The sequence below is a fragment of the Callorhinchus milii genome, unplaced genomic scaffold (genome assembly GCF_018977255.1).
Source record: "Callorhinchus milii isolate IMCB2004 unplaced genomic scaffold, IMCB_Cmil_1.0 Scaffold2, whole genome shotgun sequence".
NCBI classification, from domain to species: domain Eukaryota; kingdom Metazoa; phylum Chordata; class Chondrichthyes; order Chimaeriformes; family Callorhinchidae; genus Callorhinchus; species Callorhinchus milii.
This window is the reverse complement of record NW_024704743.1, coordinates 121532368-121676546: the sequence shown is the minus strand read 5'-3', so window position 1 is coordinate 121676546 and position 144179 is coordinate 121532368. Positions and strand designations below refer to the sequence as shown.

The following is a 144179-nucleotide window of genomic DNA, read 5'->3' as shown; positions in this document are numbered from 1 at the left end:
AACAGTCGTGGAATTTTTTTTGGGAGGGTTTATTACCCCCGGAAAGTGAGTCACCAATCGAACTAACAATCAGGTTCCAACATACTGCTAGGTAAACAGAGGCGTGTGGAGTGAGAAAGCGTGCTTAAGATTTGCCAGGAATCGAACCCAGGTGAGCACTCTAACCAATACGCTACAGGATTCCACATATGAATGTGTAGTTGCCTTGTTTTCCTTGGTCAGAAAGAGATGGGTAGCACCCCCTGGACCTTACAAGGGGGGGAAAAGAAACAATTCAGGTGATGATATCAGAGAAAGAAGTGTACAGAAGTCAGATTCTTCCCTGAGGCTTTCATAAAGGTCCCCCCTTTGATTTATCTTTAATCCTCAATGGGATCTTCCAGTACGAGTGAGGCATTGCTGATTAATCTGCATCAAGATTTTCTTAAGAAAACAAGTTCATTCATGTTCATTCAGATGTGCTTCCTTTGTTACGGACCAAATGCAATGAGTTAAGTGGGGGAGGAATGCCAAAGTTGAGAACTGTGTGTTATTATTATTATTGCTATAAACTCCACAGTATCCCAGTAGGTCAACAGTAACAACAATTTTCATTTATATAACGCACTTCACCAGGTAGAACAGCGATGGAGCCTGATGCCGGACTGGGCAAAGAGGGGAGGCATAGTCAAAGTGGAAGGTCTTCAGATACGATCTGCGGACCAGCAAGGAGAAGACAAGGCAGAGGGATTGAGGCAGAGTGTTCCAAAGTTTCAGGGTGTAGTGGCTGAGTTGACTTTAAGATCCATGTTCTAAACCTTTGAAGGGCGCTTTATAAATGCATATATATATGCATTTATATGTTGTTATATGTTGTCATATATCCTGTGAAGTCTTTGAGATGTCTTGATGATACGATAATGGCTATATCAAATGTAAGGATTATTACTATTACTTTTATGGCGGGTAATAATAGTAATAATAATAATAATAATAAACCTTGCATTTGATATAGCGCTTTTCACGTCTTCTCGACGTCTCAAAGCGCTTCACAGAACACACTGTAAAGTGAATTGACTGTATATTTGTGGGCGAAACGCAGCAGCCAATTGCACACAGCAATGTCCCACAAACAGTCGTGGATTGAAAATGACCAATTTATTTTTTTGTTTGTTTTGGAGGGATTATTATTGGGCGTGTGGAGTGAGGAAACTTGCCCAAGATTTCGTCCTGCCTGGAATTGAACCCAGGTGTCTCGCTTGCAAAGTGAGTGCTTTAGCCACTGAGCTACAGGACTCCATGTAGTTCAGTGGATAAGAATCTATCCATGACGGAAAGGCTTTCTTCTCCACTGGAGTTTGTTTTCCCTCAAGTTTCATACTTTCTCTTTTCAGGGAGTTAAACGCCCAATCTCAGAGATCTGATTCACTCGTGACAATCCTTCAACCTCTTCCTTTTGTCTTTGGTTATGATTATCTTTTCCACCTCTGTAACATTATTACACCCTTACCACACCCCAATGCTGCCAAATCCCCAAATGTTCTCTCTTGCAAAATCTCCGCTCGCCCATTATTTCCAGCCAGTTCGCACAAAACTCTGATCCTTGCACACCGATTACTCACAGCCCTAACCATGCTCCATTTCGCCCGCAAAATGCACAGTCAATCCATTTTAAAATATATTCTATGAAACGCTTTGAGACATTCTCGATAATAATAATAATCCTTGCATTTCTTATTACGTCCTTGAGATGTCTCAAAGAGCTTCACAGAATATACTGTATATTTTGTGGGAAAAATGCAGCAGCCTTTTTCCCACAAACAGTCGTGGATTGATATTTTTTGGGGGGGAGAGGGATTATTACCCCCAGAAGCAATCCACCATTGACTAACAACCGTGTACCTACTTACTGCTAGGTAAACAGAGGCGTGTGCAGTAAGGAAACTTGTATAAAGTTATATCAAATGCAAGGATTATCATTATTATTATAAAATCCTGGCAGATCAACAACAACAACAATTTGCATTTATATAACACCCTTTATGAGGGTGTCATCTCGGAGTGCTTAACGGTAGTGGAGCTTGATGCCAAACTGGGGAGAGAGGGGAGGTGACCGTACGCAAAGTCAAAGAGAAAGGTCTTCAGATGGGATTGAGGCAGAGAGTTCCAAAGTTTCATGGGTGTAGTGGCTGAATCAACTTTTTAATCTTCAAACGCCTTTATAGTCTTGGCAAGTCCAACATCTGTAAATTGCTTACAGCCCTATTTTCCTTGCTGTGTCCTTCATTATTCTGATAGTGATTTATTGTTTGCCTGTGCTTTATTTCCCCAACCCTAAAATCCTACCCACCTGGCCCCAACCCCCAGCTCAGGTGCAATCCCTGGACCGTCCAACACCTTGGGACACCCTCATGACATGAAATGTGCTATACAAATGTAAATTTGTTGTTAGTAAATATAAATAATAATCCTTGCTTTTGATATAGTGTCTTATCAAGCCGTTGAGATGTCTCAAAGTGCGTCACAGAATATACTGGATATAATGTCCAACTGAACCCGTTTAACGTCTCATCCAAAGGACGGCACCTCCAACAATACAACACACCCTCCAACAATGCAATACTCCCTCCCCACCCAGCACTGCGTTGGAGTGTCAGCTTAGACAATATGATTCCAAGTCCTGACGTGGGTCTTCAACCCATAACCTTCGGACTCAGGGTTGAGACTGACAGACACCATGGCGCAGTTGGTTGCGCTCTGTGGTTACGAAAAAGCTTCAATTAAACAAAAAAAGAACACTCGAGAGCATCAGGAATAGCAATCCACTGGCTGTTTACAAGGTCAGCGTGGTACAGAACAGAGAAAATACCCAGATTCTCAGAGTATGAGCAAAGATATGCTTTGACACAATGGGGCCTGAAATTTCTCCTGGCCTTAAACGCATTGTTTTGTGGAGTCCTGTAGCATAGTGGTTAGCGAGTTTGCCTCCTAAGCGAGAAGCCCCGGGTGCGATTTCCGAGCAGAGCAAAACCTTAGGAAAGTTTCTTAGGCATGTCTCTGTTTACCTGGTTGTTAGTCGATTGGTGAATCGTTTTACGGGGGCAATAATGCCTTTTAAAAATATGTGTCACTCAATCTACGATGGTTTGTGGGACACTGCTATATGCAATTGCTGCCAGGATTCACCCATAAAATACAAAAATTGACTTTGGAGGGTGTACAATGCAGCTTCACCAGAATTATATCAAGGCTAAAAAGGTTAAACTATTAGTATGGGTTGCATAAACTTTGTCTCTATTCCCTTGAGTTTAGAAGCTTCAGGGGTGATCTGATTGAGGTTTCTAAAATAATAAAGGGATTCGATAGGGTAGCTACTGGTAAACTATTTCCTCTGGTTGGGGAATCCAGAAGAAGGGGGCATTATCTTAAAATCAGAGCTGGGCCATTTAGGAGTGAAATTAGGAGGCAGTTTTTCACCCAAAGGGTAGTGGAAATCTGGAACTCTCTCCCACAAAAGTCTATGGATGCTGGATCCATTCACATCTTCAAGACTGAGATAGATAGTTATTTGTTACAATAACAACAACAACTTGCACTTATATAGTGCCATCTATGCAAGGTAGCGTCTCAGAAGGCTTAACAGGGGCGGAGCCTGCCTTCGAGCCCGGGGAAGGGGGGCGGTAGCCGTAAGCGCAGTCGAACAGGTAATTTTCAGGCGGGACTTGAAAGAGGGGAGAGAGGGGGCAAGGCGGAGGGATTAAGGAAAAGTGTGCCAGAGTTTAGGGGCACAGTGGCTGAAAGCACGACCTCCAATGGTGGAGCGGAGGCTGCGAGGGACAAGCAAGAGGTGAATTGGGGAGTGAGGAGATTGGAGAGGTAGGGAGGTGCCAGGGAGTGAATGGATTTGAACACGAGAGTGAGGATCTTGAAGTCGATCGGTTCGGTGATGGGAGGTTGCAGGGTGGAGTCTGGCCACTCCCAAGGGTGGGTAATTGGACTTGAGGTACAGATCAACCACAATCTTATAGAATGGTGGAACAGGCTCGAGCGGTTGAATGGCCTTATCTTGTTTCTGTTTCTATGTTTCTTTGCCCAACACAGCATGACTCAGAACCCGATTCCAAACAAACCAAATTTCTGTCCACATTTTATAAACATCCGGAAGCTCCTTTCAAACAAAAGAACCTGAATGACTGATCCGAAACCAGACTCGTTGCCAAAGCAGTCTATCTGTCACACCTCTCGAATGAGTTTATTGCGGGACGAGCCCTGATATGCAATAACACCGGCAAGTTAAGGACCACGCCTAAAGATAACAAGGGGATAACTTATTGGGTGTTTAGTTTGCAGTTGCTGGGGATTTCAATTTGTTGACCTTTGTTTCACTATCTCAGTTTCAGTTACTATGGGGACACCCGAATCCTCAACTGCTCCATTAGCTCCCTATCCCCCAGACGATAGAGTTCAAAATCCTCATCCTTCCCTTCAAAGCATTTCCTCCGCATCCTTGCTCCTTCCTCCCTACCGCTGTGATCTGCTAACTCCAAATCATCCTGTCCATTCCCTCCACTCAGTGGGCTCCAGCCTGCTCCATGTCCCCCGCCCAGCCCTCCGCACCATCCAGAGTCGGGTTTTCAGCCTCTAAGCCCCCACCCTTTGGCACTCCATCCCACAGTCCTTTGCCTCACTCCCTCCCTCGCCTCCTTCAAGGCCCATCTCAGGATCCTCCTCTTCGATTTTGCCTTTGGTCACCCTCCTACCCCCACCCTCGCTGCCATCTATTGCTCCTGATCAAAAGCACTACCCTCCCTGCCCTCCACTCCTCCTGATCCTGAGGAAGCGGCGAAGGCACTTGGGGATGGAGTTCCAGAGCCTCGGGGCTGAGAGACTGAAGGCCCGGCCACCGATGGTAGGGCGGTTGGGGCGGGGGACGTGGAGCAGACCGGAGCCAAAGGAATGGAGGGTACAGGCAGATAAGTAGGGGGATAGTAGGTCGGAGAGGTAGGAGGGAGCAAAGCCGTGAATGGCCTTGTAGGTGAGGATGAGGATCTTGAATTCGATCCTCTGGGGGATGGGGAGCCAGTGGAGGCGAGCGAGGGTGGGAGTGATGTGGTCGCGGTGTCTGGTGCGGGACAGTACACGAGCTGCAGAGTTCTGAATGACCTGCAGCTTGTGGAGGGAGGGCCGGGAAGGCCGGCGAGGAGAGAGTTCCCATAGTCCAGCCTTGACTTTCTGACTCAGAGGCAAGAGTGTCTGATAACCTATATAATATAATAATAATAATCCTTGCCCTTTTATGTCTTCTGGACGTCTCAAAACACCTTGGGACGTCCTCCCGACGTGAAAGGCGCAATACAAAGTAATCTCGTTGTTGTTGTAAAGTGAATTGACTATATTTGTGGGCGAAACATGGCAGCCAATTGCGCACAGCAGTGTCTCTCAAACAGTCATGGATTGAAGTGACCAATTTAGCATTGTTTTTTTCCTTGAGGGAGTGATTATTATCAGGCGTGTGGAGTAAGGAAATTTGCCCAAGGTTTTGCCCTGTCGGGAATCGGACCCACAACTTTCTGACTCAGAGGTCTCTCGCTTTGTGACTGAGAGGCGAGAGTGTCTGACAATCTATTTGTTACCAAGGTAGCTAAAAGGTTATATCGTCATTTGCAGAGGTTGTTGGGATGCAAATGTTTTGCTGCAGTACATATAATTAATTCACTTTGCATATTCTGTATTCTGTGAAGCCTTTTGAGAAGTCTGGAGGACATTCCAATGCACTGTTGACATTCACTTTCCCACGTACACATGTGCACACACGCATGCACACACTACATGTAACAGCTGCCAAAATGCTCCAGAGGACTGAAACCCAAAACTTAGTGTTCCGGCTTCTCTGACAGGTTTCTGTTTGCGGTGATATTGTGCTGCTGGTGGAGTCACCTAAGGACCTTCTCCTTGCATCCTCCATCTTGAATACTGGGCCAACCGGTCGGACATGGTGCTGGTTGCTCCTTTTTCCTTTTGCATCCGAAAGCATTGTTCTGGGTTTATTTTGTCAGTCCAATTTATTGTTCTTAATAATAATAATAATCCTTTTCGTATAGCCCCTTTTCACATTGTCGAGATGTCTCAAAGCGCTTCACAGGATATAGTGTGTATATTTGGTGGGAGAAATGCGGCAGCCAATTGCGCACACCAGTGTATCACAAACAGTCGTGGATTGAGTGACCACATTTTTAAAATATATGTTAAAAAAATTATTTTGAAGGGATTATTACCCCCGAAAAGTGATCCGTCAATCGACTAAGTGGGCACCCCGCAGATGAATGGGTGGGACAGGAGGAGAAACCCTTTGCCGAGATATGTCATTGGCAGTTAGTCAAGTAGGATTTGAACCATACGAGTACTGTTTCACTAGGGTTGGATAAGGGAGGAAAGGTGGTCGAGGAGAATGTGTCGAATTCAGTGAAGAAGTCGAGAACGAGAAGGCAGAGGGAGCAATGATCACAGAGATAGAGAGGACATTGGCGAGCACTGTCTCTGAGCTGTAGGCACGGCAAAAACTGGATTAGAGGGATTCAAGTAGGGAGTGGAGGAAGAAGTGTGAGCGAAACTAATTTGCAACCATGCGTTCCAAAACCTTGGACAGCAAGTGGCAGGTTTGAAATGTGTCTAAAATTTGTGACGTTGGAGGGAGTGAGGATAGATTTTTTTAGGCGAGGACTTAGGGGAGGTGAGGAGAAATTTTTTCACACATTCAAGTTATCCAGATCCAGAATAGATTGCCTGAAAGGGTGGTGAAAGACAATTTAAAAACAACTTTCAAGAGAGAAGTAGATAGATATTTGGGGAGGACAAATTTGCAGGGCACTGGGAAGAGTGGGACTAATTTGGATAGCTACCTTAATTGCCAATAATAATAATAATCCTTGCATTTGATATAGCGCCTTATCGCGTCCTCGAGACGTCTCATTGTGTTCTCAGAATATACCTTAAGTGGATAGACTGTGTATTTTGTGGACAATTGCGCACAGCAGTGTCCCACAAACAGTCATGGATCGAGTAACCAAATTATTGTACTTTTTTTTGACGCACGGAATCCCAATGCCGTGATTAAATCAATAACCCATCACACAATAAAACCACACACTTTGGCCCACGCCTTGTGTCCTTTTGAACTTCCTGCCCTTCTTCTAATTGGCCCTTTTGTTAATTGTCAACTTACTCTTGAAGGAGTAATCCAACAGTTTGTGGGACACTGGTGTCTGCAATTGGCTGCTGCGTTTCACCCACAAAATATACAGTCAATTCATTTTACAGTATATTCTGTGAAGCGCTTTGGGACGTCTCGATGGCATGATAAGGCACAATATCAAAAGCAAGGATTATTATTAAGGATTATTATCTGTCCCACGGTTAGTTGCAATGGGAGATAAACAGGGGTCATGAGGTGAATGAATTTTCCTCAACCTTGTTGGGTTCTCTGTAAAAGTATAATGAGACCAGACTATGTTCCATCCAAGGAATTTTATTTCGACCTGATACAACTATACGCAAGAGAAAACGTAATGCAGTAGTTACAGTATATTTAGAAATGCAGGACAACACAAATAAAATAAATAATCAATACTTGCCAGACCTGTGAGCTGGCTGAGAGACACTGAATGTTCTTCTCCCGTGATATGCTCCGTGGCACTATCACCCCCATCCTCGCCCGACTCCACTGGCTTCCCATCACTCAGAGGATATAGTTCAAGATGCTGCTCCTCACCTTCAAAGCCCTCCATGGCCTTACTCCCCCCTACCTCTGCAACATTCTAACCCCATACCATTCTGCCCACTCTCTCTGCTCAGTGGGCTCCAACCTGCTTCACGTCCCCCACCATTGGTGAGTGGGCCTTCTGCCACTCTGTCCCCACCCTCTACAACTCCATCCTGCAGTCCTTCTGCCTCACCCCGTCCCTTGCCTCCTTCAAGACCCATCTCAAGACCGTCCTCTTAGTCCGTGCCTTTGATCACTCTCCTTCCCCCCCCTGCCCTCCACCCTCCCCAATCCCGACCCCCAGCTCGGGTCTGAAACACCTTGGGACGTGCTTCTGACGTGAAAGTGCTATACAAATGTAATTTTGTAATTTCCCGCTTACTGCTAGGTGTGGAGAGGCACGTGGAGAAAGGAAATTTGCCTAATGTTTCACCCTGCCTGGAAATTGATCCTCTCACTTGCAAGGTGAGTGCTCTATCCACAGAGCTACAGGACTTCACATGGGGATAGAGTCTCCATCAAGACGTAGTCCAACTGTGCAGTCTTGTGGGACTTGTTGCTTGGCTCTTCATGGCTCCTCAATTCATGGAGGGTGACTGAAAGCACAATTAAAGAGGAATGTCTTGAGATGGGCTTTGAAGGAGCAGAGGGAGGGGGCGAGGGGGCGAGCTAGAGGGATTTTGGAATGGAGTTCCAGAGGGTGAGGGCAGAAAGGCTGAAGGCCCAATCACAGATGGTGGGGCAGGCAGGGTGGAACACATAAAGCAGGCCAGTGCCCGCCAAGCGGAGGGAGAGAATTGGTGTTAAGGGGTCGCAGATAGGGAGGAAAAGACCGTGGAGGGTTTTAAAAGTGAGGACGAGGATTTTAACCTCGATTCTCTGGGGGACGGTGAGTCAGTGCAGCTGGGTGAGGATGGGGGTGATCGGTTCATGGATCTTAGTATGGGAGAGGACATGAGCTGTAGAGTTCCAAATAATCTGCAGTTTGTGGAGGGAAGAGTTTAGAAGTCTGAGCAGGGAGTTAGCTTAGTCGAGTCTGGACATGATCAATGTGTGAATGAGGGTCTCAGCAATGAGTCTCAGAGGGGAGAGGCAGTGGTGGAACTGGGCAATGTTGCATAAGTGGGGGAATGCAGATTGGCATGGGTGTTGGGAGCATCGAACAGGACATCAGGCTGAACTGGCTCCAAGATGACATGTTTGGAAACGTAATGTCGGAATCCAGCCAGTCCTCTATGGCTGTCTCGGTGACTGGTTCCTGAGCCAGGTGGGACTGCAATATTCCAGGGCACCGCTGATCAGACCACAGCCAGTCTGGCTCATCGGCAGGACTCGGAAGGGCAAAAAAGTCACTGGGGAGAAGGGAATCATCCATTCAGCTCCTGTTAACCCTTCAAGCCAAAGCCTTAATGGGTAGAGTGGTCCTAGCTGGATAATCATAGAATCATAGAATTATACAGCACAGAAGGAGGCCATTTGGCCCATTGTGCCTGTGCCAGTTCTTTGAAAGAGCTATCCAAATTAATCTCACTCCCCTTCTCTCTCCTCATAGCCTTGCAAATTTATCCTCTCCAAATATCTATCCATTTCTCTCTTGAAAGTTGTTATCGAATCTGCTTCCACCACCCTTTCAGGCAATGCATTCCAGATACGAACAACTTGTTTTGTGAAAAAGTGTATCCTCATCTCCTCTCTGGTTCTTTTGACAACTTTCTTAAATTTGTGTCCTCTGGTTACTGACCCACCTGCCAGTGGAAACAGTTTCTCCCTGTTCACTCTATCGAATCCCCTCATAAATTTGTACACTTCTATTAAATCTCCCCTTAACCTTCCCTGTTCCCATCTCCTGTTCCCCACTCAGCCTATACCCTTCCTCCGGAACCTCCTGGTTTAAATCTAACTTAACAGTCCATCGGCAGATCTGGCTGGACCTTATCAAAACTTACCGCTCCGACCTCACCTTCGCTAAATTGTCCTTCTACTCCAAGACATTGTTGGAGGCCAAGGACAACTCCATGCTCCTCTTCACCATCACCAACCGGCTCCTCCAACCCACCCTCTCATGCTTCACCCATCCTCTCCTTCAACGCCAACTGCGAGGAGCTCCTGGACTTCCTCGAAACCAAAGTTGAAGGTCAGCTGCCTCTGCCCTTCCGACCACTCGCCCCTCCTCATCTCCCTCTCACACACTAGCCCCTACTTTTCCCTCCCTCCACACCTTCAAATCTCTCTCCCCTTCCTCTCTCGTCACCACGATAACCCACATGAAACTGACCACCTGCTTCATCGACACCTCCCTACCCATCCCCTTACCTCTCAGCTCCACCTCTTTGCCACCCTACTCACAGACATCATAAGCTCTCCCTGTCCACAGGCACCATTCCCACCCCATTAAAAACAGCCATCATCATTCCTATCCTTAAAAAAACCTCCCTTGGCCCATCCCTGCTCTCAAATTACTGCCCCATCTCCAACCTCCCTTTCCTTTCCAAGGTCCTGGAATGAGTTGTTGTTTCCAAGCTTCACTCCTTTCTCTCACACCACTCCCTTCACAAACTCCTTAATCGGGTTTCCATGCTGCTGACAGCACAGAAACAGCTTTGGTCAAAGTGAAAAATGACATTTTGTCCATTTGCAACCGCCCTTCCTCCTTGATCTCTCTGCTGCCTTCGATACCGATGACCACTCTATCCTCCTCAATCGCCTCTTCTCTCACCTCAATATTCATGGTTCTGTCATTGAATGGTTCAGATCCTACCTTTCACACTGTCTCCACTTCATCTCCACAGCTTCACCTCTAGCCCCTGCACCGTCTCTTGCTGTGTTCCTCAGGGCTCTGTCCTTGGTCCCCTCCTCTTCAATATCCATATGCTCCCTCTTGGTGACATCATCCACAGACATGGTGTCAACGTCCACATGTATGTGGATACCACCCAACTCTACTTCTCTACCTCCACCCGCGACTCCAGGACCACTGCTGTCCTCATAGAATGTCTGTCAGACATCAAGTCCTGGATGAGAGGTAACTTTCTGCAGTTGAACGTCAACAACAACAAGATTACATTTGTATAGCGCCTTTCACATCAGGAGAACGTCCCGAGGCACTGGAGAGAGTACAGCATTTCAGACCCGAGCTGGGGTTAGGGAGGAAGGGAGGGGAGGGGAAGGGGGGTGGCCGATGGCACGATCGAAGAGGAGGGTCTTGAGGCAAGACTTGAAGGAGGCTAAGGAGGGGGCGATGCGGAGTGACTGGGGGATGGAATTCCAGAGATTGGGGGCAGAGTGGCTGAAGGCTCCCCCACCAATGGTGGGGTGAGTAGGTCGGGGGACGTAGAGCAGGCCAGAGACGGCTGAGCGGAGAGAACGGGCGGGTTGGTATGGGGTTAGGAGGTCACAGAGGTAGGGTGGGGCAAGGTCATGGAGGGCTTTGTATGTGAGGACCAGGATCTTGAACTGGATCCTCTGAAGGATAGGGAGCCAGTGGAGTCAGGCGAGAGTGGGGGAGATGGGGTCACAGAGTTTGGTGTGGGAGGGCTTCAAAGAGGGAATGGTGAGAGAGAAAGGAGCGGAGCTTGGACGCAACGACTCATTCCAGGACCTTGGAGAGGAATGGGAGGTGAGAGGTGGGGCGGCAGCTGGAGAGGAGGGATGGATCCAGGGAAAGTTTTTTCAGGCGACGGCTATTTTTAGGGGGTGGGAACTGAACTGGTGGACAGGGAGAGGTTGAGAAGGGGGCCAGAAGGTGGAGCTGGGAGACGAGGAGAGAGGTGGGGATGGGATCGAGGGAGCAGGTGGTGGATTTGAGTTTGCGACAAGACCGAGGCTCTTCTGATTGGCTCCTGTCAGCGCATCCTCACCTCAGGCATCACCATCCAAGGATGCGCACTGCACTCACTAAGCCAGTTCGGAATCTTGATGTCTTGTTTGACCCTCAACTATCCCTTCTATCCCACAGATGTGCCATAATCCGCTCTGCCTTCTCCTTCTATAACATCGCCCGGCTCAGCCACTGTATCTCACCGTAGGCCGCCAAGACTTTCATACACATATTCATAACATCCAGGCTTGACTACACAAACTCCCCGCTTGTTGGCCTCCCTCCATAGACTGCAGATCATCGACAACTCTGCTGATCATGTCCTCTTCCACACCAAGCTCTGCGACCCTATCAGCCCAATCCTCGCCCAACTCCACTGGCTTCCCATCACACAGAGGATGCAGTTCAAGATCCAAGTCCTCACCTTCAAAGACATCCATGGCTTTGCTCCCGCCAACAATTCCCCAAAACACAGGATACCAGGAGTTTACTGTTCAAGCTTTGCAACAATAAATAAAGAATAATATATATTGTCTCGTCGAGACGTCTGAAAGCTCTTCACAGATTATAATGTAAAGTATAGTGACAGGGTGTTCTGTATGTGATGTTCACCAGTCAATTTTGCGCACAGTAATGCCCAAAAAGCAGCTGTGAAGTGATTTTTTTTTGGTCAGCCGAATGTCTGATACATATAGAAACCCATCACCGTGTTTAAGAGTTTCCAAACCGAGCTGAGAATTCCCTGCCTCCCACCTGCACATGGAAATCCCAGAGATAGACTGTTGGAATGGAATGCGCTCTCTCTCTCTCCCTGGAGGGGCACATCCTGTTTACCTAATTCTGGAAAGTATTCGGTGCAGGTTGGCTTGGGAACGCCAGAGTGTGAGTTGCAGTAACTGCTGGAGTTTGACCAACTCAAACCGCATAGCTTGTCATTGATATAATTGTCTGGCAAGCTTTTTCTCTGTTTGTCCAGCTATGACTACCCTTCCCGTTAGGGCTTTGGCTTGCAGTGTTAACAAAAAACTGAGTGGGATGAGTTCTTGTCCCCAATGACTCATCTGCCCTGTGAAGTGAATGAAGTGAAAGTTTGTTTTTGTCTGGTTGTTGGCAGGACACCATGAGAAACTCCATTCGGTTTGGGAACTTTAACTTTTTTTTAAAACGTCGTATCTTTAACACCCACCTGAATCGGCAGAGCATTAAGGTGGGGCTGGGAGGGGTGGGAGGGGGATGGACGGGTGGTGGATGGGAGAGAGACACAGAAAACACAGTTTTGCAGCTTTGGCTCTCTGTGCTGGTCCTCAGGGCTAACCGTATTAAGGAGTGGCTGTGGTATGGTTTTGCTGTAATCTGCAGAGCAGCAATAACTTGTCAGGCCAGTCTGTAATGTACCCTCTGCGTGGTATGTTGATTCCAGGTTCACAGCTGGTGGGAAACAAACGCTTGAGAAATCCTTACACGAACCTCCTCCTTCCCCCCACCCCCGAAAATAAAAAGTCTGCAGTCAACACAAAGATTTGGATGCGCCTCATAACATCTTGACACCTGATTCACTGTCTACCACCTGGCAGATGTTAGTTGCCAGATGCTTAAACACGAGAGAGGAAAGAGGAGGGAGTTTCTGAATAACAATCCTCTGGGTCACTCACTTCACGGCTGCTTGCGGGATAAACTTGTGCGCAAATTGGCTGCCGGGTTCGCCCACAAAGTACACATCAGTAGACTTTACAGTAAATCCCGTGAAGCGCTTTGGGACGTCGTCCTGACGTGTAAAGCGTGGTACCAATTTTAAGGATCATTATTGTTATTAACAAAGAAAGTAATCGTTTTCTTTCGTCCTTTTCCTGGTTTCCAATTTGAGTTCTGACAAAGCAAAATCTTGCATTTTATAAAAAAAATATCTTTCGAATTTGTCGCTGTCTGCAATGATACCGGCTTCAAGGATCGATGATGACAAGGATCATCGCAGACAGCGGAAAAAAAGTCAGTGATCCACATATTAATGAGGAGAACTTCTAAAGGTAGATATTGCAAGTGCAAGTTGTTGTTCTTGTTGTATTGGGACCTTAATTCTGCACTTCTATTGACCTTTAAAAATGATGGATGCTCTGGAAACTCAGAAAAGTTACGCTTGAGAAAAACGGCTGAAAATTAAACTAGATATTTTTGGTCTTGGGGACAAGGGGCCAGGGATGGACAGGCATCCCAGGCCCCTTTTGCACCCCACCCTCTTTGATCTGCCACTGGCTCATCGTGTCAATAAGACGTTGTGGAGACATTGTGGAGTCCTGTAGCTCAGCTTAGAACTCACCTCGCAAGCGAGAGACATGGGTTCGATCCCCAGCGAAATGTTGGTCAAGTTTCCTTACTCCACATCCCTCTGTTTACCTAGCAGTAAGTAGGAACCCAGTTGTTAGTTGATCGGTAGATCGGTTTCCCGAGGGTAATAATTTCTTCAAAAAATAATGATACTAAATTGGTCACTTCGATCCACGACTGTTTGTAGGACGCTGCTGTGCACAATTAGTTGCCACGTTTCGCCCACAAAAATATAAAGTCAATTCACCTTACAGTATATTCTGTGAAGCGCTTTGAGATGTCTCGAGGACATGATTAGGTACGATATCATATGCAAGGATTATTATTATTATTATTATCTCAAATTGCTTCATGGAACTTATGATAAAGTGACTGTGTACTTTGTAGATGAACGCAGCAGTCAATTTATGCTCAGCGGTGTCCCACAAACAACCATGAACTGAATAACAATTTTTTTTATCAGTGGGGATTGTTGGCCAGGGTACTGGGAGAAACTCCCATCTCTTTTCTAAAAGAGCAAATTGTTGCTGAAGTAATGTACAAGGTTACAGAGGAGCTCAAATCAGTCTCAATGTGTATGTATGTTCGTGCGTGTGGAAGGAAGGAAGGAAGGAAGGAAGGGAAAGAGAGTAACCATTTCAGTTTCGTATATTCCCTCTTGTTCATGCCTTCATCACCTCCAGGCTACATGCAAATGCAAATGCCCTTCCCAACTCCTCCCTCCAAAGGCTGCAGATAATCCAGAACTCTGCAGCCCGTGTCCTCTCCCGATCCAAACTCCGTGACCTCATCTCCCCCACTCTCGCCCGACTCCATTGGCTCCCTATCCTTCAGAGGATCCAGTTCAAGATCCTGGTCACATACAAAGACCTCCATGGCCTCGCCCCACCCTACCTCTGCGTCCTCCTAACCCCCTACCAACCCGCCCGTTCCCTCCTGCTCCACGTCCCCCGACCCACCCGCCCCACCATTGGCGGGAGAGCCCTCAGCCACTCTGCCCCCAACCTCTGGAATTCTATCCCCCAGTCACTCCACCTCACCTCCTTCAAGTTCCTAAGCCTCCTTCAAGTCCCGCCTCAAGTCCCTCCTCTTCGACCATGCCATTGGCCACCCCCTTTCCCCTCCCCTCTCTTACCCCCCCAACCCCAGCTCAGGTCTGAAATGCTGTACACTGTCCAGCGCCTTGGGACGTCCTCCCGATGCGAAAGGCGCTATACAAATACAATCTTGTTGTTGTTAAATTCTGTACCTAAACACCGCTTGGGGCAATTAACATATCAGTATCACATTCTCCGCAGGTTATAAACCACCCAGGCAGGTTATAAGCTGCTCCCAGTGGTTTCTGTCAAATCAAGTCAACAAATATGAGCCCTTAGGGAGCTTTCCTTGATGGGATAATTCTCAGGTGTTTATTTTCATGCAGAAACGTCCCACACAACTGGCCGTGATATAAATGTTCAATCTGTTTTCGTGAGGGATTGTTGGCCAGGACACCAAGGGAAACGCCCTTCTCGTTTGCAAATGGAGTTCATGGAAGATGTTTAATATCCACCTGAACAGGCAGATGGCGTCTGGGTTAACAACTCATGTAAGCAACGTTCAATTTCATAGCGTGCAGAACATGACAATTTTGAAAAGACGGGCATCATTCTGAATTCTGGTTGCTCTAAAATTTCTTCCCATGTTATCCTTAACATCCTAAGAAACAACAACTCATGCAGAGTAGCGTCCCGGGACGCTTAACAGTGGCGGAGTACAACACCGAGCTGGGGGGAGGGGGGGAGGGGGTGGTGTGGGGGAGGTGACTGTAAGGACATTCGAAAAGGTCTTCAGAAGTGACCTGAAGATGGGGAAGGATAGGGCAAGGTAGAGGGGTTGAGGGAGAATGTTCCAGAGTTTCAGGGCATAGTGGCTGAAAGCCCAGCCAACGATGGTGGAATAGAGGGCGCAAGTAACAAGCAGGAGGCCAGAGCCAGATGAACGACATAAGAGGAACTTTTAACTCAGATACAATTTGCACAGGTGCGCTGGCACCTCCCTACCTCTCTGACCTACTTACTCCCCAATCCGTGTAACCTGTATCTGAGTTAAAAGTGCCTCTTCAGGTCACAGATAAATAGATCCTTTGTCTGAGAATGTTTGTTATCTGGTTACCAAACCCAAAGCTAGCCCATCCCTTTTAGTCTGCACTACGCCCAAGACTCAGACTGAATTTGTTCTCATACCACAGCGTTCTCAAGCAGTTTTTGTCACCCTGGAAGGAAAGTAAGATTCTAATTTTGACATGTCAAACACCATCAGCGGCATACCCAACCTAAGGTTAGACTGTTTCTGTCCCCCTCCTAAGGAGTTGTTAGATATCATGTTTACGTTTAATTTTTCTTCACCTACAAAACACACAACAACAAAATACATCAACAAATTACATTTTTACAGCGCCTTTCACGTCAAGAGGACGTTCCAAGGCGCTGAGAACTCAACAGTCACAACAGTTAACAGTAAAATCCCTGTGAGTCGCTTTGGGATTTCTTGACAGCGTGAGAGGTGCTGTTATCGAGCGCACGGTTTATTGTATAACATGCTCAACACTTGACAAGTTCTTTCCCCTCAACTTTTCAAACAAACAGCACTGCCGTATGCAAAATCCTGCAGCTGCTGGAAATCTGAAACAATAACAGAAGTCGCTGGGAACACTCAGTGGGTCAGGCAGCATCTATGGAGAAAGGAAACAAAACTGCAGCATTGTTCAATAAAGACAGGTAATCTGCCTGTCTCAACAATAACCCTTACAGCCCAGAAAAGAGCTTGCAACAATTTTACAGCCACAACAACAAATTATATTTGTACAGCGCCTTTCACATCGGGAGTATGTCCCAAAGCGCTGCACAGTTAGGGATTTGGACCCGAGCTGGGAGTTGGAATCAGGAGAGGTGGAGGGCGGGAAGGGTGGGGGTAGGAGGGTGACCGAAGCCATGGCGGAAGAGAAGGGTCTTGAGACGCACCTTGACAGAGGCAAGGAAGGGATGAGGAGAAGGGACTGGGATGAGTGGATCGGGCGGGCGGGGCTGGGGATATGGAGCAGGCCAGAGCCCAGTGAGCGGAGGGTGTGGACTGTTCTATATGGAGGTAGCAGACCACAGAGGTCGGGAGGAGCAAGGCTGTGGAGGGCTTACATTGATATCGCAATTTTCACGGCGCCCGAGTGGATAGTGGATGGGGGAGGGAAGCAGATTTTTTTTTCTGTGCAGATGAAGAGTGGGCAGTAGAGGTGGGAAGGAAAGGAGTCGGTGAGATGGATGGAATATGGGATAGTTTTCCAGAGAGAGGGGTCAGATTGGCTGAAGGCTGATGGTGGGGCGGGTTGGGTGGGGGGAGTGAAGTAGGCCAATGCTTGTTGAGCGAAGGGAGTGGCTGGGTCAATGGTTTGTAGGAGATCACAGAGGTAGGGTGGGCGAGGTCGTGGAGGAATTTAAAGGCGAGGATGAGGATCTTGAACTCGATCTGCTGGGGGATGGGGTGCCCGTGGAGCCGTGTGAAGATGGAGGAAGATAGGCTCACGGAGCCTGATGTGGGAGAGGACACGTGTTGCAGAGTTTTGGACGGTGTGCAGCTTGTGTAGGGAGGATGGAGAATCTGTCACGCAAGGCTTCGAAATAGGTAAACCTGTAAACAACAAAGATAAAACTGCTGAGCTAGCTGATCTAATTGGAGCAATATCCCTCCAGAAGGTATTAGGAGCAGGTTGGTACAGGCCATGGTAATTGCTAGAGTCTAAACAAGTAACCAACTGGAGCCTATTATAAAACGGCATAGCTCGCCAAAGATAGACTTCTCTGGCAAGCTTTCCCACTGCTTGTCTTCAAATTCTGTAAAAAGAAGATCCCTGTGCCAAATTCATTCATGATACAAAGACTCATTGCTTGTTTGGAGAACATCGCTGGCACAGATTAGAACAGTCATGGCACTTTAAACTAGTGCCTGCAAAGTAATTAGTCCCTCAGTACTTAATACTTTGCAGTGTATCCTGAGAAGTACTTTGAGACGCTCTACCGACCTCAAAAGCGCTATATCAAAGCAAAGCAAACAACAAAACAACAAAAAATAACAAAATTACATCTATATAGTGCCTTTCACGTTGGGAGTACGTCCCAAAGTGCTGGACAATCAGTGTTTCGGAACAGAGCTTGGGGTCGGGATCAGAAAGGGTGAAGGATAGGTGGGGAAGGAGTGTGACTGAAGGCAGGGGAGGGTCCTGAGATGGGTCTTGAAGGAAGCGAAGAGAGGGGCTTGAGGTGGAGGGACTCCAGGATTGAGTTCCAGATGGTGTAAGCAGAGTAACTGAAGGACCACCCGCCTGCCAATAGTGCGGCGGGTGAGGCGGAGAAGTGAAGCAGGCCGGAGCCCACTGAGTGGAGGAAGCGGGCAGGTTGGTGAGGGTGGGGCTAGGAGATCGCAGAGGTAGGGGGGAGTAAGACCATGGAGGGCTTTGAAAGTGAGTACCAGGATCTTGAACAGTACCCTCTGTGTGATGGGAAGCCAGTGGAGTCGGGCGAGGATGGGGGTGATAAGGTCACAAAGCCTGGTGTGGGAGAGGACACGGGCTTCAGAGTTCTGAATGATATGAAGCCTGTGGAGGGAGGCGTTGGGAAGTTCAACAAGCAGGGAGTTTGCGTAGAGGAGTGTGTGTATAAGACTATAAGGGGCTGCAGTGTGAGACGGTGGCGGAGCCGAGCGATATAACGGAAGTGGGGAGTGGGAAAGCAGGTCATGGTATGGATGTGGCGTATATGAAGGACAGTTGAGGGTTGAACAAGAGGTTGAGGTTCCACATTGGCTCCGTGAGATGTAGAGTGCATCCATGGAGAGAGATGCTGTCAGGCCCGAGGTATGGAGACGCTGATGGGAGCCAAGCAGGAGGGCCTCGGTCTTGTTGACATTTAACTACAGGAAGTCAGCTTTCATCCAGGAATTGATGTCCAACAGGGAGATTGTGAGTACAGCAGTGGTCCTGGAGTCAAGGGTGGAGGCAGAGAGGTGCAGTTGGGTGTGATCCGCATACATGTGGAAGTTGACCCCATGTCTGTGGGTGATGCCATCAATGGAGAGCATATAGATATTGAAAAGGAGAGGGCTAAAGGCAGAGCCCTGAGGGATGCCACATGTGATGGTTCGGGGGCTGGAGGAGAAGCTGTTAGTGGCAACAAAGTGGAGATTGTGCGAGAGGAAGGATTCAAACCAGGCAAGGGCGGTCTGTGAAGCTTGAACTGAGAGGAGAGGGGGTGTAGGAGGATAGAATGGTCGACAATCTCGAAGGCAGCAGAGATGTCAAAGTGGAGAAGGAGGTAGAGAGAGCCCTGGTCACAGATGGACAGAATGTCGCTTGTGACTTTGACAGGGAGCAGTTTCCATGCTGTGGGCAGCACGGAAACCCAATTGGAGGGGTTCAAAGAGGGAATGGCGGGAGGGGAAAGAGCAAAGCTGGGACGTAATGACACTTTTCAGGGCCTTGGAGAGGAAAGGGAGGTTGGAGATGGGGCAAGAGCTGGAGAGCAGAGATGGGTCCAGGGAAGGTTTCTTTGAAGATGGGAGTGATGACAGCTGTTTTTAAGGGGGTGGGAACAGTGCCAGTGGATAAGGAAAGGTTGATAATGTTGGTTTAAATAGGGAACAAGAGGTGTAACTGAGAGTTGAGGAGAAGGTGGGGATGGGGTCAAGGGAGTAGGTGGCGGGCTTTTTGAAATGATACGTACAATAATAAACCTTAGCACAAGCAAATATTTTTAATAATAATTATTGTATTTGATATATAGCACATTACCATGTTGTTGAGACGTCTCAAAGCGCTTCACAGAATATATTGTTAAGTGGATTGATTGCATATTTTGTGGGCGAAACGCAGCAGCCAGTTGCGCTCAGCAGTGTCCCACAACAGTCGTGGATTAAGTGACGATTTTTTTTTGAAGGGATTCTTACCCCCTGAGAGCGATCTGCCAATCAACTAACAATCAGGTATCTGCTTGCTGTACTCAAGAGGGGTGTGGAGTAAGGAAACCTGGCTAAGGTTTCGCCCTGCCCGGAAATCAAACCCGGGTCCTCTCGCTTGCGAGGCAACTGCTCTAACGCAATACACTAATTACAGGACTCCACAAGAATTAACAGAGCGGGCAGGGTGATCTGAATACACAGAAGAGGGAATAACTGTGAAATAATAATATACTATTACAAGGTTTACTTTATGAAGGATTCAAAGGGATGTTTCTCAATATTGGCAGACAGGAACTCGATAAAGTTGCACATTAGAGCATCCTTCCCCATTTTATTTGAAAATATTATTACATTTGCTTACAGCAGAGCTGGAGCTCGATAGCTTGATATTGACAATGTGGATTGTTTCTGACTTTCTGGCAGTTGCAGAGCCAGATATCCGGGAGATTAGCAAAGGTCAGCAGGGTAAGATATAGACCAGTAAGCATATATCTACTCTGACATATGTTTTTGTCTTCATTTACTGGACTCTCTATAACTGCCTCTGAGCTGCAGGTGAAAATTACACAGAATTCTAAGTTCTCTTCTGGTTGTTATACAAGTGGAGTGCTGCAATCCTTGGTTAGAGCACTCGCCTCGCGAGCGAGAGGACCCGGGTTCGATTCCCAGACAGGGCGAAACCTTAGGCAAGTTTCCTTACTCCACACACCTCTGTTTACCAAACAGTCAGTAGGAACCCAATGTTAGTCGATTACGGGAATGCTTTCTGGGGGTTATAATCCATCTCCTCCCCACAAAAAATTGTTCACTCAATCCACGATTGTTGTGCAACACTGCTGTGCGTAATTGGCTGCCCCGTTTCACCCAAGAAAATACACAGTCGATTCACTTTACAATAGATTCTGAGGAGCTCTTTGACGTTTCAATGACGTGATAAGGCGCTATATCAAATGCAAGTGAATTGATTGTTTCACTTTATGGAGTCCTGTAGCTCATAGTTAGAGCACTCGCCTCGCAAGTGAGAGACAACAACAACAACAATAACAACTTGGATTTATATAGTGCCCACCACGCCGGACGGCGTCTCAGAGCACTTCACAGTAACGATCCCGGGGCCGAGCCAAGGGGAGGGGGAGGAAGGTGACCAAAGGCGCGGTCGAAAAGAAAGGTCTTCAGCAGAGCCCTGATAATAGGAAGAGAGGGGACGAGGTGAAGGGATTAAGGAAGGGAGTACCAGAGCCTTGGAGTATAGTGGCTGAAGGCACGGCACCGAAGGTGGAGCGGAGGACTCTGGGGACAAGGAGGAGGCCAGACCTGGAGGAACGAAGGCAACGGGCACTGTTTTGAGGAGAGAGGAGGTCAGAGAGGTAGGGTGGTGCAGAGGAGTTGAGGGATTTGAAGACAAGGGTGAGGATCTTGAAGTCGAGCCTCTCTGGGACAGGCAGCCAGTGCAGTCCGGCAAGGACTGGGGTAATCGGGGAGCGGAGTTTGGTGCGGCTGAGAATGCGGGCGGCAGAGACCTGCATTCACTTCCCGGCAGGGCAAAACCTTGGGCAAGTTTCCTTATTTCACATGCCTGATAATAATCCCTCAAGAAGAAAAAAAATAAAATTGGTTACTACAATCCATGACAGTTTGTGGGACACTGCTGTGTGCAATTGGCTGCCGCATTTTGGCCACAAATAAATAGTCAATTCACTTTACAGTATATTCTGTGAAGCGCTTTGAAATGTCTAGAAGACATGAAAAGCGCTATAATAATAATAATAATCCTTGCATTTGATATAGCGCTTTTCACGTCGGGAGGACACCCCAAAGGGCTTCACAGAACACACTGTAAAGTGAATACACTGTATATTTATGGGCGAACGCTATATCAAATACAAGGATTATTATAATTATTGATTATATTAATATAAATTGAATACTGTAGTTCTGATATTCAAGACCCAAAACATGATAGTACCATAGGAAGTGATATCCATAGGATAACTCCTGATTAATTCAGATCACATCAGATCACATTTTAGTAGATCATGTTCATCACTACCAGACAATGAGTCATTCAGCTGAACAAATCAGTTTTGGCTTGATATCACGAATGCTCCAACAAATTCCAAAGAGCAGTGTTTTTTGGACTCCTGATTAATTCAAGTCACATCAGTTTCCAGACAGTGAGTCATTCAGCTGAACAAATCAGTTTTGGCTTGATATCACGAATGCTCCAATGAACTCCGAAGACCATTAGTTTTAGAACTGTTTACCTATAAATTTTCTAAGCTGTAAAAACAAACTGACCATCAATCCACAGTGACTCAACCTATATAGTATTCTCAAGATTAACCACTAATCTTCAATAATATTTGGATTTGGTATCCCACCTACATTATTCAAATGCTTCACAAGGTTTCTGTAAAGTGGAATGACTCCATGTATGCAGACAAACGCTACAGCCAATTTTACACGGTATTGTCCCATATTAAATGAGTGACCAATTTTATGTGGGGGCAACAAAAACAGAAGTCGCTGGGAACGCTCAGCAGGTTAGACAGAGAAAGTCCACGAATAGTGCCATGGGAATTTTTAACATCCATGTGTCTTTTGATATCTTTTAATCTTTTAACGTCCGCATTTCGCCCAGAAAATACACAGTCAATCCACTACATACAATATATTCTGTGAAGCGCTTTGAGACATCTCAACAACATGATAAGGCACTATATCAAATGTAAAGGTAGTTGTTGTTATTATGGGAACAGGCAGACGAGACATGAGTGTAATGTTTCATCCAAACATCAGCCCACAGTGACTCAACCTATACAGCACTTTTAAACAGCTAATCACTAATTCTGCAGCACCTCCAACATAACAATGCTCCCCCTTTACCAGAGTGCAGTGTGAGAACCCCTCCACCTTGACCCCTCTCTTGCCTCCTTCAAGGCCCGTCTCAAGACCTAACTCCTTGACTGTACTTTCAGTTATCCTCCCACCTCCACCAGCCTTGCCCTCCACTCCTCTTGACTCCAACTCTAGTTTGGGTGCAAACCCTTCAGTGTCCACTGTTTTAAGATGTCCTCCCGACGTGAAAGGTTCTATATCAATGGATTCCTGTAGCGTAGTGGTTAGAGCGCTCGCCTAGCAAGAGCGAGGACCCGGGTTCAATTCCCGTGCAGGACGAGACCTTAGGCACTTACTCCACACGCCTCTGTTTATGTAGCAGTAAGTAGGAACCCAGTTGTTAGTCAATTGGCGGATTGTTTTCTGGGAGTAATAATCCCTTCCAAAAAAATAATAATAATTTGGTCGCTTGATGCACCACTGTTTGTGAGATATTGCTGTGCGCAATTATCTGCCATGTTTTGCCCAGAAAATATACAGTCAATTCACTTTACAGTATGTTCTGTGAAACGCTTTGAGATGTCTCAATCATGTGATAAGGCGCTAAATCAACTGCAAGTAATATTATTATTATAAATAATTGAGTATTACACAATTTAGCCATAAATAAAGTACTGATCTAGGTAAATCCAAGCTGTTAGGACTGCAGCAGGTGAGTTTGAGGGCATGTCTGCCCTTCCAAGAGCCATGCAGGGTAGACAAATTGAACATCAGACCACAGTGACTTTACAGTACTTTCAAAGAGCTAACCGCTAATCATCAATAATATTTAGATTTGGTATCCCACCTACATTATTCAAAGTGCTTCACAAAGTTTCTATAAAGTGTAATAACTCCATGTATGCAGGCAAATGCTACAGCCAATTCGACACAATAATGGGCCCTTATTAAATGAGCAACAAATTTTATTTGGTATAATAATAATAATAATAATAATAATCCTTGCATTTGATATAGCGCTTTCCACGTCTTCTCGACGTCTCAAAGCACTTCACAGAATATACTGTAAAGTGAATTGACCGTATATTTGTGGGTGAACGCGGCAGCCAATTGCGCACAGCAGTGTCCCACAAACAGTCGCTGATTGAAAATGACCAATTTTTATTATTGTTTTGTTTTGGAGGGATTATTATTAGGTGTGTGGAGTAAGGAAACTTGCTCAAGGTTTCCCCCTGCCTCAAATTGAACCCAGGTGTCTCGCCTGCAAGGCGAGTGCTCTAACCACTGAGCTACAGGCTTCCATACTGTGGGCCATGATGCCAGGAGAAACACCTGCATGTTTTCGATCAATAATTGATTTGCTGTGGGTACACCCAAGTCTTGTTAGGTGTGTCTCCTTGGAGCTAGTTCAATACTTGGGATAATTATTTCAGGCAGTAATCATTATATTGATGAGAGAGTGAAGGTTACCGAAGATTAGGAACATCAAACATTTAGTTACGAAATCCTCTTTTAATTGAACCCGGAGAAGCTGCCCAAAAGGCAATATCCATCTAAACATTCTGCTTCATTAGGGCCCTGAATACGCCCTTTAAGTTCTCCGAGATGCTGCCCTGCCTGAGCTGGCTCCAACATGACATATTTAATAATAACCCTTGCATTTGATATAGCGCTTTTCACGTCGGGAGGACGTCCCAAAGCGCTTCACAGAACACACTGTAAAGTGAATTGACTGTATATTTGTGGGCGAACGCGGCGGCCAATTGCGCACAGCAATGTCCCACAAACAGTCGTAAATTGAAAATGACCAATTTATTATTGTTTTTGGTTTTGGAGGGATTATTATTAGGCTCTGTGTGGAGTAAGGAAACTTGCCCAAGGTTTCGCCCTCTGCCTGGGATTGAACTCAGGACTCTCGCTTACAAAGCGAGTGCTCTAACCACTGAGCTACAGGACTCCACATTTGGCAACAGAATGTCAGAATCAAGCCAGCCCTCTCTGATGGCCTCTAGTCCAGTTCTTGAGCCAGGCGGGTCCGCAGTATTCCAGAGCACTGCTGATGGCAGAACAGTCTGGCTCATCGGCAGGACTTGGAAGGGCAGACCAGTCACTGGGGGCTGGGAATCCTCCCACTCAGCTCCTGTTAGCCCTGCAAGCCAAAGCCCTAAAGGATAGGGACAAGCTTGCCAGTCATGCAGTTTTAGCTGGTTAGACTCCAATAGTTACCTCAAAGCACTCTGGGGTCCCCAAGCCTCAGCTCTTGCCGACCTGCGCCCAATACGGTCCGTTATTAGGTAAACAGGATGCCTCTTTCCAGGGAGAGAGAGAGAGTGCATTCCATTCCAACAACCTATCTTTAGGATTTCCATGTGTAGGTGGGAGGCAGGGAATTCTCAGTTGGTTTGGATAATCTTAAGCACGGTGATGGGTTTCCTCACGTGTCAGACACCCAGTTGACCGAAAACCCTCCAACAGAAACACGTCCCTGAAATGCCTGACCTTTTCATTAAAAGAATTAAAATGAAAATTAAGGTCTGAAGGATGTCTCCCTGAAACCTCAGCAAGTTTCAGTGAGCGGATGAGTCACAAAGTCTGTGACTGTGTCCTCAGTCTGTGCTGAATTGCTGATTTCCGTCAGCAACATAGCAAGAGAGCTAGAGGTGGTTTCAACACCACACCCAATGCAAAACCAAACTGATGAGCTGAAATCTCATGGTCTTAGCCTTACGATCATTGTTTATGTCCCTACTCTTTGAAACTCCACTAATCCATATTCCTCTCTTGTCCGTCTTTAAATCCCACCTGAAGTGGAATCCTGTAGCGTCGTGGTTATTGCGCTCGCCTAGCAAGCGACAGGCCCCGGGTTCGATTCCCAGCAGGGCGAAAACTTGGGCGAGTTTCCTTACTTCACAAGCCTCTGTTTACATCGTGGGAAGTAGGAATCTGGTTGTTAGTTGATTGGAGAATCACTTTCCGAGCAGAATAGTCCCCTCAAAAACATTTTTAGAACAATAGTTTGGTCACTCAATCCACGACTGTTTTGTGGGACACTGCTGTGTGCAATTGGCTGTTGCGTTTCACCCACAAAATATAAAGTCAATCCACTTTGCAATATATTCTGTCGAGCCCTTTCAGGCGTCTCAATAACATGATAAGGTGCTATATCAAATGTAAGAATTATTATTATTATTATTATTAAAAGCTTACCTATCAACACAAATTGTCTAGTATTGTAAATTGTGCTGTTTTGACTGTGTCTCTGATAATTTCCCCCTTCTGTCTCCTCTCTTGCTTGTTGTGGAACCCAATGAGACATTACCCTACATAAAGGGCGCTGAGTTGTTGATTTATATTTTAAAATCATGTAGAATTTTATCAAAATCTTAAATCCCCGCTTTTTATTTATAAACTTATTTTTTCTCTGCCCTTCATTTAACAACTGCCTAAAACCGGCTTCCAAACGAATTAGAATTTTTCGCAAAATCCTTCACACACTTAAATATTTTAAGGCAGCGGTAATAATAATACTAATAATGAGCTTTGCATTTGATGTAGTGCCTTATCGCGTCTTCGAAATGTCTCAAAGCATTTCACAGAATATACTGTGAAGTGTAGTGACTGTGTATTTCGTGAGTGGCCAATTGCACACAGTAGTGTTCCACAAACAGTCGCGGATGGAGTGACCAGATTATTAGCAATTCCTGAACATGACAATTCAACATGACAGATACAAAAGTGCAAGTCCTCTCTCCCTCCAAGCATCAGGTGGAGTCCCGTAGCATAGTGGTTAGAGCACTCGCCTTGAAAGCAAGAGGACACAGGTTTGATTCCCAGGTGGGGCAAAACCTTGGGTTAGTTGCCTTACTCCACACACCTCTGTTTACCTTCCAGGAAGTAGGAACCCAGAGTTAGTCAATTGGGATAAAAATTATTAATAATAATCTGGTCACTTAACCCACAACTATTTATGGGACGCAATGTGTGGCAATTGGCTGCCGCGTTTCGCTTTACTGTCTATTCTGTGAGGAGCTTTGAGACGTCTCAACGACGTGATAAAGCTCCATAGCAAATGCAAGGATTATTATTATTATCATATTTATTTGCCCACAAAATGCATACAGTCACACCACTTTACAACGCATCCTGTGAAGCTCTTTGAGATGCCTCAACAACACGATAGGCCGCTGTATCAAATGCAAGGAACATTATATTCCTTTACCGAGTTTATAATCCTCCAGGCACACTCAATGTGAGTGCCCGGGAAGATGCCATGACAACCGGTTCCCAGAGACGAACCGTGAGAGAATACTTTCCATCATTTTCCAAACCACCTTGCGAAACGACACTCCAGGAAGAGGTGGTCCACGGTCTCCTGGCCTCTGCAGCCGGCCCAAGGTCAGCGCTGACTGGCCCAGACCTCGACCGTGCAGGAAGGCCCTGAGGGGGAGGCCCCTTTTTATCGCCAGCCAGGCCATGTCCTGATGGTTGTTGGTCAGGGCCGGAGATGAGGCGTTTTCCCAGACGTAGCTGGCTGTCGCTGCAGGGTAACATCCCAGTCGGGTCGAACTGGTTCAACTACTTGTCGTGTGGATCACTCGGTGATTGCATGAGGGTCAGAGATGGTGCTCTTCAGAAATTTCACAACGTTGGATAAGATAAGTGTTTTGACACACTCCAACTGCGTGGAACATTTTGAGGCAGTTCTGCCAGACCCACCCTTCCTGACTGAACATCACAACTGATGTATCTTATGGCTGTGTGGGAAGCCTTGCGTAAAGGTAAAATAGTGATAGCCTTGTGTAAAGTAGAATAGTGACGGTCACTTTACATTTGTAACAACATATTTGTACAGCGCCTTTCACATTGGGAGGACTTCCCGAGGCGCTGGACGGTCAGAGATTTGGACTCAAGTAGGGGGTTGTGGTCAGGAGAGGTGGAGAGCAAGGAGGGTGGGTGTAGGAGGATGACCGAAGGTGCGGTCAAAGAGGAGGGTCTTGAGACGGGCCTTGAAGGAGGTAAGGGAGGGAATGAGGCAAAGGGAAAGTGGGATGGAGTTCCAATGTGGTAGAGGCAGAGAGGCTGAAGGGACGTCTTTCCAACATGAAACATAATCTGTTGTTGTTGACTGCCGATGTGGGGCAGGCCAGAGCCTGCTGAGCAGAGGGAGCGGACAGGTCAGTATGGAGTTAGTAGGTCAAAGAGGTAGTGAGCAGCAAGACCGTGGAGAGTTTTGAAGTCAAGGACGAGGATTTTGAACTCTATCCTCTGGGGATGCCGAGCGGAGCCAGTGGAGCCGGGCGAAGGTGGGGATAATAGGGTCACACATTAGTGCAAGAGAGGATACAAGCTGCAGAGTTTTGAATAATCTGCAGCTTGAGGAGAGAGGATTTGGGAAGGCCGACAAGCAGGGTGTTGGCGTAGTGTAGTCAAGCCTAGGTGTGCAGTGCATAGCTAGTTCAGGTTTAAAGTTTACAACCATCCAATGTTTGAAGGTTCCAGCAAGGCTCCACTGGCTCCCTATCGCAGTACGGATCGATTTCAAGATCCTCACACTCATTTGCAAATCCCTTTGTGCCCTGGCACCTTCCTACCTCTCCGACCTGCTTACCCACAACCCACTGCCTCTGCTCGACTGGTTCCGATCTCCTGCACATCCCTCATATCCTCCATTCCACCATTGGCTAGAACCTTCAGACACTGGATGGTTATGAACGTTAATCCTGAACCAGCTATGGGCTGCACATACAGACTCAACTACACCATGCTAACACCCTGCTTATCAGCCTTAGCTTTCAGCCACTCCGCCCCAAAACTCTAGAACACTGTTCCTCTCTCCCTCCGTGTTGCTCCCTCCTTCCCCATCTTCAGGTCCCGCCTGAAGATCTTCCTATTTGCCTACATGCCTACGGTCATCTCCCCCTCCCCCCGGCTCTGCATCGTGCTCCACCACTGTCAAGCGCTCTGGGACCACTACCCTACGTGAGGGGCAATATATACCCTACAAGTTATTGTCGGTGAAGGTGCTTTACCTACAGGTGTGGCCATGGTGTCAGAAACAAACGTGAGACAGTCTGACAAATGACTGTGTAATGGAAAACTCAGCAACTGAACCGCACCCTGAATAGTATTTATGCCTGGGGCGTAAATACTATTCAGGTGTCAAATCACATCACGACTATGTGAGAACGCCAGCACCCTGCCCCACCACACCTCATAATGAGGAGCTTATTTTATAAGTAACCTTCAATGGGAATTTACTTAAGAAAAAAAAATCTTTATGTTTGATGTAGCGCCATTTCAAGTCAAGAGGACTTCTCAGAGTGCTTCACAGGATTCACCGCAATCTGTTGTGACTTTATTTTGTCATTATAATAATAATCCTTGCATTTGATAAAGCACCTTATCAAGTCTTCGAGATAACAACAACAACTTGCACTTTTTTCGCGCCCTCCAAGCAGGGTAGAGTCTCAGAGCGTTCCACAGAAACGTCTCAAAGTCCCTTCACAAAATATACTGTAAAGTGAAACACGGCAGACAATTGCGCACAGCAGCGTCCCACAAACAGTCGTGGGTTGAGTGACCACTTTTTTTTAAGTGATTATCAATTATTACCCTCGGAAAAGCAATCCGCCAGTTGACTAATAACCGGGTTCCTACTTACTTCTAGCTAAACAGAAGTATGTGGAGTAAGGAAATTTTCAGTCATGAAGTTTATGCCATTAATCAAGAAATATTCAATCGCAGATTTACCTAGACTCATGCGAACGTTCAGAAAGGTGCTTTTGATGGCCCGCGAGCCATTGCTGTACCTGTTTTCTGTTGTAGGCTAACGGGATAGCCAATTTGCATGCAACAATGTCCCACAAACAGCTATGAAGTGATTGAGCAATTTTATCCAGGTTTGTTGGTGGCCAGGACACAAGGAGGAAAAACATTTCTGCAATTACATTTTAAATATTGCCACAGACTCAATTTCACTGAGGATATTTACTCTGAGTATATCTTCTCATTCCATCTCAGAAATGGTATTAATAACTTCAATCAAAGTCCTGTGGGTTATTGGTTAAGGTTTGATTTCTGTGCGGGGCAAAACCTTTGCCAAGTTTCCTTACTCCACATGCCTCTGTTTACTTAGCATTAAGTAAGAAACCGGTTGCTAGTCAATTGGTGTCTCAAAGCAGTTCGTAGAATGTACTGTAAAGTGAATTGACTGTATAGTTGTGGGCGAAACTCAGAAGCCAATTGTGACCACAAACAGTCGTGGATTAAAATGACCAATTTATTATTGTTATTTTTTCTCTTGAGGGATTATTATCAGGCGCGTGGAGTAACGAAACTTGCCTAAGGTTTCACCCTGCCCCGAATCGAACCCAAGTTCTCTCACTTGAGAGGCGAGTAAAAGTCAATTCTCTTTACAGTATATTCTGTTAAGTGCTTTGAGACATATCAACAACTCTATAAGACGCTCTATCAGATGAAAGAATTATTATTATTATCAAGCCTCAGAAGCCTGAATTAGTTAATGATATCAATTTTTCTCATTTCTTTCCATGTCCTGTTGCAGTGCCATCTAGAGGCTATGATATATATACTGTTATGTGGAAAACAGCGAATTCTGGAATAATATTCATTGGAAAAATAATAGACTATACAATTTACTTTATTTTGTCATAATAATAATAATCCTTGCACTTGATACAGTACCTCATCACGTCTTCGAGCCAACAACAACTTGAACTTATATAGTGCCCTCCAAGCAGGTCTCAGAGTGTATTAACTAATTCAATTAAATGAATTCATTAAAACGGGAATCTGAGACAAGGAAAGAAATGAGAAAATTTTTGATATCACTGATTAATTCAGGCTTGTGAGGCTTGATAATAATACTGATAATCCTTGCATTTGATATAGCGCCTTATTGAGAGTCGTAGATACATATCAAATTTTATTGCCTTTTTTTTATACATGATTGCTTTTTTCTCCCAATCACTCTATCTTTCAATCCAGTCTGCCTTATTATCTGACCCCACTCAAACCTTTATCTTGTTGAAGGTGCCTTCTGCGAACCAATAATAATAGTAATAATTGTTGCATTTGATGTAGCATCTTATCACGCCGTAAAAAACTTGTAAAGTATTTTGCAGGATTTTTCAGGCGAGCGCGGACCCAATTTACACACAGCAAAGTCCCACAAACAGTCATGAAATAATTGACCAGTTTTATTTGAGGGATTGTTGGCCAGGACACCAGGACAGAGAAACTCCCTTCTCTTTTTGAATAGTGCTGTGGGATCTTTAACATCTACCTGAACAGGCAGCGAGGCACTCAGTTCAACATTTTATTATGTAGTCCTGTAGCTCAGTGATTAGAGCATTTGGCTCACAAGCGAGAGACCTGGGCTCGATTGCCAGCAGGGCGAAATATTGGGCGAGTTTCATTACTCCACATGCCTCTGTTTATAACAACAACAAAATTATATTTATAGAGCGCCTTTCACATCAGGAGGATGCCCCAAAGCGCTGAACAGTCAGGTGTCGGGGCCTGAGCATGGGGGAAGGGTGGTGTAGGGGTGAGGGAAGGCAGAGAGGTGAGAAGGAGACCAAAGACACGGTCGAAGAGAAGGGTCTTGAGACCAGCCTTGAAGGAGGCGAGGGAGGAAGCGAGGCGAAGGGACTGTGGGATAGAGTTCCAGAGTGTGGGGGCAGAGAGGCTGAAAGCCCAGCCACCGATGGTAGGGCGGGTCGGGCGGGAGACGTGAGCATACCAGAGCCCGATGAACGGAGGGAGCGAGGCAGGTTGGTAGGGAGTCAGCAGGTCAGAGAAGTAGGAGGGGGCAAGGCCATGGATGGCCTTAAAGGTGAGGATGAGGATCTTGAACTCGATGCTCTGGGGGATGGGGAACCAGTGGAGTTGGGCAAGCGTGGGAGTGATGGGTTCACGGAGCCTGGTGCGTGAGAGAACCCAAGTTCTCTCACTTGAGAGGTGAGTGCTCTAACCACTGAGCTAAAAGTCAATTCACTTTAGTTTTGGATGATCTGCTGCTTGTGAAGGGAAGGGTTGGGAAGGCCGATGAGGAGGGAGTTCCCGTAATCGAGCCTTGATGTGACAAATGCGTTTCACAGAATGAGGGTTTCGGCAGCCTGAGGGGTGAGCCAGTGGCGGAGTCTGGTAATGCTGCGGAGGTGGTGGTAGGCAGTGCTGGTCATGGTGCGGATGTGGGGGAGAAAGGACAGTTCAGGGTCAAACGAGACCCCCAGGTTCCTGACTGGCTTAGTGAGGTTGAGTGTGCAGCTGTGGAGGCTGATGCTGCCAGCGCCCGAGGTGTGGAGGTGCTGATATGAGCCAATTAGGAGGGCCTCAGTCTTGCTGATGTTGAGTTGGAGAAAGTTGTCCCTCATCTAGGACTTGATGTCAGACAGGCAGTCAGTCAGTTACCTAGTCGGTTACATTAGCCAGTGGTGGAAACGTAGGTAAGTAGGAACCGGTTGTTAGTCGATTGCCGGATCGCTTTTCCAGGGGTAATAATTCCTTCAAAAAAAATAATAAATTGGTCACTTCAATCCATGACTGTTTGTGGGACACTGCTGTGTGCAATTGGCTGCCATGTTTTGCCTACAAAATATACAGTCAATTCACTTTACAGTATATTCTGTGAAGCGCTTTGAGACGTCTCAAAGACGTGATAAAGCACTATATCAAATGCAAAGATTATTATTATTATTATCCAAAGTACGGTACCTCCCACAGAGCAACTCTTCCTGAAAAGTAGATTGGAGCATCGGTCTATACTGAGTTCGATATCCCAGTGAGTGGCTTGAACCACAACCTTTTGACTCAGAGGTGAGAGTTCCACCAACTGAGCCAGATAGACACTTGGTGAATTGTAAATATTGGTTAATATTGTGAGCATTCTTGTATTTCTTTAGATGAGAACTCTATTGCCAATTATTATCTTTTGTTACAAAGGTAATTTTCGACACTGTTCACTTGACAATCCTCCTGTGCCTGTGGAGTAAATACTATTCATGTATCAAGTCACACCTCCACTGCTTGTTAACCGAACTTTGTTCACATCCCCTTTTCCATTATGGAAATATAGAACATAGAAACATAGAAACAGGAATAGGCCTTTCAGCCCCTCAAGCCTGTTTTGCCATTCTATAAGATCATGGTTGATCTGTACCTCAAGTCCAATTACCCGCCCTTGCCCCGTATCGCTTAATATCCTGACCAACAAATATCTATCTACCTCAGTTTTGAAGATGTGAATGGATACAGCATCCACAGCCTATTGGAGGAAGAATGTTCCAGATTTCCACCACCTTTTGGGTGACCGCGCCTTTGGAAACTCTCCTAATTCTACTCTCCCTGGCCTCCACACCTCCTGATCCCAATCCCCAGCTTGGGTGCAAATCCCTCATTGCTCAGTACCTTAGGACGTCCTCCCAATGTGAAAGGTGCTATACAAATGTAATTTATTGTTGTTATCAGAAATTTATAAATATAATAATAATCGTTATATTTGGTATTGCGCTTTTTATGTCAGGAGGACATCTCAAAAAGCTTGACAGGATATACTGTAAAGTGGAGTGACTGTGTGTTTTGTGGGAGAATGTGGCACCCATGAAATGAATAACTTATTTTATTTGGTGGATTGTAGGCCAGATCACAGGGAGAAACTCCCTTCTCTTTTCGAATAATACCACGGCATCTCTAACATCCACCTGAACAGGCAAACGGGACCTCAGTTTAACATCTTATTTGAAGAACGTGGAAAGCTAAGGCAATGATACATACACTAAAAAGGCCAATTGGATAGGTATTTGAATAGGCCTTAATAGAACTGGTTACTTGGAAAGGAGAACTGGGATTAGATCTGAGAACTCCAGTGGAGGAGATATAACATGTATAGACAGGAGCCAATACACTCCTTAACCATGTATTTGATCTTATTAAAACACAGGAAAAATGGAGAAAATTGCAAACTCCATAATAAGCTCCATTCCTTTTTTAAGGAACGAAGTTAAAATGTGTTTTGAAATACATTTGAATAACATATGAATAATCATCATGCGAAGGGATTATTACCTTGGGAAAGCGACCCGCCAATCGACTAACAACCGGGTTCCTACTTATTGCTGGGAAAACAGAGCATTGTTGTCCAGAACACTGGGAGAAACGTCCTTCTACTTTTTTTAAATAGTGCCATGAAATCTTTAATTGCTATGTGAGCAGGTAGACCCGAACCTTGGTTTAACGTATGTCAACTGAGTCAGACAGTTGTGGGATCAAGCCCCACCACATGAAAGGTGCTATATGAAATTCAAGGATTATCATTATTGCTTCATCTGAAGGGTGGCACATCCGCAATGCAGTGCTCCTCCAGCACTGCACTGGAGCATCAGCCTAGACTCTGAGTTCAAAGACTCGGGGTTCGAACCCACAATCTTCCAACTCAAGTGACAGGGCCACCATCCAAGCCAGACTGACACCAACAACAACCACCACGACAACAAATGTGCATTAGCATATCTCAGCATTATTTTTATAATTTAGGCATGAATTGGTGACAGACAAAGGCATGAACTTGTGGTTGGCAGATAAATGAAGCGGAGAAAGATTTACTCCATATTTACTTTTCTGCAGCGTCACCCGGCTCCACCTTTGCCTCTCCCCTCAGGCTACCGAGACCTTCATCCATGCATTCATCACATCTAGGCCCTGCTTGTCAGCCTTCCCTATTCTTCCCTCCATAAACTGCAGATTATTCAGAACTCCATTCAGTGGGTGAAACCAATTGCCAATTGCGTACGGCATTGTCCGTATAGATGTGGATTGAGTGACCACATTTTTTTTGAGGGATTATTATCCACGGAAAGTATCCTGTGAAGCGCTTTGAGATGTGATAGGTGTGACATCAAATTTAAAGATTTATTATTATTATGAAAGCCGTTGACTTATCGCTCCAAAACTCTGGAAAATTCTTTCTCTATCCCTCCGGCTTGCCCCTTTTTCACCCATTTTCAGATTGAGCCTGAAGAGCTTCCTCTTCTTGCACTATTTAAATACAAGCTGTTGTTTAAGTATTGTAAAATATTAATTAATATAGCACATGCGTAGCTAAGGAGCAAAGGCAGGGATGAAGTATTCAGGCTCCTCACGGTTGGCTGTTTTGCTGAGGTATTCACTTGGAGCAGGTAATGGCTTCTGACAGTTGAGTGTTTTTCACTGAGACATTTGCCCTGAGGTGCACAACAACAACAACAAAAATTACATTTGTAAAGCGGTTTTCACATCAGGAGCACGTCCCAAGGCATTGAACAGTCAGGGATCAGAACCCGAGCCTGGGGATCAGGTTTGGGATGAGGGAGGACAGAGGGGGTAGGCGGGCGGCTGAAGCACTGTCAAAAAGGAGGGAATCAAGTCATGCCTTGAAGAAGGCAAGAGAGGGAGCGAGGCAAAGGGATTGTGGGATGAATTTCCAAAGAGCGGGGGCAGAGAGGCTGAAAGCCCGGCCGCGATGGTAGGACGGGTTGGGCGGGAGACCTGGAGCAAGCCGGAGCCTGCTGAGTGGAGGGAGTGGACAAGTTGATAGGCGGTCAGCAGGTCAGAGATGTAGGAGGCGGCAAGGCCATGGAGGTCCTTGAAAGTGAGGACGAGGATTTTGAATTCTATCCTCTGAGGGATGGGATGCCAGTGGAACTGGGTGAGGGGCGGGGTGATGGGGTCACAGAGCCTGATGCAGGAGAAGACATGAGCTGCAGAGTTCTGGATGATCTGGAGGAACGAGTTGGGGAGGCCGACATAAACAAAACACAAAATACTGCAGATGTTGGAATCTGAAACAAAAACTGAGAGAGCTGGGAAAACCCAGCAGATCAGGCAGCATCTACGGAGAAAGGAAAGTGTGTCAACCTTTTCGGGTCCATGACCCTTCATCAGAACTGGAGCATGTTGGGAGGGAGAGGTTTTTAAGGACAAGGTTGAGAGGGGGAGGCAGGACAAGGATGACAAAGAATACAAAAAAGAGGACAAAGAAGAGAATGTAGAAAGTGTGTTAGTTGATGGGAGTTTGCATAGTTGAGCTTTGAGGTGACAAATGCATGTTTGAGGGTTTCGAATGCATTGCCCGAAAGGGTGGTGGAAGACGATTCGATAACAACTTTTAAGAGATTAGATAATTACTTGGGGAGGACAAGTTTGCAGGGCTATGGGGAGAAAGAGGGGGAGTGAGATTGATTTGGATAGCTCTTTTCAAAGAGTCAGCACGGACACTATGGGCCGAATGGCCTCCTTCTGTGCTGTATAATTCTATGATTCTTTGATTCTATGGAGACACCCAACTGGCTTGGTGAGGTGAAGTGTGCAACTGTGGAGTTGATGCTGCCTGTGCCTGAGGTGCTGAGGCGTTGGCACAAGGCAATCAGTAGGTCCAAGGTCTTGCTGACATTCAGCTGTAGACACTGGGCTCTCATCCAGGACTTGAAGTCAGACAGAAAGTGTGTCAGGATATCAGTTGTCCTGGAATCGAGGGTGGAGGCAGAGAGATAGAGTTGAGCGTACATGTGGGTGTACATGTTGAGTGTAAATGCATACATGTGGAAATTGATCCCATGTTTGCAGGTGATGTCACCAAAGGGGAGCAAGTAGAGGTTGAAGAGGAAGAGAGCGAGGACAGACCTCTGAGGAACACCACACAAAACTGTGGGGGCTGGAAAAGAAACTGTTGGTGGAGACAAATAGGAGATAGTGTGAGAGATAGGACCTGAACCATTCAAGGACAGAACCTTGAAGGTTGAGGTGAAAGGAGAGGCGGTGGAGGAGGATGCAGTGATCCACAGTATCAAAGGCAGCAGAGAAGTTGAGGAGGATGAGTAGGCAGAGGGAGCCCTGGTCACAGATGGACAAAATGTCATTTGTCACCTTGACCAGAGCAGTTTCCATGCTGTGAGCAGCACAAAAACATGGTTGGAGGAGTTCATGAAGGGAGTGTTAGGAGAGGATGGAGCGAAGCTGTGAAGCAACGACTCTTTAAAGGTCCTTCAAAATAAAAAGGAGGTTAGAGATGTTAGAAAGCAGGGATGGGTTTATTTAGAAAGCGGGGATGGATCCAGCGAAGATTTTTTCAGGATGGGAGCGATTGTAGCTGTTTTTAGGGGGATGGGAATGGTGCCAACTGAAAAGGAGAGATTGATGGTGTCGGAGAATACGGGGGCAAGGAGGTGGAGTTGGGAGAAAAGGAGAGGGGTAGGAATGGGGTCAAGGGAGCAGGCGGTGTATTTCATGCTGGATATGGTGGTGATGAGAAAAGAGGGGGAAGACAGGTTTGAAGATGTGGAGGGAGGGATTGGTGGGGTTCGGAGTGTGTGGGGGAGATGGGGAGAGAGTGGCGGTTGGGAGGGCGGAGGCAGTTGAACGGATCCCCTTGTTTTTGAGAGAGAGGGGATCCGTTTTGGGAGAGAGGGTATCCACAAAGGGAGTGTTCCAGGAATAGAGGTTTAGGTAAATAGTTCCACGGAATAAATAATATTCCCTGTTTTTGAAATCGTGCCTCATCAAAGTCGTTTAAATATCTCAAAGTGCTTCACAGAATATAGAATAAAGTGAATTGACTGTGTGTTTTGTGGACGAAAAGCAGCAGCCAATTGCGCACAGCTGTGTCCAACAAGCAGTCGTGGATTTTATTTTGAGGAAGTATTACTCCCAGAAAATGATCCACCAGTCGACTAACAACCAGGTTCCTACTTACTGCTAGGTAAACAGAAACGTGTGGAATAAGGAAATTTGCCTAAGGTTTCGCCCTGCCCAGGAATTGAAGCCAGGTCCTGTCGCTTCCAGTATATTCTGTGAAGCACTTTGAGACGTCTTGTTGACATGATAAGGCGCTATATCAAATGCAAGAATTAATATTATTACTATTGTAAGATTGCACCGTGGTGTTAAAATCATTTTAGGCTCGGTAGTCTTATAGCATGGGATTGCCTTTGTTTTGCTAAAGTTCCTTTATTTTTGCGTTGCCATGGCGTATTTGGAAATAACCGCTCAAGCCAAAGCCTTAATGGGTAGGGTGGTCCTAGCTGGTCTTGCAACAGGAAAGTTTCCCAGACAGCAATATCAATGGGGATGGGAATGGTTTTAGCAGGATAGACCAGCAGTTATCCCCAGCGCACAGACTGGGGTTCCCAAGCCTTGTCTCTTGCCAACCTGCACCCAATACCTTATTTAAGGAAGGATGTACTTGCCTTGGAGGAGGTGCAGCGTAGATTTACTAGGTTAGTACCAGGGATGAAGGGAATGAGTTACGAGGATACGCTGACCAATTTGGGCCTATATTCTCTAGATTATAGAAGAATTAGAGGAGATCTTTTAGAAACCTATAAGATCATCAAAGGGCATGATAGAGTAGATAGTGGGAGATTGTTTCCCCTGGTTGGAGAAACTAAAACCAGGGATCACATTTCCTCAGGTCACCCAACCAGTGGAAACAGCTTTGTCCTATTTGCGATGTCTGAATCCCTCACCGCTGTGTACATCTCGATCAGATCCCCTCTCAATCGTCTCTGCTCCAATGGAAATCTCTCCTCATAACTGTAGACCTTGTCCCTGGTATCGTTCTTGAAGATCTCCTCTGCACCCGCTCCAAGGTCTTAATATCTTTCCAGTGGTTAGAGCACTTGCCTCACAAGCAATAAACCTGGGTTCAATTCCCGGTAGGGCCAAATCTTGGGAAAGTTTCCTTACTCCACACACCTGATAATAATCCCTCAAAAAAAATAATAAATTGGTCACTCAATCCTCGACTGTTTGTGGGACACTGCTGGGCACAATTGGCTGCTGCGTTTAGCCCACAAATATACAGTGGAGTCCTGTAGCTCAGTGGTTAGAGCACTTGCTTTGCAAGTGAGAGACCTGGCTTCGATTCCAAACCTTGGGCAAGTTTCCTTACTCCACACAGAGCCTAATAATAATCCCTCCAAAACCAAAAACAATAATAAATTGGTCATTTTCAATCTACGACTGTTTGTGGGACATTGCTGTGCGCAATTGGCTGCCGAGTTCGCCCACAAATATACAGTCAATTCACTTTACAGTGTGTTCTGTGAAGCGCTTTGGGACGTCCTCTCGACGTGAAAAGCGCTATATCAAATGCAAGGATTATTATTATTATTATTATTATTAGCTGGAGTTAGATTAGAAGATCAGCCATGATTGAATGGTGGGGCAGGCTCAAAGGGCTGAACGGCCTACTCCTGCTCCTACATGTTATGTTATGTTATGTTATGTTATGTTATGTTATGTTATGTTATGTTATGTTATGTTATGTTATGTTATGTTAAGTTATGTTAATACTTTCTAGAAGTAGGTAAGCAGGATGCGTCCTCCAGGGAAAGAGTGTGCATTCCAATAGTCAATCTCTGGAATTTTCATATGTAAGAGGGATGGTGGAAAGGCATGGAATTCCCAGTTTGGTTTGGATTCTCTTAAGCGTGGTGATGGGTTTCCACATGTGTCGGACACCTGGCGGGCCATCACTCTGTCTAGGCATGTCAGAGATTTGCACCCAAGCTGGGGGTTAGGATCAGGGGGGTGGAGGGTAGGGAGGATAGGGATAGGTTAGGGGTGGCCGAAGGCACTGTTGAAGTTGAGGGTCTTAAGATGGGCCTTGAAGTTGGCAAAGGAGGGAGCAAGCTGAAGGGAATGTGGGATGGAGTATCTAAAGGTTGGGGTTGAGAGGCTGAAGGCTTGACCGCCGACGTTGGGGCAGGCAGGGTAGGGGACATGGAGCAGGTTGTACTCTTTCTGAAGTCTGACTAGAGCATTATAAGGCTTTAAAGTATGACAACTGTGGATCTGTTTTGGCATTGTAGCCCAGCAGAAGGCCGCAAGGCAAACTCCCTCTGTAAAGAAATAATTTAGTAATAAAGAATATTATAAAATAATAAAGTAATAATGGCTCATTAGTGGAGGTGGGTGGGTAATAGATCCCCCACATAGCCGTTGCCTCCCCAACAACCCACTTCCCCTTCTCCCCTCCCCCATTTCCCCCAACCCATCCCCTGACCCCCATCACCTACTCAACTGTATAGTGCTGGCTGGCACTCAATATATCCGGCACAAGAAGAGACTTAGCAATCGTTTGGATGAAGAATGTGAGTGTACACATTGAGCTGGTGCTTGTATAACAGCAATTCCTGTCAAACTGGTTTCAATGCGGTCTGGCCAGGGAGGAACTAATGGAACATCGCGTGACTCTCAGTTTTCTTTTTCGCCCTTGCCTCATTTTATTGTTCTGAGTACAATTCTCTATAGAGGGTTTCCGTAGATTTTAACAACCAAAGAGTTGATTTGTGGGTTTTGTCTTCTCAGATAGGTGAAATTAATCTACATGGTTGTTCACCAGGAGAAACACCCTTCTCTTTTCAAATTGTGCCAAGGAATCTTTAACAACCACCAGAATGAGCAGATAATACTTCAGTTTGATATTTGATCTAAAGGATGGTATCTCCAACAACATAGCTGCACGATAATAAATAGTAATAATCCTTGCATTTGACATAGTGCCTTATCATGTCATTGAGCCATCTCAAAGTGCTTCACAGGATATGTTGTAAAGTGGTTTGACTGTGGATTTTGTGGGCGAAACATGGCAGCCAGTTTGCGCACTACAATATCCCCCAACAGCCATAAAGTGAGTGACCAATTTTATTTGGGGGGGGAAATTGTTGACCAGGACACTGGAGGGAGAAACGTCCATTGCTTTTTGAATAGCGCCATGGAAAATTTAACGTCCACCTGAACAGGTAGAGGGGATCTCGGTTTAATGTCTCATCCAAACGATGGCGCGACTGACAATTCAACAGACCCCCAGCACTGAATCGGTGCATCACATTAAATTATGTGAGTTCAATTCCCGCCTTGAAACAATAAAATGAAGCAAGGACGAGTAAGAAAAGTGAGAGTCACACGATGTTCCATTAGTATTTTTTTAATCATGACGTCACACCGACATCACTTTGTGAATTGCGCCGCCCCGTCACTTACCTCAGCTCTCTTGACTCCACTCCCAACTTGAGTGACTCCTCACCTGGCTGGGCGTTTTACCCCCAGCTAGGCCTCGGCTCCGCCCCGCGCTCTCCTGACTCCGCTCCCGGTGTATCAACTATCCTAATGTTCTCGAGGTACAAGTCCAGTGTCACGTGCTAGGTTTACTCATCAGCGGCTTAACCCCAAGTCCTCATGTGAGGGGCCTTGGCAAACAGACTTGACCATGATGAAGCTGCCTCTACCTCTTGGGTGCAAGCGAAAGTTCAATGGTAGGCCGGAGCCCTCCCTCCCTGCAGCTAACTCCCTCCTTCCACTCAGCTCCTGTTAACCCTGCAAACCAAAGCCCCAAATGGGTAGGGTGGTCCTAGCTGGACAAGCAGTGGGAAAGCTTGACAATGATAAACCGTGTTAGCTGGTTAGACTCCAACAGTTGTCCCCAATGCACCATCAGGGGTCCCCAAGCCTTGAATCTTGCCAACCTGCGTCTAATTCTATCTGGAATTAGGTAAACAGGATGCGTCCCTCCAGGGAGAGAGAGCGCATTCCATTCCAACAATCTATCTCTGGCATTTCCATCTGTAAGTGGAATGCCTGGAATTCTCAATTTTTTTTGACTACTGTTAAGCACGGTGATGGGTTTCCACATGTCATTCAGTGGTTAGGGAACTCACCTCGCAAGCGAGAGAGGTGGTTCGATTTCCGGCAAATTCCCAAACCTAAACCAAACATGGCTGAAGAAGTCACAGTGTTTGTTTTTGTATTTGTACAGTAAAATCAACTGCGCCTACAGTCACTGTCACTTCCTCCCTGACTCGGGGTTGCAATGTTGGAAGTGCCGTCCTTCGGATGAGACGTTAAACCAAGGTCCCATTTGCCTGTTCAATCCACGACTGTTTGTGAGACACTGCTGTATGCAATTGGCTGCCGCGTTTCGCCCCCAAAAAATATAGTCAATTCAATTTACAGTAAATTCTGTGAAACACTTTGAGACGTCTTGAAGACATGATAAGGTGCTATATCAAAAGCAAGGATTATTATAATTATGTTAAAGATTCCATGGCACTATTCAAAAAGAGAAGGAAGTTTCTCTCTCCCAGTGTTCTGGTCAATAATTCCGCCCAAATAAATAAAATTGGATCACTCAATCCACAACTATTTGTGGGATACTGCTGTGCACAATTGGCTATGCTTTTCACCTTAAAAATAAACATTCAATTCAATTAATATTATATTCTGTGATGCACCTTGAGACATCTCAATGCCGTGATAACAACAACAACAACAAATTACATTTGTTCAGTGCCTTTCCTGTCGGGAGGATGTCCCAATTCGCTTGACAGTCAGGGAATTGGAACTGAGCAGGGGTTTGGGATCAGGAGGGATGGAGGTCAGCAAGGGTAGGGGTGGGTAGGAGAATGGCTGAAAGTATGGTCAAAGAGGAGGGTCTAGAGAGGGAGAGAGTGTGGATTGTGGGATGGAATTCCAAAGAATGGGGGCAAAGAGGCTAAAGGCCCAACGACTGATAGTGAGGCGGGCTGAGCGGGGATAAGGCCAGAGCCTACTGAGCGGAGGGAGCAGATGGGCTGATATGGGGTTAGCAGGTCACAGACATAGGAAGGAGCAAGGCCGCCGGAGGGTTTTGAATGCGAGGAAGAGAATTTTGAACTCTATCCTCTGAGGAATGAGGAACCAGTGGAACTGGGCGAGGGTGGGAGTGATGGGGTCATGGAGCCTGGTGCGGTAGAGGATGCAAGCTGCAGAGTTCTGGATGATCTGCAGCATGTGGAGGGAAGAGGTGGGAAGGCATAGTCGAGCCTAAGTGCAATAAATGTGTCAATGAGGGTTTCAGTGGCTTGAGGGGTAAGGCAATCGTGGAGCTGGGTGATGTTGCGGAGTTGGGGGAAGGCAGAGTGTGTCATGGCACGGATGTGGAGAGGAAAGGATAGTTGAGGATCAAACAAGGTTCCGGACTGGCTTAATAAGATGGAGTGTGCATCCATGGATGGTGATGCTGTCAGCGCTTGAGGTGTGGAGGCACTGACGGGAGCCAATCAGGAGAGCCTCGGTCTTGTTGACATTCAACTGAAGAAAGTTAGCTGTCATCCAGGACTTGATGTCTGACTGGCAGTCTGTCAGGACAGCAGTGGTCCTGGAGTTGAGGGTGGAGGCAGAGAGATAAGAGTTGGGTGTTATTCGCATACATGTGCAAGTTAATGCCATGGTCTATGGACAATGTCACCAAGAGGGAGCATGTAGATGTTGAAGAGGAGATTACTATGGACAGGGCCCCGTGGAACACCGCACAAGATAGTTCTATATCAAATGCATGGATTATTATTGTCATTATATTTGTCATTATCTTTATCACCTACAAATATACAATCACTACATTTCACAGTAAAATCCTTTGAGATTTCTCGATGACATGATAAGATGCTATATTAAGTGTAAGGATCATTAATTCCATTCAAATCTAAACCAAACAAGGCTGAAGAAGACACAGTGTTTGTTTTTGTATTTGTACAGTAAAATCAACTGCGCCTACAATCACTGTCACTTCCTCCCTGGCTTGGAGTCAACCCTTTGCCATTTGTTAAGCACTCCAAGTCACTACCTCGCTTGAAGAGTGCTGTAAAGAGTGCTATTGTGAAGCTCTCTGAGATGTCTTGTCAACGTGATAAGGTGCTATATCAAAATACAAGTATTATTATTAACAATTTTCTCTAATTTTGTGGGATCCAAAATTTTAATGCATATGTTCAGACAAAGTGTGGGTTTTGGGACTCAGATCTTTTAGCGGAACTTAATGCAAATTTTATAATTATTTTGGCAATGGCTCGGGATAATTGTGACATATTTCCAATGAAGGGACTTGAAGTTATAAAATCAATTCCACTACATGTTGAGACAGAGCTGAAGCTCCAAAGGGCTTGATTGTATCATAAGAACAGCAGAAGATCTCAACCCACTGTGCAGTTCCTCCATTTTATTAGGTTATGACAATTTTAAAAAAAATTTAAATCCAATTTGCTCAACTTTTTTTCCAAAACCTTAATACTCTTATTGCAGGATGTCCACAAAGTCCTGTTACCCCCATGTTTGATTTCTACAGTGCGCTGACCAACAACTGAAACATGTGGAAGAATAATAACGATCCTATAATAATCCTTACGTTTGCTATAGCACCTTATCACATCTTTGAGACGCTCAAAAGGGCTTGAAAATATACTATAAAGTGAATTGACTGTATATTTTGTGGGTGAAATGCGGCAGCCACTCACAGTCGTTAAGGAATTATTACCCCCAGAAAAGCGATCCGCCAATCAACTAACAACCAGGTTCCTACTTGTTGCTAGCTAAACAAAGAATGATGATTATTTTATGTAGACGTACTTAATTGTATTCATTACAAGGTTTAACTGTATTTAGACATTTAGAGCATGAGTGCGTGCGTGTGAGTGCCATCATTTCCATGGCAGATAAAGATCCATTGCCATGTTTAGTGTGACATCTTCCTTAACATGGATGGAATGAGTAAGTGAAATGTATCTCTGATAGCTTGTTTCAGCTTCTCTGTAGTCTCGTATCGTGTTTTCTAACAGGGGGTACCAAGACTTTGTGGACGTCCTGTACTTATCTATCTTGGTTTTAAACTTCTCAATCCATTCAATTATTCAATTATAACCATATTGACCCTGGAAGGGGGTGCAGCGCAAGTTCACTAGAATGTTACCAGGCCTAAAAGGGTTAAGTTACGAGGAAAGGCTGCGTAAACTTGGAATGTATTCCCTTGAGTTTAAAAGGTTGAGGGGTGATTTTATTGAAGCATTTAATATGATAAAGGGATTCAATAGGATAGATACAGTGAAGCTATTTCCTCTGGTGGGGGAAACAGGTCAAAAACAAAAACAAAACAATAATAAAATTGGTCATTTTCAATCCATGACTGTTTGTGGGACATTGCTGTGCGCAATTGGCTGCCGCGTTCGCCCACAAATATACAGTCAATTCACTTTACAGTGTGTTCTGTGAAGCGCTTTGGAACGTCCTCCCGGCGTGAAAAGCGCTATATCAAATGCAAGGATTATTGTTATTATTACTTGATGAATAATAATCCTTGCATTTGATATAGCGCCTTATCACATTGTTATCACACCTCAAGAGGTGGTCACCTCACCCCACACACCGAGGGTTCAGACGGAAAATGACTGGGTGACTGTCTGGCATGGTAGGAAGAGGGGACGGGCTGGGCAAAATGCCCCCAATAGTGTAGCGCTCTCAAACCGGTACTCTGTACTGAACATTGAGAGTGTGGCTATCTCCAGAGAGGACAGTATAAACCGATTGGTGGAACAGGGGGACATAGGTAACAGGAGCAATGCTGTTGTCATAGGGTATACAACAGTGAGAGGTATAGACCAACGTTTCTGTAACAGAAGACGGGAGTCAAGGATGGTATGTTGCCTCCCTGGTGCAACAGTCTTAAACATCGCAGAAAGGGTGGATATAATTCTTCAGGGGGAAGGAGAACATCCAGAGGTGGTGATCCAGGTGGGGATCCATGATATTGATAAAAAAAAGGGCTGAGACTCTACAGGATCAATATCAAAAGCTGGGGAACAAACTAAAGAATCCAACATCCAAGGTGGTGATCTCTGGATTACTCCCTGTGCCTCGGGCAAATAAGTACCATAATTGCAGGATCAAGCATATGAATGCTTGGCTGGAGACATGGTCCAGAAAAGAGGGCTTCAGGTTTCTGGATCATTGGGACCAGTTCTGGGGCAGGTGGGACCTGTATCATATGGATGGGTTGCACCTAAAGAGGGCTGATGCGAATGTGCTTGCAGACAGGCTAACTAATGCTGTTGGGGAGGGTTTAAACTAGTTTTGAGGGGGGAAGGGAATGCAAAAAACGAAGAGCTAGAAAACGGAGAAGTAAAACAGGGGGGAAGTGCAGAACAGGTCAAGTTAGCCTTGGAGTGCATGTGCCTAAATGCACGGAGTTCAGCAAACAAGATTGGTGAGCTGCAGGCTCAAGTGGTCATAGGGTGATACGATGTAGTAGCAGTAACAGACTTGGCTCAAGCAAGGACAGGAATGGGAGCTGAATATTCCTGGCTATAATGTATTCAGGAAGGATAGGGAAGGAAAAAAAGGAGGGGGTGTGGCGATGTTAATCAAGGATACGGTTATAGCTGTGGAAAGAGTCGAGGTGCTGGAGGGCCCCGAACGGAATCTATCTGGTTAGAGTTAAGGAACAAAAAACGGAGCTGTTACGCTGGTAGGGGTATACTATAGACCACTAAATAGTGGGAAGGAAATACATGAGCAGATCTGCAAGCAGATCTCAGACAGATGCAAGGCCAATAGAGTTGTGATAATGGGGGACTTTAGTTATCCCAACATAGACTGACAAAACAACAGCGCAAAGGGCAAGGAGGGGGAAATATTCCTAAAATGCATACAGGACAACTTTCTTGATCAGTACGTTTCCAGCCCAACGAGGAAGGAAGCAGTGCTAGATCTAGTTCTGGGGAATGAAGTAAGGCAAGTAGGAGATACGGGTTCAAATAGCGGAGGCTTTGGCCATTATATTTCAATCTTCATTGGACACAGGAGTGGTGCCAAGAGACTGGAGAGTGGCTATTGTTACCCCCATCTACAAAAAGGGGCAGCAGGACAAACCCGGAAATTACAGGCCAGTCAGCCTAACTTCGGTAATAGGAAAACTATTGGAGACCATAATCCGGGACAGAATAAATCTCTACTTAGGGGAACATGAGGTAATTAGAGGCAACCAACATGGATTTGTTAAAGGCAAATCTTGCCGAACAAAACTAATAGAATTTTTTGAAGAGGTGACTGCGAGGGTTGATGAGGGAAATGCGGTGGACATTATTTACATGGATTTCAAAAAGGCTTTTGACACAGTACTGCAAAAGAGATTAATACAAAAATTAGAGGCCCACAGTATTAAGGGGACAGTAGCCGTTTGGATTAGGAACTGGCTGAGTGACAGAAAGCAGAGGGTGGTGGTTAATGGGTGTTTCTCGAAATTGAAGGAGGAGTGCAGCGGTGTCCCCCAGGGATCAGTATTGGGACCACTGCTCTTTCTAATATATATTAATGATCTGGACTTATGCATAGGGAGCACTATTTCCAAGTTTGCAGATGATACAAAGTTAGGTAGGGTAGTAAACAGTGAGAAGGATAGCAGCCAACTGCAGGAAGACATACACAGAATGGTAAAATGGGCAGACACGTGGCAGATGAGTTTCAATGTGGAGAAATGAGAGGTAATGCATTTTGGTAGAAAGAATGAGGGGAGGCAATATAGGCTGGTAATACAATCTTAAGGGGGGTTAAAACAACAGAGAGACCTGGGGGTGCAGGTAAATGAATCCTTGAAGGTGGCAGGCAGATAGATAAAGCTGTAAAAAGGACATATGGGATACCTGGCTTTATAAATAGGGGCATAGAATACAAGAGTCAGGAGGTTATGATTAACCTATATAAACACTGGTTAGGCCTCAGTTAGAATACTGCGCCCAGTTCTGGACTGCACTATAGGAAGGATGTTAAGGCATTAGAAAGGGTACAGAGGAGATTTACGAGGATGGTACCAGGAATAAGGGACCTTGATTATGAGGAAAGAGAGGCGAGGATTATTCTCATGGGAGCAGAGAAGGTTACGAGGAGACCTCATAGAGGTCTTCAAAATCATGAGGGGATTTGATAGGTTAGAAAGGGATAAACTGTCTCCACTGGTGGGTGTGTCGGTGACTCAAGGTCACAGATTCAAAACAGTCTCTAAAAGAAGCCGAGGGGAGGTAAGAAGAAATTTTTTCACGCAGCGAGTTGTTCGAATCTGGAACACATTGCCTGAAAGGGCGGTGGAGGCCGATTCGATAACTACTTTTAAAAACGCGGTGAACGGGTTTGCAGAGTTATGGGGAAAGGGCTGGGGAGTGGGACTGACATTAATTGCTCTATTCAAAGAGCCGGCACAGACTCAATGGACCGAATGGTCTCTTTTTGTACGATTCTATGATTCTATGATCTAAGACGTGTCAAAGCGCTCACAGATGTACTGTGAAGCAAATTGACTGGGTATTTTGTGAGCAAAATGCAACCGCCAGTTTGCACACAGCAGTGTCCCATAAATAACCATGGAGTGAATGACCAATTTTTTGGGGGCGGTTGTTGACCAGGACACCAGGAGAAACTCGCTTCTCGTTTCGAATAATACCATGGGATCTTTAACATACATCTGAACAGGCAGATGGGATGTTAGTTTAACGTCTCATCTGAAGGACAGAAAAGATCCAAACGTGAGACTTTTGAAGGTTAAAGCTCATAGAATTAAAGACACAAGTAGTTGGTTAGCCTGAAATCTGACTCAGAAACGGAAACCACAATAATCATTGGAAAGAGTTATCTTAGAGCATTGACCAGAAAAGTTCTGTAAAGACTTCTCCTGTCTTCCATGTTGTTCAAGCTGTTAATAAATGACTGGAAGGAGAGCACTTCTGGTAACATACAATAATAATCCTTGCATTTGATATAGCACCCTATCACAATGTTGAGACATCTTAATTGACTGTATTTTATGGGCAAAATGTGGCAGCCAACAGCAGTGTCCCACTAACAGTCATGGATTGAGTGACCACATTATGTATTTATTTTGAGGAGATTATTACCCCCAGAATGCAATCCGCCGATTGACTAACAACCGGGTTCCAACTTACTGCTCGGTAAACAGAGTACCTAGTAAGGAAAATGCCTAAGGTTTTGGCGAGTGCTCTAATTAATAGGCTACAAGACAAAACATCTGCTTCCTGGTTCTGGTTCATTTGAGTTTTTTTTGTTAAAGTTTCCAATTACATTCAGCCTGAAGCTCTGAGGTATGAGCCAAAGGTTCATATGACTTTAAATTTAATTCAAATGACATTTCATACATGCCTTCTGTGTAGCTATAGCTTTAGAATAGTCAGCTGTTGGACACTAATTGGTTTAATGCAAGTAAACGTTAGACATCTCTGATACTTAACACACTATTTAGCACCACAGTGATGGAACGAGGAACAAAGTTTTCCCCGAACGATGGAAATTGTGTGTGATTTACTCAGCAAATGTCCGTAGCTTGCCAACGTTAAATTGGCTTCACATAAAAATCTGTTTCTGATTAGTCTATCGGAATAACATAGACAATTCACTTTTGCCAGTGAGGCAAATGATTTGCCCTTTTCTCACAACTTTCTCTTCATTACAACAACTTGCATTTACATAACAACAACAAGATTACATTTGTATAGTGCATTTCGCATTGGGAGGACGTCCCATCACCCAGGATAAGCGCCCAATGGGCCCAGGTTCAATTCCCAGGCAGGGCGAAAACTTGGGTAAGTTTTCTTACTCCGCTCACCTCTATTTATCTCACAATAAGTAGGAACCTGGTTGCTATTTGATTGGCGGGTCGCTTTTCTAGAGTAATAATTCCTCCCCCCCAAAAAAAAAATTTGATCACTCAATCCACGACTGTTTGTGGTACATTGCTGTGTGCAATTGTGTGTCACATTTCGCCCATAAAATATACAGTCAATTCACCTTACAGTATATTCTGTGAAGTGCTTTGAAACGTTTTAATGACATGATAAGGTACTAAACATAATGCAAGGATTATTACTACAGTGTAAACCCAACCCGTTTTAGCAGGAAAAACATTTTGCCTTAAGATTTAGGATTGAGCATCATTGTGAGACGTTCTTAAATCCATCTTGATTTGCGGGAGCCTCTTTAAGCCAAATGGATGGAAGCCAAAACAAAGCAGATTCAAGTTAATTCCATCACAGAAGTATTTTTATAAGGGTGGTACAAGTCGAAACTAGTTCCATTTCAGTGGAATGAAGAACATCTTGGCTGCCATTGAGTTGTCCCACTTCAATGAATCAACATCTTGCTTTGACCTTGAAATGTAAAGCCCTTGCCCAACACCCATGGTAAGCAAAGCAAATTGTTTAATAATAATAATCCTTGCATTTGATACAGCGCTTTATCACGTCTTCGAAATTCACTTTGAGACAATCTTACATGTCAGTGAGAGGGTGTTCCCATCCTTGGGAGAGATTACATTTTCCAGAACTGGCCAATAGGATATCTGCTTCTCAGCTCTTTGATTTCACAGTAGATCTCATTTTGCCGGATACCTGACTGACTAAAGAAACCACACTACGTTTGCAATGTGATTACTCAGTGTCAGCATTTTGTTTCTTTGTTGCTCGTTACTCTCCGGGGAGCAGGGAGTCATCCAACTCAGCTCTCGTTCAGCCTACAAGCCATAACGTCAATGGGTAGAGTGGTGCTAGTTGCACTAGTAGCAGGAAAGCTTGCCAGACAGTGAAACCAATGGCAATCTATGTGGCTTTAGTTGGTTAGACTCCAGCAGTTACCCCAACACACACTCAGAGGTTCTCAAGTCTTAGCTCTTGCCAACCTGCCCCTAATACTTGCCGGAATTAAGACAGCAAGATGCATTCCTCCAGGGAGAGAGAGCGTATTCCATTACAACAATCTGTCTCTGGGATTTCCATGTGTAGGAGGGAGGCGTGGAATTCTCAGCTTGGTTTGGATACTCTGAAGTATTGCGATGGGATTCCGCGCGTGTCAGATACCCGGCAAACCCAAAAAATAAAATGGTTCCCCAGATCTCTTTTGCTGTGTAAGCAACTTCCTTGTCCCCACTAGGCCCCACTCGTGACTATCTATTGCTGAGAGAGCAGGGTACATTTACTGGGACGTTCCCTGAGATGAATGGATATCGTACTATCTTCCAGGGGTTGGGAGAGGGGTGGGAGGAGAGAGCTGAACTGGCTTGAAGGTGACATGGTGACTAATAATAATATTCCTTGCATTTGATAAAATCCTTATCACGTTGTCAAGATGTCTCAAAGAGCTTCAAAGGATTTTGCCGTGCAATGTAGTGGCTTCGTATTTACAGCCCACAAAGAGCCTCGAAGCAAATGATAAATTTACTTGGGGAAATATCGGAATTGAGTCAGTCGTCTGTAAGCGTCTCTTAAACAGTCTGGTATCTAAGGAAGTTGGATCTACAGTACCTCAGGGTACTGCTGATGACAGACTAAGCAACTTATATAGGCGTTAAACAAAAAAAATATTATTGTCCAACATAAATATGGTTTGGATAAGTATGGTAATTGTCAGGAATCTTCCCAATGGCTCGCTATGTGGGTTTAGCTGGTTAAAGCTCAGCACTCCCCAATACAAAAACAACAAATTGCGTTTGTATAGCACTTTTCTTGTTGGGAGCACGACCCAAGGCACTGCTCACTCCAAGGTCCCTAAACATTGCCTCGCCATGCAACGGAGTCCTGTAGCCTATTGGTTACACCACTCCCCTCGCAGTCGAGAGGACCCGCTTTCCAGGTGGAGAAAAACCTTAGGCAAGTTTCCTTACTCCACACTCCTCCGTTTACCTAGCAGTAAGTAGGAATCCAGTTGTTAGTCAATTGGCGGATCTCTTTCCAGGGGTAATCCACGCTTATTCCAAAAAAAAAAGAATAATTTGGTCACTCAATCCATGACTATTTGTGGGACACTGCTGTGCACAATTGGCTGCTGTGTTTCGCCACTTGAGTTGACTGTGGGCAAAACACAGCAGCCAATTGCAGTAATTCTGTGAAGCACTTTGAGACCTTTCAATGTCATGATACGATGCTATATAGAATGCAAGGATTATTATTGCTATTATTATTATTGTTACAATATAAGGCAGAGCAGGATGTATCTACCAACAAACAAAACCATTAAGTACTGTACCTATAATCTTCCCCGTTCTGACTCCTGACTGACGAACAAAAACAATTGTATTTTAATGTAATTCCTCTTGATCAGTGTCGATGATGAGTAACTCACACTGGAGACCAGGGGTGGATCCAAGAGAGGGGGGAGGAAGGGACCCCCAAGACCAAAGTATTTATTGTCATTTAAAGCTGTTTTTCTCCGACATAAAACTTTTATGAGTTTCATGATCTTTGATCATGTTTATAATAATAATAATCCTTGCATTTGATATAGTGCTTTATTCCGTCTTCAAGATGTCTCAAAGTGCTTCACAGAATAAATACACTGTAAAGTGAATTGACTCTATTTTTAAATGTACAGTAAATATGTTTAAAGTTCAATAGAACTGCAGAAATAAAATCCCAACACCTACCCTTTAGCAGCACAAAATTACACAATGAATGCCTTTCATGTTGGAAGGACATTGTCCTTAAGTATAACAACAAATTACAAACAATTACATTTTATTGTGGGAGGACGAACAGGACAGCATGATGAAATGTTAAGCTTGTTAAAAAAAGAGAGATTTTTCTCTCTGGGTCTTTACCAAGTTCAACATTTCTTGTTGCTTGGACTTGCCGCTGCTTGAAAACTGCTCCCCTCAGCGGTTTGGCTGAGATGCATCTTTTGTGTGTGTGGTGGAGGGAGGAAGGGAGGGAGGGAGGAAGGAGGAGGGAGGGAGGGGAGGGAGGTGCGTGGTGTGGAGGGAGGTGTGTGGTGAGGCAAGTGGGCTGGGTGATGGTCTCTGCATGTGTCAAGCACTGGAGTAGCTAATCTTTGAATCATTCAGTAGCCCCAGGGTTGCCAGTTGCTATGGCTTTGTGGGGCGGAGGCATACCTGACTCACAGGCACGCATTTGATGCAGACTCTCTGTATCCAGGTGAGTACAAACCCCACCTTCGGGAGGGTTGTATTTGCTTCCATTACACCTGCAGCTTCAGTCCTCTCAGACAGACCCAGAGTGTGCAGGACATATCAAAGCATCAGTGTGTATCCTCCAGTCGGGAAAAGCAGAGCAGCTACCTCTCCTGGGGTGCGAAGATACGGCGCACAAGTTTTCTGCAGGAATTAATTCAGACAACGGAGAGAGCGAGAGAGCGTGGGGGACATGACTTGGATTACAGGGAGAGGACTCATCCTCCTCGTTCTTGTGATGGTGAGAAACTGCTTTGCAATTGCAAAACAAATTGAAATATTAGCATCTATGTTTGCCTTTAAAATGTTTCCTTTTCCTCAGGTAACTGCTTTTGTCATCATTAACATCATAATCCGTGCTTTTTATGTAGCCCCTAATGCCTCATCACGTTGTCAAGATGTCTCAAAGCGCTTCGCAGGATATATTGTAGAATAATAGGCTCCATATTTTGTTTGGCCGAAACATGGCAACCAGTTAGCGCACAGCAGTGTCCCATAAACAGTCGTGGATTGAAGTGACCAATTAATAATTTTTTTTATTGAGGGATTATTATCAGGCATGCGGAATAAGGAAACTTGCACAAGATTTTGCCCTGCCGGGACTCGGATCCAGGTCTCTCACGTGTGAAGCGAGTGCTCTAAATACCGAGCTACAGGACTCCACAGAATTGAATAAAAATCTTAAAAATGCGGTTAAATATATTTACAGTTGATCTGATCCAGTGAGTCACACAAAGACAAGGGAGGGTTGAAACTGCTGTAGTAATAATAATAATATATATGACTAATGCACTTGAACTTTTTCTCTTTCAAAAACAAATTAGATAGATTTCTGTTCGTAAATAATATCTCAGGATACAATATGTAGTTTGGGATATGACTGGCAGGATGGTGAATTAAATGGACCTTGGTCTTTCTTCGCCTAGCCAATTCTTATGTTCTTATGAACATGCATCAAAGTTTGCCAAATAATGTTGGACAGAAAGTGGACGATATTTTGTTTCAGGTGTTGGCAGGTGTTTACCTTTACATAGATTCCATAGAATTGGTCAACACTTTTAATTTAAGAGTTGGATTGGACATTTCACAGAGAATCTTGTTTTTGGAGCTCATGCAGAATGCTGCATGACTGAAACACAGAGTTAGTTGAGATTTTTACTTTTCTGGTTCGAAGGTTAGGTCAATTTTTGAGTGTAGTGTTTGAATGGATGAGACTTTCTCTGCTTTTCTGGTTAAGTATGTGTTCCATTTGGTACCTGAAAAGTGCAGAATATTAATGCAATACTATCACCTTATAATAATAATAATAATCTTTGCATTTGATACAGTGCCTTATCACATCATCAAAATCTCACAAGGCACTTCCCAGGATTCATTGTACAATGGAGTGACTGTGTATTTTGTTGGCAGATATGGCATCCAATTGCGCACATGAATGTCCCACAAACAGCTAGTGATCAGTTTTATTTGGTGGGATTGTTGGCCAGAACGTTAACATCTCAACTGAAGGATCTAGCATTTGAATAAGAACAGAATGCAAACTTGTTTAAAGTGATGAGACTTTCTCTGCATTCCTGGTAAAATGTATGTTGGAGCGCAGAATAATATTCTCTCATTTGATGATATCAGGGATCTAACCAGCCAGATAGATTTATCTTATTCCAGGTAAGATAATCCAGCCAAACCAAGTTAACAGATAGCATATTATTTATATTCTGAGAAAAAGTACGAAAAGAAACAAGTAGTAACATGCAAGTAGTTTTGTCATCAATATATAAATTATTCAGCTTTGCTTCAGAAATGTAACAGGATACTGTAGAATAAGTCTGGTTTTGTGGTTCCTTCAAAGGATCTGGTAAATCTTTTTAAAGGCCGTTTAAAACTGTAGCCTTGCACTGCCCAAAAAATTAACACAGCCAAAAACTACTGTTAATTTCGAAGGTGCAATAGAGACATCATAACATCAGTAGAGAGCAACTCTCTCCCATTACCCACTATCTTCACCAAAGATTTACAACAATTATACCAGGGTTTAAAGATTAATTATGAGGACATGTTGGATAAACTTGAATCTGTATTCCCTTGGGTTTAGAAAATCGAGGAATGATCCGATTGAGGTGTTTAAAATAATAAAGGGATTCAATTGGGTAGCTACAGAACATAAGAACATAAGAAATGCTAGACGAAAAAGGACCAAGGTAAATTTAGTTCACCTTCCACCTTCCTGGCGTTTGCATGCACAGATATCCCAAACTACCTATGTACTATATCCCATAACATTATTTTCTTAAAGAAAACTATCTAATCTGTGTTTGAAGGAATCAACATTTCCTGCTTTAACTGTCTGCCTAGGGAGCCTGTTCCACAGGTTCACTATTTGCTTACTGTAAAGGGAGTTGAGCTCAGATCAGCCGTGATCTAATAGAATTGCGGAACAGGCTCGAAGGGCTGAATGACCTACTCCAGTTCCTATGTTTCTATCTGAGCTTGGTTCAGTCAGATAAGATGGGAATTGAACCCAGATGCTCCTGCTTGCGAGGCGAGTGCTCTAACCACTACTCTATAGGACTCCACAATTTAGTTTGATACAATTGGCAGCTAAATTGGCTGTAGAAAGGCAGAAACCATTCTCCCACAGTTGGAGGAGGGAAGGAGGAATGTTTAGTTGCAAAAATCACAATTGACGTACCAACCCTTCCTGTATGGTTACTTATAATTACAGAAATGAATGTGCTTGCTGTAAACTACAGCTTCGGACTTGTTGTGGCAATATGTCTTTCTTTCCTTACATCAGTTTTAGTTGTGCTTCTCATGCAGAGTAGGGTCCCAGAGCGCTTAACAGTGGCGGAGAACGATGCCGAGCCAAGGGAAGCTGGGAGATTGTAGGCACGGTTGAAGAGAAAGGTTTTCAGGTGTGACCTGAAGATAGGGAAGGAAGGACCAAGGCGGGGGGGATTAAGGGAGAGTGTTCTAGATTTCAGGGCGTAGTAGCTGAAAGGCTACTGACGGTGGAATGGAGGGCATGAGGAACAAGCAGGAGCTGGAGTCAGTCGAGTGGAGGAAACGGGTAGTGAGTTGGGGAATAAGCAGGTCGGAGAGTTAGGAGGTGCCAGGACTTGAAGGGATTTTACTTAACACATCAGTGATCAGTCATTGCAATTAACCCACCCAGCTCACTTCGCTCTTACTAAATCTCTTTAGCTTGGTCTGTGCTCTTAACCTGATCCCCACCCTTCACCCTTCATCAATAGATCTTCTCTCTCTTTGCTTGTTATTCGCCACCACCCAGTTATCCCAATTAACTGCACATTTCCTTTCCTCCCTTCTACACCCTCATTTTTTAATCCCTACACACTCCCCATCTCCATCCCTAGTCAGCGAAACAGCCCATTTTTCATTACACTAAAATTTCTGAACATTCCTTGTATTTGATACAGCACCTTATCATTATCACATCATCGAGATGTCTCAAAGCACTTCACAGGATTTTACTGTGAAGTGTTTTTTTTTTGGTCAGCCGGGTGTCTGACACATGCAGAAACCAATCACCGTGCTTAAGACTGTCCAAACCGAGCTGAGAATTCCCTGCCTCCCACCTACACATGGAAATCCCAGAGATAGATTGTTGGAATGGAATGCGCTCTCTCTTTCTCCCTGGAGGGGCACATCCTGTTTACCTAATTCCGGAAAGTATTAGGTGCAGGTTGGCAAGAGCCAAGGCTTGGGGACCCCAGAGTGTGCGTTGGGTTAACTGCTGGAGTCTAACCAGCTAAAACTACACAGCTTGCCATTGATAATAATAATAATAATAATCCTTGCATTTGATATAGCGCTTTTCCCGTCGGGAGGACGTCCCAAAGCGCTTCACAGAACACACTGTAAAGTGAATTGACTGTATATTTGTGGGCGAACGAGGCAGCCAATTGCGCACAGCAATGTCCCACAAACAGTCGTAGATTGAAAATGACCAATTTATTATTGTTTTTGGTTTTGGAGGGATTATTATTAGGCTCTGTGTGGAGTAAGAAAACTTGCCCAAGGTTTGGAATCGACGCCAGGTCTCTCACTTGCAAAGCGAGTGCTCTAACCACTGAGCTACAGGACTCTACTGTATATTTGTGGGCTAAACGCAGCAGCCAATTGTGCCCAGCAGTGTCCCACAAACAGTCGAGGATTGAGTGACCAATTTATTATTTTTTTTGAGGGATGTGGAGGTGTGTGTCCAGGTGTGTGGAGTAAGGAAACTTTCCCAAGATTTGGCCCTACCGGGAATTGAACCCAGGTTTATTGCTTGTGAGGCAAGTGCTCAAACCACTGGAAAGATATTAAGACCTTGGAGCGGGTGCAGAGGAGATCTTCAAGAACGATACCAGGGACAAGGTCTACAGTTATGAGGAGAGATTTCCATTGGAGCAGAGACGATTGAGAGGAGATCTGATCGAGATGTACACAGCGGTGAGGGATTCAGACATCGCAAATAGGACAAAGCTGTTTCCACTGGTTGGGTGACCTGAGGAAATAGATATAAGATAATAATAATAACCAAAATATACAGTCAATACACTTTTTAATAATAATAATCCTTGCATTTGATATAGCGCTTTTCACATCTTCTAGACATCTCAAAGCGCTTCACAGAATATACTGTAAAGTGAATTGGCTGTATATTTGTGGGCAAAATACCAATTGCGCACAGCAGTGTCACACAAACAGTTGTGGATTGAATGACTAAATTATTTTTTTTTTATATTGAGGGATTATTATCAGGGGCAAGATGGCTGCAAGAAAGACAAAAGGAGATATTAGGAGAATTTTTTTCACACAGAGTTGTTGGTAATAATAATAATCAGAGTCGTTGTATTTGATGTAGCGCCTTATCACTATGTTGAAACGTCTCAAAGTGCTTCACAGGATATACTGTAAAGTGGATTCGCTGTGTATTTTGAGTGCAAAATGCAGCAGCTATTTGCGCACAGCGGTGTCATCACAAACAGAAGAGTGGATGCCCTGACAAGTAAGATAATAATGATAATAATAATAGCAATAATATTCCTTGCATTTTATTATGTGCCTGATCACATTGTTGAGATGTAGTGGCATTGTGGCTTTCAAGAGGTAAGTAGGAGGGTATATGAAGGATAAACCTAAGACTTAAAGTGTAGAATATGTCAGCCTGGCTCAGTTGGTAGCATTCCTGCCCTTGACCAGAAGGTTGTGGGTTCAAGCCCCATATTGGGACTTGAAAACCCATATGGTCTATGATGACACTCTGGGTTGGGTCATGACCCAACTGTGCAGCGCCTTGGGACATCCTCCTGACGTGAAAGGCGCTTTATAAATGGAATCTTGTTGTTGTTGTTGTTGTTGATGCTGTGCTGGGGATGTGCTGCATTAGCAGAGGGGCCATCCTTTGGACAGGACGTTAAACCAAAGTGCACCTCCCCACCCACCTTGCCTGTCCAGGTGAAAGATCCCATCACACTATTTGAAATGAGAAGGTTGTTTGTCCCTATGTCTTGGCTCTCAGTCACTCAACTAAAAAAATTGGTCACCTGCTCCTTGACTATTTATGTATGTCACTGTGTGCAAATTGGCTGCTGTGTCTGCACACCAAATACACAGTCAGTGGACTATACAGTATATCCTGTGAAGGGCTTTGAGATGTCTCGACAACCCGATGAGGCGCTGTATTGCTTTATCGGATGTAAGATAACCCTCACCAAGATCTATGATTTGTGGAGTCCTGTAGCTCAGTGGTTAGAGCACTCGCTTTGCAAGCGAGAGACCTGAGTTCAATTCCAGGCAGAGGGCGAAACCTTGGGCAAGTTTCCTTACTCCACACAGAGCCTAATAATAATCCCTCCAAAACCAAAAACAATAATAAATTGGTCATTTTCAATCCACGACTGTTTGTGGGACATTGCTGTGCGCAACTGGCTGCCGCGTTCGCCCACAAATATACAGTCAATTCACTTTACAGTGTGTTCTGTGAAGCGCTTTGGGACGTCCTCCCAACGTGAAAAGCGCTATATCAAATGCAAGGATTATTATTATTATTATGACCCTATCAGCCCCTTCATTGTCCGGCTCCACTGGCTCCCCATCCACCAGAAGAGAGAGTTCAGAATCATCATCCTCGCCTTCAAAGCCCCCCATGCCCTTGCTCCTGCCTACCTCTACGATCCGATAACTCCATATAGACCTGCCAGCCCTCGCTAAGCGGGCTCTGGCCTGCTCCATGTGCCTCGCCCTGCCTGCCCCACCATCGGTGGTCGGGCCTTCAGCGATTCTGCCCCCACCCTTTAGAACTCCATCCCAGTATCCCTTCCCTTCACCCCCTCCCTTTGGCTTCTTCAAGGCCTGTCCCGAGACCCTCCTCTTTGAACTACGTCTTCGATCACCCTCCTACCCCCCATCCTCCCTGCCCTCCAGTCTTCTGATCTTAACCCCCAGCTCAGATGCAAATCCTTGACTGTCCAGCACCTCTGGACGTTCTCTCGACATGAACAACAACAACAACAACAAGATTCCATTTATAGAGCGCCTTTCACGTCAGGAGGACGTCCCAAGGCGCTGCACAGTTGGGTCATGACCCGAGCAGGGGGGAAATGGTCAGGGGGAGCGGAGGGAAGGGAGGGAGAGAGGAGGGGGGAAATGGTCAGGGTGAGGGGAGGGAAGGGAGGGAGCGAGGAGGAGGAAGAGAGTCGAGAGGGGAGCTGAAGGCACGGTCAAAGAGAAAGGTTTTGAGACCGGCCTTGAAGGAGGAAAGGGAGGAAGCAAGGCGAAGGCACTGGGGGATGGAGTTCCAGAGCCTCGGGGCTGAGAGGCTGAAGGCCCGACCACCGATAGTAGGGCGGTTGGGCGGGGACGTGGAGCAGACCGGAGCCAGAGGAACGGAGGGTACGGGCAGGTAGGTAGGGGGATAGTAGGTTGGAGAGGTAGGAGGGAGCGAGGCCGTGAATGGCCTTGTAGGTGAGGATGAGGATCTTGAAATCAATCCTCTGGGGGATGGGGAGCCAGTGGAGGCGAGCGAGGGTGGGAGTAATGAATAGCGCATTACAAATGTAATTTGTTGTTGCTTTTGTTGTATCAAATGAATGCAAGGATTATTTATTATTTGAATGCTCTTCGATAAGGCTATCTGAAAATCATTGCCTCTAGCTTCTCTTTATGGCCTGAATGTAAAGGACTACCATCTGAGCTACAGGTCATGCCTGCAAGAGCGAACATCAATCAGCTTGAACATTCCCACAGGGTCGTGGGAAGGGGTGTGGTGGGTGTGGGAGGTATTATACAGTAGATTTTAAAGCTTATTTAACAATGGTTTATGTACTGAAACAGTGAGTCACTGAACCACACTCACTCTCGGATGGAATTTTTAGATCCATGACATGATTGCGAAAATCAGAAGCTGTGTATCTTGAGGCAAAGGCGGCAACCAATTTGCACTCATCAATGTGCCACGAACGTTAATACAATATGCTCTCTGTTGGCAATTTGTTGCCCAGCACACAGGGAGAGAGAGAGAGATTCCCTTCTTATTACGAGGCATGGAGTCCTGTAACGTAGTGCTTAGCGCACTTATCTCGCAAGCGAGAGGACCCGGGTTTGATTCCCAGGCAGGGCGAAAGCTTAGGCAAGATTTCTTACTCGACAAGCCTCAGTTTATCTAGCAGCAAGTAGGAACCTGGTTGTTAGTCGATTGGAGAATCGCTTCCGGGTGTAATAATCCTTTAAAAAAAGGGCCATCAATCCAGGACTGTTTGTGGGATGCTGCTGTGTGCAATTGGCTGCCAATTTCGCCTACAAATACCCAGTCAACTCACTTTACAATCTGTTCTGTAAAGCTCTGAGAAGTAGCTCAATGACACTATATCAAATGCGAGGATTATTATAGTGGTATAGGATCTTTAAAGTCCACCTAGACAGACAGACTGGACCTTGTTTTAATGTTTCATCTGCAGAATGTTTTTTCTGTAAAACGCTTTGCGACGTCTCAATGACGTGCTAAGGCAAGGATTATTATTTTATTATTATTTTTGCAAGTTGTGGATTTGTGGAGTGATTGTGCGGGTTTGTGCCCAATCTTGTCTTGACGTTGCTCTTAATACGCCACAAGAACTTCTGCAGTAAGTAAACTGGTTATGTATAAAATTCAGTATAAAATAATTCTAATAAGATTCAGCTCAATCAGTTGAAGGTTCCTTTGCTGGTCACTCAATTGCCTTTTGGACAAATGCAAATTTCGAAGAATTGATTTGTTGTCAAATAATCAATGTGGGGAGAACCATGTAGTGATGCTCCAACACAGTACTGTGGGGTGGGGGGGGGGGCTGCATTGTCAGGGGTGACAGCTTTCAAATGAGTAAATAATATCTTGGATGAGGAAATAATAGGAAATAATATCTTGGGATAGTGTATGCTTTGGGACACGACATGTGCCTGCGACTGCCAGGATGGTGGAAGGTGAACTGGATGGACGTTGGTCTTCTTTCGCCTAGTAATTCCTATGGTCTAATGAGACGTCAAACCAAAACCCTGTCTGCCTGTTCGGGTGGACATTTAAAGATCCCATGGCTCTATTCGAAAAGAGAAGGAAGTTTCTTCTGACATGAAAGGGGCTACGTAATTTGTTGTTGTTCTCCTAGCGCCTTGGCCGACAATCCCCTAAATAAAATAGGTCATTAACTTCATGCCTGCTTGTGGGACATTCACCTGCACAGTACACTGTCACTACACTTTACAGTATATCCCAGTATAAAAGGAGCTGTATCAAATGCAAGGATTGTTATTATTACTGTTGCTTTTATGGAACAGCTCTGAGTTACTCATGGACCTCTCACTGTAGGCTATTAAGAAGCAACTTGTATGGATTTTTATTTTTATTTTGGTCAGACGGATGTTTCTGATGTGGAAACCCATCACGGTGCTTGAGAGCATCCAAACCAAATTGAGAATTCCCTGCCTCCCACCTACACATGGAAATTCCAGAGAAAAATTGTTGGAATGGAATGCGCTCTCTCTCTCCCTGGAGGGATGCATCCTGCTTACCGAATTCCGGAAAGTACTAGGCATAGGGCTGGCAAGAGCCAAGGTTTGGGGCCCCCAGAGTGTGTGTTGGGGTAATTGCTGGAGTCTAACCAGCTAAAACCGCATAGCTTGACATTGATATCACTGTGTGGCGTGCATATTGGCTACCCATAACTGCAAAGTTTTTTGAGATATTTTTGCATGATAGGTGACTATTGTAAATGTAAGCTCCTCTTGCCAATGCTTGGAGTTTTTTTTTTCTTAACGTGTATTTGCTTGTTTCAGCTGTGCTGGAGGGTTGGGCGAGGATGCAACAATATTTTTGCCAAGAAGTCATTTGTTGCTGTGGTCCCGGCATGTCTCTCTGAAGGTGAAATTGTCTTCACGGGTGAGTCACAGACATCCCAGAAATCAAACCAGCAATTAATTTGGTTTAAAGAGTTACTTTTGTGTGCATCAGCCTGGCGCAGTGGTAACACTCTCACCGCTGAGTCAGAAGGTTGAAGGCCCATGTCGGGACTTCAACCCCATCGTCTAAGCTGACACGCCAATGTGCTGGGGGGTGGGTGTTGCATTGCCGGAGACACCGTCCTACGGACTAGACATCTGCCAGACATTAAAAGATCCCATGACACTATTCGAACAGAGAAGGGAGTTTCTCTCTCCCAGTGTCCTGGCCAACAGTCCTCCAAATAAAATCAGTCACTCACTGCATGGCTGTTCGTGGGACACTGCTGTGCGCAATTGGGCTGCTTTGTTAGTCAGAATGCTGGAAATACAGTGGACCGATTAACTTACCCCAATGTTGCTCAATATCCAAATTAAACTCTCAAGGTTACAGGTGAGTAACACCTGTTTGTTGAGACGGGCAGTGTTCCACTGGCATTGCATTAGTATCTCCCTATTCTCCTCAACCTCCTGCCCCACAACTCTGCTCGCACCCTACTGCTCGGCTACCTTGCACAGCCTTGCTTTAAGTGCTCTGGGTGGCTTAAAGCTACCTAAATGCTATCTAAATGCAAACTTTTGTTGTTGCTGCACGTCCCCGCCCTACCTGCACCACAATTGTTGGTCCAGCTTTCCAATTCTATGCTATTGACCTCTGGAACCCCCTCCCTCAACCCCTCCTGACTCTCTACGCCACTGCCTCCCCCCTTTGCTCAGCTGACTCCAGCCTCCTGCTTGTCCCTTGTCCCCTCCGCTCCACAATTGGCAAGTGCGCTTTCAGCCACTATGCCCCAAAACATGGAATTCTCCTCTGCAATCCCTCTGCCCTGCCCCCTCCTTGCCCACAGCTGAAGACCTTCCTCTTCAATCTCTTTGACATATGCCTATGGTCACTTCCCTCACCCTTTCCTCCCACTCTCTCTCCTCCCCTCCTGGCTGCTTTGTGGAGTCCTGTAGCTCAGTGGTTAGAGCACTCGCTTTGCAAGTGAGAGACCTGAGTTCAATTCCAGGCAGAGGGTGAAACCTTGGGCAAGTTTCCTTACTCCACACAGAGCCTAATAATAATCCCTCCAAAACAAAAACAATAATAAATTGGTCATTTTCAATCTACGACTGTTTGTGGGACATTGCTGTGCGCAATTGGCTGCCGCGTTCGCCCACAAATATACAGTCAATTCACTTTACAGTCTATTCTGTGAAGCGCTTTGGGACGTCCTCCCGACGTGAAAAGCGCTATATCAAATGCAAGGATTATTATTATTAGCATCCCACCCCCTGAAAAGTGCTCCAAAATGTTATTTTGTTAGAAGTGTGCTCTGTAACAAACAATAGCAACACATTACATTTGTAAAGTGCATGTCAGCATGTCACGTTGAGAGGACATCCCAAGGCGCTGGATAATCAGGGATTTGGACCCGAGCTAAGGATTGGGATCAGGAAGGGTAGAGGGCAGGGAGGATGAGGGTAGGAGGTTGACCAAAGGAGCAGTTGAAGAGAAGCGTCTTGAGACCGTCCTTGAAGGAGGCAAGGGAGGGGCCGAGATGAACGGACTGAGTTACAAACAGTTGGAGCAGAGAGGCTGAATGCCAAACTGCCAATAGTGGGGGCGGGCCAGGCAAGGATGTGGAGCAGGCCCGAGCCCTCTGAGTGGAGGGAGCGGACAGGTCTATATGGATTAAGCAGGTCATAGAGGTAGGGAGGAGCAAGGCTGTTGAGGTCTTTGAAGGTGAGAACAGGGTTTTGAAGTCTATCATCTGTAAAGGCAATTTGTTGTTGTTGTGTGGCTAAATAACTAATTCATTGTCTTTCTTTCAATTCTAGTACAAATTCTCAATTGCAACCCAAAAGCAAACATTTACCTAAACACTAACGATGATCGCTTCGGAATCCATCTCAATGGTTCTATCTATTCAACTCAATATCAGACCATTGACTCCATTTACAGACTGCAAGTGTTGGGGGTGGGTTCGCAAACTCATGAGATAATTTATGTCGATTTGATTCCTTCAAGTAACTCAATGGGCAAAAAACATGAGGTAAGTCCTTTACAAATCACTGATTAGGCCTAAGTTGGAGTACTGTATCCAATTCTGGGCACCACATTTTAGGAAGGATGTCAAGGCCTTGAAGAGGGTGCAAAGGAGATTTATAAGAATAATACCAGGGACTTCAATAATATGGAGATACTAGAGAGGTTGGGATTGTTCTCCTTAGTCCTGTAGCGTAGTGGTTAGAGCACTCACTTTGCAAGCGAGAGACCTGAGTTCAATTCCAGGCAGAGGGCGAAACCTTGGGCAAGTTTCGTTACTCCACACAGAGCCTAATAATAATCCCTCCAAAACCCAAAACAATAATAAATTGGTCATTTTCAATCTACGACTGTTTGTGGGACATTGCTGTGCGCAATTGGCTGCCGCGTTCGCCCACAAATATACAGTCAATTCACTTTACAGTGTGTTCTGTGAAGCGCTTTGAGACGTCTAGAAGACGTGAAAAGGGCTATATCAAATGCAAGGATTATTATTATTATCATTATTATTAGAGCACAGATGGTTAAGGGAGATGTATTGTTCAAAATTATGAGGAGTTTTGATAGAGTAAATAGGGAGAAACTGTTTCCTCTGGCAGGTCAATCGGTAACCAGAGGACACAGATTTAAGATAAGTGGCAAAAGAACCAGAGGGGAGACGAGGAGGCATTTTTTTTATGCTTCGAGTTGTTATGAGCTGGAATGCACTGCCTGAAAGGGAGGTGGAAGCAGATTTGATAGGAACTTTCAAAAGGGAATTGGATAGGTACTTGACAAGGAAAAATTTGCAGGGCTTTGAGATAGGAGCAGGGGAATGGTACAGGTTGGATAACAATGGCCAGAATGACCACTCTCTGTAAGATTCTATGATTCTATGATAAGTTATAGTTGCAAATGTCTTTCTGTTGAAGTCTTTGGTCACCCAGTATACTTGACAAAGCTTCATAAGCCTAATTTAAATGTAAAGGCTCAGTAATTTTTTATTGCAGGAGATGCGAAGAGAGGGTCGAAGGGTGTGGAAACTCAAACCTGTTTGTTTATGTCTCATTTTAAGTGTCACGTGATAATTACTGCGTCGCAATATATCCCCCAGCTCACCCCCACACCCCACACCCCAACTCTTGTGTGCGCAGGCATTGTGGTTCACTGTGTGCAGGTCAGTTACCACCGCTTGGTGAGCACTGGCCTGCTCCATATCACACGTTCCGCCCGCCACCACCCCCCAACAACACCAATGGTGGTCGAGCCTTCAACCTCTCTGCCCCCAGCCTCTGGAACTCCATCCCGGAAACTCTACGCCTCACCCGCCTCGCCTGCTACAATAAACGCAATATTTTTAATAAAAATGAACAATTTTTGAGGCCAAAAAAATTTATTTAAAGGGGAAATGAAACATCTTTATTTGCAGGTTGTAAAGGAAGACCCCAGTCCAATTTATCTTAGGGCGAGAAGCAACTCACGACGGCAAAAACGAGAATGGATTAATCCACCAATTTCAGTTAGGGAGGAGAACCCCAATTACATCAATCCTATTGCACAGGTAAGTGGTGTTCAATGACTATTCCTATTCCTTTGTTTAAAGGCAATCTTAACCTAGAGTCCTGGAGCATAATGGTTACAGCAGATACCTCGCAAGCGAGAGGAACTGGGTTTGATTCCCAGCAAGGCAAAACCTTGGGCAAGTTTCCTTACTCCAACCCCTCTGTTTACCGAGCAGTAAATAGGAACCCAGTTGTTAGTTGATTGGCAGATCATTTTCTGGGGTTAATTATCTCTTAAAAATAATGTGATCACTCTTTCCACGACTGTTTGCGGGACACTGCTCTGCACAATTGGCTGTTGTGTTTCGCCAACAAAATATACAGTCAACTGACTTTACAATATATCCTGTGAAGTGCTTTGAGATGTCTCGACAATGCGATAAAATGCTAAAATGCATTACCTCACCCCTCACGCTGCTGAAACCCTGGTCCACGCCTTTGTCACCTCAAGGCTGGACTATGGGAACTCTCTCCTCGCCGGCCTTCCCGCCACCTCCCTCCACACGCTGCAGGTCATTCAGAACTCTGCAGCTCGTGTACTGTCCCGCACCAGACACCGTGACCACATCACTCCCACCCTCGCTCGCCTCCACTGGCTCCCCATCCCCCAGAGGATCGAATTCAAGATCCTCATCCTCACCTACAAGGCCATTCACGGCCTCGCTCCCTCCTACCTCTCCGACCTACTATCCCCCTACCTACCTGCCCGTACCCTCTGTTCCTCTGGCTCTGGTCTGCTCCACGTCCCCCGCCCCAACCGCCCTACCATCGGTGGTCGGGCCTTCAGCCTCTCAGCCCCCAGGCTCTGGAACTCCATCCCCCAGTGTCTTCGCCGCTTCCTCCCTTTCCTCCTTCAAGGCCGGTCTCAAAACCTTTCTCTTTGACCGTGCCTTCAGCTCCCCTCTCGACTCTCTTCCCCCTCCTCGCTCCCTCCCTTCGCTCCCCTCACCCTGACCATTTCCCCCCTCCTCGCTCCCTCCCTTCCCTCCCCTCACCCTGACCATTTCTCCCCTGCTCGGGTCATGACCCAACTGTGCAGCGCCTTGGGACGTCCTCCTGACGTGAAAGGCGCTTTATAAATGGAATCTTGTTGTTGTTGTTGTTGTAAATATTACACTCTGGTACACCACAATGCTAAACATTTACATGCATTCTGAATTACACAATGCACAGAAATGACCTACCTCAATTTCTTTCCTTTTTTTAGATTAGATCAGATAAGGATGAAATAAATCAGGGTATAAGATACAGGCTTTCAGGACCAGGAGCAACAGAGGATCCTTTCGGTTTGTTTCTGCTGGATCCAGAAACAGGCAAAATAAATATTACCGGAATTGTGGATCGTGAAAAAACTCCAGTCTTTGAGGTACGTTGCGTGTCTGTTTGAGTTGCTGTGGTGGATGGTTCCAAAATATGACATTTGCATATTCACAACTCAAATTTAAGTTGCCAACCGTGAATTTTGTTTTGCAAAAAGCAGAAACGGATTCCACTGGTGGGCCGGTGGTCGGTAACCAGAGGATACAGATTTAAGATAATTGGCAAAAGAAATATTTTTACCCAGCGAGTTGTGATGATGTGGAATGCATCGCCTGAAAGGGTGGTGGAAGCAGATTCAATGGTAACTTTCAAAAGGGAACTGTATATTTACTTGACAAGGAAAAATTGGCAGTGCTATGGGGAAAGAGCAGGGGAGTGGGACTAGTTGGTAGCTCTTTCCGGTAGCCGGCACAGACACAATGGACCAAATGACCTTCTTCGGTCTGTAAGATTCTATGAAATGTGCGCAATTGGCTGCCGCGTTCGCCCACAAATATACAGTCAATTCACTTTACAGTATATTCTGTGAAGCGCTTTGGGACGTCTAGAAGATGTGAAAAGCGCTATATCAAATGCAAGGATTATTATTATTAATTCTCTGAAAAACCGATTGCAAGATTCCAAAACTGTAAACTGTAGACAGACAAAGTTGATAACAATTTTAATCTTGGCATTTGACATAGCGGCTTATCACGTCGTTGAAACTTCTCTTAAGCCCTTCACAGAATATATTGCAAAGTGAATTGACTGTATATTTTGTGGGCGAACGCAAATGTCAGTGTGTTAAAACCCTGGCTGTGAATTGATATATTTTTCAAGTACTCTCTATTATAATTTCAACCAACATGTTTTGTGCTGTTCATCAAAGACCGTGAATGTTAACCGGCATCCGGCTAAAGCGGCTTCCACTGTATCTCCTTATTAAAAGCTGTACTTGTGTATGCTTTGACCATCTCTGATATTTGACCTCCTACATTTGTTTACTGGTATTTTCAGATGATAGCTCAAGCCTACGATAGGAATAATAACCCATTGGAAAATCGTCTACCAATCAGAATCAAAATCCTGGATATTAATGATAACCCTCCCGTGTTTACCCAAGAAGTTTTTCATGGAAGTATTGAGGAATGGAGCCCACTCAGTAAGATTTTTTAGAAATGCGGGAATATAATGGCTGCTGTTTGGAGCACGAATCTGCTTATAATAACAATAATTATTCTTGTATTTGATGTAACGCTTTATCACATCGTGGGACGTCTAAAAGAGCTTCGCAGAATATATTGTAAAGTGGATTGAACCCTCTCCTTTGAAGCTATAAACCAGCAGACAGTCACACGCTGGCCGAGATTCCTCCTTTGCACAATAGTCGTTTAGTTTTGCCAAGCAAAAGAGAATTAAAATTACAACAAAGATGACAATTTACATCTGTAGAGCGCCTTTCACGTCGGGAGGATGTCGCAAGGCATGGTGTACAGTAATAATAATAGTGATAATAATCCTTCAGTTAATATATCACATCTTTTGAGACGTCTCAAAGCGCTTCACAGAATACACTGTAAAGTGGGTTGACTGTGTTTTGTGGGCGAAATGGGGCAGTCAATTGTGCACAACAATGTCCCACATACAGTCGAGGATTGAGTGTAGAAGCTTGTGTGTTATAGTATAGAAGATGCTACCCGCACAGTGAAACCTGGTGTCAAGGAACATCCGAGAAGATCATATCACTTATTAACTGTGCCGGAAGAAGTGTAGTAGTTAGCGTGATCACCTTGCAAGCAAGAGTTCCCTAGTTCAATTTCCGGGTGGCCCAAAACCTTAGACAAGTTTCCTTACTCCACAAGCCTCTGTTTACCTAGCAGTAAGGGGGAACCTGGTTGTTTGTCAATTGGCAGATCGCTTCCTGAAGGTAATAATTCCCCACCACCAAAAAAAAATACAGTCACTCAATCTACGACAGTTTGTGGGATCATTGCTGTGCACAATTGGCTGCCGGGTTTCACCCACAGAATAGACAATCTAATTTACAATATATTCTGTGAAGCTCTTTGAGATGTCTTAATGACGTGATCAGGTGCAATATCAAATACAAGAATTACTATTATTGCTAAGACACCTTCGGTCTGCAACTTGCTGGTGCTCTGCGGGCTTGAGAGTCCGTGAGTCAGAGGCAGATAGGGAACTCTTGGCACTAAAGATGTTCTGAGCTCCTCCGTACAGCGTGTGTGGGTGTTGTGTGTTGCTTTCCCGGAGAAACACCACCTCCTCCCTTCCAATCATGTACCAGGGGAGCATCCAGCACACGCTTGGGTTCTCCCCCTGTGTATGGTGAGAAGGGAGCATGGACCTGGGGAGAGGGTCTGGGCACAGAGAGACCCCAGGGCCTGTGTGTTAATCTGCCCCTGCTCAGAATGGGTCTTAAATGGGATGGAAAAAGAAAATGCCAGCTTTATTCATGTTGAAGCCTGGAGCTCAAAGGTAAGCAGCGTCTCCTTCGAGCTGAACTGGCCCCAAGGTGACATATTTAGCAACGTCTAGCAATGTCGGAATTGAGCCAGCCCTTTGTAGCGGTTTCTAGTCCGTTCCTGAGCTAGACGGGTCCACCGGTCCATTACTGATGACAGCACAGCCCAGCCTGGCTCATCAGCAGAACTTGGAAGAGCAGACCAGTCACTGGGGGCAGGGAATCCTCCCATTCACCTTCTGTTAACCCTGCAAGCAACGCCTTAATTGGTGGGGTGTTCCTAGCTGGACAAGCAGCAAGAAAACTTGCCAGAGAGCAATATCAATGGCAATCTACGTGGCTATAACTGGTTTGACTCCAGCAGTTACCCCAACACACACTCTGGGGTCCCCAAACCTTAGCTCTTGCCAACCTGTGCCTAATACTTTCCAGAATTCGGTAAGCAGGATGTGTCCCTCCAGAGAGAGAGCGCGTTTCATTCTAACAATCTATCTTTGGGATTTCCACGTGTAGGTGGGAGGCAGGAATTCTCAGCTTGGTTTGGATTCTCTTAAGTACGGTGATGGGTTTCTGTATGTGTCTCAGACGGCTGCCTGTGCAAAAAAAAAAATTCTGAGCTCAAACAATGTTTGCTGGCTTTTGGGAATTATGTTCTGAGCATCCTTCATTAAATGTGCCCAATTGTATCTCGTGCAGATACACTGGTCATGACATTAAACGCAACGGATCCAGATGAAGGTGAAAATGCTTTAGTTGCCTACCGAATTATCTCACAGGGTGGCAGTCAAATGTTTTCTGCTCAAACCAGAGGAACGATCGTAACATCCAGTTTGAATTTGGACAGAGAGGTGAGTGGACACACTTCAAAACGTTTTCATTCCAAAATTCAAAGCTTGTGTGCTCTCCTGCCATAACACCTGTAGTGTAGTGGTTAGTGTGTTCGCCTCACGAACGAGAGGACCTGGGTTTGATACCTGGGCAGCTTAGGCAAGTTTCCTTATTCCACACGCCTCTGTTTACCCAACAGTAAATAGGAACTCAGTTGTTACTGGATTGGTAGATCACTTTTGGGGGTAATAATCCCCCCTCAACCCCCGAAAAATGATCACCACTGTTTGTGGGTCATTGCTGTGCACAACTGGCTGCCCACAAAATACCCAAGGATGCAAACTCCACCTCGCTAAGCCAATCTGGAACCTTGGGGTCTCGTTTGACCCTCAACTATCCTTTCTACCCCACATGACCCACTCTGCCTTCCCCACCTCCGCAACATCGCCCGGCTCTGACACTGTCTCACAGCACAGGCCGCCAAAACCCTCATACACACATTTATAACATCCAGTTGACAAACATTTGACTATGCAAACTCCCTGCTTGTCGACCTCCCCAACTCCTCCCTCCATAGGCTGCCAATCATCCAGAACTCTGCAGCCCATGTCCTCTCCCACACCAGGCTCCGTGGCTCTATCGCCTCCATGCTTGCCTGACTCCACCGGCTTCCCATTCCCCAGAGGATACAGTTCAAAATCCTCTTCCTCACACTCAAAACCCTCCGAGGCTTTGCTCCTTCCTATCTCTGACCTGCTAACCCCATACAATTCAAGATCATGGTCCTCATCTTCAAAGCCCTCCATAGCCTTGCTCCCACTCCCTCTGTGACCTCTTAACCCTCTACCAACCTGCCTGCTCAGCCTGCTTCACATCCCCCCCCTTGCCTGCCGCACCATTGGCGTGCGGGCTTTCTGCCACTCTGACCTCCCCTTTGGAACTCCATCCCACAGTCTCTCTGCCTCGCCCCCCTCCTTTGCCTCTTTCAAGAACCATCTCAAGACCCTCCCCTTCGACCGTGCCTCCTCACCCTCCTTGCCTCCCTGCCCTCCACCCTCCCCGATCCCGACCCCCAGCTTGGGTCTGAAATACTGACTGTCCAGCGCCTTGGGACATCCTCGACGTGAAAGACACTGTACAAATGTCATTTTGTAGTTGTAGTAGTACCTTTAGAATCTGAAGACCTCAATCATATCGCACCTCAACCTTCTCTTCTCCAGTGTGAACATGCCCAGTTTACCTGATCACTATTTCACAAAAAAATAGAGTCGATCCACTTTATAGGATGTTCTGTGAAGCACTTTGAAATGTCTCAACGACGTGATAAGACGTTAAATCAAATGCAAGGATATTATTAATATTACTATTTGCTCCTCTAACGCTTATACTGAAAAGTACTGAACAATGGTATTGGGGCCCCCAAATTCTCTTCGGTGTTAGCCTGAAGATCATTTTCTTACTTTTTAAGATCCTGTCAAATTCACTGCACGATACAGTAAGTCCTGCAAAGAGCTTTAAGACAACAACAACAACAAGATTGCATTTATAGAGCGCCTTTCACGTTGGGAGGACGTCCCAAGGCGCTGGACAGTTGGGTCGGGACCCAAGCAGGGGGGAAATGGTCAGGGTGAGGGGAAGGAAGGGAGGGAGCGAGGAGGGGGTAGAGAGTCGAGAGGGGAGGTGAAGGCACGGTCAAAGAGAAAGGTCTTGAGACCGGCCTTGAAGGAGGAAAGGGAGGAAGCGGCGAAGGCACTGGGAGATGGAGTACCAGAGCCTCGGGGCTGAGAGGCTGAAAGCCCGGCCATCGATGGTAGGGTGGTTAGGGCGGGGGGTGTGGCGCAGACAGGAGCCAGAGGAACGGAGGATGCGGGCAGGTAAGTAGGGGGATAGTAGGTCGGAGAGGTAGGAGGGAACAAGGCCATGAATGGACGTCCTCCTGACGTCCAAGGCACTGTCAGATGTAAGGATTATTATTTTTATATCATTTTGGAAAAATTGGCTTCCAGGTTAAGATTGCACGTAAGAGCTTTTATCAATATCCGCAAAACATTTTATTTTAAGACTGATCTTAAGCCTAAGAACCTGAGAAATGATCGGGTCCCAGATTGTGGTTATGAAGTCCTGTGGATAACAATAACAACAAGAACTAATTACATTACAGTGCCTTTCACATCGGGAGGACATCCCAAGGCGTTTGGGTATCATCAAGCATTTGGACTTGAGCTGGGGCTTGGGTTCGGGAGGGCTGGAGGAGGGCAGGAAGGGTAGAGGTAGGAGGGTGACTGAAGGCGCGATTGAAGAGGAGGGTCTTGAGATGGGGCTTGAAGGACAGAAAGGGAAGGGTTGAGGGGAAGGTGCTGGGGGATGGAGTGCTAAAGGGTGGGGTTAGAAAGATTAAAGGCCCAACTGTCAATAAGTCCTTTATTGGTTAGAGCACTCAACTCGCAAGACGGAGGACCCTAGTTTGATTCCCGGGCAAGGGCGAAACCTTCGGCGAGTTTCCTTATTTCACACACCTGTTTACCAAGCATTAAATAGGAATCTGGTTGTTAGTCAATTGCCGGATCGCTTTCCAGGGGTAATAATTCCTCAAAAAATATAATAATAATTTGGTCACTCAATTCATGATTGTTTGTGGGACATTGTTGTGTGTAATTGCCTGCCGCATTTTGACCAACAAAATATATAGCTTCTACACTTTACAGTATATTCTGTGAAGCACTCAACGATGTGATATATTAATCAAATGAATATTACTCAGATTTACTGCATTCCTAAAAATGTTTGCCTTTCTTCCGGTTTAGACACAGGATACGTACGTTTTAGTTGTTGAAGGCCGTGACATGGATGGGAAGGCTGGAGGGTTACAATCAACAGCGAAGGCTGAGATTAAGATCCTAGATGTTAATGACAATGTTCCCACACTTGACAAATATGAGGTAAGGGCTCGTACTGACGATCCAACTCAGCTCCTGGTTAATCCTGTGAGCCAAAACCCTAATGACTAGGGTTCCAGTTATTAATATCAATGGCAAGCTATGCAGTTTAGACTCCAGCAGTTACCCCAACCCAAACTCTGGGAACCCCAAGCCTTGACTCTTGACAACCTGCGTCTAATGGAGTCCTGTAGCTCAGTGGTTAGAGCACTCGCTTTGCAAGTGAGAGACCTGAGTTCAATTCCAGGCAGAGGGCAAAACCTTGGGCAAGTTTCCTTACTCCACACAGAGCCTAATAATAATCCCTCCAAAACCAAAAACAATAATTAAATTGGTCATTTTCAATCTACGACTGTTTGTGGGACACTGCTGTGCGCAACTGGCTGCCGCGTTCGCCCACAAATATACAGTCAATTCACTTTACAGTGTGTTCTGTGAAGCGCTTTGGGACGTCCTCCTGACGTGAAAAGCGCTATATCAAATGCAAGGATTATTATTATTATTATTATTATAATACTTTCCAGAATTAGGTAAGAAGGATGTATCCCTCCAGAGAGAGCGTGTGCATTCCATTCCAGACATCCGGCTGACCCCCAAAAATTATATATAGCTGTCAATCTGGCTCGGATTTTTCAATGTAAACTGCTGTTATAGCAAAAGCAAGGATTATCGTTGTGCTTCATTATTGTACGCTGCGGAAAGAGAAGATCTGAAATGATGGTTTGCACTGGCTATCCTGTGTCATTTCCAGTATGATGTGTCTGTGGACGAAAATTCCAAGGGCAAAGAACTTCTTCGTATAAAAGTACATGACCAAGATGAAGAGTTCACCGATAACTGGCTGGGAGACTTCGAAATTGTTGAAGGAAACGAAAATGGCAACTTCCGCTTTGAAATGGATGAAAAGACAAATGAAGGGATTTTAATACTTGATAAGGTGAGAGGTCTGTCTTCGTACTTGTGTCAGATAGTCCTATGGTTGTAGCATCAGATAGTTGCACATGCGTGTGATCACTATGATAAGAGTGTCAGTCCGCCTCAGTTAGTAGCACTCTGAGTCAGAAGGTTTTAGATTTAAGCCCCCACATCAGGACTTGAACTCACACAGTCTTAATTTAACTCTCCAATGCAGCAGTGGGGGTGTGTGGCATTGTCAGAGGTGCTGTCCTTCGGATGAGACATTAAATCCAGATCCTGTCTGCCTGTTCAGATGGACGTTAAAGATCCATTGCCACTATTTGAAAAGAGAAGAGAGTTTCTCTCTCCCAGTGTCCTGCAAAATAATCCCCCAAATTAAAAAAAAAATCTTTTGTTTCATTTCTGTTTGTGGGACATTACTGTACACAAATTGGCTGCCGCATTTGCCCACGTATACAATCACCTCACTTCATAGTAAATCCTGTGAAGCACTTCGGGGTGATCTCCCAACATGAAAGGCGCTATATCAAATGCAATAATTATTATTGTTATAAATGAGAATTATTATTGTTACAAGAAGTGATGATTGGTTTATGAAAAACTAGTGATGTGCTTAATATTCCAAAATGTAGGAAGAACATTACAGAACATCAAATTAAATTTAATACAGTGGCATGTTTATAGATCATCATCTCTATAGCTTTAGATATGTTGGCTTTAATAGTGACTATCCTCCTAGGGGCCGAGGTAAGTGGGACCATCTTGGTGCTGAGCAGGCTCCAAGGTGATATGTTTGGTAATGGAATGTCAGAATCGAGTCAATCTTCTGTAGTGGACTCGATCATCCAGTTCCTGAGCCAGGTGGGTCTGCAGTGCTCCAGGTCTCTGCTGATGACAGCACACCCAGCCTGGGCCATCAGCAGGACCTGGAATGGTAGGCCAGTCACTGAGGCCAGTCACAGGAAATACACCCACTCAGCTCCTGTTAATCCTGCAAGCCACAGCCCTAACGGGTAGGGTAGTCTTAGCTGGATAAGCAGCGGCAAAGCTTGCCAAACATTGATATCAATGACAAGCAACAGTGTTTTAATACTCCCTGGAATTCGGTAACCAGAAACTTGATTGTTGTAGGTGACATACATACATGGAATTCTCAGTCTGGTTTCCGTAACCTTAAGCACGGTGATGGGTTTCTGCAGGCGTCAGTCTGACCAACTTTATTATCACAATAAAGGCCTTATTTAATATGAACTTGACACATTTTTCCCTTTCTGTCCCCACCTCTCTCCAGGAATTGGATTACGAGGCCGACCCAAACTTGAATTTGGCTCTCAGAGTCGCCAATAAAGCACCGTATCACTGGTCGGTCGTTGGTGGTGGAGGAGGTGGAGGAGGTGGAGGAGGAGGAGGAGGAGGAGGAGGTGGAGGAGGAGGAGGAGGAGGAGGAGGTGGAGGAGGTTTTGGAGGAGTTGCTGGAGGATCTAGTAGTGTTGGAGGTGGCAGTGGCGGAGCTGAGCCAGGGAAGCCCATTCGAGTCACGGTCAACGTCAATGATGTGAAGGAAGGCTATGAATTTCGCAGCTTAAAAAATCCTGTCTCCATATCTGAAGGACACAATATGAATCAGGGGAGCTCCTTTGGAAGGTTCCCAGCAGTGAGCGCTGATAACGGCAAAGAGAGTGAGAAAACAACGTAAGAGCACTTTGTGTTTGTGTGTGTGTATGTGTGCTACAACAGCCACCTCTGCTCCCTTAAGGCTCAAGTGTGTGCCGTTGAACGCACCTGACTCAAATCCAACTTAACGGTCCATTGGTAGATCTGGCTGGACCTTATTAAATCTTACTGCTCCGCCCCCGCCTCCGCTAAATCGTCTTTCTACTCCAAGACAATCTTGGAGTCCAAGGACAACCCGAGGCTCCTCTTCTCCAGCCCCGACCGGCTCCTCTGCCCACCCTCTCCCGTCTCACCCATCCTCACCTCCAATGCCAACTGTGAGGAGATACTGGACTTCCTTGAAATCAAAGTCAAGGGGAACCGCTCAGCTGCCTCTACCCTTCTGACCACTAGCCCCTCCCCATCTCCCCCTCACACACCGGCCCCTACCCATCCCTCCCTCCACACCTTCGAACCTGTTCCCATCTCTCTCTCATCACCATCATAACCCACATGCAACCGATGACTTTTTGCCTCGAACCCATCCCTACCCGTCTCCTTAGCTCCCAGCTCCACCTTCTTGCCCCCCTACTCACAGACATTATAAACCTCTCCCTGTCCACAGGCACCATTCCCACCCCTTTAAAAACAGCCATCATCACTCCTATCCTTAAAAACACTCTCTCTGGACCCATTCCTGCTCTCAAACTACCGCCCCATCTCCAACCTCCTTTTCCTTTCCAAGGTCCTGGAACGAGCCATTGCTTCCCAGCTTCACTCCTTCCTCTCCCGCCACTCCCTTCACGAACCCCTCCAACTGCGACCAGAACTCCCTCTGCCTCCTCATCCTCCTTGACCTCTACAGCCTTCGATGCGGTTGCCCACTCCATTCTCCTCCACTGCCTTCTCATCTCACCTCAAACTTCATAGATCTGTCCTTGATATGTTCAAATCGTACTTCTCACGCCGCCTCCACTTCATTTGCCCCAAACGGTTTCTACTCTAGCACTCAGACCATCCCTTGTGGTATTCCTCAGGGTTCTGTCCTTGGTCCCCTCCTTTTCAATATCTACATGCTCCCTCTTGGTGACATCATCTGTAAACATGGGGTCAATTTCACATGTATGTGGATGACATCCAATTCTATCTCTCTGCCTCCAACCTTGACTCCAGAATGTCTGATAGATATCAAGTCCTGGATGAGAGCTAATTTTCTACAGTTGAATGACAACAAGACTGAGGCCCTCCTGATTGTCTCCCGTCAGCGCCTCCACACCTCAGGCACTGACAGCATCACCATCCATGGTTGCACACTCCACTTTGCTAAGCCAGTCCGGAACCTTGGCATCTTGTTTGACCCTCAACTATCCTTTCGACCCCACATCCACGCCATGACTTGCTCTGACTTCCCCACCTTTGCAACATCACAGAATTATAAGGCACAGAAGGAGGCTATTCGGCCCATCATGTCTGATCCAGCTCTTTGAAAAGAACTATCCAAATCAATTCCACTCCCCCGCTCTCAACTCCACAGTGCTGCAAACTTGTCCTCCACAAATAGTTATCCACTTCTCTCTGAAAAGTTGTTATCGAATCAGCTTCCACCACCCTTTCAGGCAATGCATTCCAGATCCGAAGAACTCGCTGTGTGAAAAAAATTCTCCTCAACTCCCCTCTCTTTGTTTTAACAACTATTTTAAATTGCTGTCCTCTCCAATGCCTGCTCCATGGAGAATAATCCTAGGTTCTCTCGCCTCTCCTGATAACTGAAGTCCCGCATTCCTGGTACCATACTGGTAAATCTCCTTTGCACCCTCTCCAATGCCTTGATATCCTTCCAAAATTGTGGGGCCCAGAACTGAACAGTCTCTGGTTGAGGCCCTAACCAGTGTTTTATAAAAGATCATCATAACTTCCTTATTTTTTGCATTCTATGGCCCTATTTATAAAGCCTAGTATCCCGTATGCTTTTATAACAGCTTTATCTCCCTGTCCTGCCACCTTCAATGATATACTTATATGAACCCCAGATCTCTCTGTTCCTTCACCCCCTTTAAGATTGTACCATCAGCTTATATTGCCTCTCCTCATTCTTCCTCACAAAATGCATCACTTTGCATTTCTCCACATTGAACTTCATTCCACGTGTCTGCCCATTTTACCAGTCTATGTTCATTAGCAGTCTATTACTATCCTCCTCACTATCCTACGCCACTGTCTCACACCACAGGCCACTGAGACCCTTATACATGCATTCATAACAGCCAGGCTTGACGACACAAACTTGACCTCCTCAACTCCTCCCTCCATAGGCTGCAGATCATCCAGAATTCTGCAGCCCATGTTATCTCCTGCACCCGGCTCCTCGACTCTATCACCCTCATCCTCGTCCGACTCCACTGGCTTCCCATCACACAGAGGATACAGTTCAAGATCCTGGTCCTCATCTTCAAAGCCCTCCATGGCCTTGCTCCCCCCTACCTCTGTGACCTCCTAACCTGCTCTCTCCTTCTGCTCAGCGGGCTCTGGCCTGCTTCATGTCCCCTGCCGTGCCCACCCCACCATTAGCGGGCAGGCCTTCTGCCACTTTATCTCCGCCTCCTAGAACTCCATCCCGCAGTTCCTCCACATCGCCTCCTCCCTTGCCATCTTCAAGACCCATCTCAAGAACCCTCATCTTTGACCGTGCCTTCAGTCAGCCTCCTTCCATCCCTGCCCTCCACCCTCCCCTATCCCAGCCCCCAGCTCAGGTCCAAAACACTGAGTGTCCAGCACCCTGGGATGTCGTCCTGAAGTGAAAGCCGCTATACAAATGTAATTTTGTTGTTATTGTTGTAGTCCCTTCACCTCGTTCCTTCCCTTGCTTCCCTCAAGGTCCATCTCAAGACCCTCTTCTTCAACCGTGCCTATGGCCACCTTCCCTCTCCTACCCTCTCCGCCCTTCCCCCTCCCTGATCCCAAACCCCCCACCCCATTTGGGTCCGAATCCCTAATCCCTGACTGTTCAGCACTTTGGGACATCCTCCCGATGTGAAAGGCACTTTTCAAGTGTAATTTTGTATTGTGTTGTGTTGTTTATGTGTGTGTGTGTTTGTGCGTGTGTTTGTGTGTGCGTGTTACGTGAGTATATGTGTGTGCTTGTTTGTGTGTTTATGCGTGTGTTTGTTTGTTTATGTGTGTGTGTATGTGTGTTTATGGGTATTGTGTGTGTGTTTATGTGTTTGTGTGTGAGTGTGTTTGTGTTTGTATGTATGTGTATGTGTGTGAGAGAGTGAGTGTGTGTTTATGAGTATAACCCTAAGTGTGCGTGCGTGTGTGTTTATATGTTTGTATGTGTGCGAGCGTGTGTGTGTGCTTTTGATGTTCATGTCTGTATTTTTATGAATCCCACATCAATCATGCACATTTCTAATTTGTTTCAAACAGATATGCAAAGGGTTCTGACCCGGCGAATTGGTTACACATTGACCCTGCCACTGGAAACATTAGCTTCATTACTGTGCCTGACAGGGAGTCAGAGTATGTGGTCAATGGAACATACACAGCCACAATATTGGCTATAAATAATGACGGTAAGTGGTTTAGGAAGTAATGTTGGACTGAACAGAGCCACCACGGATAACATTGATAACAAGAACATAAGAATTGCTAGATGAAAGAAGACCAAGGTTCATCCAGTTTGTGTTTCCCAAACTATATTCTGTATCCCAAGATAGTATTTCCTTAAATAAATCTATGTAATTTGTTCTTCAAAGAATCAACACTTTCTGCTTCCACCGTCTCCCGAGGGAGCCTGATCCATACTCGCTCACTGAAGTAGTTTTTCTGCAGATTTGTTTTGAATCCCCCCCCCCCACTTCAATCGCAAGCCATGTCCTCTGGTTCTACTGATCAGTAGAAGATAAACAGCTTATCATAGTCTACATTATCTAACCCCTTCAGAATCTTAAAGACCACAATCATATCGCACCTCAACCTTCTCTTCTCCAGTGTGAACATGCCCAGTTTACCTTACCACTATTTTGCCCCCCCCCCCCCCCACAAAATACACAGTCAATCTACTTCACAATATATTGGGGAGGACAAGTTTTCAGGGCTGTGGGAAGAGTGGGATTGAATTGGATAGCTCTTTTCAAAGAGCCGGCACATACACAATAAGCCGAATGGCCTCCTTGTGTGCTGTATAATTCCATGATTCTACGATAGTCTGTGAAGCACCTTGTCTCAACAACGTGATAAGGCCCGATATTAAATGCAAGAATTATTATTAGCAAAGTAAAATGTCCTTTTTGATTTCAATGTTCCCATTTGATTGTTATTGGATGCAAAACGAAGACGACAAATTGTGAATTTGAGACATTTATTTCCTCACTCTTTCCCCCACCACCACCCATTCTCCCCTCTACAGATGTGCCGAGCACAACAGCTACTGGAACTATTGTTCTTCGAGTAGAAGACACCAATGACAATATTCCGATCATTAAGAACTTGCAGCCATGCATATGCGACAACACAAAATCTTTGAGCGTCACCGCTTTCGATCCCGACCAGTCACCATTCGGTGCTCCATTTAAGTTTACAGTGCTCGACGGCAATTGGAAGATCGGAAAAACAGAAGGTAAGACGGGAGAATCGAATTTACTTGGACATTATAGCAGTAAATCAGCGTAACTTGGCATTTCTGATTCTAAATGTAATGGTACTGAGTGACTTCAATTCTAGGACAATGCTGATGACAGCACAGTCACTGGGGGCGGGGAATCCACCCACTCAGCTCCTGCTAACCCTGCAAACCAAAGCTCTAACATGTAGGGTGGTCCTAGCTGGACCAGCAGCTGGAAAGCTTGCCAGTCAGCGATATCAATGGCAAGCTATGTGGTTTTAGCTGGTTAAACACCAGCAGTTACCCCAACGCACACTCTGGGGGCCCCAAGCCTCGGCTCTCTCCAACCTGCGCCTAATACTTTCCGGAATTCGGTAAACAGGATGTGTCCCTCCAGGGAGAGAGATCGCATTCCATTCCAACAATCTATCTCTGGGATTTCTGTGTGTAGGTGGGAGGCAGGGAATTCTCAGCTCGGTTTGGATACTCTTAAGCACGGTGATGGCTTTCCGCATGTGGCAGAAACCCGGCTCATCAAAAAAAATAAAAAATCTATCCACTTCGCTTTCAAAAGAATCTGTGCTTCATTGTGGTTTTGAACTGCATTATTTTATTTCCTGTTTTACTGCACCTTGCAGTTGAAATAAGATATTGTTAAATGTAGTTATTGTAGAACAATACAATATGAGTTTCCTAAAGTGATACAGAATGCACTTGGTCCATTGGGTCCAACTAGTCTGTGCCAATGTTTATACACTTAAGTACATTGATGCTATTCATTTCAACCACAGCTCTTGGCAGTGAATTCCTCATTCATACCACCCTTTGGGTATAGAAGGTCCTCCGATTAGTGGAGTCCAGTAGCATAGTGGATAGCACGGTCGCCTCACAAACAAGAGGACCCGGGTTCGATTCCTGGGCGGGGCAAAGCTTTAGGCAAGTTTCCTTACACCACACGCCTCTGTTTACCTAGCATTGAAAAACCTGGTTGTTAGTCAATTGGAGTATCGTTCTCTGTGGGTAATAATCCCTCCCCTTCCAAAATAATTTTGTCACTTAATCCAACTGTTGTGCGCGATTGGCTGACACATTTTGCAAAAAATACAGTGAATTCATCAACCAAAAATTAAATTTGTACAGCGCCTTTCACGTTGGGAGGACATCCCAAGGCGCTGGACAATCAGGATTTGGACTCGAGCTGGAGGTTGGGATCAGGAGGTGTGGTGTAGGGTGACCAAAGGCGTGGTCGAAGAATCTTGATACGTGCCTTGAAGGAGGCCGGAGGGAGCAAGCCGAAGGGACTGTGGGATGGAGTTCCAAAGGGTGGGGGTAGATAGGCTGATATATATTCACTCTACAATATATTCTGTGAAGCGCTTTGAGACATGAGACATGAGACATCCCAACGACATGGTAAAGTGGTATATCAAATGCAAGGATTAGTATTATTATTTTAACACAATGGTGGAATGTTTCATCAAGTAGCTGCATATGTTAAAATGGATGATAATGATGTCTGTCAGAGGCAGAGAATTTCACTCTCCCCTGCACAGAGATCTTTCTCGCTAACCTGCCCTTTAAGTTTGTGCTCTTCACGTGGGGTAGCTGATACAGAATAAATACCCAATATATAAAAATATTCAATATACCCCAAATAATAGATACCCAATGTATAACAATACCCAACATATAATAATTATCCATTGTTACCCATGATATAATAATTACCCAATACATAATAAATACCCAATATATATCCAATGTAAAAATATCCATTATATAAATACCCCAAATATAATAAATACCAAATGTTTAGTAAATACCAGCTGTATACAAAATGCTCCAAATAAATATACCTGATATATAATTATTAGTAATGTATAATAAATACTCACTATGTAATAGATATATATGATGTAATAATAAATACCAGATATATAAATCCCGATGTGTAATAAATACTCTATGTAATAAATATCTCATATAATAAACACCCAATGTATAAAATTACCCACACTAAGCTCAGCACAACCCATCACCCCAATACTCACCAGGCTCCATTGGCTCCCTGTATCCAAACAAATTGTGACATTATGTTCTTATGTTAAATCATCGACTGCAGCCTCACACTTACTCAGTAACAGTAGTGATCCAAGCTCCATGAGGCCGATAGCCAAAGCCCCAAGCACCGCTCTGCCACTCAGTTTGGTCAGAGAACAGTCTGGATCATCACCCCCCCATATAAATCCCTTCATGCGCTCGTATCGCCCTATCCCTCTGACCTACTCATACTCCAGTCCTTTACCCGGACCCTCTGCTCAGCTGACACAGGCCTGCTACATTACCGCCCACCCCCCCCCATCTCTTACTCACTGCCGTTGATGGCCGAACCTTTCCGGGTAATAATCCCTTTTAAAAAAAAATGTGGTCAACTCAATCCACAATTGGCTGCCGCGTTTCGCCCACAAAATACACAGTCAATTCACTTTACAGTATATTATGTGAAGCGCTTTGAGACGTCTCAGCGACGTGATAAGATGCTATATCAAATCTAACGATTATTATTATTATAAACGCAAGTTTTTGGTGTTGACATTCAATGCAACTAACTATTTCCTTATCTCTCCCTCTCTCTCTCTCCTCTTTTTCTTGTGTTAAAGGTAATACTGCCGAGCTACAGTCGCTCAAGGAGCTGTGGCCAGGTACTTTTAAATTGCCAGTGAAGGTTGAAGATAACCAAGGGAGTGGGGAAGTACACAACCTTGACGTAAAGGTGGTTGAATGCACCAAGAAGCAGCCCGACTGTTCTCTGACCAAACTGGGTGGCGGAGCTGTGCTTGGAGCTTCGGCTATCGGCCTCATGGTTCTTGGATCATTATTGTTGCTGCGTAAGTGTGAGGCTGCGGTCGATGATTTAACATAAGGACATACGAAATGCTAGACAAAAAAAAAAGACCAAGGTCCATCATGTTAGCTTTCCACCTTCCTGGCGGTCACACGCACATATGTCCCGAACTACCTGTGTGCTAGATCCCATAATATTATTTCCTATAAGAACATAAGAAATGCTCGATGAAAAAACAGACCAAGGTCCACCTGGTTCGATTTTAGTGGTGACTTATTGGCCCTGAAGTTGGCTGCTTGCTGGCCTTGGAAGCTAAAGTGGCCGACTCCCATGCCATGAGATCGATGACCCTTCCTCTTTTGCCTCGAGGGGCAGCAAAACAGGAAATGACATGGATGTGATAACCTCATGTCATGTTATTATCACCAGAGCAGAGCTCGGGAATAAAGGCTCCTCACTGAAGCTTTGACAATCCATTACCATGACAGTCAGTCTGGATAATAATAATAATATAATAATCCTTCCATCCTTGCAATTTTTTAAAAAAATGCGGTCACTCAATCCACAACTGTTTGTGGTACACTGCTGGGCGCAATTGGCTGCCGTGTTTTACCCACAAAATACACAGATAATCCACTCTACAATGTATTCTGCGAAGAGCTTTGAAACGTTTCAACGACGTGATAAGGCACAATATCAAATGGAAGGATTATTATGATATTATTATTATTTTAAGAGCAGGAGTATCGCCTGAGGTGTAGGCTTTGGCTGAAAGCACATTAATACAGGTTGCCAATCAGTTGGTAGTACCTTCACCTGAGTCAGAAAGTCATGGGTTCAAATCCCATGTTCGGACTTTGTGAGATCAGTCTAGAACCGACTCTCCGTTCAGTGCTGGGGTGGGGGCTGCATTTTCTGAGTGCCATCCTTCAGGTGACTTGTTAAACCGAGGTCCCGTTCAGGTGAACATTAAACCGTCCTAGGGCACTATTTTAAAAGAGAAGGGAGTTTCTGTTTCCTGATATCCTGACCAAAAATCCCCCAAATTGGTTATTTCACTTCAAGGCTGTTTGTAAGACATTGTTAAGTGCAAACAAACTGACTGCTGCATTTGCACACAATTAAGTCACTGCATTTTACAGTAAATCCCAAATGTGCTTTGAGATGTCTTCCAGAATTGAAAATGGGGTATGTAAAGTGATTAATAATATTAATAATAATCCTTGCATTTGATATAGCGCCCTATTACATTGTTGAGATGTCTCAAAGTGCTTCACGGAATATACTGTAAAGTGAATTTGACTCAGCCAATTGCGCACATCAATGTCCCCCAAACAATCGTGGACTGAGTCATTTTTTTTGTGTGGGAGGGATTATTACCCGCCGAAAGCGATCTGCCAATGGACTAACAACTGGGTTCCTTGTTACTGCTAGGTAAACAGAGGGGTGTGGAGTAAGGAAATTTGTCTTGCCCCGGTTTTGCCCTGTCTGGGAATCAAACTTGGGTCCTCTCGGTTGCATGGCAAGTGCTCTAACCACTACACTCCAAGACTCCACTCACTTGTTGGGTTTGTTGTTGGGGAGTGACAGCCTAGACTACTTGATTTCAATCAGGACTCTTTTGTGTACGGTTCCAAAAGCTAATAAATAATTATCATCATTAATGATTATTAGCTTTGAGAGCAATAGATTGGGTTAACTTTATCCTTAGGGATTTGAAAAGACGTTAACTTTCTAACCGCTTTTCTCTTCCACAGTCGTTCCTCTCTTAATGCTATTCTGCAACTTTGGAGGAGGGGGCATTGGTGGGAAAGGTGCCTTCATGCCCATACCTGATGAGACTCCTACTTATCTGGACAGCAACAATATTGAAGGTGGAGGAGAGGCTGACACAACAGTACGTATTTGAAAATAATTATTGCTTACTTTAAGCCCACCGGAAACTGGTGTTTCATGCAGGAGTATGTGGCTCAGTTGAATTAGAAGGTTGTGAGTTCAAGCCCCTACGCCAGGACTTGGAATCACACAGTCTAAGCTGACATGCCAGTGAAGTGCTGGGGGTGTTTTGCATTGTTATGGGGTGTTGTCCTTGGTTTGACAGCACATTAAACCGAAGTCCCATCTGCCTGTTCAGGTGGACATTAAAGATTCCATGGCTCCATCCTTGGCCCCCTTCTTTTCATCATTCATACACTCCTTCTCGGTGATGTCATCCACAGACATGGGGTCAACTTCCACATGTATGTGGATGACACCCACATTTACTTCTCCTCCAGCTGCGGCTCCCAGTCCACTTATATCCTGTCAGCTTATCTGACAGACGTCAAGGCCTGGATGAGCGCAAATTTCCTGCAGCTGAATGTCGGAAAGACGGAAGCCATACTCTTTGGCTCCTGTCAACATCTTCTTTCTTGCGGGTCCGAACTACTCAACCTCCCTGGGCTCTACCTCAGACTCACCGAACCCATGTGCAATCTAGGTGTCAGGTTCGATCCCCAGCTTTCCTTTCTCCCCCACATCCATTTCCTGACCAGGAACGCATTTTTCCACCTCTGCCACATTGCCCACCTCTCTCCGTACCTCACATCCACAGCAGTCGAAACCCTCGTTCATGTTTTTGTCACTTCCTGGCTGGACTTTTCAAACGCTCTCCTCGCTGGCCTCCTCAGTTCCACCAAACACAAAATACAATCAATTCAGAACTCCACTGCCCAGACACTAACACGCACAAAACTCCGGACCCCATCGCACCTGTCCTTGCCAGGCTGCGCTGGCTCCCGATTACTGTACAGATTGACTTCAAGATCCTCTTTCTCGTTTTCAAATCCCTTCATGCCCTCGCATCTCCCTACCTTACCAACTTGCTGACATCACCACTTCCACCACTCGCTGCCTCCGCTCGGCAGACTCCAGCCTCCTGTTTGTCCCTCGCCCCCTCGGCTCCACCATCAGCGTCCGTGCTTTCAGTCACTAAGCTCTGAAGTTATGGAACTCTCTCCCAATCTCTCCGCCTTGCCCCCGCTCTCCCCACTTTCAAATCTCACCTGAAGAACTTTCTTTTTGAATGTCCTTACGGTCACCTCCCCATTCCCTCTCCCCCTGGCTCGGTGTCAGACTCCACCACTGTTAAGCATGCCAGGACTCTATCCTGCATGAAGGGCGCTGTATAAATGCATGTTGCTGTTGTTGTAATCAATACTAATAATTTATTAGAGTATGATAATAATGTATTATTTAAAATAATAAATGCACTTCCATTGATTATGAGCATTAACCTGTCTCTTTCTCTAGGATGCGGCACTGATTCCAAACCCGATTAGCATTAAATCGGGAAGTGCAGCCCTCGGTCCTTCAGCTCCAAGCATGTCCGGAGGTGCCTATGGGCTGGCAGGTGAAGGCATTTCGACCATCAGGAATTCAGGAATGAATACATTCGGAATGCCTCCGGAAGGATACCTTGTGGAAGCTGGAGGCGCAGATTTGGACTATTCCCGATCAAGAATGGGTTCTGGATACGGTGTGCATCGATTATCAAACGGCTTCAATACTGTAAATGTGATGGAGTCCATACCAGTTCAGGCCAATCCCATCGTCTACGCCTCACTTTCCAACAAGGCAAGGAGAGAAAGCACCCACAGAGCTTACATGGAGAATTACATTGATGAGGTACAGTACGGTTGACTTTACAAAACTTTTTTAACTAAGTGCATTCTGAAAATTGAAGCCTTTCAAGCTCTCCGCAGCCTTGCCCCACCCCCCTTACCTCTGCGACCTGCTGACCCCATATCAACCTGTCCGCTCCATCCGCTCCATCCGCTCAGCAGGCCCAGGCTGCTCCATGTCCCCCGCCCAGCCCGCCCCACCGTTGGCAGTCGGGCCTTCAGCCTTTGTGCCCCCATTCTTTGGAACTCCATCTCACATTCCATTTGCCTCGCTTCTTCCCTTACCTCCTTCAAGAACGTGTCTCAAAACTCTCCTATTCGGCCACCCTCCTACCCACCAGCATCCCGAATCCCAACCCCCAGCTCGGGTTCAAATCCCTGACTGTCCAGCGCCTTGGGACATCCTCTCAATGTGAAAGGCGTTCCACAGATGTAATTTATCATTGCAATTTTAATTCTCTTTTGCTCACAGAAACTGAATGACTATTGTGTGGAGGAGGAATCCCGGCCAGCACGTGACTGTCTGCTGGTTTATAGCTTTGAAGGAGATGGTTCTCCAGTTGGCTCCATTGGCAGCTGCAGCTTCATTGAGAAAGAAGCCGAGGAAGGAGACTCCTTTTTGAACGACTTGGGACCAAAGTTTAAGACCTTGGCTGACATCTGTAATGGTAGGTTTGAGGGCGAGACCTCAGATCTTGCCGTCGAAACTTTGATCCAAGAAAACTTGTCGCCGAGGCCCGTTTTGTCTGGCGCTCTGGAAGGCATGAGTATGATTACCAATCCACAAGCTGTCCACACGAGTATGGTGCGTGAAGGAGGGATGCAGATGATGAACACAGGAGGGATGCAAGGAATGAACATGGCCTCAAGTCCATCAGTTCTCCAAAACAACATTGTTGTGACCACAACAATTAGCCCTGGCATAGAGGACATGACCATGACACCCGATCCCTCGTTTGCTCAGAGAAACCTCACGCTGACCAAATCAGTCAATCTGGGTTCAGTGGAGAAGCAAGGAATGAGCACCAACGTAGCATTAGCCCAGCCGCCCAACATCCAGAAAAATGTCATCCGGTCTAAGTCGATTAGTTCTGCTGGAGGAGGGATTCAAACCATGAATGTTGTGTCTGATCCAATGGTTCTCCAGAAGGGCTTTGCGATGAGGTCAGGTACCTTTGGCGGTGAAGGTATGCAAGCTATGAATGCCATGGTTGATCCAACATTTGTCCAGAGTGGCTTCAGGGTGAATTCAGGTACCTTTGGCATTGACGGGATGCAAGCCATCAATGGCGGTTCACCATCCGTTGCAAAAAACGTCACCTACACCAAAATGACCAGCTCAGGACAGATGCATGATATGAACTCCCCAACGATGATGACATTTATGCAATCCGGCGGTAGGGCACCCGGTGGATCAGTGACAAAAGTAACGAAAACTGTTCAGCTAATAGAACAATAGACTTTCCACACACGATTGCAGGTCTCAGACGCTCATCCAGAGGAGTGTGCAGACATATCTGGACTTCCAGTTAAGTATAATTATAAGACTAGCATTTTTATTTCTTTCCACGTATTAGATTGTACAGCTTTTTTGTTTGTATTGAGAATGCGTTTCATTTCCATGGGTTGAGCACAGCCCAGCCTGGCTCATTGGCAAGACCTGGAAGGGCAGACCAGTCACTGGGAACAGAGTCATCCCACTCAGCTCCTGTTAACCCTGCAAGCCAAAGCTCAACAGGTAGGGTGGTTCTAGCTGGACAAGAAGTGGGAAAGCTTGCCAAATAGTGATATCAATGGCAAGCTAAGCAGCTTTAGCTGGTTAGACTCCAGGATTACCCCCAACGACCCCAACACACACTCTGGGGTCCCCAAGCCTTGGCTCTTGCCAACCTGCTCCTAATACTTTCTGGAATTAGGTAAACAGGATGGGTCCTTCCAGGGAGGGAGGGTGCACTTCATTCCAACAATCTATCTCTGGAATTTCCACATGTAAGTGGGATGTATGGTATTCTCAGTTGGGTTTGGGTACTCTTAAGCATGGTGATGGGTTTCCGCATGTGTCAGACACCCGCTGATCCCCCCAAAAATGGGTTGAGTTTACTGTATGATAGCCTTTCACCGATGTGCATTTGCATTTAGGTTTTAGAATGTAATATTGTGAAGGTTAATAATGTCTTTTTGTAATCCGGCATGTACTCGTACAATTGTAGAGTTAGAGAAAAAAGGCCAACTAACTTTTTTTGGCTTTTGATTTTGATTATTAACTTTTTGTATATCAATGGGGATTTTTATCTACCTTAGGAACTGTCTGGCTAACAGAATCAATGGGTCTATTTGACATATTTTCACATCACTTCTCAATAATAGTGATGACATAATAATAATAATAATGATAATAATAATAATAATAACAATTGGAACCTGGTGGATTGGCGGATCGCTTCCAGGGGGTTATAATCCCTTCAAAAAAATCATAATAATAATTGAGGTTGTAATCCCTTCAAAAAAAATTATAATTATTATAATAATTTATTCACTCAATCCACAACTGTTTGTGGGACACTACTGTGCGCAATTGGCTGCCGTGTTTTGCCCACATATACGCAGTCAATTCACTTTACAGTATATCCTGTGAAGCGCTTTGAGACATCTCAACAATGTGATAAGGCGCTACATCAAATGCAAGGATTATTACTATTATTATTATGATCTTCGGCATTGTACACTTTATAATGGGATTACATAGGAACAGGAGTAGGTCATTCAGCCCCACGTGCCTTTTCTGTCATTCTATAAGATCATGGCTGATCTGTACCTCAATTCCAATTACCCCCTTTGCCCCTTTGCCCCATACCCCTTGATACCCTGCCCTAACAAATATCTATCCACCTCAGTTTTGAAAATTTGAATGGGTCCAGCATCCACAGTCTTTTGGGGGAGAGAGTTCCAGATTTCCACTACTCTTTGGGTGAAAACATGCTTCCTGATTTCCTTTCAAATTGCCTAGTTCTAATTTTAAGACGATGCCACCTTGTTCTGGATTCCTCTACCAGGGGAAATAGTTTCTATCCTATCGAATCCCTTTATTATTTAAAAAAAAACCTCAATTAGATCACCCTCAACCTTCTAAACTCAAGGGAATTTCGACCAAGTTTATGCAACCAGTCCTCATAATTTAACCCTCTAGTTTTTCCCATTATAATACAATACAAAATTACATTTGTATAGCGCTTTTCATGTCGGGAGGACATCCCAAGGTGCTGGACAATCAGGGATTTGGACCCAAGCAGAGGGGGAATCAGGAGAGGGCGGAAGGCCAGGGAGGGTGGCCAAAGGCACGGTCAAAGAAGAGGATCTTGAGACGTGCCTTGAGGCAAGGGAGGGGGCGAGGCGAATGTGGGATGGAGTTCCAAAGGTGGGGGCAGAGAGGCTAAGGTTAGGGTCAGGAACACCATGGTACAATAACCTACAAAGAATTTTAGTTGGTCAGAAGTGCTAACATGTTTTTTTGTTGTTTGATTGATTCTATTTTCTGCATTAAACAGTTGTTTTGACATTTCATTTTAGTTTAAGAGTAGTGAGAGTGGACACATTATTTCTTGCAAAGCAATTTACGGTGTTATGTTTATGCCTGTATGAATAATGATGCTCCAATATAGTAATGGTCCATTAAATAAAATTATTCATTTTGGGTTAAACCCTTGCAGTGAGTTGCATTCTTACTTAAATGCAGGTGATGCACAGCTTTGTTTCTACAAGTATAATACAAATTTACATTCAGAATTCTAGTGCCTTTCATGTCAGTAGGATGTGCCAATGCACTTGAATTGAATGCAAAAATCACTTGCATCTCTAATGGCTCCATTTGCAAACTACAATTTTTTGTGTATTGCAATCATTGTTATGATGCAACTTTGACTGGGTGAAAAAAAATCTACCCCAATGTCCTGTGAAGATTTCAGATTAAGTATTTTGTCCGCTTAAACAAATTTTCTACAATATTCCAGTATTGACAACTTAAAACAGAATTGCTGGTCAGCAGATCCAATCAATCACTTGAGCCGAGGTTTTAGCTGGGTTAGACTCCAGCAGTTACCCCAACGCACACTCTAGGGTCCCCAAGCCTTGGCTCTTGCCAACTTGCGCCTTATACTTTCCAGAATGAGGAAACAGGATGCAATACTCCAGAGTGCATATTCCATTCGAACAATCTATTTTGCTCACAAAATAACATACTCAACCCATTTTACAGTATATTCTGTGAAGCACTTTGAGGTGTCTCAAAGACATGAAAAGGCACTACAACAAATGTAAGGATTATTATTATTATCTCTGGAATTTCCATGTGCATGGAATTCTCAGTTTCAGTTTGGATACTCATAAGCATGATGATGGGTTTCCGCATGTGTCAGATACCCGGCTGAGCAAAAAAAAGATTTCAATCAATTGATCAATTGATCGATCGAGCCAGTCAGAGAAGAATGGATGAAGAAAGCCCTTTGGCCAATTTCGTCTCAGCTTTCCAGAATGCCCACCCTACAGTCTTCCCATTTAAAGCAACATAAACTGCCTGATCTCAATAACAATCAAGGAACCCTGGTGTCTTGTTTGATCCTCAACTGTCCTTCGAACCCCACATCCATGCCATGACCCGCTCTGCCTTCCCCCACCTCCTCAACATTGCCCGGTTTCACTACTGCTTCTCTCCTCAGACTGCCTAAACCCTCATTAACACATTCATCATATCCAGGCTTGAATATGTCAACTCCTTGCTTGTCGATCTTCCCAACTCTAAGCTGCAGATCATTGAGAACTCTACAACTCATGTCCTCTCCCGCACCAAGCTCCGAGACCCTATCACCCCTAGCCTCGTGCGGCTCCACTGGTACCTCATTCCCAAGAGGGTAGTTTAAAAAACCTCATCCTCGCTTTCAAAGCCCTCCACAGCCTTGCTCCTCCCACCTCCGTGACCTAACCCCATACCTGTCCACTCCCTCCGCTTGGCAGACTCTGGCCTGTTCCACATCGCCCACCCTGCCTGCCCCACCATCGGTGGTCGGGCCTTCAGCCTTTCTGCCCCACCCTTTGGAACTCCATCCCACAGATCCTTTACTTCGCTCTTTTCCTTGCCTCCTTCAAGCCCCGTCTCAAGATCTCCTGACCCCAACCCTCAGCTCGGGTCCAAATCCTTGACCGTCCACTGCCTTGGGACGTCCTTCCGACATGAAAGGTGTGATACAAATGTAATTTGTTGTTGTGAAAACATCATCATTTTGTCCCACTTCACATCTCTGCAGCATAAAAAACTACCCATTTCCCTCCACAGATAATGTCTTGCTGCTTTCTCCCCCAAACCAACTGTAGCATTGCAGAAATGATTGTGTCCCACAAAATATGTTCCTCGGGTCAACACCTCTCCTTATGTGCTCCAACACTGTGCTCAGGCTGATACTTACTCCTTTTCATTTTAAAGTCAATTATCGCACTATCACCTTTTAATTGGGAGTCTCTTCTGGATAGATATGAGGTGGATAACTGACCACTGATCCATCAAGCAGTCACCTGCATCTGGGATATGTGGAGTCCTGTAGTGTATTGGTTAGGGCACTTGCCTCACAAGTGAGAGGACCTGGGTTTGATTCCCAGGCAGGGCGAAACCTTAGGCAAGTTTCCGTCCTCCACACGTCTCTCAAATGTCATTTGTTGTTGTTTACCTAACAGAAGTTTGTTAGTCGATTGGCAGATCACTTTCTGAGGGCAATAATCCTTTTAAAAAAAAATCTATACAGATATATAAATAATTTGGTCACTCAATCCATGATTGTTTGCAGGACACCGCCGTGCGCAATTGGCTGCCACGTTTCGCAAACAAAATACACGGTCATCCCACTTTGCAGTGTATTCTTTGAGACGTTTCAACGACATAATAAGGCGCTGTATCAAATGCAAGGATTATTATATAAACATGGAATTACAAGCAAGTCAGCCACACTGACAATGTGCATTACAACAACAAATTACATTTGTATTGTGCCTTTTACGTTGGGAGGATGTCCCAAGGCACTGGTAAATAGCATTATCATACAGATAGTGAGGGATCAACATGTCTTCCTAATACTGTTCTTAGTTATTCGCATGTAAACTGTTTGGAGATATGGTAACATCTAAAGGCTGAAAAATCCTCAATCGGCAAAATAATCAGACTGGGTCAAATAACTATTTGTGGAACATTGCTGTACAATTGGCTGCTGGGTTTCGCCCACAAATGATCCACTTGACAATTCACCGTGTATTTCGTAGGCAAAACACAGCAACTAATTGCGCTCCCACAAACCCAGTGTCCCACAAACAGTCATGGATTGAGTGACCGTAATTCTTTTTTAAGGGATTATTATCCCGGGAAAGTGATCCATCAATCAAATAGCAACCGGGTTCCTACTTACTGCTGGATAAATAGAGGCGTGTGGAGTCAGGAAAACTTGCCAAAAGTTTCGCCCAGTGTGGGAAATGAACCAGGGGTCCTCGGAGTGCTCTAACCAATAGGCTACAGGACTCCACAATTATTACTGTTTGGGAGGAAATGTGGAAGACAGGTCTTGTTGTAACACATACCAAATTCCATATGTCGTTTTCCTTTTCGTGCAAAACACCCAAATGTCATTTGATCTTGTTCGTCCAGAATACACACCCTCATTGCGACATCAAGCTTCCCCCAACCCCTCCAATTAATCCCAAAGTAGACGAGATTTCAGGGGTCATGCCAGTTTCTGTATATCATGTACATATTTGGCTCCCCCTCCAGTAATATACAAACCACATCTATGGAAACGCTATTTAAGTGAAGGAGCAGTAAATCTATGGGACCGCCTCTCTAGGGTGACGGTGGAAGCAGAAAGTATTGATTATTTCAATAATAATAATAATCCTTGCATTTGATATAGCGCTTTTCAAGTCGGGAAGACGTCCCAAAGCGCTTCACAGAACACACTGTAAAGTGAATTGACTGTATATTTGTGGGCGAACGCGGCAGCCAATTGCGCACAGCAATGTCCCACAAACAGTCGTAGATTGAAAATGACCAATTTATTATTGTTTTGGAGGATTATTATTAGGCTCTGTGTGGAGTAAGGAAACTTGCCCAAGGTTTCGCCCTCTGCCTGGAATTGAACTCAGGTCTCTCGTTTGCAAAGCGAGTGCTCTAACCACTGAGCTACAGGACTCCACTTCAAGAACAAATTAGGCAAACTCGATGAACCCATCCGATCTCATCCCTCCAAAACACTATTGAACAAAATAATAATAAAATAATAAATCATTTCATAAAATTACTCATCCCCCGCTCCTCTACACATCACAGCATCAAGCTGCTTTCTAAATGAGTCTCAGAATCCTTGCCGCAACCACCGTTCCTCGAAACCTATTTCAGTCAACAACAACTTGCACTTATATAGCGCCCTCCACGCCGGGCGGCGTCTCAGAGCTTAACAAGGGTAGAGCGTAATGCCGAGCCAGGGGGAGGGGGAAGGTCATCGTAGGCGCGGTCGAAGAGGAAGGTCGTCAGGCACGACCTGAAGATGGGAAAGGAGGGGGCGAGGAGAAGGGATTGAGGGACCGAGCTCCAAAGTTTCAGGGCATAGTGGCTAAAGCCATGGCCGCCGATGGTGGAGCGGAGGATTCGGGGGACACGGAAGAGGCCGGACCCAGTAGCGAGGAGGCAGCGAGTACTGCTGTGGGGAGAGAGGAGGTTAGAGAGATGGGGGGGTGACCAAGGAATGGAGGATTTAAACACTAGAGAGAGGATCTTGAAGTGGATCCGCTCTGTGACAGGAGCCAGTGGAGTTTGGTCAGGACTGGAGTAATCGGGGTGTGGAGTTTGGTGCGGGTGAGAGTGTGGGCGGCGGAGTTTTGAATGAGCTGAATTTTGTGAATAGTGGAGGAGGGGAGACGGCGAGGAGGGGGTTAGAGTAGTCCAGCCGGGAGGTGACAAAGTAGTCCAGCTGGGACGTCCTCCCGACGTGAAAAGCGCTATATCAAATGCAAGGATTATTATTATTATTAAGGCATGGACAAGGGTTTCGGCAGCTTTTGGGGTGAGGTATTGTCAGAGACGGGCAATGTGCCAGAGGTGAAAAAAAGCGGTGCTGTTCAGGGACCGGATGTGGGGGAGGAATGATAACTGAGGATCGAACCTGACGCCTAAGTTGCGCACGGTTTCAGAGAATTTTAAGGACAGGTCGGGTAGGTTGAGGAGTCATTCATTTCCCTCTGAGCAACGTGAAATTGTGAAATTGCCCTTAGCATCTCTAAACAACTATCCTCTTTTTTTGCTGTCATGATGCATCCTGAAGTAATGATCTGCGTTTACTGTTTCAATTCCGTTTAAAAATAAATCAACTCTACGAGTGGAGTCCTGTAGCTCAGTGGTTAGAGCACTCGCTTTGCAAGCGAGAGACCTGAGTTCAATTCCAGGCAGAGGGCGACACCTTGGGCAAGTTTCCTTACTCCACACACCTAATAATAATCCCTCCAAAAAACAGAAACAATAATAAATTGGTCATTTTCAATCTACGACTGTTTGTGGGACATTGCTGTGCGCAATTGGCTGCCGCGTTCGCCCACAAATATACAGTCAATTCACTTTACAGTATATTCTGTGAAGCGCTTTGGGACGTCCTCCCGACGTGAAAAGCGCAATATCAAATGCAAGGATTATTATTATTATCTCTCAGCTGTCTTTTCCTGTAACTCAGTGGTTAGAGCACTCGTCTTACAGGCGAGAGATTTGGGTTCGATTCCCGGCAGGGCAAAACCTCGGGCAAGTTTCCTTGCTCCACACGCCTGATAATAGTCCCTCAAGAAAAAAAAACAATAATAGCTTGGTCACTCAACCACGACTGTTTGTGGGGCGCTGCTGTGCGCAACTGGCTGTCTCATTTCACCACAAATATACGGTCAATTCACTTTACAGTATATTCTATGAAGCGCTGTTAGACGTGTGGAAGACATGAAAAGCGCTATATCAAATGCAAGGATTATTATTAGTATAACTGGTGTGCAGCGGTAACAACAAACTATCGATTTTAAAACCCTCTCACCCGTCTTCAAATCCCTTCACGCTCTGGCACCTCCCTACCTCTCTGACCTGCTTACTCCACAACCCGGTACACAATGCCTCCGCTCGACTGGCTCTGGCCTCCTGTGATTTGTTTTTGAGTTCAACCTCTCTGCCCCCACCCATTGGAACTCCACCCCACGGTTCCTGTCGCCTCGCCTCCTCCCTTGCCTCCTTCAAGGCCCATCTCAAGAGCCTCCTGCGACGGCCGCGTCAGTCACCTCCTACCCCGAACCTCCCTGCTCTCCACCCCTCCTGACCGTCCAGCAACTTTGGTTGTCCTCCTGACCCGAAAGGTTCCGTACAAAGTGCAATTTGATACTGCTGATGTTGTTCTATAGGATTGTTTCGTGTTTTAAAAAAAATTCTATCGCAGTTTCCAACATTTGAAATGTAAATGTCACCCTGTCGCCTCGATATTCAGACGAGGGATGAGAGTTGTGGCATTGATTGGAGTATAAAAAAGTAATCTAAATTGTTCACACGAATTAAGCCAAAGTACTGATATTTAAAGCGAGTGTAAAGGGCTCAGCTCACCAGCGAGATGACCTGGGTTCGATTCCTTGGCAGGGGAAAAGGCAAGTTTCCTTACTCCATGTGCCTCTGTTTGTCTAGCAGTAAGTAGGAACGTGGTTGTTAGTCAATTGATGGATCGCTTTCCGGGAGTAATAATCCTTAAAAACAAATGCCATCACCCAATGTATGACCGTTTGTGGGACGCTGCTGTGCGCAATACTCAGTCAATTCACTTTACAATCTGTTCTGTGAAGCACTGTGAGATATCTTGATGATGTGATAAGGTGCTATGTTACGTGCAAGGACTATTACAATTATTTTACATGCAGTGCAGAATTTAAAGCTTCACAAAAAAACTGCAAACTTTGTGAAACTGTCAGCAAGATTTCCTCATTCGATACCGTTGAAAGACGGGAGTGCATCATCATGATTATCTTTGCAATTGATTTGCATAAAGACATGAGTCAACCTGCATCAGAAAGAAATGAGAAATGTTACCTGGATTTTTCGCTTGAGAAGCAATTAACAAGAATGTGTTGGGTCATGATTTTGCAAAGCCTCTCCCCTCGATAGTCAGTTTCGGATTATAAAAGGCTGATTGTGCGAATGCAATTTCAAGGCATAGGAATTTTAATACTAATCAGACTCAGGCCATTTTTGTCCGATTAATATTCCTACACCTTGTATTCATATTCTTGCTCTGCAATGTTCTAACACGTACATCAGTATCCTGCGGTTTGGGTAAATCTTTTGGTTGGGCATTGCTGTCCTATTGCATTGTTATGTACACATGGGTGTTTTAATAATAATACTTGCATTTGATATAGCACCTTATCATGCCTCAAAGCATAAGTATATAATCAGAGTATATATCAGAGTATAATGTAAAGTGAATTGACTATATTTTGTGGGTGAAACAATTGTGCGTAGTAGTGTCCTACAAACAGTCGTGGATTAAGTGATCAAATGTTTTGACATGTATTGCGTATACTCTTTGCTCACAAATCAATCAATCGATCGATCGATGGGTCGACTGATCATTTTTATTTTGACACTGACCTGGTTGTGGATGTGTTTGGCTTCTTTCGCTTGCACAGATCTCGAAAGTTTTAATTCTCCGACCTTCTGTTTTCAAAGAACCTCGTTTCTTTAAACGTTCAAGGATTTGCCAATAAAGTGAGCTCGGTGAAAGCAATCTTTCTCATCCTCTGGTTATTTTGTCACGCGCGAGCACGCTCACTCACACGCGCACACTCACGCGCACACTCACTCACACGCACGCACATGAGGCACAGACACGGATCACACAACGCCGCTCGAAACTTTTAAAATATTTAAAAATATTCAGATGCATCACCACCCACCACCCTCACCTTTCTGTCTCGTTTACCACCAAATCCTATTCTGTCCTACACAGTTATGCAGGTGCTTCCCTTTGCCCCTTCTTTTCCCCTTGCCCTCTCTTCTGTTACCCTCTTAGCCCTCTCTTTCTTCCCTCTTGCCCGCTCTCTGCTCCTTGCCCCCCGCCCTCTCCCCCTTGCCCCCCCCCCCCTCAGTCCTCCTTGCACTCGCCCCTCACCCTCTGCCCCTCTCGTCTCTCCGTGTTCCCTCTCTCTGTCCTCTTACCCTCTCTTGCCCTCTCTCTCTCCCTCCCTCCCTCCCTCTTGCCCTCTCTCTGCCCCCTCTTTCAGGCTTCTTACCCCTCGCTCTCTGCCCTTTGCAAGCCAAAGCCCTGACAGGTAGGGGGGTCCCAGGTGGATAAGCAGCGGAAAAGTTTTCTCTGCCCCCTTGCCCACTCTATCTCTGGCGTAGTACCCCCACTCTCTACCCTCTTTCTCTGGGTGCAGTTGCCCTCTCTCTGACCGCCCTCTTACCCCTCTGTGTGCCCTCTCTCTCTTAACCTCTCACTCTGCCCATTGCCCCTCTCTGTGTACCCCATCTCTCTCTCTGTACCCCCTCTCTCTGCCCATTTACCCTCTGTGTGCCCCTTCTCTCTGCCCATTTGCCCTCTGTGTGCCCCCTCTCTCTCTGTACCCCCTCTCTGTGCCCATTTACCCTCTCCATACCCCCTCACTCTGCCCATTTGCCCTCTGTGTGCCCCCCTCTGTACCCCCTCTCTGCCCATTTGCCCTCTGTGTGCCCCCTCTCTCTGTACCCCCTCTCTGTGCCCATTTGCCCTCAGTGTGCCCCCTCTCTCTGTACCCACTCCCTCTGCCCATTTACCCTCTCTGTACCCCCTCTGTGTGCCCATTTGTCCTGTGTGCCCTCCCTCCCTCTCTCTGTACCCCTTCTCTCTGTACACCCCGTGTGCCCATTTGCCCTCTGTGTGCCCTCTCTCTCTGTACCCTCTCTCTGCCCATTTACCCTCTGTACCCCCTCTCTCTGCCCATTTACCCTCTGTACCCCCTTTCCGTGCCCATTTGCCCTCTCTGTACCCCCTCTCTGTGCCCATTTGCCCTCTCTGTACCCCCTCTCTGTTCCCATTTGCCCTTAGTGTGCCCCCTCTCTCTGTACCCCCTCTCTGTGCCCATTTGCCCTCTCTGTACCCCCTCTCTGTTCCCATTTGCCCTTAGTGTGCCCCCTCTCTCTGTACCCCCTCTCTGTGCCCATTTGCCCTCTCTGTACCCTCTCTGTGCCCATTTGCCCTCTCTGTACCCCCTCTCTGTGCTCATTTGCCCTTAGTGTGCCCCCTCTCTCTGTACCTCCTCTCTGTGCCCATTTACCCTCTCTGTGCCCCCTCTCTGTGCCCATTTGCCCTCTCTGTACCCATTTGCCCTCTCTGTACCCTCTCTGTGCCCATTTGCCCTCTCTGTACCCCCTCTCTGTTCCCATTTGCCCTTAGTGTGCCCCCTCTCTCTGTACCCCCTCTCTCTGTGCCCATTTACCCTCTCTGTGCCCCCTCTCTGTGCCCATTTGCCCCCAGTGTGCCCTCTCTCTCTCTCTCTCTGTGTACCTGTGCAGTCAGTCCAGGGTTTGGCCGCTGACTCACAGAGGCTGAGGCTGAGGGGAAGGGCAGAGACCGGACGGACCGCACCGTCAGCGGCTCTCAGGTGAGGCTGCGCTGCCCTCCCCCCGCGGGGCTGAGAACTGTGCCCCAGGGGAGGGAGGGAGAGAGGGAGGGAGGAGGGTGGGGCTGGGGAGGGGGGGAGAGGGGGGAGGGAGAGGGGGGGAGGGTGGGGCTGGGGAGGGAGGGAGGGTGGGGCTGGGGAGGGAGGGAGGGAGGGGGAGGGTGGGGAGTGTTCACAGTGATAAGGTGTACCCACACCTCCACTCTCTCCACACCCACAGTCTGCCTCAGAGGGGCTCCGAGAGAGATAAAACAGAGAGAGAGAGAGAGAGCAGAGGGAGAGAGAGAGAGTGAACAGAGGGAGAGAGAGAGAACAGAGGGAGAGAACAGAGGGAGAGGGAGAGAACAGAGGGAGAGAGAGAGAGAGTGAACAGAGGGAGAGAGAGTGAACAGAGGGAGAGAGAGAGAGAGTGAACAGAGGGAGAGAGAGAGCAGAGGGAGAGAACAGAGGGAGAGAGAGAGAACAGAGGGAGAGAGAGAGAGAGTGAACAGAGGGAGAGAGAGAGAACAGAGGGAGAGAACAGAGGGAGAGGGAGAGAACAGAGGGAGAGAGAGAGAGTGAACAGAGGGAGAGGGAGAGAGAGCAGAGGGAGAGAGAGAGAGAGTGAACAGAGGGAGAGAGAGAGAACAGAGGGAGAGAAAGAGGGAGAGGAGAGAACAGAGGGAGAGAGAGAGAGTGAACAGAGGGAGAGGGAGAGAGAGCAGAGGGAGAGAGAGAGAGTGAACAGAGGGAGAGAGAGAGAGAGTGAACAGAGGGAGAGAGAGAGAGTGAACAGAGGGAGAGAGAGAGGGAGAGAGTGAACAGAGGGAGAGGGAGAAAGTGAACAGAGGGAGAGAGAGTGTGAGATTAAAGAGAGAGTGTGAGATTAAAGAGAGAGTGTGAGATTAAAGAGAGAGAGAGAGTGAGAGAGTGAGATTAAAGAGGGAGAGAGAGAGTGTGAGATTAAAGAGGGAGAGAGAGAGTGAGATTAAAGAGGGAGAGAGAGAGTGTGAGATTAAAGAGGGAGAGAGAGAGACAGAGTGTGAGATTAAAGAGGGAGAAAGGTGGAACCCACTCAATCAAAGAGGGGGGGAGAAAAAAAGTTAAGAGAGAAAACAAGAGAGAAAGAGTGAGAAGAGGAAGAAAGGGGAAAACAGTCGAGAGGAACAGGGGAGGGAGGCAGAGAGATAGAGAGAGAGAGTGAAAGAAAGAAAGAAAGAAAGAAAGAAAGAAAGAAAGAAAGAAAGAAAGAAAGAAAGAAAGAAAGAAAGAAAGAAAGAAAGAAAGAAAGAAAGAAAGAAAGAAAGAAAGAAAGAAAGAAAGAAAGAAAGAAAGAAAGAAAGAAAGAAAGAAAGAAAGAAAGAAAGAAAGAAAGAAAGAACGAGTTAGAAAAGAAGGGAGAGAGAGTTGGGGGTGAGTGAGTGAGTGAGTGAGTGAGTGTGTCAGTCAGAATTAGAGAGGTAAAGGGGGGGAGAGAGGGACTGGAACATGTCTTGGACAATATCAAGGAGAGAAGTTGCCCTCTGGATCTGTTTACTGGTGAGTACACTGTCCCATTAACCTCCACCAAAGCCTCTGCACCATCTGAACTCCTTTGCATTCAACATTTCAAGTCTTATTCCCATTTGAACTCCTAAAATTGTGGCTTTTTCCAATGGTTCTTTTTTTTTTGCTATTGCTCTCTTCCCCTAATTCAGGTTTCAGAACCACCGACTTCCTGGTTTGTATTTTGCTGCTATTTCTGACTCTACTCGTTGCTGTATTTAAACTCATTTTAAAAAAAATCTTCTTTTTTTTTTGGTGGGGGGTTGTGTGGGAGGCACTTGTTTTGCTTGGATCAAGTTTTGTTGTGTAGAGAGGAGGGAGAATCTCTTTCCTTCTTGTTATAACTCCTTTGTTGTTGTTTCTTAAATAAATTAACTTTTTAATTTGCTTTCGCTCTAACAATAACAATCCTTGCATTTTGATACAGCGCCTTATCACGTTGTTGAGACGTCTCGAAGCGCTTCGCAGAATATACCGTAAAGTGAATTGACTGTATAGTCAATCAAACTTTGTATCGATACAATGGACTTAGATGTTATCATAAATAACCTTTGCGTTTGATATATGCATTTGAAAATGTTTCTTGTTTTTAAAAAAATATTTATATACAGTGTGTTATTTGATACAGTAAATTCTATTAGCCTTTGGGTGTTGGCCGGGCTTTCGGTCTCTCTGCCCCCACACTCTGGAACTCCATCCCACGGTCCCTTGGCCTCGCTTCCTCCCTCGCCTCCTTCACGGCCGGTCTCAAGACCCTTCTCTTCGACCGTGTCTTTGGTCTCCCTCCCACCTCTCTGCCTTCCCTCACCCCTACACCACCCCTCCGACACCTGACTGTTCAGCGCTTTGAGAAGTCCTCCCGACTTGAAAGGCGCTCTATAAATGTAATTTTGTTGTTGGTAGTGGCGGTGGTGGTGAAGAGAGGTTTATTGAACTGTAGAAGCAATAAAACTAGTGTGAGAGCGGGAACTGTAAATACAACTTTTTTTCTGTATATATAAAAGTGTTTAAAGTTTGGTCAGGTCTTTGTCTTGGAACTGGTTCAGGGCAATTAGTAGGGTTGATCAATATTTTTTGATGCAAATAATAATAATCCCTGCATTTGGTATAGGCCATATCATTGAGACGTCTCACAGAATATGTTGTAAAGTGAATTGAATGTGTATTTTGCGAGTGAAACGTGGCAGCCAATTGCGCACAGCAGTGTCCCACAAACAGTCGTGGATTGCGTGAGTGACCAGATTTTTTTTTGAGGGATTCTTACCCCCCTGGAAAACGATCCACCAATCGACTAACAACTGGATTCCCATTTACTGCTAGCAAAAGAGAGGTGTGTGGAGTAAGGAAACTTGTCTAAGGTTTCACCCTGCCCGGGAATCAAACCCAGGTTGATTATTAATAATCCTTGCATTTCATACAGCGTCTCATTGGGTCAAAATGTCTCAAAGTGCTTTACAGCCACAAATATACAGTCAATTCACTTTACAGTCTATTCTGTGAAGCGCTTTGAGACGTCGAGAAGACGTGGAAAGCGCTATAACATATGCAAGGATTATTATTATTACAGGTGATTACAGTCAGGTATAGTGACCGTTTTGATAGGAAAGTACTGTGAGCAAAGTATTGTCCCACAAAATAGTAATTTGCCAGCCACAACACTCGGAGAAATTTTAATGTCGGGTGGACATATGGAGTCCTGTCGCTCAGTGGTTAGAGCACTCGCTTTGCAAGCAAGACACCTGGGTTCAATTCCAGGCAGAGGGCGAAACCTTGGGCAAGTGTCCTTACTCCACACAGAGCCTAATAATAATCCCTCCAAAAACCCAAAACAATAATAATTGGTCATTTTCAATCTACGACTGTTTGTGGGACATTGCTGTGCGCAATTGGCTGCCGCGTTCGCCCACAAAATATACAGTCAATTCACTTTACAGTATATTCTGTGAAGCGCTTTGGGACGTCCTCCCGACGTGAAAAGCGCTATATCAAATGCAAGGATTATTATTATTATTATTATATCAAAGGATTTTACTGTGAAGCATAGTTATTGTGCATAATTAGACAAATGCGGAAAGCAATTTGTATATAGCAGTGTCCCACAAACAGCCTTGAAGTAAAATGACCAATTCTATTTGGGGGATCATTGGGCAGGACACTGGGAGAAAGAAACTCCTTTCTCTATTTGAACAGTGTCCTTGTGAATATTGTTAATGTCCACCTGAAAAAGCAAGCAGATGGGAGCTTGATTTGTGTGATTCAAAGGACAGTATCTTCTGACTACGAGGCAAATTCATAATTGATTCTCCTGGTATGAATTTTTCATGATTATGTTACAACATTTTTGATTCCATCCCTTAATGATTTAGCTCAAACCATAGAAAACAATGCAAAGTTCTGTATAAGAAGATATTGGATGCAGTTAAACATCAGTCACTACACTTTTACATCGAATCCTGTGAAGCGCTTTGAGACATCCTCCCAATATGACAGGTGGTGTAACCGGGAGAAGGGAATTTCTCTATCCCCGTGTCCTTGGCCAACAATCCCCCATATAAAAATGAGTCACTCACTCTATGGCTGTTTATGGGACATTGCTGTGAGCAATTGCGTTACCAAGTTTGCCTACAAATACACGATCACTCCATTTCACAATAAATCCTGTGAAGTGCTTTGAGACCGGCTTCTGACATGTTAAGGTGCTATATCAAATGCAAGGATGATTATTATTATTACGCATCATCGAACTGGAGTGTCAGCCCACGGTATGAGTTCACGTCCAGATGGGTTGAATTCGTAACCTTCTGAGTGAGAGGCGAGAGTGCTACCATAATAAACCAAACACGTAATCCTGTTGACTTCAGAGATCTGTGACAGTGTAAGAAATGAATTGAATATTACGGTAGTACAGATATAATGCTAACTTAGCTGTGGAGCTAACACAGTGATTTTGGCACTACTGTGCTTGGGTCTTACAATCATTAATCTTGGAAGTCCTGTAGCTCAGTGGTTCGAGCACTCGTCTTACAAGCGAGAGATTTGGGTTTGATTCACGCCAGGGCGCAACCTTGGGCAAGTTTTCTTACTCCACACGCCTGATAATAATCACTCAAGAAAAAAATAATAATTTGGTCACTTCAATCCACGACTGTTTGCTGTGCGCAATTGGCTGCCGCGTTTCACCTACAAATATACAGTCAATTCACTTTACAGTATTTTCTGTGAAGCGCTTTGAGGTGTCTCGAAGACGTGATAAGGCGCTATGTCAAATGCAAGGATTATTATAGTTATTGTCCTGGTCATTTAATAAATAATAATAATCCTTGCATTTGATGTAGTACCTTATCACGTTGTTGAGACGTCTCAATGCACTTCACAGAATATATTGTAAAATGGATCGACTGTGTATTTTGTGGGCAAAACGCGGCAGCCAATTGCGCACAGCAGTGTCCCGCAAACAGTCGTGGATTGAGCGACCACTTTTTCTTGAAGGGATTATTACCCAGAAAAGCAATCGTCCAATCGACTAAAAAACAGGTTCCTACTTACTGGTAGATAAAGAGAGGCATGTGGACTAAGGAAACTTGCTTAAGATTTAGCCTTGTTTGGGAATCACACCCATGTCTTTCGCTTGTGAGGCGAGCGCTCTAACCATTATGCTGAAGAACGTAGCACCTTATTATGTCGTGAGGCGTTTCAAAGCAAAAAAAATTTGAAGGCTTGAGCAATGTGAATTTTGCATTTTAAGTAAGTGCTTGGACAGAGTGCGAACCTTATTCATTGTGAAGTAGTGAACTTGTACAAATGTATTGCTCAGGGGTGACTGTTTTCAACAGTCCCTCTTAGAATTTTTTTTTGTTTGTTTCACTCTTGACTTTCATTTAACTGTGAAACTAAACTGTCTGTCCTGCGCCTTGGCATGTCCTTCCGATATGAAAGACATTATACAAAAGTAATTTTGTTGTTGTTGTGAAGAGCCTATTACACTGTCAAACTGAACCTGTCAGGTATTCCTTCAGTACGTGGGACAAGGTTTTTGTCACCCTCGAGGGAGTGGTACCCAACTCCCTTTTTTTTACCAGAAATCAGATGACAAAGTTGCTGAACCAGATTTTCGCTGAAACGTTTATTTTGTCACCCCCAGTTCTTTGAAACACACGTAGGAGCTGCCTCTGATCTCATTCCCAGACAATGGTGCATTGAATCAAACCAGATTTTGATTCAAAGAAAGCAGAGTCATCAATTCATTGTTGTAATGCTATCAACATTTCAGTGCTAAACGTTACTCAAAAGGGTGTTGGCCTGATTTTCTGAGTACTCTTGTCTTTGGTCAAATGACTTAAGGCTCACATCAGGACTTTCAACTCGCATGACCTAATCTGTCACTCCCCAACAACAAATCCAACAAGTGGAGTCCTGTAGCATAGTGGTTAGAGCACTTGCCTTGCAAGCGAGAGTACTTGGGTCAGTTCCCAGGCAGGGGAAAACCTGAGGCAAGTTTCCTTACTCCACACCCTTCTGTTTGCCTAGCAATAAATAGGAATACAGTTGTTAGTCGATTGGTGTATCACTTTTCTGAGGGTGGTAATCAATCCCCCCCCCCCCACAAACAATAATAATTTGGTCACTCAAGCCACGACTATTTGTTGACACTGCTGTGCGCAATTGTCTACAATCAATTCACTTTATAATATATTCTGTGAGCACTCTAGAAGTCTCAACTACATGATAAGGCGCTATATCAAATGCAAGGATCATTAATGTATAATAATCTAAAACAACAGGAACTTGCATTTAAATAGAGCCCTTCACTCGGAGCACTGCATAGAGGCAAGGTTGGATACCGAGCATGGGAAAGGGAGGGGAGAATGGGGAAGTGACCGAAGACGTGGTTGAAAAGGTTGGTCTCCAATGCATTGCTGGGCATGTGGTGCATTGTCTGATGTGCTGCAGTTCAGATGAGACAGCAAACCTGCTCAGGTGGGCATTAAAGATCCCATGGCACAATTCTGAATTTACAGGAAGTTTTTTCGAGTGTCCTGGCCAACAATCCCCCAGATCAAAAATTAGTCATTCACTTTGTGGTGGCTGATGTGCCTCCCTTGTTGAGTAATGGAGTCTCATTTGCTTTTCCAATTTTATGCCAGAATCCAATGTTATAACAATTACATTTGTAAAGTGCCTTTCACGTCAGGAGGGATCAGGACCTGTGTGGAAGAGACGGGCAATGTTGTGGAGGTGAGGAAAGGCAGAAAGGATCATGGCACGGATGTAGGTATTAAAGGGCTCTGTGAGATGTAGAGTGCATCCGTGAATGGTGATGCTGTCAGCGCCTAAGGTGAGGAGCAAAGCAGGAGGGCCTCTGTCATGTCAACATTCAGTTGGAAAAAATTGGCTCTTATCTAGGACTGACGAGACAATCCGTCAGGACAGCAGTGGACCTGGAGTCAAGGCTGGAAGCAAAGATAGAGTTGAGCATCATCTGCATACATGAGGAAGTTAACCCCGTGCCTGCGGATGATATCACCGAGCATATAAATATTAAAGAGGAGTGGACCAAGGGCAGAGTCCTGAGGAATGCTCCAGGGGACTGTGCAGGGGCTCGAAGAGATGCTTTTAATGCATACAAAGTAGAGACGATGAGAAAAGTAAGATTAAAACCAGGCAAGGACAGAACCATGGAAGTAGAGCTGAGAGGAGAGGTGGTGCAGAAGAACAGAGTGGTCAAGACAACCGAAGTAGGGCACGGTAGAATATTCTCTCAATTTATTTATTCCTGAATGACTGGGAGGTACCTATCCAATAATCTAAAGCAAGATTCCTGGCCACAATTGAGTGAAAAGACCAGATAATTTAAATGCTTGAAAAATAATGTTAAAGTGCATGTGGAGAGAATAGTGTTCTGTTAGGTGGCTCATGTGGAAAGAATAGCCAGCACAAACTTGATGGGTTGAATGGACTGTAGCTCAGTCAATGTGTATTATTCAACCTTGGTTGGTTAAATTCCATTTCTGAAACCATTCCATGGCACCAAAAGTACCAAAATTGTAGTTTTTCCATAATGTTTGTTTAGCTAATGCTGCCAATCCTCACTTGTACAACCTTAACCATTGTTAAGCAGGTACTTGTGACGTTCCTTCCTTAAAGGAGTTAAATCAACATTGTTTAAAATTTATTTAGCCTATTATTTTCAAGGATGTTTATGCTACATCTAGACAACATCTAGACTTACAACAATGTAAGGCAAACAGAGTTGTGATAATGGGGGATTTCAATTATCCCAATATAGACTGGCAAAATAGCAGCGCTAAGGGCAAGGCAAGAGAAAGGTTCATAGACTGTGTACAGGAAAATTTTCTTGAGCAGTATGTCTCCAGTCCTACGATGAAGGAAGCATTGCTGGATCTTGTCCTGGGGAATGAAGTAGGTTGAACAGGTTTCGGTAGGGGAGCATCTAGGTAACAGTGACCATAATAATATTAGATTTAGATTACTCATGAATGGGACAAAGTACAGTCAAGGGTGAAAATGCTTGACTGGAAAAGGGCTAATTTTGATGGGCTAAAAAAGGGACCGAGATTTGGTGGACTGGCAAGTAAGACTAGCAGGTAAAACGACTCATGAGCAAAGGGAGAACTTCAAAGATATGATAGCTCAAGGTCTAAGTAGATATATTCCCACAAAAGGGAAATGTGCGACAACCAAGCCAGCCTGGATGACCAGGGATATTCTGTCTAGGATGAAAAAGAAGAAGACGGCGTACGACAATTGGAAGACGCAAGACACTGAGGATAGCAAAGTGCATTATAGAGAATGCAGGAGTGATCTTAAAAGAGCGATAAGACAGGCTAAAGATTGCATGAGAAGAGGTTAGCGGGTAACATAAAGGGGAATCCCAAAATATTTTACAAGCACATAAAGGAAAAAGGTTAGTTAAAGGTAGGGTGGGGCCAATCAAAGACAATGACGGCCGTCTTGTTGTGGAGGCAAAGGACATGGCTGATGTACTAAACGAGTACTTTGCATCTGTCTTCATAATGGAAATGGATGCCACAAATGCCACAGTATTGGATGAGAGGATAGAGGAAATAGATCAGATTACTATAGACAGAGAGGAAGTTCTGAAAAGATTGACTGAGCTCAAAATTGATAAGTCATCAGGACCCGATGGGTTTCACCCAAGGTTGCTGTGTGTTAGAAAATCCAAATAGGAGACACTCGCTCAAATGGATTATATTGGTTCTTTAACACTCAGAATCCCAATGGGTTAATACACTCGGTTAATTGCCCTCAGGCACGGCCATCGTCCCAACTATCTATTAGTTACAATCGTACTGGACTCCTAATTTCTGCGAGTACCACGGCCACCGTCCCAACTATTTACTAGTTACGGTCGTACTGGACTCATAAACACGTCAACTGCCGAATGTATTAATTCAGAGTATCCTGCCGAATCCCAAATTGTTAAAAAATAAAATCAGCCAAATCTGTAAGGAAATAACACTAATTCCTTTAACCAGATATCTGACTGTTTTATTATTATTCGTTCGTTATTCCCCAATATCCCGATGGCTCAGACCAAAGGCCGGTACAATCAACAGATCTTATAACAGAACAATACCACTGTAGATATCTCGAGTTCAACACTGTGTCTTTACTACACATAAGCTTGATTCTTCATGCTTTCAGTCTTCTTGCTTACAGCTTTCAATCTTCCATCTGATATCCTCAGCCTTAGTGTTTCTAGCTCTGTCTTCCATCTCCGTACCCTTGTCTCCGCAGCCCGGGATGGCCCCATCTCCCGTATCCTTGTCTCCGCGACCCGGGACGGGCCCGTACACAAAGTTATCGGAACTCTTATCCCGATGCTCGTCCAATCATGGTGCGGACATTAGATGGTGCTGGTCGAAATCATGCTGGGTTCACGTGAACACCTCATGGGGTGTACGTGCCTCAGCACACATACACGTTGTCCTTGTCTAAGATAGAGGATTGATCTGTTTAGGGCTGTATCTGGTGCTCATTATTTTGTGGTGTGGGATCATTAGTACATTCCTTTTAAGTGACTGGTTATTTCTTATCAGTAACCCGGGATGGTACCAAGGTCCTCTAGTTTAAGCAATTTGCTCGTTAGCTGCTATTCTTGAGGGTTGCCTTTTGTTGCTCTTGAGTGTTTATCATGAGCGTCAGTCCAGTTGCCCCCCACACTTAACTGAAACATTAACCCGTTCTCAACATCTATTATGATTCTAACATTGTACAAAAAGTGTAAATTCTAACATGTGAGAGATACGGGTTCAAATAATGGAGGCTTTGGCCATTATATTTCAATCTTCATTGGACACAGGAGTGGTGCCAAGAGACTGGGGAGTGGCTAATGTTACCCCCCTCTACAAAAAGGGGCAGAAAGACAAACCAGGAAATTACAGGCCAGTCAGCCTAACTTCGGTAATAGGAAAACTACTGGAGACCATAATCCGGGACAGAATAAATCTCTACTTAGAGGAACATGAGGTAATTAGAGGCAACCAACATGGATTTGTTAAAGGCAAATCTTGCCGAACAAATCTAATAGAATTTTTTGAAGAGGTGACTGCGACATTAAGGCACTGGAAAGGGTGCAGAGGAGATTCACGAGAATAATACCAGGAATGGGGAACCTTAGCTATGAGGACAGGCTGGAGAAGTTAGGACTTTTCCCATTAGAGCAGAGACGGTTACGCAGGGACCTGATAGAGGTCTTCAAGATCATGAAAGGTTTCGACAGGCGAGATAGGGAAAAGCTGTTTCCGCTGGTAGGTGTGTCTGTGACTCGTGGTCACAGCCTTAAGATATCTACTAAAAGAAGTAGAGGGGAGGTTAGAAGAAATGTTTTCACTCAGCGAGTTGTTGGAATTTGGAATGATCCGCCCGAAAGGGCAGTGAAGTCCGATTCGATAACAGCTTTTAAGAGAGAACTGGATAGGTATCGGGGGAAGACGGGTTTGCAGGGTTATGGGGAGAAAGCTGGTGATTGGGGTTAGTGAAAGTGACGCTCTGTCAAAGAGCCGCACAGGCTCGATGGGCCGAATGGCCTCCTTCTGTGCCGTAACATTCTATGAAAAAATACTTGGATTTATAAAGTGCCCTTCACATGTGGCAGCATCTCGGAGCCCAACACCGAGCTGGGGAGAGGTAGGAAGTGACCGTAAGCACAGTCGAAGAGGAAGGTCTTCAGTTGTGATCTAACTGAGGGGAAGGAGGGGACAAGGTGGAGGGATGGGAGGGAGAGAGTTCTGAAGCTTCGTGGCAGAGTGTAGTGGCTGAAAGCGTGGCTGGCGATGGTGGAGGGGATGAGCGGTGAGCAGGAAGCTCGAGCCAGCTGAGCAGAGGCAATGGTTAGTAGGGAGAAAGGAGGTCAGGAAGATAGGGAGGTACCAGAGCGTAAGGGATTTATATATGGACTATATATGGGAATATCTACTCCACATTGTATCAGCTATCTGTAGGGATTTCTATTCCACATTGTAATGACTATCTGTGGGAATGTCCTGCACATTCTAGCGACCATTTGTGGGAATGGGAAACCAAAAGAGGGAAAAAAAGTGCAGATTGGGTAATGGCATCTGAGAGGAAGATGGGTTAGTGTTCTGACTGGGCTTTTCTAGCTTTCCTTATTTTAGATTTCAAATGTTCATTCTTAGTTCTCTATCCACTTCTTTAGTGGAATCCTGTGGCTCAGTGGTTAGAGCACTCGCCTTGCAAGCGAAAAAACTGGGTTCAATTCCCGGCAGGGTAAAACTTTGGGCAAGTTTCCTTACTCCACGTGTCTGATAATAATCCCTCAAAAAAATAATAAAATTGGTCACTTCAATCCACGACTGTTTGTGGGACGCCGCTGTGCGCAATTGGCTGCCGTGTTTCACCCACAAATATACGGTCAATTCACTTTACAGTATATTCTGTGAAGCGCTTTGAGACGTCTAGAAGGCGTGAAAAGCGCTATATCAAATGCAAGGATTATTATTGTTTTATTATTTTGACTAGAATAAACCTCAGAGCTTTTACTGCTGCAGTCTAACGAGCTAAAAGCACATAGTTTGCCATTGATAGCATTGTTTGTCAAGCTTTCTCACTATTTGTCCGGCTAGGCCCACCCTACCCATTGGGGCTTTGGCTTGAAGGGTTAACAAGGCTGCTTTTGCAAGCTGACTGATAACTAGCAGTGACAGGTTTGCTGCCTTTTTCAGTTCCAAGAGGTCATATGCTCTGTTGCTGTTTGCCTCAAATTATACTGCTTTGTGTTTGGTTGCCATGTGACAAGCATACTGTTGTTACGTATTAAGATGTTGTTTCATTGATAGACATCTTGCATGTCTTGCCTTGTCAGCCTACACTAACAGAATGGGTTGTGCGAAAATATGACCATTTGCAACACAGACACACGCCTACGGGCTTTGAGCTTCGTACCTTTGTTTGTTCTCCACCCCAAATGAATCGGTTTCCTGGCAATAAGATAAGGTTCAAGATTTCCTATTTGGCATTGAAAGGTTAAACGTTAATCTAGACTGCAGCTCTTTCGTCCCCTGGAGGAGAAATATGCAATTGTTACTGAACGGCTTGAGATGAACTGGTTGGAAACGCCAAGCGAGAGAATCCATCCATGTTCTTGCGTAATTAGAGAAGGAGATTGTTTGAAGTGTATAATGCTGCCAGATTTAATATGGCCCTAGGTTGCCGACGGACCCTTTTAAATGGCTTGTGCAATATTTTCTACCGATATGTCACTTTGTACTGTTCTGCATTTAGTTTGCTTTGATGTAATGAGAGATGAAAGTTATTAGTGCTGGGAATGAACAAACAAACAAAATTGCATTTATATAGCACCTTTCGTGTCAGAAGGTTGTCCCAAGTCAATGGACAGTTAAGGGTTTGCACCCAAGCTGGGGTTTGGAATCGAGGGGTGGAGGGTAGGAGGGTGGACGAAGGCACTGTCAAAGAGGAAGGCTTGAGCCAGGCCATGCGGGAGGCAAGGGAGGGGACGAGGCAAAGGGATTCAGGGATGGAGTTCCGGAGGGTGGGGGTAGATAGGCTGAAGGCAGGCAGGACAGGGAACAAGGAGCGAGCCAGTGCCCGCTGAGTGGAGGGAGCGGACATGTTGGTATGGTGTTAAGTGGTCACGGAGGTAGGAGGAGCACCACAGTGGAGGGCTTTAAAAGTGAGGACAGGGATTTTAAACTCGATCCTCTGAGGAATGGAAAGGCAGTGGAGCCGGGCGAGGATGGGAGTGATTGGTTCACGGAATTTGGGGCGGGAGAGGACACGAGCTGCAGAGTTCTGGGTCTGCAATGAACTCTCTTTCAACAATCAGACTATTGTATATAGCAGGGAGGGAGGGTCGGGGCGGGGGAGAATATTATGCAGCAGGGATGAGGTGGGATGGGGGGAGGAGAAACATGACCAATACGTCACAAAGCTTCTGAAGGACCATAACCAAGATGTATATTTGTCTCTCTCTCCTTTCTTTGTTTCTTTGTGGAGGCTGAATGCTATTTAAAACCATGTGTAAAACCTTCCTATTTTCCACACCTTGAATTTGTGGCCTTTATACTGATTGTGTGCTATATTATTCCAGATGTGCTGCTGGCTTGGACAATGTTGCAGGCCAAGATTTTCCAAGGTCAGTTATAATGCCCTTGTCCCAGTGAACATCTCCACAGGACAATTTCTTCTAATGGGTGAGTCACAAGATACAAGATGTATATGTCGGGTCTTAGAATAATAATAATAATAATAATAATAATAATCCTTGCATTTGACATAGCGCCTTATCACATCATTGAGATGTCTCAACGCGCTTCACGGGATATATTGCCAAGTGGATTAACCGTGTATTTTGGGGGTGAAACGCAGCAGCCAATTGCGCACAGCAGTGTCCCACAAACAATTGTGGATTAAGTGACCAATTTTTTTTTTGAGGGATTATTAGCTCCCAGGGGGAAAAAAATATTCAATTTGTAATGTTTTTTCTAAATCCAGTGAAATTTCACAACTGCGGGCAAAATATCCAGCTGTCGACCAGTGACAAAAGATTTGTAATCCATCATGACGGACCTGTGCGTGCAACCCGGCTTCAGACGATCAGTTCAGTGTACAGGTTCCAAGTGATTGCAAAGGACTTGAAGACTCGGGAGACATTTGAAGCCCATGTGAATTTACACCCTTCAGAAAATCATTTGATTCACCGAAAACACAAGGTAAGAGGTGATCTGCAATTTTTTTCCTTCAGTTGAAAACGCTTTTGTGGCCAACTGGAATGTATACTTTTGATCACACTGTTGCTAAGGTAAAAGTCTCCAATATAATCATTGCATTTGAAATAACACATTATCACATCTTTGAGATGCCTCAAAGCGCTTCACAGAATATACTGTTGAAGTGAATTGACTGTATATTTTGTGGGCGAAACGTGGCAGCTGATTGCGCACAACAGTGTCCCACACACAAAAGGTAAACAGAATTTGGGCAAAACCACTTACAATTCTTTTTCTTAAAATGTCTGGTTCACATTTTTTCAATACAAATTTACATTTATTATAATTATCACAATAATGCAGCAGCTTTCACATGGGGAGGATGTCCCCAAGGCGATGGACAGTCCAGAGCTTGCCCCTGAGCTGGGAGAGGGGGGCCGAGATGTTGCAGTGTGGGGAGGAAGGTGATCGAAAGCGCAGTCATTTAAAAGCAGTGTTTATGGCGGCATTGCATTTCAGCTTTTATGGGTGGCTGGGTGGTTGGCAGGGGGAGATGATGTGGACATCCAGATAGTCAGTAAGCACGCAGGCATTGTGGCTGCCAAAATAAAACTAGGGCAGAAGGGGACTAGAGGAGAGAGCAAACCAATTTAAATAAAAAGTAAAGTCTTAATTGATTGAAGGATATAAATCAGCAAGGTTATTAAAATAATGAGTGTCATCCTGTAGCTCAGTGGTTAGAGCACTCGCTTTGCAAGCGAGAGACCTGAGTTCAATTCCAGGCAGAGGGCGAAACCTTGGGCAAGTTTCCTTACTCCACACAGAGCCTAATAATAATCCCTCCAAAAACAATAATAAATTGGTCATTTTCAATCTACGACTCTTTGTGGGACATTGCTGTGCGCAATTGGCTGCCGCGTTCGCCCACAAATATACAGTCAATTCACTTTACAGTGTGTTCTGTGAAGCGCTTTGGGACGTCCTCCCGACGTGAAAGGCGCTATATCAAATGCAAGGATTATTATTATTATTATGAGAATAACTAGCAGGAGAAAACAATAGCCAGAGGCAGAAGTGGATTAAAAGTTACAAAGAGAATCGGAAAAATACAAACTGAGTCGGAACAATGCCATTAAAGGCCCATGAGGTGTTGATTTACATTACCCATCTCTATTCAGTCTAGGGGTACAGGGGGATTAAGAGAATGGGTTGGGGGCCAAGTTGTGGGAGGGTGAGGGTGGAGGCGGTAAAAATGGCCGAAACTCAGTCAATTTAAAGCGATTGAGGCGTTTTGATAATCGCTATCCGACGTGTGAAGCTATAACTTGCTTGTCCATCTTCTTTGCAGATTATGAAAAGAAGCCCTGAAATAATCTATTTTCCCAAAAAAAGCATTTCCAGATGGCAGAAAAGGGAGTGGATCATTCCTCCGCTTGACATCATGGAAAACGAGCTACCAAATAAGAATCCCATTGCTATTGTAAGTAAGCCTCCTCTGTTTTGGATGATAACAAATAATAATCCTTGCATTTGATACAGCTCCTTATCACATCTTCGAGAATTCTCAAAGCGCTTCACAGAATATACTGTAAAGGGAATTGACTGTATATTTTGTGGGTGAAACGTGGCAGCCAATTGCGCACAGCAGCGTCCCACAAATCCATAGTCGTGGATTGAGTGACCAAATTTTTTTTTTTCGAAACTGATCTAAAATACTTGGGGCGGTAATTCCACTTAACTCCGCGTACATTTTATGATGAGTTTATCATGCTCGCTCCTTCCGCTCGGTAGACACTGACCTGTTTCACATCCCCTGCACTGCACTGCCCTGCCTGCCCCACCGTCAGCTGTTGGGCCTTCAGCTTTTCTACCCCTACTCTGCGGAGAATCTTTTCTTCACCCCTTCCCTCGCCTCCTTTGAGGTCCGTCTCAAGACCATCCTCCTTTGACTGCGCCTTCGGTCATCTTCAGCTCCCAACCTGTCAAATACAACGATTCTTATTATTATTATTTTCCTGCTGAAATTTGGGAACAAAGAAGGCAATTTCGGGACAGACACCAGGAAGTTTTTCTTTACTTAGATATGAATTAATAACTGGAACAGGTTGCCAGGAAGGGTATTTGATGCCAGGTTTAAACAAAAGCTTGATAGTGGGGGGGTATGGGGGTGGACGGTGGACTCCAGGGCACGTGTTCTGGAGAGATGAGATCAGATAGGCCAAAGGGCCTTCTTGATCCAAACTAATTCTGTGATCTAGTCAGCTCCCAAAGTCTACAATCCTAGTCTATTCAGGTGTCAGCCTGACTCAGTTGGTAGAGTTCTTGGCTCCAAGTCAGAAAGATGTGGTTCAAACCCATGGGATTCGAGCTCACAGTCTAGGCTGACTCTCCAATGTAGTGCTGGGTGGGGAGGAGGGATGTCAGATGTGTCAGCACTGCAAAAGTTAACCACAGTAAGGTACAGAGAGAGAAGACCATGCCAATTGCTGACTATCTGTAATGTTGGACATATCAATGCAAGGTTGGCCAGAGGAATGTGTGCTCGTTAGCAAGAGTAGAGATAATATTGATGGATAGTTGAAATGCTCATTAGTTGGTGTGTTTTTGGTACTAGGAACCTTGTGATTAAGAAAATGAGATCATTTTGTTTTCAGAATTCTGTAGTGGACAAAAATAGCATATAACAAAGGAGAGTTTCTAGCAATCGTTGGAAGCAGAACAGTCAGTTTATCTGACTGCCACCCTTGGGCGTAGCCGACCATCTCTACCTTGTAATAGAACTTTGATTCCAACACTCTACGTTTCGAAATACATCCGTTGTTCAACATTGAATGTGTAATTGTTTCGGAGGGAAGGGGATGAGGTTGACAGGGGAGTCCTGCGTTGTCGGAGGTGCCACCGTTTGGTTGAGCCATGATAGGCAGATCTTTAAATACTCTATCTGCACCCGTTCGTCTTCATTTCTCCTCTTCTCTCTACCCCTTTCCATTTATACTTTTTCTAAATTGGTACAATTTATGAACAATGAATCACTTGCAAGATTCTGCAGAATCTGACCTGGTGGCTGAAGGGTTAACACGGTACAAACGTTACATTTCATGCAGGGGAACCGTGTTAACCCTTCTCTCGCAGGAAGGCGCCTCCAGACTTTGTTCTTCGACTGTGCCTACGGGTCACCTCCCCCCTCCCCCTGACTTGGCATCAGGTTCCACCACTGTGAAGTGCTCTGGGATGTCATCCTGCGTGAAAGACGCTATACAAATGTAATTTGTTGTTGTGGTCTGTGTGTGTGTGTGTGTATATAGTATTGTTATCATTGAACATCTATCACTATTTCTTCTCTTTCAGATTAGGTCAGACTATGAAGATAATGGAATAAAGGTTACATATAAAATTTCCGGAAAAGGTGTTACCGAGCAGCCAATCGGTTTGTTTGTGATAGATCCGATTACTGGTGAATTAAATGTAACCCAAAGCATTGATCGGGAGACATACCCTAACTTCACAGTACGTCACAAGCCATTTTAACAACGTATTTTTTGAACGGTGGTGATGGTGAAACAATTATTCTTCATGCCCAGCTCTGCTTCCAGATGTTTCCTAAGTCTCTAAACGTCATTATAATAATAATAAATAATAATCCTTGCATTTGATATAGCGCTTTTCACGTCGGGAGGACGTCCCAAAGCGCTTCACAGAACACACTGTAAAGTGAATTGACTGTATATTTGTGGGCGAACGCGGCAGCCAATTGCGCACAGCAATGTCCCACAGACAGTCGTAGATTAAAAATGACCAATTTTTTATTATTGTTTTTGGTTTTGGAGGGATTATTATTAGGCTCTGTGTGGAGTAAGGAAACTTGCCCAAGGTTTCGCCCTCTGCCTGGAATTGAACTCAGGTCTCTCGCTTGCAAAGCGAATGCTCTAACCACTGAGCTACAGGACTCCACAAAGCAATCCCATATAATAATATATTATCCCATATAATAATATAATAATAATCCTAATAATAATAATAATAATAATAATCCTAATAATTATTAGGATCCTAATCCTAATAATAATAATAATAATAATCCTTGCATTTGATATAGCACTTTTCACGTCTTCTTGACATCTCAAAGCGCTTCACAGAATAGATTGTAAAGTGAATTGACTGTATATTTGTGGGCGAAACGCAGCAGCCAATTGCGCACAGCGGTGTCCCACAAACAGCCGTGGATCCACACATGCACACTTACTGGCGGCATTGAATTACGCACACACAGTATACATTATTGACTTGGACTTAGTGTAAGTCGTATTAAATGTTATGGTCCCGACTGATACGACTTGTGTGAATTTTACTGTATTCTGAATATCGGGAAGAGGTTTTGTTTTTCTTTCTCCTCTAAATTACAATCTCAAAGCTACTTTAAATTAGCGGAATAAGGAAGGTTTACAACGCGGAGGCAAAGGGTGGGAGGTGGGAGAGAGAGGACTGTGTTTTTTTGCCTGTGCTTAGCTTGATTTTTATTATAATACAATTTTCTACACTCAAACCCCGGCTAGCTGGGCAAAAGAGGGGTGGGGAGGAGAGGTCATGTGGGGAGGCGCTGGACAGTCAGGGATTTGCACCCAAGCTGAGTGTTGGGATCAGGAGGGGTGGAGGGCAAGGAGGGTGCCCGAAAGCATGATCGAAGAGGAGTGTCTTGAGACAGGCCTTGAAGGAAGCCAATGAAGGGACGAGGTGAAGGGACTGTGGAATGGAGTTCCAAAGGATGGGGGTAGAGAGGCTGAAGGCCCAAACACCGATGATAGGGCGGGGGTCATAGCGCAGACCGAAGCCCACTAAGTGGAGGGAGTGGACAGGTCTGTGGGTCGATATGCTTTGAGAAGGTCATAGAGGTATGCTGGGATGGCGACTGCGGGGGTTTTAAAGGTGAAGGTGAATTCAACCTGTGGTGGTGGGGGAGGAATGGGGTGCTAATGGAGAGCCTGCTATGGACTGCAAAGTTCTGGATGGTAAATATTTTGTCCAATGTTTTATGACAAGTTTCCTGAGGCTCTTGAAATATTTATTTTGCTAAATCACTTTCCTTTTATTTCAGTTGATAGGTGAAGCCTTTGAACTTCATTCAAATAGACAACTGGAACAGAAACTGGACCTTATCATTCGTATCCTAGATGCAAACGATAACTCTCCAGAATTTTCACTAGAAGTAATGGAATGCAGCATTGCAGAATTGAGTTCAGTTGGTAAGATATATTCTGGGAAGCTCGCAGGGAGTTCCTATCATCCACCTAGTGAGGGCTCAAACCCACCCTTGTCAAACAACCAGCTAGTGACTGTCCTTCTGTGGGGGAGGGGGGGGGTGGAGGTAAGTGGGGTCTCCTTGGAGTTGAACTGTTTCCAAGGTGACATGTTTGGCAACAGAATGTCGGGCTCACGCCAGCCCTCAGTGGTGGTCTCTAGTCCTGTTCCAGAGCTAGGCAGGTCTGCAATATTGCAGGACACTGCTGAAGACAGCACAGCCCAGCCTGGCTCATCGGTAGGACTTGGAAGGGCAGACCAGTCACGAGGGCAGGGATTCCTCCCACTCAGCTCCTGTAATTTAGCAGAGTTACCAACGCCGCCTCACCTAGGTTTTTTTTAAAAAACAAGGGTGGCTGCTGGTTACTTTCGACAGGTGAATAGAGGTGGTTGTTCTTAACAGGTTTGACTGTATGAAGTTGGTTAAATTTATGTTGTTTTCTTCCAGGAACCATCGTGCTACAACTCAACGCAACAGATAAGGATATAGGTAAAAATGCAAAGATTGCCTACAAACTTCTGTCGGCAACCAATTCATTTTGGATCCAACAAAGCGGAGCAGTCAAAGTTAACATTGCAAATCTTGATCGAGAGGTGAGTGGAAAAATGTTACTTGGTTTGAATCCTGCTTCCAACCCTTGGATTTGAAACCGACAGCCTAGCTCAGTGGTAACACTCTCGCTGACAGTCCAATGAAGTGCTGGCAGTATGCTGCATTGTCGGAGGTGCCGTCCTATGGATGAGACGTTAAACTGAGGTCCCTTCTGCCTGTTCAGGTGGATGTTAAAGATCCCACGGCGCTATTCAAAAAGAGAAGGGAGTTTCTCTTTCCCCGTGTCCTGGCCAACAATCGCCCAAATAAAGTTGGTCACTCACTTTATGGCTGTTTGTGGGACACTGTTGTTTGCAACTGTTGTTGACTGCCGCGTTTCGCCCACAAAATATACAGTCAATCCACTTTACAGTATATCCTGTCAAGCACTTTGAAACATCTCCATGACGTGCTAAGGCGCTATATCAAATGCAAGGAATATTAATACTATTGTTAAATAAACACAAGGATTATTATTATTTTTAGAGACCTTTTCACATCAAGAGGACATCTCAAAAGACTTCACACAAAGCATTATAAAGTAGTGACTGTATTTTGTAGGCAGTTTAACGTTAGGTAGTTTAGAGGTCCGTATGATGTGCAAATTTATGTGCCCTCAAACTGTGCTGTTTTGGATGGTGTCGGTTACTGCCAGAGATTTTTGATTCTCGTTTCTTGTAAACCTGTATCGACCTGTCCGCTCTCTCTGCTCCATTCTCCCTACCCATCCTGGCCTGGCCTACCATCAGCGGTCGGGATTTCAGACTCTCTACACCCACCCTTTGGAACTCCATCCCACAGTCCCTTCTACCCTCCCTGCTCTCCACCCCTCCTGATCCCAACCCCCAGTTCGGGTCCGAATCACTGTTTATCCAGTGCCTTGGGATGTCCTCCCAATGTGGAAGGTCCTATACAAATGTAATTTGTTGTTGTTGTAGACAAAAAACATGTATTCCATAATCGTCGAAGCCCGTGATGATGCTGGAAGTTCCAACGGATTAACTTCAACGGCGACTGTTCACATTAAGATAACAGATGTCAATGACAACGTTCCTAAATGTGAAAAAAATGAGGTAATGTTTATTCTCACGGTCTTTGTGAATTGTCTTTTTACTGAACTCATCCTCCTAGGGGAAGAGGTAAGTGGGGGTCTCCTTGGAGCTGAACTGCCTCCAAGGTGACATGTTTGGTAATGGAATGTCAGAATCGGGCCAGTCTTCTGTGGCCGTCTCAATAGCCCAGTTTCTGAGCCAGGCGGGTCCACAGTATTCCAGGGCACCACTGATCACAGCCCAACCAGCCTGGCTCATCAGCAGAACCTGGAAAGCCAGACCAGTCACTGGTGGCATGGAATCATCCCACTCAGCTCCTGTTAACCCCTGCAAGCCAAAGCCCTAACGGGTAGGGTGGTCCTAGCTGGACAAACAGTGGGAAAGTTTGCCAGATAGTGATATCAACCCAAACTATGCAGTTTTAGCTGGTTAGACTCCAGAAGTTACCCCAAAGCACACTCTGGGGTCCCCAAGTCTTGGCTCTTGCCAACTTGTGCCTAATACTAGGTAAGCAGGATGCATCCCTCCAGGGAGAGGATTCCAGCAATCTATCTTTGGAATTTCCAGGTGTAGGTGGGATGCATGGAATTCTCAGTTTGGTTTGGATCCTCTTAAGCACAGTGATGAGGGGGGGGAGGGGGAAATCTTACTGAAATGATACGATTTGCATTGGATGCTTACTTTCAGCTCAGTTTTTGTTTTGCATTACAATGTTGCAGCTTGGTGCTTAGTCATTAAGCGATGGACTTCCTCTACTTGCTGCAGTTACCCTTGTCATCCAACTGAGGAAGTCAATGGTACATGATCCCTCTTGCGTTGCAGTAATTTTAATCAAGCGTGTTCACAAAGTGCTTGTGGATAACAACAGGCTGTCTGATATTTCAGAACTTGCTTGTCCAGGGTTTCCTCGTGCTCATCTTCAAAGCCCTCCACCGTCTGCTCCTCCCTATCTCTCCAATCTCCTAACCCCATATAAGGCTGTCCGTTCCCTCTGCTCAGCGGACACCGGCCTGATTCAGGTCTCCTGCACTTCCCGTCCCACCATTGGTGGTCGGCATTCAGCATCTCTGCCCCCACACTCTGGAACTCTGTCCCACAATCCTTTCGCCTCACCCCCTCTCTTGCCTCCTTCAAGTCCTGTCTAAATATCTTCATCTTCGACCGTACATTCAGCATCCCCCTTCCACCCACGCCTCTCTGCCCTCCTCCCCTTCCTTCTCCAACTCCTAGCTCCAGTCCCAAACCCCTGATTGTCCAGCGCTCTGGGACATCTTTCCGACGTGAAGGTGGCTAGTGTAAGTTGTTGTTGAAGACTGTAAAGATCACTAGCTGCAATCCCCCAGAGGAGAGAGTTCAAAATCCTTGCCTTAAAAGCCCTCCACAGCCTTGCTCCTGCCTACCTCTGTGACCTGCTAACTCCATATAGACATGTCCGTTCACCCCACTCAGTGGGCTCTGGCCTGCTCCATTGTCTCCTACCAAGCCCACGCCGCCATAGGCCTTCAGCCTCACTGCCCCCATCCTTGAAATTCTATCGCACAGTCCCTTTGCCTCGCTCCCTCCTTTGCCTCCTTCAAGTATTATTATAACATCTCATCCAAAGGACGGCACCTCTTACAGTGCAGCGCTCTTCCAGCAATGCACTTGAGTGTCAGCCTGGAATGACTAGGTAGAAGGACCACAATTAGACAGAGTCAAACAATGGCTAAGATAGTTGTGTTCTATCATTTCAGTTTGAACAAGATGTGATGGAAAATCTACGCATTGGTGAAGCGCTACGCATCAAAGTATTTGACCTTGATCAAGAATTCACTGATAACTGGCTTGCAAAATTCATAATTATCAAAGGAAATGAAAACGGATACTTCCGAATTGATGTGGATAACAAAACAAACGAAGGAATTTTGGTCGTTCAAAAGGTAAGTTGTTTTTTTTTATGAAGCAAGTATAGGACCTATCTTAGTCTGGTGGGTCTGTGGTTGGAGTTATGAGAACGTTGAACAAACTCTTCCATTTGCTGACCACTACCTTGCCCAGCTCCACTGGCTCCCCATCCCCAAGAGAATAAAGTTCAAGATCCTCGTTCTCGCCTTCAAAGCCTTCCAAGGCTTTGTTCCTCCCTACTTCTGTGACCTGCTGACTCCATATCAAGCTGTCCACTCCCTCCGCTCAACAGGATCCGACCTGCTCTACGTCCCACGCCCAGCCCATCAGCGGGCCTTCAGCCTCTCTGCCCCCACCCTTCAGAACTCCATCCCACAGTTTCTTTGCCTTCCTCCCTCCCTTGGCTCCTTGAAGGCCCATCTCAAAATCCTCCTCTTTGACCAAGCTTTCAAACACCCTCCTAACCTAACCCTCCCTGCCCTCCACCCCTCCTGATCCCAACCTCGAGCTCGGGTTCAAATCCCTGACTGTCCAGTGACTTGGGATGTCTTCCCAACGTGAAAGGCGCTATACAAGTGTAATTTGTTGTTGACATTGTCAGTGTTCCTAAATTTTGCATAAATTTTGTGTTACCACTTCACAGAAAGTTGAATCTCTTTAAGTACTTGTTTTCAAGAGGAGGTGGGGAGCTAGATAGATAACTGAAAGGAATAATTTGTTCTGTGTGTGTGTGTGTATAAAGGCAGATAAATGGGACTCAATGGATTGCTTTTTCAAACAGCCAGCACAGACAGGATGGGCAAAATGTAGTTAGAATATAGCGCCTTATCACATCATTGAGACGTCTCATATCACTTCACAGAATATACTTCACTGTATTTTGTGGCCGAAAAGCAAATTGCACACAGCAGTGTCCCACATACAGTCATTGGATTGAGTGACCAAATTATTATTATTTATATTTTTTGGAGGGATTATTAACCCCGGAAGGGCGATCCACCAATCAACTAACAATCGGATTGTTAGTTACTTCTAGGTAAACGGTGGCATTTGGAAGTAAGGAAACTTGTCTAAGGTTTCGCCCCTCCTGGAAATCCTGGGTCATCTGACTTGCTGGGCAAGTGCGCTAACCAATACAATATGGGACATAGTTGTCGTCTTTCTTTAGTGCCCTGTTGCTTTGCATCCTTCTTACTGTTCTTTCTGCCCACCTAGGAATTGGATTATGAAGAAATGCAAGAAATACAGCTGGTTGTGAAGCTTGTGAATCAGGCAGCATACCACAGCTCAGTTTCTACTGTTGATCAAGCCAGCACCATTACAGTAAAACTCCACGTGAAGGATCAGAAGGAGGGCTTTAAATTTAAGCCGATAAGATGGATCGTGAACCGTACTGAAACTACAAAAACTACAACCTTCACCAATGAAGTACTTGGAAAATACGTAGCAGTGAGTGCTGACAGCGGGAAAGAAAGTAGTCAAACCACGTAAGAGCCAGGTTTCGTTTATCTGTATAATAATAATCCTTGCATTTGATATAGTGTTGTCATTGAGACGTCTATACAGAATATAGAATCGTAGAATTACACAGCACAGAAGGAGGCCATTCAGCCCATCGTATCTATGCTGGATCTTTGGAAAGAGCTATCCAAATCAATCCCACTCCCCCGCTCTCCCCCCATAGCCCTGCAAACTTGTCCTCCCAAAATAATTATCTACTCTCTTAAAAATTGTTTATTGAATCGTCTTCCACCACCCTTTCAGCAATACATTCCAGATCTGAACAACTCGCTGTGTGAAAATATTTCTCCTCCCCTCCCCTCTGTTTCTTTTAACAACTATTTTAAATCAGTGTCCTCGGGTTACCCACCCACCCACCAGTGGAAACAGTTTTCCTTGGGACATCCTCCTGACGTGAAGGATGCTCTATAAATATAATTTTGTTGTTGTTGTTCCTTATTCACTCTTACGAATCCCCTCATAATTTTGAAAACTTCTATTAAGTCTCCTCTTAGCCTTCTCTGCTCCAAGGAGAATAATCCCGGCTTCTCTCGCCTCTCCTGATAACTGAAGTCCCTCATTCCTGGTAACTCTCCTTTGCTCCCTCTCCAATGCCTTGACATCCTTCATAAAGTGTAGTGCCCAGAGCTGAACACGGTCTCTCGCTGAGGCCTAACCAGTGTTTTATAAAGGTTCATTATAACTTCCTGACTTTTGTACTCTATGCCCCTATTTATAAAACCTAGTATCCCGTATGCTTTTTGTGACAGCTTTATCTACCTGTCCACCTTCAAACATTTACTTATGTGAACCCCCAGGTCTCTCTGTTCCTTCACCCCCTTTAAGATTGTACCATCAGCTTATATTGCCTCTCCTCATTCTTTCTGCCAAAATGCTTCACTTTGCATTTCCCCACATTAAACTCCATCTGCCACGTCTCTGCCCATTTTACCAGTCGGTCTATGTCCATTTGCAGTCTGCTACTATCCTCCTCACTGTTTACTACGCTTCCTAGCTTAGTATCATCTGTAAACTGAGAGCCATCACTGCACATTTCTCTCCAGTCAGAAAAACAACCATTCACCACCGCTCTCTGCTTTCTGTCTCCCAGACAGTTCTGTATCCACAATGCCACTGTCCCTTTAATACCGTGCGCTTCTATTTTTCTTACAAGTCTCTTATGTGGCACTTTTATCAAATGCCTTTTGAAAATCATATAAACTACATCAACTGCACTACCTTCATCCACCCTCTCCACTACTTCATCACAAATCAGGTTTGTTAGACACGATTTGCCTTTAACAAATCTGTGTTGGCTGTTCTTTATTAGCCCATATTTTTCTAAGTGAAAATTTATTTTATCCCGGATTATAGTCTCTAGACTTTTCCTCACTACTGAAGTTAGACTGACTGGCCTGTAGTTCCCGGCTTTATCCTTCTGACCCTTTTTGTACAGTGGAGTAATATTTGCAACCCTCCAGTCCTCTGGCACCACCCCGGTGTCCAAGGAGGATTGAAAAATTGCAGCCAGAGCCTCCGCTGTTTCCACTCTTACTTCCCTCTGGACCGGATTACTTATCCACCTTGAGCACTAACAACCTTTTTAGTACCTCCTCTCGGTTTATTCTTATCTAATTTCTCTACCTTCTCCTCCGATACTGTGGCATTGGCTGCATCTCTTTTGTGAAGACAGATACAAAGTACTCATTCAATACGTCTGCCCCCACAAGAAGATTTCCTCTTTGATCCCTAATTGGACCCACCCTACCTTGACTAACATTTTATTTTTTATATGCTTATAACATACTTTAGAGTTCCCTTTTATGTTACCTGCTAATTTTTCTTCATACAATCTCTTTGCGCCTCTTATTTCCTTCACAGTTCTCCTCTGTACTTTCTATATTCTATTTGATGATCTTCTCCACCCCCAGGCAGCGAAACAGCCCATTATTCATTACACTAACATTTCTGAACAATCCTTGTATTTGATACAGCGCCTTATCACATCATCGAGACGTCTCAAAGCGCTTCACAGGATCTAGAATGGAATGCGCTCTCTCTTCCTGGAGGGACACATCCTGCTCATCTAATTCTGGAAAGTATTAGGCGCAGGTTGGCAAGAGCCAAGGCTTGGGGACCCCACAGTGTGCGTTGGGGTAACTGCTGGAGTTTAACCAGCTAAAACCGCAAAGCTTGCCATTGATAGCACTGATTGGCAAACTTTCCCGCTGCTTGTCCAGCTAGGACCACCCTACCCGTAAAGCTTTTAGCTTGCCGGGTTTACAGGAGCTGAATGGGATGATTCCCAGTGACTGCTGCAGTAAAGCGTTAGCATAGAATAAATGGGTTCTAAGTGCCAACGTGAGGCTTGAACACACAACCTTCTGACCGAGAGGTGAGAGTGCTACCGACTGAGCCAGGCTGACACTGTATTTCAGGGCTGAATTTCAATCACTGTGCATAAAATGACCCATTCTTTCAATGTTTGCAACAGGTACGCAAAGCATGTCGATCAGGCTAACTGGGTAACTGTTAATTCTGTTACCGGTGAGATCACCCTTATCAAGCCGCTTGATCGGGAATCAAAGTACGTAGTCGATGGGAAGTACATTGTGACAATATTGGCCATAAATCATGAAAGTAAGTAACATCGCACTATTTTCAAAAAATCCTACAAATGGAGAGCTCATAAAATTAAAAAAATTGCAGAATGGGAGGAGGGTAGCTCTTAATTCTCTGACTATATCTATATGTACCTTTGTGAGTGTTGCCAGCCTATTTAACATTTAATCAGTATCCACCATCTCTTGTCTAAAGGGGGAGTGGGTCTAGTTGGTAGCTCTTTCAAAGAGCAAGCAGTGGCATGATGGGCCGAATGGCCTCCTCCTCCTTAATAATAATAACATTAATAATCCTTGCATTTGATATAGTGCATTTGTGGAGTCCTGTAGCTCAGTGGTTAGAGCACTCGCTTTGCAAGTGAGAGACCCAAGTTCAATTCCAGGCAGAGGGCGAAACCTTGGGCAAGTTTCCTTACTCCACACAGAGCCTAATAATAATCCCTCCAAAAAAACAAAAACAATAATAAATTGGTCATTTTCAATCTACGACTGTTTGTGGGACATTGCTGTGCGCAATTGGCTGCCGCGTTCGCCCACAAATATACAGTCAATTCACTTTACAGTGTGTTCTGTGAAGCGCTTTGGGACATCCTCCCGACGTGAAAAGCGCTATATCAAATGCAAGGATTATTATTATTATTATTATATAGCACTTTTCACGTCTTCTAGACGTTTCAAAGCGCTTCACAGAATATACTGTAAAGTGAATTGACTGTGTATTTGTGGGCAAAACGCGACAGACAATTGCAAACGGCAGTGTCCCACAAACAGTCGTAGATTGAAGTGACCAATTTATTATTGCTTTTTTTTCTTGAGGGATTATTATCAGTTGTGTGGAGTAAGGAAACTTGCCCAAGGTTTCTACGCTGCCGCAAATCGAACCCAGTTCTCTCACTTGAGAGGCGAGTGCTCTAACCACTGAGATACAGGACTGTACTGTAGGATTATATGATAAACGCTGGTGGGTCAAGGTAGAGTCCCGTTGCGTAATGGTAGCGTGCTCGCCTCGCCTCGCAAGCGAGAGGATCCGGGTTCGATTTTGTGGGTTCAGTTGGCAGCCGCGTTTAGATCAGAGTATCAAGGGAAATGGGGCACAGGCAGGTAATTGGAGTCGATATCAGTCATTACTTAATAGAATGGTGGAACAGGCTCAAAGGGTTGAATGACCTCCTCCTTTTATTATGTTCCAGTGATTCAGGCTCTGATTTTTAAATCAATACTTCATATGTGAGGCCAGATTCTCAGATCCAGTCAGAGTGGCTGAGGTAGCGAACAGGCCAGCAGAGGTCAGCAAAGGAGGCTGTTTTTGTTAACTGATATATTGTCACTCCCTCAAAAGTTTAAATGAAAGTTAGAGAGAATCATAACTACTTCAAGACCCTCTCTTAACTTAGCATCTTAACAAAGCTGGGGGTTTGGTTCTTTTTTTTCTGGGGGGGGGTCAGTCGGAAGTCTGACACGTGCAGAAACCCATCACTGTGCTTAAGAGTCTCCAAACCATACTGAGAATTCCACGCTTCCCACCTACACTTAGAAGTCCCAGAGATAGATTGTTGGAATGGAATGCGCTCTCTCTCCCTGGAGGGACACATCCTGTTTACCTAATTCCAGAAAGTATTACAACAGCAACCCCTTGGATTTATATAGTGCCCTCCACACTGGACCGTGTCTCGGCGTCTGCGCATTAGGCGCAGGTTGGCAAGAGCCAAGGCTTGGGGGATTCCAGAGTGTGCGTTGGGGTAACTGCTGGAGTCTAATCAGCTACAACCGCGTAGCTTGCCATTGATATCACTGTCTGGCAAGTTTTACCTCTGCTCGTCCAGCTTGGACCACCCTACCCATTAGGGCTTTGGCTTGCAGGGGTAACAGGAACTGAGTAGGAGGATTCCCTGCCCCCAGTGACTGGTCTGCCCTTCCAAGTCCTGCCGCTGGGCTGTGCTGTCATCAGCAGTGCCCTGGAATACCTGGCTCAGTAACCGGACTACCAAGACCACCACAGTTATATTCCGACATTCTGTGGCCAAACATATCACCTTGGAGCCAGTTCAGCTCGAAGGAGACCCTGCTGAACGTAAAAGCTGTAAGCCCCTTTCTCATTGTGTGTGTGTGCAATGTCATACCCTTTTACCAAAAAACACTATTGGTCCTATAATTGGATTTTTTTCTCTAGAAGTTGAACTGTTCCTATGCCTGTACGTACTAACACATTACAAATTTACATTTATATCGTGGCTTTCACGTCAGGAGGACAATAATAATACCTCCAAAAACAAAACAATAATAAATTGGTCATTTGCAATCTACGACTGTTTGTGGGACACTGCTGTGCGCAATTGGCTGCCGCGTTCGCCCACAAATATATACAGTCAATTCACTTTACAGTATATTCTGTGAAGCGCTTTGGGACGTCCTCCCGACGTGAAATGCACTATATCAAATGCAAGGATTATTATTATTATTATTATTATCCCAAGATGTTTGACTTATCATCGAAGCAGGGGTGAGAGCCGATGGGGGTGTGGGATGGGGAGGGTGTTATAGTTTGTAAGAGGGCTTTAATGGTTGCTGTTAGAATTCTTTCTGCTTCCAGACATTATTTGATTACACAGTCACTTTACGGTATATTCTGTGAAGCGCTTAGAGATATCTCAAATACGTGATAAGGCGCTATATCAAATGCAAAGATTATTAAGAATTATTAGTCTAAACTGATCAACCCCTTCCCAACCTCGCCCAGCACCACTAGATCCTCATCCATCAGAGGATCGACTTTAAACTCACTTTTAAAGCCCACCACGGCCTTGCTCCTCCCTACCTCTGTGACCTCTTAACACCAGAGCCAACCTTCCCAATCCCTCCGCTCACCAGGCACTGGCCTGCTCCATGTCCTTCCTGCTCTGCCAGCCTACCATTGGTGATCGAGCCTTCAGCCTTTTTGCCGACCCTTTGAAACTCCAAAATGGAATCTCTCCGCCTCCTTCAAGACCTTCCTCATTGACCCTTCCTTCAGCCACACTCTCACCGCCACCCCGCCACTGCCCTCCAATCCTCTTGATTCCAACCCCAAGCTCAGGTCCAAACCTTTAACTGTCCAGGGTCTTGAGACGTCCTTCTAACGTGAAAAGCGCTTTTATAAATGCGATTTGTTATTGTTTATTCTCAAGCTGGGTCTTATGTGTTTGTTTTAAATACAGGCTCTATTTCCACAACATCCACTGGCACTATCATTTTGAATGTCGAAGATTCCAATGATAACGTTCCCATCATTCAAGATTTAGAGCCATGCATATGCGACAAGACCAAAATGATTAAAATCACCGCTGTTGACATCGATCAGGTTCCAAACTCCGTTCCTTTCACATTTCAGCTGGGAAAAGACCAAATCAACAAGTGGAAGATTGGACGCGCAGATGGTAAGAAGGCACAAAGTCCAGCTCAGTCGTAGCATATTTGTTAGAGCACTGCTCTAATTAATTAATACAATTAATTCACTTTACAATATAGGCTGGAGCCTACTGAGTGGAGGAAGCAGACAGGTTGATATGGGGTCATAGAAGTCTGGAGGAGCAAGGTCGGGGAGGGTTTTGAAGGCGAGGACGAGGATTTTGAACTCTATCTTCTGGAGGATAGGGAGCCAGTGGAGCCGGGTGGGGGTGATGGGGTCACGGAGCCTGGTGTAGGAGAGGACATGACCTGCAGAGTTCTGATGATCTGCTGCTTGTGGAGGGAAGAGTTGGGAAGACAGACAAGAAGGGAGTTGGCATAGCGTAGTAGAACCTGGATGCAATGAATGTAAGGACGAGGGTCTTGGCTGCCTGAGGGGAGAGGCAGTGGTGCGTGTGGTTTTTTATTTTTTTTTTGCAAAAAATATAATTTAAGGTCTTCAACTTTTTTTAATTTTTCTTTGTTTCTTTCAAAAGCGACCAGCATGCAGCTGATTCCGTTATTTGACTTGTGGCCCGGCAGCTTTGATGTGCCAATAAAAGTGCAAGACAGACAGGGGGCTGGCTCCATGCAGAATGTTCGGATCAGAGTTGTCGAGTGTGATGATGCTCCTACCTACGGTGTCTGCGCAGCAAAGAGCGTGCAACGGTTTACTGCCCTCGGCGGTTCTGCAATAGGTCTCATGCTTCTCGGATTCCTTCTGCTCCTGCGTAAGTTGGACAAAGACTCCTGTTACCTGTACCTGTGTGTGGTATCCCGTAGTGTAGTGGTTAGAGCACTCGCCTCGTGAGCGAGAGGACCCTTGTTCGATTCCGGCCGGGACGAAACCTGAGGCAAGTTTCCTTTCTCCACACGGCCCTGTTTACCTAACAGTACGTAGGCACCCAGTTGTTTGTCAATTGGCCGATCACTTTCCGGGGATAATAATCCCACTGGGGGTCACTGCTCTGTGCAGTTGGCTGCCACGTTTCGGCCACAAAATGTAGTCAATCCACTTCACGGTATATTCTAATAAGGTACAATATCAAATGCAAGGATTGTAATTATTATTAGTCACTGCACTTTATATTAATCCTGTGAAGCGCTTTGAGATAAGTGATGATGTTATTATGTATTATTATAATATTATAAATTGTTCCTCCAGTTATCCCCATGCTATTACTATTCTGCAAGTTCGGTAGTGATCACTCGGGTAAATTTGAACAAATTCCCAGTGAACCTGTGTGGAACCTGCCAATACAGGACGTGGAGGGACCAGAACCAGTGGACCCGGTTAGTACTGAGACATTCAAACTGGACAAGCCACCAGGTAGACAAGTGTAGGCCTCTTTTAGATCAAGACTGAAGACCTTTCCTCTTTGACCGTGCTTACAGTCACCTCCTCCCTCCCCTGCTAACTCTGCGTTATGTTCCACCACTGCTAAGTGCTCCGAGACGCTGCCCTTTGTGACTGTATCAAATACAATTCCTGGGGATGCAGCAGAAATGCTTCCTCCGACCCATTTGCAAAGTCCAGGATCGAGCAGTCAGCTGGATTTGTGGCAAACACATAAAGGGGCTACAGGGACAAGGGCTATAGCCTGCACTGACCTGTTGTTAAGCACCCTGGAGGTGGCTTCATAGCAGGCACCTCTATTTGCCAAAGACACTCATGTGAGGACCTGGATTAAGTATCTGATGCTGAGTTAAGATAATAGTAATTAGAAATAATTATTATTATTGTGTTGCATCTCTCACACAAAACTCCCACACCCTTCTCTCAGTGCCGCTGTCTCACCTTTGGAGGCCTGTAGCGTAGTGGTTAGCGCGCTCGCGTCGCAAGCAAGAGGACCGGGTTCGATTCCATTCCCGGGCTAGGCGAAACCTTAAGCAAGTTTCCTTACTCCACACGCCTTTGCTTACCTAGCAGTATGTAGGAACCCAGTTGTTAGGCGATTGGCTTTTCCGGTGGTAATAATCACTTAAAAAAAATGATAATTTAGACACTCAATTTATGATCGTTTGTGGGACGTCACTGTGCGCAATTGGCAGCCGTAAACACACAGTGTATCCTGTGAAGCGCTCTGAGACGTCTCAAAGACATAATAAGGCGCTGTATCAAATGCAAGGATTATAATTATTAATTATTGAACATTCTATTTTTGGACAGGGTGAATGTGGAATCGGATTAATAAATGGTTCCTGTGCAGTAAATGGTTCCAGTGCATACATTGGTTCCAGTGCATACATTGGTTCCGGTGCATACATTGGTTCCGGTTTATATGGAGGAGGTGGTGGAGTTGGAGGAGGTGGTGGAGTTGGAGGAGGTGGTGGAGTTGGAGGAGGTGGTGGAGTTGGAGGACTTGGTGGAGTTGGAGGAGGTGTTGGTGGAAGAGGAGGTGGTGGAGGAGGTTTTACAATAACTGAAACTAGCATCATTGGTGATAACCACAACCACAACCATAGTGTCATTTTTATACCGGGAGGCCATAAAGATTCCAGCAGTCAATGCATTGGACAAACGATTCAAAGTCAAGTTGGTTACCAGTCAACAAAAATTGGAAGGAGTGATAGATACTGTGAATCCTCCATTGAAAAATACTTTAACGAGGTATGTCTTGCAGCTTACTGATCTGTCGTGTCGTGTAGTGTATTGGTTAAAGCGCTTGGCTCGCAAGCGGGATCGATCCCCGGGCAGGACGAAATCTTAGGCAAGTTTCCTTACTTGCACGCTTCTGTTTACCTAGCAGTCAGTCAGGAACCCAGTTGTTCTTCGATTGGAAGGGAAAAAACCCTCGGGGGAAAAAAAATTGGTGACTCACTCCACAATTGTTTGCATTTGGCTGCCTCGTTTCACCCACAAAAATATACATTTAATCCACTTTACAATATATATATTTTGTGAAGTGCTTTGAGACATCTCAACAAAATGAACTGTATCAAATGCAAAGATTATTAAAAACGAGCCCAATTGTGAAACCTATCTTTGGAGTAACTTTTTAAAGTACATTAGAACACATACTGTACCAAATTGGGCCGTCTTGAAAAGGTGTGATCTATGATAACCCTGGAAGGATCATGTGTCCTATAATTAAACAAAAAATTTGATTCAATTCACCTTTCAAAGTGCAGCTTAATTTGTGCAGATTTTTCTTTTCATGTAACACTAGAAAATGTGACCATCAATAAGGTTTGTTTTAAGGAGAAACTTCAACTAGCATGGACTTACTGCACACCCTCACCTTCCCCGCACCACCATCAGTGACCAAGTCTTTGGTTCCTATGCCCCTAACTGTTGTGTGCAATTGGCTCCTGCTCCCGGGCAAAATATATAGTCAATTCACTTTATACCGTACCCATTGCAGCGATACAATATGGAATGTAGATTGACACACAGACTGACATTTCGTCTTTATCTATACTCAGCTGGGAGGACTCCTGTGGGAGGATTCAATGGGAGGACTCCTTTAATATATTTTCTCTCACAGTCTCTCTCTCTCTCTCTCTGTCTTTCTTCGTCTCTCTCTTTCAGTCTGTCTCTCTCAGTCTCTCTCTTTCTCTCAGCCTCTCTCTCTGTGTCTCTCCCAGAAAATACAGTCACTTTATAATATATTCTCTCTCAGTCTCACAGATATTTTTGGCTGCAAACCATTATTATATACTGTATATCACAGTGGACATCATGTCACAATGGATGATGTGACAACTGATTGACGTAGAGATGTGATTTAGGATATCTTATATTTTAGGGCTTAATTTTTAATATAGTTCATCAACGATAGGAGCTTCGCCCACAAAAAAAAAATGTGCTCATGACACTCCCAGATGCAAGAGCTTTCCGAAGAGGTATAAATCATATCTCTACGTCAATCGGTTACTGCGTGATTGTTGGATACACTGACACACAGACATTTCATCTTTATTAGTATAGATTAGGAACAGTGCTCCGAGATACTGCTCCGTGTGAAAGGCGCTATATAAACGTAAATTGTTGTTGTTGTAATCCACATTTCTTTTGAACCATTTGTTAATGCACATTTCTTTTCTCGTAGAAGTTGTACGGCTCCGCGGCAAAGACGGAAGCCTTCGCACGCGACACTCTGCTGGTTTATAATTACGAAGGACTGGGCTCCCTGGCAGGCTCCATCGACGACTTGCACGAGGGCGAGGTGCAAGATTTATCCTTCTTGGATGATTTAGGACCAAGTTTCAAGACCTTAGCCAGCATCTGCACCGGTACGTTTGAGAGCGAAATCTCGACAGTAAACACCAACACTGTGTCCGAAACCTCTGTCATTCAAGAGGGATGGAGTTCATCTACTGCAGGGAAGATGCACACCAATGCAGACATGCTGCAGCCAATGCACATAAAAGTAATAACTCCCCCAAAGCAAGTTGTCGTGACCACGAGAATTGAATCCCCCATGGAGATCATGCCACAGGTGATCCAAGGGCCCGACGTGACCAATCTCTTCATCAATAAGAATGTTGTGAGCAAGTCGGTTCATGCTTCCGGTCAGGAGTTCCACGGAATGACCGGTCTGCCAGGGGCAGGCATTGGCTACCAGGAGTTGGTGAGCCAGTCCACATCTACTTTCCACCCGGGCGGGATGCAAGAGGCTGCCATCGTCGTCGAACCCCAGACCGTCGTCCAAAAAAATGTCATCCTGAACAGGTCGACCAATTCTCCCAGGAGGGAGATGCAGAGCGTGCAGTTTGGTACTGAGTCGGAAAACCAGAGCAACGTAATGTTCACCAACAGATCTGTGCAATCTGGGGAAGTCTCACACAGCACAGTGACGAAAGTAGTGAAAACTGCCAGCCTGCTGCAGTAACAGCCCTCTGGTTCCACGTCCACACAAGTCATCATGCAATCTCACTGGAAAAACACTACCGCTTTGGGGGAGGGGAAAGAAAATAAGTGCACAAGCGATCGTGAAGTGCAGGCAATTTGGGAAAAAGGGGTCGGGGGAACATGCACGCTTTTAGAAGCAAGATCTTTTTTGTATATGTTTATGTTCCAATGTATATTTTGCGTTCCAGCTTAGGTTGGCAAGAACCAACACTTGGGGACTCCAGAGAGGGCATTCTTTTGTACACTTCTTATCGCTGAGTCAGTGACAAATTAAGCAAGATGTGTGTTCTATTTTTGTTAATAGTAATTAATGGTAATTCAAGTTGAGGTACAGATCAGCCATGATCTTATAGAATGGCAGAACAGGCTCGAGGGGCTGAATGGCCATCACGTGTTTTCTTATGTTCCTATGTTAAACTGTTTGTTGCACTTTTTTTTCTAAAATTGGGATAAGGGTTTAGTTTTAGTTCCTGGATTATATAGATGAGAGAATAATATAGGACTGTGGAATCCAATGGTAATAATGGGATCGAAGATGTGGAAATTCTCTTATGGGCTGACTTCATTCAAGAAGTTGGGTGTACATCATACCGATCGGTCAGTTCTGCTCTGAATCATTCTATTTTGTGAAGGGAATGTCCTGCAGCGCAATGATTAGAGCACTTGCCTCACAAGCGAGAGGACCTGGGTTTGATTCCCGGGCGGGGCGAAACGTTGGGCAATTTTCCTTACTCCACACACCTCTGTTTACCTAGCAGTAAGTAGGAATCCGGTGGTTAGTCAATTGGCGGATCGCTTTTCTGGGCGTAATAATTTCTTCAAAATAAATTTTAAAAATTGGTCACTCAATCCACGACATGTTTGTGGGGCACTGCTGTGTGCAATCCACTGCTACCTTTCACCCACAAAATATACAGTGAAGCGCTTTGAGACGTCTCAAAGTCATGATAAGGCACTGTATCAAATCCAAGTATTATTATTATGGTAAGACACTATATTATTCTTTTCAGAATGGAGGTCCTTTTATCAGTGTGACCAATTCACAAAGTGGTGTATTGCTCTATAATGCATTTTCCTGTCTTCGATTGAATCAGTGCTTAACACAAGATCCATCGCTTACATTAAATGGGTTCTAATCACCTAATTCATTACATCAATTGATTATCAGTTTACAATTACCAACAGATATGTGTCATCTCCAGTAAACTACTGATAACTCAACCCTGGTTTACCTGGTCACTACCATACTATCAATATCCCAGCCACCTTTATTCATGAACTTACACATATATCTAACTCGCCACTGCTGATGACTCTTCACTGAGCTCTTTTCCCTTGGAGTGATCAATTATCAGGAGTTTACCGTACATAACATGTAGTGAGCTCTCAGACACTATCTTGCATGGGGGGCATTTATACAAATACTATTATTGTAATTTTTTAATGCAGTTTTTGAAGATTAAAAACATGAAGATTACCTTAAATAAATGCAGCTGCATCGCTACGATTACAACAACAAAATTACACTTGTATAGCGCCTTTCACGTTGGGAAGGCTGGACAGACAGAGTTTCGGAACCAAGCTGGGGATCGGGGTGAGGGAGGGTGGAGGGTAGGGGGGGAAGCAGGGTGATTGAAAGCATGGTCGAAGAGGAAGGTCTTGAAATGAGTCTTGAAAGAGGCAAGGGAGGGGGTGAGGCAGAGATGCAGGATGGAATTCCAGAGGGTAGGGATAGAATAGCAGAAGACCCGCCTGCCAATACAAGGGCGAGCAAGGCGGGGGATGTGAAGCAGGCCGGAGCCCGCTGAGCGGAGAGAGCGAGCAGGATGGTAGGGGGTTAGGTCGCAGAAGTAAGGGGTAGCAAGACCATGCTGTACAGATTTTTGTTAGGTAAGGGTATCAAGAGATATGGGGCAAAGGCAGGTAAATGGACTTGAGATATTGATCTGATAGAATGGTGGAGCAGGCTCGAGGGGCTGAATGGCCTACTCCTGTTCCTATGTTTCACCATCTGTAAGATCCCTTCCTCTGCATCCAACTCTGTCTCTGTGAATCGTTCAGACTTTGTCGCAAGTGAAGGCCCCTGCATAAAAGTAAGGTGTTGCTGTTCACCTTTTGGAGGGTTCCCATTACACCAGCTCCACTGGCTCCCTATCACCGAATGGATTGATTTCAAGATACTCACACTCGTCTTCAAACCCCGTCATGCCCTGACACCTCCCTACCTCTCCGACCTGCTTACTTCCCAACCCACGAGACTTGTCGTTGTCCTCTGCTTGTCCCTCATGCCCTCCATTCCTCCCATCGGTGGCCGCGCTTTCAGCCACTACGCCCCGAAACTCTGGAATACTCTTCCTCAATCCCTCCACCTTGCCCCCTTCTTTCCCTTGCTTGAAGATCTTCCTCCCACTCTGGCTCAGTGTCATGCTTTGCCACAGTCAATGCTCTGGGACGCTACCCTACTTGAGGAGCGCTATGTAAATGCAAGTTGTTATTGCACAAATCAAATCGTAGGAGCCCGAACAGTTAAAGCAATTTTTTGATGCCACGCTCACCAGGAAACCACAGGGTGCAGAAACTTGCTACACAAATGATTTAAGAACAAATTTTATTTTTTTGTTCTTGCAGTGTACCAATACATGCATTTAGAGATGCGCTTTGTTTAAATTGTCATGGTCTGTTGCATTGGGAGTTGGATAGATTTTAGGAATACAAGTATTTTTATTCTATTGGAATATGTTATATTTTCACAGAAGTAGGTAATTATTAGTAGTCTGTCTACACATGATTTGCTTGTTTCTTTTTTACTTTGTATAGATATGGAATCGGCGAGACATATTCATCAATAATAATAACAAATCCTCAAATCGCTAGATTTGATTGATAGTTTTTCTTACAAGAAATGTATATCTTAAGTTTCGATGTTTGGTTCAAATAAACATTTGAGTAAAACAAAATTGTCTTGTTTCACGTTTGCTAATTTGTTCGTTTGCATCTTCTCCATTTACATTAAATCCATCTTGGTTTTTTTCTTAATTTAAAAAACAAGCTTATCTATTGGTCTGTTGGTCAGGCGGGTGTCTTTGACAAACCAAGCTGAGAATTCCACGCCTCCCACCTTCACATGGAAATTCCAGAGAAATTGTTGGAATGGAATCCTCTCTCCCTGGAGGGACACATCGTGCTTACCTAATTCTGGAAAGTATTAGGTACAGGTTGGCAAGAGCCAAGGCTTGGGGACCCCACAGTGTGCGTTGCAGTAACTGCTGGAGTTTAGCCAACTACAACTGCATGGCTTGCCATTGATATCACTGTCTGGCAAGCTCGACTACTGCTTGGCCAGCTAGGACCACCCAATCCGTTAGGTCTTTGACTTGCAGGGTTAACAACTACAACAAAATTACATTTGTATAGCGCCTTTCGCGTTGGGAGGACGTCCCAAGGGGCTGAACACTCCGTGTTTCGGACCCGAGCTGGGGGTCAGGGTCAGGGAGAGTGGATGGCGGGGGGTGGGGGGGATAAGGCTGATCAAAAGGGGTTAGGAGATCACAACGGTAGAGGGCAGCAAGGCCATGGAGGGCTTTGACAGTGAGGACCAAGATCTTGAACTGTATCCTCTGTGTGATGCGAAGCCAGTGGAGTCGGGCGAGGATGGGGAGCAAGTTTAGGCAGCGAGTTGTTACGATCCAGAATCCATTGCCTGAAAGAGTGGTGTAACCAGATTCATTAATAACTTTCAAAAACAGAATTGAGTGTACACTTGAATAGGAAAAGTGTACAAGGCCATGGGGAAAGAGAGGGGGAGTGGAACGAGTTGGGTCTCTCTTTCAAAGAGCTGGCACAGGCACAATTGGTCAAATGGCTTCCTTCTGTGCTGTAAAATTCTATGATTCTAGTCTGTGGCTAACTCCAGGAAGATGACATTAGACCTTGATATGAGTGAGAGAGGAATAGAAGGGTTTGAGAGGGAGTAAAATAATAAATAATAAGCCTTGCATTTTATACAGTGCCTTACCATGTCATTGAGACGTCTCAAAGCACTTCACAGAATATATTATGAAGTGAATTGATTATATAGTTTGTGGGTGTCTTCCCCCGGCTCTGAGTCAGGCTCTGCCACTGTTAAGCGCTCTGAGACTCTACTCTGCGTGGAGGGCACTATATAAGTGCAAGTTGTTGTTGGGCAAAACGTGGCAGCCAATTGCACACAGCAGTGTCCCAAAAACAATCGTGGATTGAGTGACAGGATTTTCTTTTGAACTATTATTACACCCAGAAAGCGGACCGCCAATTGATTAACAACCCAGATTCCTACTTACTGCTTGGTAAACAGAGGTGTGTGGGGTAAAAAAGCATCCCAAGGTTTCTCCCCACTTGAGAATCGAACCTGAGTCCTCTCAGTTGTGAGGTGAGTGCTCTAACTATTACGCTACACGACTCCACTTAATGAGTGTTATTCCATGACTTTAGGCAAGTTTCCCTGCTCCACAATCCTCTGTTTACCTAGCAGTAAATAGGAACCCAGTTGTTAGTCAATTGGCATATTGCTTTTCTGGGGGGTAATAATAATTTGGTCACTCAATCCATGACTGTTTGTGGGACACTGCTGTGTGCAATTGGCTGCCGTGTTTCGCCTACAAAATATACAATCAATTCACTTTACAGTATATCCTGTGAAGCGCTTTGAGACGTCTCGAACATGTGATAAGGCGCTGAATCAAATGCATGGATTATTATTATTAATAATACCTGCTAGACCATTTTGCTCATTGCAAGTTACAGAGTATAACTTGTGGCATTTCTTAAAGGGATTCCTTAACAAGGATTCTCGCTAGCATTCCCTTCAGAATTCCGTTCACAGCCAGTTACAAGAAGGGTGTGATTCCGATCTAACATACTGAGGAATCCTTTCTAACACATGCCAAAAATTAGACTCGATCCTTTCAGCACCTTTGCCCTATAGAATATCTATCTCAACTAACAGTATTGAGTAGAACTCCACTCGCTGTTTGCAAAAGAAAAATGATTAACCAATAAAAAAACATTGTGTAACAGATTGCCTTGGCAAAAATATGATAACACTGTTTGGTTTTATAATGAGATATCATTTCTCGTAGCTATCACCTTAAGATAAGATATAAGAGATTTGTAGAGACAAAGAATATGGCCTTTAACCTTTCGAGGCTTGGGCTGTGGATAAATCTTTAAACTATGCTAGAATGTCACACAAACAAGTATAGGTAGAGAAAGCTTGAATAGCAACCATTTTGAAGTGGATTAGGATTATCCGCTCGACTGGCTCTATCCTTCCCGCATGCCCTCCGTTCCACTATCGGTGGATGCGCTTTCAGCCATTACGCCCCGAAACTGTGGAACATTTTTTCCTCTATCCCTCCACCTTGCCCCCTCCTTCCCCATCTTCAGGTCGCGCCTGAAGATCTTTCTCCCCCTGGTTCAGGGTCGTGTTTTGCCACTGTTAAGCGCTCTGGCACTCTACCCTGCGTGAGGCGCAATGCAAGTTGTTCTTGTTGTATTGCACAAATCAAATCAACATTGCAATTTCCATGGCACTGCTGACCTTCCTCCCCAACATCCGGTCCCTGACCAGGACCGCCTTCCTCCACCTCCGCCACATTGCCGACCTCCGACCGTACCTTACCCCAAATGCAGCCGGAACCCTCGTTCTTGTGTTTGTCATCTCCCGCTTAGATTACGCTAACGCACTCCTCGCCGGTCTCCGCAGCTCCATTATTCACAAGATCCAGCTTATTCAAAACTCCACCGCCCGCATACTGACCCGGACCAAACTCCGTACCCACATCTTACCAGTCCTGGCCCAGGCTCCACTGGCTCCTCATCACCGAACTGATCGACTTCAAGATCCTCACTCTCGTGTTCGAATCCCTTCACTCTCTGGCACCTCCCCACCTCTCCGACCTCCTCACTCCCCAATCCATCACCGACTGCCTCCGCTCGACTGGCACCCACCATCCTCCTGCTCGTCCATCGCACCCTCACCTCCACCATCGGAGGTCGCGCTTTCAGCCACTACGCCCGAAAACTCTGGAACACTCCCACTCAATCCTTCCGCCTTGCCCCCTCTCTCTCCTCTTTCAGTCCCGCCTGAAAACCTTCCTTTGCGACCATGCTTATGGTCACCTCCCCCATCCACTGCCTCCGACTCGGAGTCAGGCTCCGCCACAGTTAAGCACTCTGAGATGCTATGTAAGTTGTTGTTGTAAAGTGCTTTGAGATGTTTCGATGATGTGATAAAGACACTATGTCAAATACAAGGATTATTATATATTACTACATAACCTTGATTAGGTTATTACAGCAATACACCACTGCCTCTGTATAATTGCCTGCTGCGTTCGAAGATTTTCAAAATCTGTATAACACGAAAGCCGGCCACTCGGCCCAACCAGTCTGTGCTGGTGTTTATACTCCACACAAGTCTCCACCCATTCCTTTACTCCTTTGTAGAGTCCCGTAACGTAATGGCTCGTGCACTCACCTCGCAAGCAAGAGGACTGGGGTTTGATTCCCGAGAGGATCGAAACCTTAGGCAAGTTTTCTTATTCCACACATCTCTGATTACCTCGCAGTAAGTAGTAATCTGGTTGTTAATCGATTACCAGATCGCTTTCAGCGGGGTAATAATCCCTTAAAAAAAATTCTGGGTCACTGAAATCACGACTGATGGTGGGACACTGCTGTGCGCAATTGGCTGCCGTGTTTCGCCCACAAAATACGCAGTCAATTCACTTTACAATATATTCGGTGAAGTACTTTGAGACGTCCAACAACATGATAAGGCGCTGTATTAAACACAAGGTTTGTTATTTATGGGGCAGATCTGCCTTGAGCACAGTGACTCATGTTCCAATCCAACTGAATATGCAGTTGAAACTACAACAACAACAACAACTTGGATTTATATAGTGCCCTCCATGTCGGACGGCGTCTCAGAGCGCTTCACAGTAACGGATCCCGGGGCCGAGCCAGGGGGAGGGGGAGGAAGGTGACCAAAGGCGCGGTCGAAAAGAAAAGTCTTCAGCCGAGACCTGAAAATAGGAAGAGAGGGGACGAGACGAAGGGAGTGAGGAAGGGAATTCCAGACCCTCGGGGCGTAGTGGCTGAAGGCACGGCCGTCGAGGGTGGAGCGGAGGATTCAGGCGACAAGGAGGAGGCCAGACCCGGAGGAACGAAGGCAACGGGCACTGTTGTGAGGAAAGAGGAGGTCAGAGAGGTCGGGGGGTGCAGAGGAGTGGAGGGATTTGAAGACAAACTAAAGCAGGGCTCACATTTCTATGGAAACACTTACTCCATTTAATAATAATATTAATACTTGCATTTGATATAGCGACTTATCACGTCTTCAAGATGTCTCAAAGCACTTAAATTTATTTGTAATACAGGAAGACACGGGAAGAGAAATCACAATCCTAATTCCACTGTATTTGTAACATACACATAGACGCTTTTTTTGATTCTCAAACTATCTCCACCTTGCCTAAGGTTTGCCCTGATCAGGAATCTAACCCAGGTCCTCTAGCTTGCGAGGCAATTGCTCTAACCACTACGCTACAGGACTCCACGTACACTAAAGGACTCTAACAATGACAATCTATTTGCAACGCCACTTAATTATTGCACGCAGACACCATTTCTTTGTCTTACTTCTCACATAACACAGACCACGTGTTGCACATTCCTTTTCCCATGTAATTGTATCAGACAGAGCAAGGACATCAGATAAAGAAAAAACAGAGACAATTGATTTCTAGCTAGTAAACAAGTTACACCGGAATAATGATCAGCAAATTTTTACTTAAAGGCACTGGCAGAACAAATGCTCAGTCATTTTCCATTATAGGCAAAATATATAGCGATACAACAGCATAATAGATAAAAGAACCTTAGCCAAGTTACCTCACACTGTTTACCAAGCAGTTAGCAGGTACCAATTATTAGTTGATTGGCAGATCGCTTTCCGAGGTTAATAATCCCTCCAAAAAAAGCACAGGATCCTCTGATCAGGATTCTGGTTAGTTCCAGGCACATATACATGTATGTATATATAATATTAAGAAGAATCCTTCCATTTGATATAGCGCCTTATCACATTGTTGAGACATCTCAAAGCGCTTCACAGAATATATTGTAAAGTGGATTCACTGTGTATTTTGTGGGCGTTATATGTATATATAATTATAATAATAATAATCGTTGTATTTGATATAGCACCTTATCACATCCTTGATATGCTTCACAGGATGTACTGCAAAGTGGATTGACTGTAATTTTATTGGTGAAACGCGACAGTCAGCTTGTGCGTAATAGAGTCCCACAAACAGCCAGGAAGTGAGTAGCCAATTTTATTTGGGAGATTGTTGGCCAGGACACCAGGAGAGAGAAACTTCTCTTTTTGAACAGTGCCAAGGGATCATTAGCATCCACCTGAACAGGCCGACGGCAGCGTGGTTTAACGTCTCAATATGCAACATAACAATATGCATTTCACCAGCTCACAGCACCAAACAATAGATTTGGCTATATTTTTCTCGCTAGGCTGATTCTTTTACAAATTTCCTTTCAGAAAAAACACAGACAGACCTTTATTAATCCCAGCTTGTACAAATGCGACAGATATTTTGATGTAAAGGTTTTGGCTCTGGCAGACACCCAGATCAAACATTGTTTGCCCACTCTTCTCTATTGAAATAGTTTATCTCTAAAACGTACACGAATTGCTGATTGTGCAACAAAAATGTCCGTGAACTGTGCACTAAGTAATGACTTGAGCTCAGCTAAGTAACTGGTCTCAGCACAGGCACAGGTGTCAGGCACAGGAGCCCTGTGCAAATTGTCAGAGAAATCAGAACTTTGTCTACATATGGTCGTTATACAATCGTAGCCTCGAAGAAAGATAAATAATCCTCATAATAATCCTTGCATTTGATATAGGGCCTTATCGCATGTCAAACCGCTTCACAGAAAGCACAATCGAAGAGGAAGGTCTTCAGAGGGGATTTCAAGGAGGCAAGAAAGGGGGTGAGGCAGAGGAATTGCGGGATAGAGTTCCAGAGTGTGGGGGAAGAAATGCTGAATGACTGACTGCCAATGGTGGGGCGGAAAGTGCAGGGGACCTGAAACAGGCTGGTGTCCGCCGAGCGGAGGGAGCAGCCAGGCTGATATGGGGTTATAAGGTTGGAGAGGTAGGGTAGGAGCAAGACCGTGGAGGGCCTTGAAGGTGAGAGCAAGAGTTTTTTACTCAATTCTCTGAGAAATGGGGAGCCAGTGAAGCCGGGCAGGAACGGGGGTAATAGGTTCCTGGAGCCTGGTGTGGGAGCGGGCACGAGCTGCAAAGTTTGAATAATCTGCAGCTCAAGGAGGGAAGAGTTGGGAAGTCCAGCGAGCAGGCAGTTGGCGTAGTCAAGCTGGGACGTAATGAAAGCATGGATGAGGGTCTCGGTGGCTTGCGGTGAGAGGCAGTGGCGGAGGTGGGGAATGTTGCTGAGTTGTGGAAAGCTGGAACGGGTCACCACACCAATGTGAGGTTTGAAAGATAGCTGAGGGTCGAAAAGGACATTGAGGTTTTGGATTGGCTCAGTGAGGTGAAGACTGCAGCTATGAATGATGAATAGTGTCGGCGGCTGCGGTGAGAGCCAGGCAGGAGGGCCTCGGTCTTGCCAACATTGAACTCA

The 144179-nt window shown here is 45.2% G+C and overlaps 2 protein-coding genes across 2 annotated transcripts; both read left to right on the top strand.

The window, feature by feature from the left end:
• Positions 1 to 52314: 52314 nt before the first annotated feature.
• Positions 52315 to 88461, top strand: LOC103179732 (cadherin-2B). The gene is made up of 16 exons (XM_042331704.1): positions 52315 to 52765; positions 61840 to 61942; positions 63823 to 64037; positions 65439 to 65570; positions 66779 to 66937; positions 67867 to 68032; positions 70049 to 70200; positions 72985 to 73119; positions 73868 to 74053; positions 75326 to 75726; positions 79114 to 79259; positions 80096 to 80305; positions 82951 to 83178; positions 84893 to 85032; positions 86427 to 86801; positions 87270 to 88461. The coding sequence occupies exons 1-16, from the start codon at positions 52718 to 52720 to the stop codon at positions 88254 to 88256; spliced, it is 3783 nt and encodes a 1260-aa protein (XP_042187638.1). The 5' UTR covers positions 52315 to 52717; the 3' UTR covers positions 88257 to 88461.
• A 12442-nt stretch (positions 88462 to 100903) lies between these two features.
• On the top strand, positions 100904 to 134837 carry LOC103179733 (cadherin-2). Its single transcript, XM_007895129.2, has 17 exons — positions 100904 to 101011; positions 112629 to 112731; positions 113033 to 113250; positions 114596 to 114727; positions 116596 to 116754; positions 118340 to 118487; positions 118991 to 119136; positions 120073 to 120207; positions 121920 to 122105; positions 123286 to 123557; positions 126065 to 126210; positions 129386 to 129604; positions 130112 to 130345; positions 130780 to 130907; positions 131785 to 131934; positions 131977 to 132225; positions 133667 to 134837. Exons 1-17 carry the CDS (start codon positions 100961 to 100963, stop codon positions 134447 to 134449), a joined length of 3459 nt encoding a protein of 1152 aa, XP_007893320.2. The 5' UTR covers positions 100904 to 100960; the 3' UTR covers positions 134450 to 134837.
• The last annotated feature ends 9342 nt before the right edge of the window (positions 134838 to 144179 follow it).

Excerpts from the sequence above, each read along its gene's own strand:
- LOC103179732 (XM_042331704.1), top strand. The coding sequence starts at position 52,718 with ATGACTTGGATTACAGGGAGAGGACTCATCCTCCTCGTTCTTGTGATG. Across the intron at positions 68,033-70,048 it reads TGAGGAATGGAGCCCACTCA|ATACACTGGTCATGACATTA; the intron begins GTAAGATTTTTT and ends TATCTCGTGCAG. Across the intron at positions 83,179-84,892 it reads TGGATCATTATTGTTGCTGC|TCGTTCCTCTCTTAATGCTA; the intron begins GTAAGTGTGAGG and ends TCTCTTCCACAG.
- LOC103179733 (XM_007895129.2), top strand. The coding sequence starts at position 100,961 with ATGTCTTGGACAATATCAAGGAGAGAAGTTGCCCTCTGGATCTGTTTA. Across the intron at positions 122,106-123,285 it reads GAATTTTGGTCGTTCAAAAG|GAATTGGATTATGAAGAAAT; the intron begins GTAAGTTGTTTT and ends CTGCCCACCTAG. Across the intron at positions 131,935-131,976 it reads TTGGAGGAGGTGGTGGAGTT|CTTGGTGGAGTTGGAGGAGG; the intron begins GGAGGAGGTGGT and ends GGAGTTGGAGGA.